This window comes from Echeneis naucrates, chromosome 5 (genome assembly GCF_900963305.1).
Source record: "Echeneis naucrates chromosome 5, fEcheNa1.1, whole genome shotgun sequence".
NCBI classification, from domain to species: domain Eukaryota; kingdom Metazoa; phylum Chordata; class Actinopteri; order Carangiformes; family Echeneidae; genus Echeneis; species Echeneis naucrates.
Window position 1 is genome coordinate 7,706,634 of NC_042515.1, and position 144,179 is coordinate 7,850,812.

Genomic DNA, 144,179 nt, shown 5'->3' on the forward strand with positions numbered 1-144,179 from the left:
GAAGATCAGAGTGGAACATTTTTCAAGAAAGTCAAAAAGTACCTACTGTAAATGTGCAATTTGTGTGTGTGTGCAAAGCTTCTTTTGTTTATCTTTCTTTTTTCCCCCTTCCATCTTAGGTTCTACCTCTCTTGTCAGTTTCAATACAGATGAGCTCAGATTACGCTGCCCAATTCTGTTAGGTCCCACTTACTGAAATTCAACAGGAAGACAGAGTCACTCCTGACCTTCCTGCTGAAAACAAGGAGCTATTACAAATAGGAACTATCTCTGGAACTATTCTCCAGAGAACAGACTCAGGGGCATGTGTAAGTTAGTGTTTCTTTGCTCCCAGTAGGACACGAATCCTTCACATTATCTCAAAAGTTATTCAGTAAAATATGAGCCGAACAAAGGTTTAGGTGAAATACTAGCACATAGAATGCATAGTTCTATATTTTACATATTTTCAGTGTTTTATTAGGAGGTTTAGATATCCACATGGTAGCCAGCTACACAGCAGGAGAATAATTTGGACCAAATCATTATATGAAAGCTAGAATCCTTAAGATTTCAGTTGTGGTTTTTGTGACTCAGGGTTTTGTTGAGAATGTTATGCTTTTCAGTCACTGGGGGAAAGCAACAGCTTTGTGAAGTTATATGTACAACAGCGTAAAACATGATGAACGCAAAGTTACACAAATTCCATGCAAGCGTGGTTTGGTGTAATTCCCTTGCAATCACGTTACTTCGCTGTAAAGTGGCAACGGCCAACGAACAAGCTTCTTTCGACAAGAAATTAACTGATGGAAAAATACATTATTACATTGATACAATGAGTATCAAAGTGTGTTTGATATATTAATACTCATAAGGATCAAAGGCTAAACAGGCATAGAAACAGAAACAAGGGGGAGACAGGCCCTAGTGGCAGATCAATTAGACAGCTTCTTAATAAGTGTTGCATAATGGATGGATGGATACAGAAGTTAGAGTAGTTAAGAAGAGTGAGTGAACAGAGAAATGAATAAGTGCAAGGTTTATATTACAAGCTTGATTTCACTGTCACAGTCTGCAATGATGCCAGAGGTCAACACTTTTGCAACTGATGGGAACAGCAGAAAATGACTCCTTGCATGCTACTGTGTTTTTTAGTGATAACTTTAAATCATTTATTTTTAATTTTCTTCCTCGACAGAGACATACAATATATCTGACCGTCTTTGCATCAACGCTCTGGTTTTATATGCTCTACTATCAAAGAAGAATTTAAGATCCAAATATACAGATGTGATTAATTTTTCCCTCTGGACAAAAGAACAGTTTCTAAAAAGACAGAAGTGTCACTTCAAAGGTCTCTTCATCTCCTTGAGATTTCCTCTCTTCCTCTGCTGTTTGGCTTTTCAGTGTTAAAAGTTTGTTTTTATCTACAGCCCTCTAATCTTCTATCCCTCCCATTCCTCACTCTCCCCTCTCACCCCTGGCACATTCTGGTTAATTAGGGACTTTCTTTCTGTTGATCACTCCGAAGATGACACAAAATCAAAGATTCATCAAAGCAGCAATGTGTTTCTTAGCTATAACCTTTGCAATCAGGGCATGGGCTTGAGTTGTTGGAAATAATGAGAATAATTTTAACTCTTTACTGTTGCCATTATATTATTATGTATTCATTGTTTTTATTTATGTAGTCTGTTGTGCAGGCTGTTTTTGCAAATTCCTTTTCACCATTTTCACTATGAAATTTAAATAAAAAAATCCCAACCCTGATGATTGCTATTAGTAAATTCATTACGTTTTTTTTATTTTAAAATGAGTTGAAGAGGTGAGCAGAGAGTAAAATTTTGCTCACTACATTTCATATTCACAAAGGAGGTATTCAAAGACATGGCCCTGAGCTGACACTGACATTCATCTCTGACTCATATGCGATCAGATGTAAGAGAAAAGGACTTATTACTATGCCAAACTTCAAGGAGGAGAAAAAAAAATATATAAAAAATAAAGAGCACAATAGTTTGCAGATTTCTCTTTATTTATGACTTACATTATGAGTAACATAAAATATGTTTAATAAAATAATCTATATCAGGGGCAATTCTTGGATTAGAGCTTTAGGAGTGCTGAGAACCAAATGAGCCCTCTTAAAAAAAAAATAAAACACACACACACACACACACACACACCTTAGTGTCACTTGAACCCTGAAAACTGTTGCCTGTGAATCAATGATGGCTGACTGGCCGGCCACGCATGCACGCACACACACACACACACACGACAGGGTATTTACAACAGAAGTTTGGCATCTGTCATCTATTTCATCATACATCAAATCAGTTAAATTCAGTTAGATTCTCTCAGTTAAAGAAACAGCAGATCGCTAACTCCTCTAAAAAATAAGAACTATTAACGGTGATTACAATGTTTTGGTATTGACTAGTTAAAGTTAAAAATATTTTTCACATCCTTGTTTGAGCTACTTACAGGAGCAACCAAACTAAACACAGTTAAACTAGGCACACACTCCCTGTGAGCTCCTTTATGCACCTCACACTGGCTACTTCAGAAGAGAGCAAGAGAAGCAGATCATACCATTTGAGATTCAGTGGAAAAGGGCTTTAATATCAAATTTACCCATCTATGGTTTTGACAGCGTTCTTGTCAAATCCAGATTTGTGTCAAAAAATCAAAATAAAAATTTGGGGTGTTCAGACTCAAAGAGGCTAGATTTGCCTCTAATCTATTTGTCATTGAGTAAACTAATGAAAATAATCATGTAAATGTAATATGTTTGGTTGGTGCACTTTGCTAAATATTGACACAGCAGGGGGCACGTGGTCGTAGTGTTTTAGAAAGATGTAGAACACACTATACTAAAACACTTATAGTCTGAAAGCAGCACTCTAAGGGGTAATCTCTCATTTTTGCTGTACCTTTGGAAGGAATTTAACTTTGACTCACCGAACATCACAACTGTTCAATGAAAAGCACTTTCTAAACTAAATTGGTCCTTTCGACTCATTGACAAGCCAGGCAATCTAGCTCAATGTTATGACCTGTAAAGCCTATAACTGTATTTGCAAGATTATGAAGTCGCTCTTGTAAAGATGTAAAAAATCTTCTCCACCAAAGGGTTTATAAACCCTCCTGAGACTGACTTGAGTGTTGTTGTCTATCTTTACACAATGACTTGTATTTGAAGGTGTGTCTCCTTTATTGCGGTCCTGTGGGTTTTATGTTACAATACCATAGGTATATCCTGGCCATTGGCAAATGCTGAAATAGATTATTGGAATATGTGTTATATGTTGCCAAGATAAGGATCCACCCTGGGTCTGCCTCTCACTGTTCCCTAGGCTGTCATTGAGAAGCATGGAAGTGTCCATAATTTACATTTTAACACTTCCTGAAAGACACAGACCCATTAAGAGGCCCTCAGGAGGAGTTGTCTGTGGTTTATACTTTTATGAATCTTCCAGAAGCGTTTTTTTACAGGCTCTGCCTGGCTGCATGTACCAGATATCGCCCACAGCTTTGGTGCAGCATGCAAAAAAGGAATGGTAATTAACGGAAGAAACAACATTTTACAAAGGGATGCAGTGATAACATAACCTCTTGGGTTGCAGACCATTTTTCAGAATATCTTGTAAAAGGTAAGTAAAGAATTAATGCTAATGCATGGCATTTCATTCATTTATTCATTCATCATCTACCACTTATCTGTTTCCAGGTTGCAGGGGGTGCTGCAGCCAATCCCAGGGTTAGGGTTAGGGCAGGGTACACTCTGGACAGGTCGCCAGTACATCACAGGGCCGACAGACAGACCAACCATTCACACTCACATTCAGACCTACAGACAATTTAGAGTCAGCAAATAACCTAAACATACTTGTCTTTCAACAGTGGGAGAAAACCGGAGTACCCGAAGGAGAACATGTAAACTCCAGACAGAAAAGTGCCAGGCGTGGGAAACAAACCCACAACCTTCTTGTTGTGGGACAACAGCCCTAACAATGCAATATGGTTAGTATTGCTGCTGTGCTGTTCATGGTCAATCTCCATATCAAAATATGTCAGTGTATTTCATTGTCACTTCACTGTCACTGCTGAAGGGATCAATCAACTATTCAAATAGGTGACATGATTAATAATGTGACTTACAGCTAAAGCAGGAAAGATTTTACAGCTTTAGTATCTCCAGTTTTTCAGCCAATTGAAGAAACCCAGAGCTCTAGCAAATTGTGATTTGCATTTGTTATTTTTTTGGAAAACAATCCATGTATTCATCCATCAAATCAAGTCATCCATTACTTTGTTGCCTGGGCAATATGGCCAAAAAATATTTGAACTGCAGCATTACATATTTGACAGATTAGATTTTTCACAAGTTGCTTCTGACAAAGAACAGTAAAAGACCTCAACCATTCAACAAAGCTGTGGCCATCATGCATGTTAAAAAAAGGATGGCCTGCTTCTGCTAAGTGTAGTGTCGTCAGTTTGTTCCTGCTGTTTGTGGTTCTTAATTGCTCTGGACATCAGCCTGATGTCTGAGGACATGCCCAAGCATTGCTGCACTGGGCATGTCAGGACAGTGAACAAAGTGGGATTGCCACACTGCTCAGTAGACTGTGATGGCTGTGATTTCTCATTACCAGACACCAATCAAGGACACAGGGCAGTTTGCAGAATTGTTTTTCAGGCTCTGGAACTCACAAACGCAGCCATTAAATTCATAAAAAGAGAGCTAGAGGCAGCTGGCGTCAGCAATGCCATAAACTGTAGCAGATCTCAGTTTACGAGATAGTCGTGACAGCTAACGTAGCCATCTATGTAACATCTGACGAAAATTCTGGTGCAAACAATAACAATTGCTTTTAACAATGAGCTATTTAATTCATGCAAAAAGTGTAAATCTAAATTAATGGAAATGATTTGTCGTCTTGTCTCAAACCCTAGAGAATCTACTGTGTAATTTTTTTGTGATAGCTCATTTATACTTAAATATCCATCCAGTTTAGAATAAACATCTCTGCATTTGACAGCTGAACATAACAGGCTCATGTATGGCTATTGATACAGCATATGATGCATAGGATACAACCTGTGGATGCAGAGAATCATCACCAGCACATTTCTGTCAGAGCCAAATCTCTGATGTTCGAATTATGAGGCTGTAAGCGATTTCTTTACTGTTCCTGAACTCACTGACATTGTCAAAAATGTCAACACTAAGCTATCCACTCTCTAACTGCGTCTTTCACCTCATTATTGAGAGTTACAACTGAGTGCAAAGTCCAAAGTCATTACTCAGACCATCCAGGAAAAAGGGAAGCCCAGAACACTGTTGCAACTCGAGCCTTCCCTCTATTTTCCTTCAACCTCTGATTACAGTATCTGTCAAACATGTCTTTTGATGTCATCTTTTGTTTCAAAGAGGTGGCTTTTACTTTGCAAACCCAGAGGTTCGGAAAGAACAAAGTCCTAGTTTGTAAATAAGATATGGGAATGTGCTTGAGAAACACTCAGCTGATCAGATGAATAAGCAAAATAATGCAATTCTCTTTTTCTTCTTGAAAGAAAAACTGTACACTTTATGGAATTGCAGTTACATCTACAATATATATAGCAGGCAATATTAAGTTGATGAATTATTGTCAAAATATATATACACAATATTAGAAACCTCACATCAAGCAAAACCAGCTGTTTGATGGAAATGAATACTTAATGGAGCGAGAGCTATGTTATTAATATACACAGTATCCTAATCCTTATATACGCACTTTTATAACCAAATAACCATGGTGATGATGTTCACAAACAATCTAATGCCTGACCCAGATACTGCCCTCTCAGACAACATGTACACCACAGTATGAAATCTCAGCCTGAATAAATAACATTTTGCTGTGATTAACAGGATAGTCTCTGCATTTTTCACAATGACAATGATACAGGAGAGCCAAATTCTCCTGGAAAATGCTTGGCAGGATATACAAGAGCAGCATAGTGGCGTAAAAGAAAATCTTCATTCACATCCCAAATTTCGGAAAAAAAAAAAAAAAAAAAAAGAATCACTCGGCAAAGGGCAAGCGAGACAAAACTAAGAATTCCTGAAGAGTCTTCTCAATTCACCTGATCGACCTGAACTTTGGCACCATACAATAAATATAAAGCTATAAAGTACTTTTTGCACATTTATTTCTACTAGCGGAAATTCAGGCAATTGTCCTGTCAGGTATCAGTAGTTAAAAGAAAATGTTTAGTTTCCCCATGGTGTAGCATATAAAAAAAAACAATACTGTAGACATGATATGACATTTAATGTTCAAGATTTGTTCAGAGAAAGGGTATGCTGTTCTCATTAAGCCATTTAAGATAGTAAAAATGTTATAGTCCTTTTTCACTCTACAAGAAGTTTCTCAGAGAGCTACTTACCCATCATTTCCCAAAAGGATCCTAAAGCTAAGATCATCCATACTTAAAAAATATGGACTCTGTGAATTTTCACCCAAAGATATTTCAGGACTGGAGCCCAGTACCCCTTTAAAGCAAAAAAAAAAAAAAAAAAGAGGAAATATCATAGTATAGACTATCATTCAAGCAAACACACAGGATGCAGCTTGCCTGAGAGCATCACCCAGACATCGTCACACTCAGTATTGGACCTCCTTGCACAGAGGCAAACAGTAATTATTCCATTTATACTTAGATGTCTTCAGAGTTTCATATTTAGTAATTTTTACCTAGTAGACTACTTGTCATGAGTTCAAGTTATTAACTAGTTAATGCACAAATTAACTGAATATATAAATTTTTAGAGGCAGAATGATTTGACAGCAAGGTGGAGAGTGAATAATATTAATATTATAAGTAAGAATATCGATCTCCATTACAAATACAAAGCTCTAATTACGAGCCTTTAAAATAAGATTTTACAGGCAAACATGTAAAGCCAGCTGCCTGTCAGAGACACTGGCAATGTTGCCTTCAGTATGGTTTATGAAGTGCATAAGATTTAAGGTGTATTTAATTGAGACTTTAAGTATGAAATCAAGAATGGAAAAATCTGGAATAAAGGTAATGTCCTCAAAATGCTATAATTTTGTCAGTTTAGTTAGCTTAAGTTTAATTCTAGGTATTTTCTTCTTTCATCTTTGAATAATGCAACCTGTACTGTTCTTTATTGCCTATTAAAATAAACATGTATGCATTTATTTTTGCCATTTGTTTCCAACTGTCCTTTGACAGCTCCTTACCCAATTCTGCTTCATATTCTGCCTTAATGACGTCAGCCTTTACTTTGAGATATAGTTGATCAGTTCTTTGCACATCAGAGATGATAGTTTGAGAGGCAGGAAGACTCTTCAGACAACCGTCCAATTTGTCAGGCCTTACACTCTCAACATGGAAAGGTGACATCTCACATAGCTCCTAACATGGAGATATTTATAGAAACTTGTGGGAGAGAGTTTTTCTCTCTACTAAAGTGAAGTAAATCCCCCTTTAGAGGTATAGTTCACCAATACAAGATACTCCTTCTATGCCTCTTAATGCTAGAAATGCACCATCTGAAATGGAAGAGGCAAATGAAGGATTTGAATTTAATCATTTCTGGGCTCAAAATGCCTCATCATGTGTTAATGTTGGGAAATACTAACAGCCTCTCCATCTTCAGCCCATTGGACAGCACTACTATATTGTCCAACAGGCATGCAGTGTTGTGGATGTTGGTGGCCCAGTAACATGTGAAATGTTGTAGAGCTCTACCCACCTTCAACTTGTGCATGTGTGTAATGTGTAATGTAATCCAGATATTCAAAGGTTTCAGTAAAGAATACAGGCTTGCAGGAAGTGTGTTCCCAGCATAATACAAATTTCTGCTTAAAAATTGCAGTTACAAATATTGTATATTCTTATTTATCATTATGTGCTTAAATTAATATATGAAGTTATTGGACAACCTGTCCATAAACCGAAAAATCCTATGAAATGAAATCACTGTTAGAGAAATTTATTTGAGTTGCTTCTTCTCAGTTGGTTCCTTAGACAAGACCAAAATAGTGTCTAGGGTAGTTTATGCTATTATCATCAAAATGCCAAATGATGAAAATACAGTAGGTGTAAAGCAACACTCAGCTTAATGGCTCAATGCTGATGCTATTAATTGTGAAAGTAATATCTTAAAAGCTGCAGAAGACCTTTATTAAAAATCAATACCTAACACTTCCATCAAATGTCTCATCTGGCATGTTTTGTCAAGCTTTTACTGGGTAGATTCAGGACTTACTGAATGAAGCTACATGTAAAAGAACTGTGTGTGCAAGAAACTGGTGTAGCTTTGTTTTTGGGTTGATGTAATAAACTTTATCTGAGAAATTTTTGTGGTATTTTGAGAGATTAATTACCCTGTATATTGATCATAAAACCTCACTGACTCATTCACTTTTCCCCCAAGACAAAAGCATATTTGAAAACACATAATTGCAATGCGATGCACAGCAGTTTTTCTCCATCCATCCATCCATATTAAACCATTTAGCGAAAGCCAGGTTCCAGGGTTAACAGCTTTAGCAAGGAGACCCAGACTTTCTTTTCCCAGGCAACCTCAGCTAACTCTGACTGGGGGATACCGAGGCGCTTCCAGGCCACTGAGGAGATGTAATTTCTCTAACTGGTCCTGGGTCTGCCCTGATTATTCATCCCAGTTGGACACGCCAGGAGCACCTCCCGAGGGAGACGCCCTGATGGCATCCTTATCAGATTCCCGAACCATTCAATTGCCTCCTTTCCATGCAAATGAGCAGTTTTTCTTGGCAACAGAAACAGATCCAAAGAGCAATCTCAACTATAAACTATGTAATAAGCATCTACAGTCTTTAACTTCAAACAAAAAACAATAAGTGCCATATTATTTTATCTTTCAAGTGCTTGTTTTGTTCTTTCTTAGAATAGTTCCACCATACGTTTAAAAAAATTTTCTTACTTTCCTCAATTTAAAATTGACTAAAATTTCCTTTCATTCTGGGAATTAATGCAAATTTGGCTGTGGTCAAGTCATTCCTTTCTCCTTATCATTCTCTTCCTCATTAAACAATGCATGGTGGTGTGTCTGAAGGTGAACTGCCCAGCTACATTTCCCTGCATCCATTCATATTCTCCAGAACTAATGCTTGCTAAACCATATGTACTTTTGAGTGATTCACTCAAATCCATAAGCAATCTTCTCAACTAAATCTCTAACTTATATAGGCCAACCACATATTCCATTTCACAGAGACACCACATTACAGAAGCTATAAATCTGCTTACTGTCTTAAAAGCAATTAGAAAACTATTTGGAAAGGGTTATAAAATATCGGTCATGGTTAACAGATACCAAGTCGCTCTGTCTGTTATCTGGTTAAAAAATAAATAAATAAAAAAATCACGCGCAAATTAAAGGCCACAGTGACCAGGATCTGACCTCCTAAATATTTTGCCGTCTAATAAACTCACAGTGCTTCCTATAGTGGCACTGAGTATAAACATAAGTCTCTTTCAGGGTGGTTGAACAAATCTGTCTCACCAAACAATTGCTGGTTAAGCTTGGAGGAACGTCTGACAGCACTAAGATTGGGGCTATGCAGGATTACATTCCTGCCAGAGAGGACGAGTGAGGGCATGTAAAAGATAATTATACCGGAAGCAAACCCACTAACTCAGAGTTAAGTGATAATTCTCTAAGTAATTGGCAGTGCTGACAATCCATCCATGCTATATGATGGTTTGTTTGTTTGTTTGTTTATCTATTTATTTAAGAATGAAGTGAGTACAAGTTTGTGTTAAGACAAGATAATAGGGTTAGGGTTAGATAATATACATTTAATTTCATCATAGAGGTGAAGAGAGCATTCTGTTTAAAATTTAATGAGAGGGAAAGAATAAAGCATAACTAACTGTTGCTTTATTTTTTCAATAATTAAGTTCACCCAGCATGCCTTGATGTTTTTACAAAATCAAATGAGTCACTCATGCCTTTTAAGAGCCGAGAATGTGCTGCTGCATTAATTTATACACCAAAAACTTTATTTTCCAAGATACTTTGAATTTTTCTTTCCACTGCAAATGTCTTCTGTCGCACAGTGCAAAAAAAGCTGTACATGAAACTTCTTTAACCCTTTCACAAAAAAGATTCCTATTTTCCACCTGGACATTTTGCTAAAACAGCCAGAGAGCGTCCTATCAGTAAGTGCTTTTGCCCATTTTCTAGAACACTTAGAGCCTTCAATCTTCAGCAACTTACAATATGTGGAAAGAGTGTATTAGAGGTTAACAATGGAGGATCAGATTCAGCAACTTCGTGCAACAGTAACAATTACCATAATTATGCTATTTTGACTGTGAAGTGCAACTCAGCTTTCAGAAACCACTGGAATTTCTCAGATAGAGCAAATACTCACAAACTAACTTTGATTTTAAGTACGGTTGTGCAAATGTGTTGCAGACGGCACACTTAGGTAAAAAGGTTTTAAGGTAAAGGTTTGAAAAAGAGACAGCCTTTGCAAGAAGTCACCTGACTCTGAGAGCATTAACATTACTCAGCAAAACACAAAATAGAGACTGAAAAGGTACAAAAATATCGCTCCCCAGTTGACAGAGTTAGCAGAGTAGTATAGATAGCCGTGTCAATACAAGTGGCTCTTTGTTTTATGGCCATAACAGCTCACCATCCATCCTAGGTTTACAGGTTATTGATCACACCAGACTCAACATCATGTGAATTCTATTTGCACCCTTGGCTATGAAGCAGTGTTAAAGTATAGCTGCCTATTAAATCTTTTTTCACACGCTCAAGAAAATCCTACTTGACTTTTACAGAAACAAATTCACAACCAATCACATTTCTTGTTAAACCTTTACCACACTTCTTTAATTTGGATCGCTAATTGTACAACATATTGTAGTAGTTTGTAGTTGGAGGCGATGAAATGTTGAATAAACAAGCAGGCCAGGTGTTGAGTAGGCCTCAGCAAATACAAATAGAATGTGGGTGCTAATTTATACAAGTGACAGCAGTAAGCTAAATTACTCTTAAAGTAATTTGTTTAACTTTCTTCAATGTCCACAAAAATGTTGTAATTGTTGAACTGCATGAGAACTGAGAAAGTTGAATCTAGAGCAGCTGTACTTAGTTGTTCTTGAAGAATTTTCACATCTCATCTAGGATCCGTCTAAATCACCTGAGCTCAGATTAGAGTCACATCAGGCCAGATGTGGATTGTTTAGCCTTCTGGGAAGGACTTAAGGGCAGCACTGTAGATGGACAGTCCTTTGTTCTGGGTTGGTATCGCTACTTTAACATAGATGCCACCTTCATTCCTCCTTAAACCGCCTTTCCACCCAATCCAAAATGTGGACGTTGTTATAATCAAAAAAGGGTCCCTTGAGGAAATTACTGAAGGTAGTATTCATCAGTCGAGATAACTCCTAGGTTGTGTTCTAGTGGGTGTATGAGGACATTTCGTGGCTGAATGAGCTTGGTAGGAATAAATTAGCTCTATGATTCTATGATTGTATTTGGAATTTCGCACCTAAAGCAACATAACACTTAACTATTAATCAGGAATATGAACAAGAAATTATCAGCTGCAGTTAAAGGGGCCCTCTTCAAATTAAAGTAGGGAAATAAAATAGGATACACTGCTATATCAGTTGTTAATGTGCTACAGTAATACATTTTCTCTGTTTCCAGTCAAAGCTCTTTTTAATCAAATTAGCAAAACTAACTTCAACACAGTGAATGTGGGGTCTTTAGGGAACTGGGTAATGCAGCTGACTTGCTCCAAACCCCTGATAAAAGATAAAAAAAAAAAAAAATCCCTTTACCTTGCCATCTGTAGGACAAAATAGGTAAAATAACCAGCTGTGCTACCAATTACCATATTAGATGTTCACAGAATGTCTCAATACTGCATTTTTGAGATTGGAAAAACATGCCATCAGATATTCCAGAAGGTACGCACCCTGTGAAAACAACTCTATAATGTCTTATGCGATTCAAATAAAATAATCTCTGATTGATCTCTGATTGCTCTTTTCTGGATAAAAGGCAAAAATTTTTTTAGCAGAAACAAAGGAATCTCATAAGGCATACATTTTTAAAGGAATTCTTCCTTTAATCTGTCGGTCATAAATCTAACATATTTGTGTTGGTGTCACCCTGAATTGTCTTTAGTTACATAATGAAAGTCATCATGTCGTAAATAAAAGGTCTTGTGAGTGCTAATCAGAATAATAATGAAAATAGGCAAAATAAACTACCTCAAATCCTCAGTGTTCTATAAGCACATCGGTTCTCTACAGTCGAACTGTAAACTTTAAGTTTTATACTATAAGTTAAATAGCTATCACACTGAAGTTATAATTAAAATAATAAAACACTGTTTCTGCAAGAAAGAAAAGCAATAAATCAAGGTCAGGGTCAGACAGCAGTGTCTGTATATTCTCCCTCAGTCTTTCTTGTAAACATGCACAGACAGACAAACTCATAAATAATCTCTGCATCTGTTTCAAAGGTAACGAAATGCACGCTCATTCTCTGCTTTCCAATTCCTCTCATTTTCCTCCTCTGTCCCTGTCCCTAACAGAGAACAACATGTTGTTACGAAGATCTGTTGCTGGCACTGTAGCACAGTTGCAGATTCAGCAGCAACACGCGGCCGCTTGCCAATAAATCAAAACACATTCCCTCTTTCTCTCTCTCTCTCACACACACACACACACACACACACACACACACACACACAGTCAGCTGAGGCCTTCACCTGATGAAAAATACACCAGTGGAGATGCAGGAGTATTATATATACTGCACTGTATGTGCACACATGCATACCATTAACATCTGCCATACTGCCATTCTTGTATACCAAACACCCTGCACTGAAGGGAAACAGATTTCCCCTACATCTGCACGCATCATCGTAATGCCACGCAATGCCGCACAGCCAGATGGCAACTAGAGACAGTTAAACACAACAGATCAGGTTTTGAATTGTACTTCCTTCCTGTCTCACACAGAGAGGCTCATGGGAGATCACAAAGGCAGGAGGGCCACAAGGTGAGGAGCATCCCACCTGTGCCTGTGGGGTGAATGAAGGCAGCAGGAGTGTGTGGGCGTACGGTATGTGTTGTCTGGGGGTGGGTGACTTGGCGTGTCTCTAAGTGTTCATTATGTATGAGAGGGAATAGTGTGATGAATGAGGAGATCTTGCCGTATGCAGGAATACAGCCAACAAAATAGGAAATTATATTTTTCCTCTTATTTATGCAGAGGACAGCAAGAAAGCAATCAAGAATTGAAATTAATTTTTACACTTTGGATGTGCAGCATGTTTTTGGGGCTCCTATATCTCACGGGATAACCACACAGACGATGTCTTCTACATTGCAAAGTTCTAAATAAATTCCTTGAACAGGAAACTATTTGATGTCGAGTCCAAAGGGGCCTCATGGTTTAGAGACCATGGAGGTTTATAATGTTGTCAAGTGTACAGGAGGTGTGCCTCCCTTCATTTCCCGAGTATCCATGGAAGTAAAAATGCTGGCGCACACACTCGAAGACATGCACACTGTAAATGCTTCATTAAACTGCATATATCCTCCCAAATGTGACTCTATAAACCCAGAAGGAGGGTACAGTGAAGGAGATGAAGACCAATGCTTTTCTGTGGCAGTTCATCTTATCTCAAAGATAAGATGGAGACCCTTCAGGGAGATGAGAACAGAGAATGAAAGCTGGAGAGAGATGGAAAGAGGCAACTCAACAGAAAGTGAAGGGACAAATGTTGAAAGGGAGAGAGAGAAAGACAAGGAGGCAGAGACAGTCCAAAAATATAAGGAAAAGAGAGTTGAGGGGTATAGTGACGGATAAAAGACAATGGACTTCATTGGCTTCAAATCCCTTTCACTCTTTTCTCTTTGCCTCTGTTGCCTTATTTGGTGGTTATAAATGGGCAGATTAGGACTGTCGTCTAGAAATGTAAATCAGCTGGTGGCGAGATCAAACACTTTTAGTTGATTTTGCCCTTCAGTCCACATACTTGCTTCTTATCAGAATAGAAATTGTTACAGTTCTCTGTCTGTAAATCCTTGGAGAATAAGAAGTAGAGTTCTCCAGAGCGGAGAAGCTTACAAGGCATCTGCTTAACTTTCTTCCTCTCATCCACAGCTAAACCATGACCTCAGATTTAAAATAACATAGTGAAAATTCACTGAGTAAAATCTATTATACTTGTCTACTGTGAATATCTTATTTTCCGTAAAAACATTCTTTTCAGCACAGTGTGGATAGAGGAGGCATGGCACTGAATGTCGAGAAGTGGGAGTCAACTGTAACTTCAGTTTAATTGAAAGGCACCACAAGGACATTTATGTGTGACTTTCCAAGTTCATCCTCTTGAATCTACAGTGAAGCATTTAAACATTCCCCTTAAAATAAGCAAGTAGATGAAGCGATGGTACAGTTTAGTTTAATGTGATTTAATTAATTGAGACAAAGTCATGACCGTCAGTTAAGCATGAGATCCATATCAAAAACACTACACAGCAGCCTATAAATATAAAAAAATCTGTAGTGTTTGAGTTAAATGCAATGGCCAATGGGCGAACAAATTAACAATGACAACAGGAATAAGGGGATGTTTCACAGGTAGGCAAAATTTATTCATTCAGTTATTCATTTTTAGTGTTATTTTCAGCGTCATACCCGCACTGATTCTGAAAGCCGAAACACAGTTGGGAGTGCGATTGTTGTTTTGGGCAAAGTAAGGGCATTAATTTGGGCAAGCTCACCATGACACACAAAATTCAACAGCAATCCATCAGATTGTTGTCCAGGTATTTCAGTCCACGCCACAGTATTGGACTGACCAACTGACTAGCCAACCAACAGACAGGCACTGCCTCGAGGCATACCGGCTCTAGGCATGCCTCGAGGCAATGCCACTAGCATTACTGAAAACAACCTCACTCTCATCAAAATTCTTTATCACTTTTATAAATTATTTGTTTGAAAATATGGTTGTTGCTTGTCCATTAAAATTTAATTGTACTGTCTGTAGACAAACAGAATTCATTAAGATCATAATTTGACATGTTACAAGGGATGCATGAGACTTTGAAGTCTTGAATCCTGCAGGAATTACACATATGCAGAAAAATGGGTTTTCAACAGTCGAGCAGTTAGTGTGTATACCATCTCATTTTCAAATTCAGCATCCATTACATCGCAGATGTCCTCTTACATCCCACTGACATCTCTTTCCTCTGTTGGTTTGACAGATACATGAAGCTATTCATTTCACAGATGCTTTTTTCTTTAAAAAAAATAAATAAAAATAAAAAAAAATAAATAAAAAAAAACACCAAAAGGCTTAATGCCCAAAGTAGACAATGGGTCAATGATTTAGTCACTGACCACTTGTCTAATTAAACACTTTTAAAGGCTGAGGATCTTTCTTAAAATTTGCATTGTGTGTCAGAGTGTCGAAAAATCTGGAAATGACAAAAAGATCACAGATGGTTTGTCATCAGTCCAGATTTTCATGGCTTGGTCATATAGATATGATCAAATGTATCCCACTGATCCCAGTGTGGATAAAAAAAGAAAGCTGGTAGCCTTTTGTTACTTCAGTTAATAACCTGATAAGCAATATAAACTTCGGCCCCTTGACTTTTTCTGAGGATAAGTGCATTACATAAAATGGAGGTTTAGGTCAAAGGACCAAAACATAAACAACTCGACAACTCATACAGCAACACACACATTTTCAATGGTTACCTGAATTATTTGTTTGTTAAAAAAAAAAAAAAAAAAAAAAAAAAAAAACTCTTGTGTGTCTTACATGGTACTTTCTTTTGTGTGTATGTGTGTGCAGTTTTTCAGAGTGACTTTAAGTTTTACTCTGTAATGCTCCTGAGTGCAAGCAACTGAGAGTCATCACCCCAAGATGTGGCAGACAGAAAAGATGATGCAAATGACAGCAGCAAGCTCAGTCTCAGATGCTGTTTGACAACACAATTAGCATTCAGAAAACATGTATTCAGTAAGTTATATTTTCAGTGAATTACAGGGCTGCTCCACTGGGCACCTCAGACCTATAAGGTTATACTGTCAATGTAATGAATAAAAGATTTTTCATTGACGTTTAAGTTGCAGTGCCAGCTATTTAACCGGATAGCTGCATTTGTTTTGAATAATCGAAACGCTTACTGTACCCCAAATATGATGGGCTAGCTGACCAAGTAAAAATTTTGTGTAGTATAACCAATTATTCCTTCAAAATATATATGTATGACATACTACATGAAAGCACATACAATGTACTGTGATATAGAAGATACAAAGAATAGCTTTAGAGTGAGTGCATTTATTAAGAGCAGATCTGCATTTCCAAAACAAGTCTAAAACATTAGATGTGGAAAATTTCATTTATAAAAAGGTCACTTAGGAGAAGAAGGGAATTGATTTTGATGATGAAAAACAGATTGTTATCCTTTTAAATTGGACTGGTAAACTTGATGCGCCATACAATCATCTACAGTGGATATGTATTCTGTTCCCTGTTTAGGTTGTACTCCCCAGTGTCATTTGGTCTATACGAGACGTTTTATGTAACCAGTTCGTGTTAGTTGGTTCCAATGGCAGTTGTTGGTACATGTTTCAGCCCCAAACTTGGCTCAATATTTATTCAAACATTAAAAACACTTTAAATTTGTTTGACGTGTTAAACTGTTTGGAATGTCTCTCTTTTTTTTTTTTTTTAATCTAGCGTTTTATCTGGCATGCATACAATTTCATGTTTATGTTGGCAACCTAATGTTATTTGGAAGAGCATGGTGATATGATGATACATCTGCTACCTGCCAAGTAAACGCCAAGTGCATGTGCTGTCCATGCCCGGCTTAGGACAGGTGTTTTTCTATCATATTTATCCAGTCATCTTTTTTCCATTATCTATCTGTTGGGTCCAAAGAACAACAAAAAATAAAAAACACAAAGAAGTAGAAAGCATCAACTTTGACCTTTCTTGTTCTGCCAGTACCTTTGATGAATGTGCAACCTTTTGAAATAACGAAAGCTCGGTGAAAGACACACAAGACTGAAAAAAGGAGAAAAAAAAACTCATTGCTTATTTATTGTATACTGTACACTGTACATTATTCATTGGATTCCGTTATTGTAGGCATTTTCCAGATATATGAGGTGCTTTTGTATTCCACAGGCTAGAGTTGTGCTATGATTTCCAACACATGCACATTGATCACACAACTGACTGTCCAGCAGTGACAGCGTAGCAGTGTCCCACAGACTATGAATTTCTACATCATATGTACAACGTTTGACTGCAGATGTATTTTGTTTGGGGGAAGAAAATGGCAAAAAGAAATGGCACTGAACTCTCATGCAGACTTGTAATAAATCAGAATGAAACAACTATGGCAGTATTTATATTGGAGAACAATATATCATTTTAACCTAATTTATAATAATGCAGTCAACCTCACTCCAACTTGGACAAACAAACCTATGTGAACATGCTATTGTAAAATTCTAATATTTCCAGTTATTGTAATATTTACTATTATTAAAACTCCAACCCTTAAATATGGTGTCATAAAAACAGCCAGAGGTAGCAAAGAAGCCTTCATGGAGGGTCTCACAGTGAAATTCGCTAGCATACATGTGACAGCCACATTAACCTAAATGTCTTGCTGCAGTCTCACTGCATTACAAAAAAAAAAAAAAAAATGTATGCCTTATGAGAATCCCCATTTCACCCCACCCCTATATACATTTAAATAATATATGACTCTCCCTCCCTCCTTTCTTGAACCACTCCTGTGGGTCAAGGACTGATGTATGGGAGCCCAGAGGGGACATAAAGGATGCATTAACTGGGCTCAAGTCTCCACAAATGGGAACTGAGTGATGGTGGAGAATGTTGACATCCCTTGACATCTCAGACAGAGGAAAAACAAGGCATTGGCATTTCAGCCATTGTCAACTGCAGACAGAGACAATTCATACTAAAGCAAGAGTGAGAAACACAGGAGAGAACATTTACCAAGAGATAATTCCTTGCTAAACTATGAGTAGGCTGTGAAATGTTTTTGTAATCACTCATCAGCCCTCCTTGGTATTGAATTCCTGTTACATCGTGCCCGCTTTGCATAGTGCAGGCCAATTAATCCAACTTGGCTGCTTCCCCTTTGAGTGCTAATGCGACTAATGGGATTGTGGCTAAAGCTAGTTGAATGTGTGTGACCATAGTTTTGCTGGGGGATAAAAGCAGTAAGAAAGATATATGTTTATGCCTCAATACCCAAAGAAACACTGTCATGTTAATATCACCATGAAAGGAATCATGAAAGGAAAAGAAATATTTAAAAAATCCATGAATATTAATCTTTAAACTGCACAGACCAGTAATACAACAGAGAAGTTATATTTTAGTCACAGTGTTTCTATCAAACAATGGCTTGGTACATGAAACTTAATGCAATAATTCTAACTTTTAACTATGTGTTGCGCGGCCATGAAGTTGTTCCACAATTCAGTCCTTTCTTTCTCCTCTCATTTTTACTGATACTGATGCTAGCTCACTTTGATATATTCAAAAATATAGATTAGCTGTCTCAGATGTTATCATCATGTGTGTGATTATAAAACAAAGCATGAAACACATCAAAATCATGAAGCCAACTTTAGCCATAAACTAATGAAAAAGGGCTTTGTCCTGATATTATGTGGTCAGTTTAGCAACAAAACAGTCCTCAGTAAACTCCATCCCACCGAGGCCACCGCCCTCACAACTGGAAAGCGGCTCAAAGTGTTTCGCAAATCCAGAGACAAAAGGCAAGCAAGAGTGAGCAATTTAGTGCTAACTGCTTTGTGAAGGGCCTTGCAGCCCACACAGCCCCATTCAGGGGACTTAACAAGGGCCGGGATTACGCTTATCAAGCATCAACTGTTTGGTCACACAGACAAAGGCTTATTGCTATGGGACAACTTTAATGGCCCGTAGCTGAGTGCAAAGAGCGACCCTTAAACCAGAGAAAGAGGGTGAGCCGAGGGCAAGATAGTGAGGGGGCCACAGCAACACAATCACCACTTTCGATAATGACAAGCACAAATGTAGGGATGTGCAGTTAGGGTTTGTTGAGTGGAATTATCTCTTTGCACCACAATGAAGAGAAAACACAACATGACACACAGAGTGAGAGCACGAACAATGGCCATCCCTCATGGTATAGAGGTTCATATGAGTGTCTGAAGCTAATAATAGCTGGATAGATGAACACTGTGCTGAAAGGCTTGGTTCAAAAAGGTACAAAAACATTGCAACGGAATTCCAATCTGTCAATAACAGACTGCTGAAACAAAAGTGGCTGTTTCAGTTGAGTTTGACATAGATCTGTTAAATAAGGTTTAGACTTTCATGACGCACTGAGATATTGATACTTTCATGGGCTAAACTCCTGAATATAATGAGTAACTTACAACCTTAATGCAACTATCTGTGTAGGCTCTAACTTATCCAGGTCATGGCAGCATTAAGTTCTTCACTCAAAGGAATTTATACTTCTTTTTAGGTTCTGTCAGACTTTTCTCTCTCATGGAAAACACTTCTTCAGCATAATGCAGTCTTGAGATTTATTCACAGGCAGTTTAACCCCCATTCACACCTCAACTCATGTAACCCTTACAGCTCACACAATGGCAGGGTGGTTCAACAACAGTCAGGACCGCGGCCAAGATAGCAACCCTGCTATTGGTTAAATATCAGCTTTTAGAATTGATGAAGCCTTTTGAATAGCAGGTGACATATCCTCAACAGCCTAAAAAGTCCAGTTGCCCTCAACTCAAGCACTAAAGATGTTACTGCAAATCACTTGTTCCTTTGAGCTAGTGTGCTTTGTCAAATAGCTTGCCCGGCATCACTCAGAGATCTGAGAATGGATATATATATATATATATATATATATATATATATATATATATATATATATATATATATATATATATATATATATATATATATATATAGCACACAATTTAACATCCATGAAACTTCATAATATACACCACATATATATATATATATATATATATATATATATATATATATATAGAGAGAGAGAGAGAGAGAGAGATATTAAGGTCAAATACACCATTAGAGAATGAGTCGACCTCATGGACTGGCCAAACACAAGCAAAGATTTCATTGACCATGACTGTTATTTTCCAAACTGAATGTTGGTATTCAGTTCAAAGGGAAAGTTCTGGTAAGTTCCAGGAAATGTACCTACTGACATCCTTATGATTTATCCACCTACATTTCTTTTCTTTTTCTTTTTTTTTAAATTATACATACAAAGCAGTAAGTGTAAAGGCAACATCTCTATGTGTCACAAGAGGGACAGCAAGCATACATTTCACACAAACATGTTTTATCCTCTAAAGTAAAAAAGACAACTCCTGTCATTCACTGTGAGCTGTCATTTGTGCCTAGGTAGCTTTATACAAAATCCCTTCCAGCTATCATGCGTCCCCTGCCTCTTATAGGCTCTTTGCTTTCGAGTTGGAGAGGGAAACTATCTTTCTGTTCAACCAATTCTCTTCTGCCCCTTTTTCCAAGGGACACCACTTCATCTGCTCTTCTCTGCCTACAGTACTTTAGCTCATTTCATGTAATACTTTTATCCCGGCATTCACATTCTACAAAGCTCACCTACGTACAACCTAAACCACTGATACATGCTCCCGAATCTATCAGATATGGTCTTCTCTGTAAATCCATCCCGGGACTACACTCCATGTAAATCCTGTTCTTACTTTTTTCCCTACCTGTTATTCTTATTTCTATAATCCTCAAGTCTCTATCTCTATGTTTTCCCCTAAATCTCTTCCTATGACACCTTTTTTTTTTATTTTTTTTTTTATATAAACAGTCTGTCCCCTCCCTCCTCATTCTCAGATGTTTGCCCTCACTCTTACATCTACTCAAGGACAATGTGTAAACAAGAAGAAGCGATTTGGCATCTTTCACTGCAATATGTTTTCTCACAACTCCTCCTCCACTCTTGCTTTAATGCAGCATATCTAATTAAAAGGCATACAAAACATTACATTATGACTCTGGGACTTGAATCCCATCTCCTCACAGTTCTACAATAAGAGGGTCAATAATAGGAAGCAAAGTGCTGAAGAAAATTAAACCCACCATTAGCTGCTTTGCACCATCTGCGTTATTGCAGAGAGCACACGCGGAGTGATGTCGTAAATTTCCGCCTGATTTTTCTTCAGAGGGCATGCATTGCTGAGTTTGCTCTTGCTGTAGTAAAGCATAATTATTGTCAAGGAGCTGTGTCACAGTTAATCTAATTCACTGACAAGATGACAAACTAACTAACTACAGGGGAACAGCGTGTATTCGGAAGATGGCAACTGAGACAACAAGATGTGTATTTGTACTTTTGTCCATCTCTTGAAAAGCCATCCAATGGACCAAAACCTCCTCTGCCACCTCAAAAATCAGGCCATTACTCTACCCATTGATATTCCATCAGAGTATGCATTCTAAGGCTTCTCCTTTCTTGCATTCCAGTTCTTTTCAATGAGGTGATGATCTTTAGCTGCACAAAAAAAAAAAAAAAAAACACAACAGAGCACAACACACCAGCTCCACAAAAATGCAGTCACAGTAGAGGAGGTCGATCAGCCATTCTCTATTTGCGTTTGTTTTGAATGTGGCAGACTTTCCTGTCGAGGCTGTGGCGGTTGAATACTAAAGAGGGAGGCAGGCTTTGATGTGGAGAAGGCGCACGTGTCTCAATCACCTCCCCAGAGACACCAGGTGCCTGTGCGAACAAGGGAAGAAACGGAGACTTGGACTTTATTCATTGATACCACCTACCGAGGTAAAGAGTTTCAAATGGGTGGAATTACAGGATCAATAGTGTGATTAGCAGAGGCCTTGTAGCTATAGCATGTTGTTGGCAATCCATTGCATCAAACTAAACCCAGGGGACGGTGAGGGGGGGGTGTTGCTCCTTTAAAGCATGGAGGCTACAGGAAGAGTAAGAATGTGAGAGAAAGAGGCTGAAAACTAGGACCAAACATGGCATTTAAAATGCATTGTTTGACAATGCGGTGCCAAAAATAAATGTCACATTTCCTACCCCTTCTCTCCATGAATGATGGAAAACAATTGAAAAGATCGGAAGCTTTCCTGTTAAAATAATGTTGATAATGATACTAAACAGTTAAACTGTTCCTGTGGCACCTGTGAAGTGCAGTGCTAGAAAGACAAACAATGAAAAACAAAAAAAGGCAGACAGATGGCAGAAATTGTGAGCTATTTGAATATGAATTTGGTCTCTTAGGGATAAAACTGACAGTTCTGTTCTACTTTTCTGTGTGAAAGGCAAATGAAAAAAAAAAAAAAAAACAACCATCTCCATTAAAATTAGCTATACTGTAACATACCGCTCATATAGGGTTATGAACACTAAGAGTTTGTAAAGCATCACTCCTGCTTTTAAGAATCCTTTAGAAATAAGAAACTACACTCTCATGCAATCACAGGGATATGCTATTCAGATCTCTACAAAGAGGTTGCTTAGAAAATTCCCCATTAGTGCATTAAAGCCTAACCCAGCACATGAGAAATCACATGTTTTAAAGTTTAGGCTTACTTGGGCAAATATATATTGTTATTATCTGATAGTTGTGTACATGTCATTGCTGGAAATATCCTTTATACTTGGCTGCTGAGAAATGTAGCCCGTCATGTTGCACCTGCCTTTGTGGACAATGCCAGTGAAGTTAAAATGGGAGACAGCACACAGGTAGCAAATCATTTCCAGCCACAAGGAATCTGAGCCTGGTGGAGCAGGTTCCACTGTCAACAATATAAATAATCACTTTCAGATGATTTCTGACTGCATCAAATTTCAACCATGTGATTTGCTTTAGCTCTTAAAACTGTTAGCTGAGCATTCCCTGAGTGTATGTTATCAAGCTGTCTTGTTTCCTGCATTTATACTTGTGGCTACAACCCTGAAATTTCCATAAAACTCAGGACTGTTTCTGAGGGTAATCCATCTATTTACACAAGCCTGACACTTCTGCAGTCGATCTACCACAACACAGGGAGAAGTATGCAAGTAGCTCAGCTTTTGGCTTTTTGATTATACTTTGCACAAAAGCAATTGTTAAAAAATAAATAAATAAATAAATAAAAAACATTAAGTCAACACACAATTACTAGATAGCATTACATTACATCAATGGACAAGTACTTGAATTCAGTCACATGTAATTTTATATTTTTCAACATATTGTAAGCTGCTGGATATCAAAGGTTGTAAGTGTTCCGGCAAAATGGGCAAAAGCACTTACTGACAGGACACTTAATGGCCCTTTCTGGTTAAAATGATATAGTCCAGGTGGACTATAGGAATCTTTGGTGTCAAAGGGTTAACATTTTGTATCCTCAAAATAATAAATGTGGTCAATAGTTAGAGATTAAAAAAATATATATATACATTTTCCATTCCAATGATATATGAAATTAAATATCTGCACTGCACCCTCAGTGATCTGTTGTAATTCATGCTGATCTTAATTTTAAAGTGCAACCCTAAATGAGCCATTGGCTTTGAACATTTGTCAAATTCCAGCAATAAAAAGAAAATTGGCACATATCTTTTTGAGCCAAGCACAACATGCACTTGCAACCTCTAGTAAGATACTGCAGTTAGTGGTCCAGCCAGTTTTTGTTTATTGGCTACCAAAACATGCTGAAATGTGACTACCAAAGAAAAACCCACCAAAAAAAAAAAAAAAAAAAAAAAAAAAAACACACCCGAAAAAAAAAGAGAAAAGAAAAAAGAAAAAAAAAACAAAAAAAAACTATGGGTCCAGACAAATTGCGGTATTCCGTTTCAATAAAATTTGGACCACTGTCAGCCAACAGATATTTCGGCAGGTGATGCAGGGAGGCTAAATTCCATTTAAACTGGAACCCCAGCCAGTACTCTTGCCCAGTCCCGTATGAATGTCTCTACTTGCCTTGATTCAATCCAGCTTTGTTGCATTTTGCTGAATCTCATTAACGCACGCTACCAAATACATGAGCTAGCTGAAATACGTGAGCTACCTGATGGGCTGGCCTCAGGATGAGAAGGCCAATCAATACAGTCAGTATCTGGCCCCTCTAATCTCTGTCACATGTGCTAGCCCTGCTATCTGTAATAGATCTTCAGGATTAGGGGGGCCCTTCTTAAGACACTTCACTTTGCTGAGAACTGACCAGCCAGCAGAAGCCAAAAAGGCCAGGCCCAGTCATGCTGATCCAGCAGGAGCCACATGGAGAGTGCCAGCAGAGTGTTAAGAGTGACAGACTCACTAAAACAGTGGAGAAACAGTGGCATGGCTATAAAGGGCGGCGGGGGGGGTAGAAATAGGGGAATGACACAGGAGGAGCAAGGTGAAGAAGGCAACAGAGCAGCTATGACATTGAGAGATTGATAAAGACAGCCAAAGAAAGGTGAAAGAAACAGTGGAGTGGGAAAGACGGTGGATAAATGGAGAGAGAGTGAGGCAAAAAAGGTAAGGGAGCACCGGATGAAAAAAGGAGAGAGAGAGAGAGAGAGAGAGAGATAAGCAGAGAGGAGGATAAGCACCAGGCCAGGAAAGGCGAGAGCCCATGTAATTTCTATAATCCTCCTGGCATTTATACTTTCACCAGACAGATAATGAAAATGAAAAATAAAATGGAAAACTTCTCCTCTCAGGCTGGGCACAAGATTTTTTATTTTATTTATTTATTTATTTATTTTTTTTTTTAAATCTGTTGCACTGCTCAACTTTTTTGCCTTTTTAGATTTTTCTCTCTCATCGTTTTTGCTGAGTCAGCAGAAATATCAATGTGTGATTACTTAATATCATGATGTAAATTGCTGGGGAAGGAAGGAAAGATGGACAGATAGTTGTTACAACTATCTACACTTAATTTTGCTTATCATTTAATCCATTAGCAAGTATCAAGCACAATAATACAGCACTCTAACAGGGTCCACTTATTTCTAAAGTACACTTTCATGATCCTATTTCTGTACTTTAGTGTAATGATGAATTAATGTACTGGTATTTTCATATGGCTGTATAAATACTTTGTAACTGTGTCCCAGAAGAAAAGTTGAGACTTAACTGCTTTTAAGTCTATCACCAATACTTCTTTTAAGCATTACTGATGCATGTATACAGATTCTCTCTAAGCACCTGTTTGTGCACATGCACACACACACACACACACAAACTGAAGTAATTGTGAGCAAGCTGGAAAGCTAGAGGGGAAAAAGCCATGTCCAATTGTTTATAATGTGCATGGCATGAGAAAGCAGCTTCGATACACTTGTAAATCAGAAGTGACAGCACCAAGCCAATTAGAGAGAGATGTCATTGTTCATAGCCTACGAGCCATGTTAGTGTTCCCTATGCTTGTCAGGATGATGACCGGACATCAGCTCTCTACTGTGGAAACGTGGTGTTTACAGAGACATAAAGATAACCTTTACATGAGTGTGTAACTTAAATGTCATAATTCATTGTTGCTACCATTTAAGTTCTTAGGATCCCTTCTACCAGACTGTCACAGGCCAAAGCTGTGTACACACTTAAGATTTTTATATTTTAAACTTTTGTTTGGATTTGAAAACAGTTGCATGCTGCACTGAAGAATACAAAAAGGGTCCCTCCCTCTTGAGTGTGATATTAAGACGAAAGGAAATTGCTGTGCTTTCTAGGCGGTGCACAAAGCACTTCGCTCTTATCTACAGCTCCTTCTGGACTCAAACAAACCTGTCCCCCTTTTCTAAGCACATCACAATTAACCTCAAGTACAACCAGGTCAGAACAAAGTCATTCCAGTCATTTCTACAACTCTGATGATGCCACTGCCCCTAATTCTTCCTGAAAACTCACACTGTGATTGGCTAAACCAAGAGCCAGATTAATGTTTTCATGCAGCCCTAGGCAAACTGAGGTAATTGCTTAAAAGGAAATGCACAAAAGCCAAATGTATTAAACACAGCGACAGTCCAGTATTATGTTCTTTCCAAGGATGTGGATGATCAAAAAGACATTTATCAGTGGGTAGCTGGTTGGCTAAAACAAAAATTTTCACCAAGTCAGTGCAGGCCTGTGTTATTACGGTTTTAGAAATCCAATTACTCCACTATCAAATAAAGATGTACTGTTGCAATGGGCAAATCAAGCAAACACTCCGGTTCTGAAAGGGGAAAAGGAGTTTCTCAGTGGACCGTCATATTGGCACATTTTGCAATGACAACTCTAAATCCTCTTAAACATCCCATAAAAACAATATACAATGGACTGATGTTTCCCCCAAATCCGCCTTAGTGGGACAGCATTTGTTTTTACTAAAGTCTACCAAATTCCTGCATTAAAAGGCATTCAAGGGGGATCTTTAAAATGGTAGTTCGATTGGGCTTTAGAATAAGTGTATAATCACCATTACAGATTTTTGAAAACACTGGTAAGCCTGACTGGTCAAAAATGATCAACTCCCTTTACAATGGCACCAAGTGGTCACAAACTGCAGGTAGGAATGTCATTTCATGTAGTTCAGAGTACTGTTTGTCTCCATGTGAGACACTTCAGTTTGTATTTCAGATTTTCAACCTTATTACAGGGAGTGCACTCAACCTTGCATCCCCGAGCACAGCACAGCCTCACCGGAGGATGTATCTCCTGTTTTTGTGGTTTAACAGCACTGTGCTGGGTAGGTGACAGGTCTGTTTATGGTGTTTGTGTTCTCTGAAAAAATAAAAAGGTTTTCACCTGGGTGTTATGTTTACATCTGGAGCTGATAAATACACCTGACTACTGCAGAGTTATCTGATCTGGGAATGAATGCTAATTTTTATCTTTCAACATTTTCAAAACACCCCATTTTGCCAGCTGTAAGTTCAATATACATAATTCAGTGTCTGTGATTCTAATACCACAGTATTCAAAAGAAATAAAAATTGGTAAATAATAAACAATAAGTAGTTGCAGATTTTAAAAATTGTGAATTACAAAATCCTCACAAAAAATGAACTAAATTAAATCTAAATCACAATCACTGAGCAACCAAACATATGTTTCTATACAATAGATCATTCTTCAGAAAGTTCTGGTAAATGCAGTTTGCTGCCCTTTGGCCCTATGTCTCGTACATTCCAGGCTAGCTCCACGGGGTTTAAGTCTGAACAATGGGCTAGCCTTTCATCATGTGAAACTACCTTATGATGCCCAAAAGTTTGGGTCATTATCTGGCTGTCGGAAGAACTCCAGCCTGACTTTCTTTGTTATTTGCCTTTTCCCCACCATTCTGATGACAATGTACAGCACTACTTCCTTCAGCAGTCCCACTAATGCACCATATGTTGCGTTAACAGTTTGTTCCAACTCCAGCTTTGTACACACAGTCTATGTGTAAGTGATCAACAAAAGTAAAATGTAGGAAGTGTCTGCACATCCATTGTTTGAAAACAAAATTCTAATTAACCAAAGAACCTTGAACACAATTTTCCAGTTTTTGGTGACTTCTGTCTTGAATCTTTTTCTGTTTACATTTATATGACACCTAAATAAAACTAATTATTGCGTTAGTCCGACTAAAACTGGACTTTTAAAGTATATGTAAGCATGTTAGCTCGACTGATATTGAATTTATAATAGTCACACTAGCACACCCAGATAATGCGACTGAAAGTCGAGCTACTGCTGCATCTATAGACAGACAGACTGGAGCTGGAGGAGGTGACCTGCGCATGTGCTTCAAGTTTCACGCCAAGCTATGACCCAGAAGTCAAACGGCATTTAACACCATAACCAGAAGGCATAGGGTGCATCTCATCTGCACAAAAGCTAGAGCGTACAAAAAGTATGATACGTACAAATTTGCCAGGTGGTTGTCCATCATTGTGCCAGTTTACTTTTGAGTTGCTAACTTGCTTGCTCATGTCTTTTTTAATTTACACCTCTATTGTGGTCTGTGACATCATAGGTCAATCAACAGTGGCCTATTACCCACAAACCAAAAAAGTGCATATGGCCACCTATGATAGTGGAGGCGACATAATTTCAACCAATAAATCGATTTTACTCCCTTCCATGTACACTGGGACAAGGACAGAAGTCCGATTAGATGGCTTTATCGAACTATAACCATAGCTCGACGTAACTGTGCATGTAAATGTACTTGCTAAAAAGACTGACAGCCAGCTTGAATGGCTTTTCTCCTGGATCCAATTCTGCTGTTGCAGCACAAGGTAACTATCTGGGCCTTTACAGCTGTTCAAATTCTCCCTCACTGCTCATGCTGCTCAAATCGCTACACTTTGGTTCAGTTTATCGAGGAAATAGAAAAGAAAGGTCTGTAACGAGATGTTCAAATATGAATTTATGCTTGAGTTCCCCCACTGGAACAATGGGCTTAAAATAATTTTCAGATGTAAATATTTGCCACACCCTGCTTAAAAGTATGACACTAAAGGAGGCGCTTGAGCAAATTTTAGGCTCCATTTGAGGCTTTCCATGTGTATTCAAATTGAAACAACCATTTATGATTTTTTACCTCCGACTCTGTTGAATATTTTATCTATTTAGGTCAGAATTCATTTTCACATTACTCACATATTCTCCATTTGTTTCAAATTTAAAATGCTCACTGCAGATTTTTCCAATATTCTATGATTCTTCCCAAAATACAAGGCACGGAAAAAGAAGCCGGCAACAATTAACAGCAAAGAGGACAAGGGCACTAACCACTAAAAGTACAAGGAAATAAAACAAAGGAAACTTCAGGACACAATTGAGTTTTATGAAGCCTTTTCAAAAAATAAACTGATGCGTTCCTCTGCGCCTTTGTGGAAAGCTGTTCCAAAATCAAAAAACAAGAATTTGCTAAAGACTACAGAAATTAAGCCAAAATCTCTCTTGGGAAGTCAAGTATATTTTCTCAAAACCCAGTGCCTGGCATGATGCCTAATGAACATGGCTTTCCACTTAGTCAACCGTTAACGAATATTACTTTTACAAGATTGCATGTCTTTAAATCATTTTAATTTGTTAAATAATTTTCGGGATGACATGCTTTTAAATGATCAGCACCCCAGTATATTGACATTAGTTGGTAGAATACATAAAGGTTTCTGGTGCTCATAAGCAGCTTGAGAGACATGACACAGCAGGGATTCACTGTTTCTCCCACAGTGGGTTGAATGCACAGAGGATAGGAATGACACCTTTGCCACTTTGGATTAGTAAGACATGCAACATAAACTTCTGTACCACAATTTTGCCTATAAATATGTTGCTTAATTAGGTAAAAGTAACTAATGCAGGAAAGCATACAAGTATGAACGAGACACTGCTGTTTCCTCCCTGCTGAAAGGAACAAGTCGGGGTGGCTAAGGCTTACTGCAAAGTGACAGTGGTAACTATATCTGGACCTTAGTGGTTATACTTCACATAAGAAGATCATGTTGAAATATAGCCAACAATGAAGCGTGATTCATCTGATAGTTCAGAGTTAACTATACGTCCTCCTTATGATGGTATAAGCCTGGGGCATAAACTGAACATGATAAAATGCTGACATATGAGCGGTAAAAAGTGCTAAAAAAGTATGGCAAACAAGCTTAACAATATTGTATTCATAATTATCTGAGAACATATAGAGGCATGATGTCATTTCATTTACTGATTCTTGTGACATTACTTTAAGAGCTCGTCAGCGGAATTTGTTGGCCGTCTTACTGTGAGCTGGGTGGTTTGATCATCAGGTTTATCTGGTCTGGGACCTGTCAGATCAGTACAAGGGCTCGCTCTGCCAAAAGGGGATAAACTCCTTCCAGTAACTCCATTGAAAACTTTTTTCCATGCTGTGTTTAAAGGACGGTAGCTGATCACTGGTCAACCTGCATTAAGGGATCACATTTTGTGCAGCATTAAAGGTTGCTCTTAGTTTGGCCACACTGAAAATACTTCAGAAGGCCTAAGTGCAATCGCAAGAACTGAAGCAGCTGCTGAAGATGAATAGATACTCCAACCTGCAGGCTGTTAAGGTATATTACTTGAAAGAACATAATGTCTACTTCATAAAGGCAGCTTGCATTAAATATGAAATATATTATATTTTGGTTCCACTTTAAAAAAAGCTGATAATCACTTTTGACTTGTTTAAGGAGCAATTTTTTAGTTTGTTTTATGTTTTTTTTTTAATAGTAATTTGAACTATCATAAGCGAATCATGTCGTTCACCTGGATGACGTAAGAAGCATCCGGAAGCAGGAAGCTGCTGATGTCGAGGCAGCCAGTTAAGGGTGCGGCGGAGGGACAAAATAGCGGAAAGCGATTAATGTGATCGGAAAAAAAAACCTAATGTTAACTTTTTATTGATTGCGGTTAGCATGCTAAAGTTGACGGCTCGTGATTTTGACATCAAAATCATGGCGGGTCGGGAGTTTGAGACCCCTGCTCTATACAATCATATTAAGAATTTACATTTAAACACTATGTGCCTAGACTCAGTACAGTTTTTAAGCATATATATGAATAAACATATTTCAATGTGTCTGAGCAAAGCCCAATTAGTTTGACACATTTCTTCACTTACTACTCTGCTGGAAGGAAATGTAGAAATGACACAATGTACCTGCACCGGTGGTTTGCTAATATGTGATGGTTTACAAGTTTTCATATCGATAGCTTTTTCGGTTCATTCCCCAAAAAACACCACCTTTAATGCTGCGGTTGGCATTAAAATGTGTTTTACAATCCGCCGACTGTCTGTGAAACTCTGACGCTTATCACTTGTGCTAATCGCTAAAGCTAATCTTTTAAGCTAACGGTTTAGCATTACACACAAGTCCCAGCGTTGCCGTCAAAAGTGACTGAACTGACGGCTCTCAGGGTGTTTGTTGGTCGTGTTAAATGGCGGCTGTGGTGTAATAATGTACTGTTATACTTGACTTTGAGAAAGAGGACAACTCCTACCTGAGCCGTCGGGTCACCTGGTCCTGTCAGAGGAAGAGAGCCTGATTACACGACAATCATGCAGCTTGTGCTGTGAAGTTTAGGGTGCGCTGTAGAGGGGCACTACACTTTTATACCTGGACAGATGCTGGATATATCAACTATATTTCATTTTATTTCACATCCGAATAAACATTAGTGATAATAAAAAAGAAACATATCAGGAGTACAAATACATTTCCAACCAAAAAAGAGCAACATCTATGCAAAAACACTAAGGAGTAAAACTACTCCAAAATGGTCCCAAAGCATCATTCCTCATATACAAATGGGCACTATAAGCAATACATTCATTTATACATGTATATGTGTTTGTATTGTTGCCCAGCTGCTCACAGTGTATCTATCTGTATTATAACATGTATTCACAGCAATTGCTCCTTTAAGCTGCTTTTAAAACAGACAGAGATAATGGCCCTTTTGCAGCATTATCAAGCTAATTTCCCACCTCTTGACCTCTGCAAGCCATCATCAAACACATTTATCTTCTCTCGCTTCATAAGATGCATTTTTATGGTCTTATATATATGTGTGGGGGACGGTAAGGCGGGATAGGGTCACCGGGTCTGTCATTGAGCATTTAATGCATTATGAAAGGAATTGAGCATGCATTCAGCAAGCTAAAGAAAACTGGAACTTTTGAAAAAAGGGTCGGTGGGAGCCTTTTCTTCAAACTATGATATGACATGAATGGCTTTTTTCTATTAAATCAAGATTAACTCAGAGAAGGTATTGAGCCATATTAACATTATAGATGTACAGATATTGAAAGAGTTGCAAAAAGTGAGAACTGCTTCAAGTGGTAGAAAACGTCTCAGTCTATAATAAACCTACATGTGTAGACAATTTTTTGTCAGTTCATCAGTATAGCTCTCAATGTACATCTTTTGATTCCTTTAAGCAGTTCATGTTTTCAGGGCCCTGAAATATGTGAAGTCTGACAAAGCAACATTTACTCAAGCAACATTTTACTTTTACTTATATATGTTATCACCCCCTAAGTAAAAAATCTCCTGCTTTTCAGAATCAGTCTTGACATTGATCCCTTCTGTTGAGCAAGAAATTTGGTCCATTAACCCAATGTAGACACACACACGGTAAAAGTATGCAATTTTTGTATATGGTGATTTTGGAGAAAAGTAACAGAGAAATAATAAAAAAAAAAAGATATACATTTTTTAGGATAGATTACGCTCAACCTATCCAACACTGTGTGAATTACACAGTTTTTTGTAAATGTAAAAAAAAAAAAACTGAAAATATGTGCTTGAATAAAGGACTACAGCATTTTCTTATGCATTATTTCATAAACAATTACCACATGCTTTATCTCTCAACCACATGGCTTACTTTATCCTACAAGTCTAACCCTAACCCTCTCTCTCCTACTCCCCTTCTGTATCTAATGAATGGAAATAGATCAATGAGTTTGGCAATGCACAAATTATACAGCCACACAGGCACACAAAAAGCTGACAGAGGCCAGGACAAGAGTGTGTACTGGTCTCTGCTAACACAAAAACCCATTCAATGTGTGAGGGCAGATTTGGTTGTGCTGGGGTGGTGCCAGGGGGATGTGCATCTTTGCTTAATGTTTTCTGTCGATGGAGCAGAAACATAGTTTGTTTTACGTCTGCCATGGCCTGTTGGGGCTTTGCTCGATGGTGAAATGCCCTAATACATATTGATAATGATACACTGATGGTAATGGTAATAAACCACCTTTGTCAAAGTACTCAGGCATAGAAGAGTAGAATGGATTAGCTGAGGTATTATTTTCCCTTCCTTGGCCATATTTCACAGCTGCTCTGCAAAACATTAAGCCAAGCTCATTGCATATTCTGTAAAGCACACAGCATATGGTGTCGTATTAAAAATTTGGAGGTAAATCCAGAGTTATGAACCAGTTGAAGCAGCACTTGGAGGTCCAATGCAGAAAAACACCTTAATATTAGTCACTAATCTAGTTGCAGGTGTTTAGAGAAGCGGAGCTCAATTAAACCAAATTGGCATTCACACAGTTATTAGAATGAGTTTAGAATGAAACACTCACAAACCAAATATGCTTACCTGGGCAGAATTGCCCCCATCCGTTTAACTCCCTCCCTGCTCCTGTACACTGTCAGGATGGGAGGAGCTGAAATAAAAATGAATTTACATTTAAATCAAGCTGGAAGCCAAACAAAAATGTGATCTGGGTCCTTGCTTTTCCCACTGCCTTAATCAAAGTTTTGACATGATGACACCAGGCCTGTGCGAAGTTGCTCAGCCTGTTAGTCAAGAGAGATCCAAGGTAATAAGTTATTAATGTACTGCCCACGCTGCAATTAAGCAGCAATTAAAACCAGAAGTTGTGTGTCTGACATATTACCAGACTCAAAACCTTTTAAAACTCTCTGGCGTTCAACTCATTTATAACTGAGTTTCATAAAGTACATGTCATTTCCTGGTTATGGTGAAAAAGATTGAAAGGTAGTTGTGATTAGCATAAGAAAAAACAGTAAGGAGCACATTTTGTCATTTTGCATTTTTCTTAAACCATTTCTCCTTCAATACAACAATCCCTGACCATATGGAACCCCTGTTAAACAGAATAGTCTAGATTCTGCAAATATATGTTTTACACATTCCTTTTGTACAATGTACAGTTGATACAAGTGGTATAATGGTGCTTTCCGGGATCATATATTCAAATGGCATGTGTGAGTCTGATCTGAATCAGACTGAGTCAGTCACATCACACAATTGGCTTCACATGGATAAATAAAGTTCTATTAGATTATGTGAAATCCGGATTTGCTGTCATATGCAGTAACCAACCAGCAGAGACACCATTGTAATCACACAATGTGCAGTATCTCCACAAGAAAGAGTCCACAGGTATGAGAATGCACGTCAATACTGTGTTAACACGATCTCTTTTGGGTGTTGCTTAGTGTGAAACCAGGTTTGACAATGTAAAGCTGAGTCAGACAACTTGAATCTGAAATGGAACCACTTTTTTAGATGCTCTATAATTATTTACTTTCATTCACATTTTCTTCCCCTTTTCTATACCCCCATTTAATTTTTTATTTAGACTTTTGTCTTACAGCATGCTCTATTTCTCCACTAGTCCAATGGAGAGGAAGACCACTTGAGCTATTCCATTCACTTCATATGCAATCCAGCCCTTTCTCCTTCTACAACGCCATGTACCCTCTATGTGAATGTGTGTGTGCATTACTGTCTGTCTGCCTGTCTCTTTGTGTGTCTTTCTCTGTCTCTTTGGTCCAGTAGATAGGAATCAGTCAAATCCAGTGGGATATGAACAGCATGTTAACAGAGCCCAAAGTATCCGTGGGAAACAGAGCTGGCGATGGACAGCCAGTTGAGGTTAAATGTCTGCAAGAGAGCGAAAAACAGCCTCATGATCCATTCAATCAGAGCCTCAAACCTGAGGATGCTGATAAATTTGGAGGATATGAAGGCCAGCTGTATTGTGCAGTTTTGGTTAAAGAGAGATAAAATGACATTTCATGAAAGTGTGCTTACTGTGGTAAAAACTTGTGCTAAAGAAACTTCCACTTCCAAGATTGGGAGCAGCTTTGAAAACAGCTCGAGGAGGACAGTGATCTACACAAGAGAAGTGCAATGTCTGACTTTAATGTGTGCACGAAGAAAAAATTAACTTTTTTGCAGCGTGGATAAAAAGTAAAGTATTTTCTTTTCGGAGATTGTTGGAAAGAAAGTGTCTGTATTTGTAAAATGAGTGCAATAACATACAGAAATGTGTTGAAATTATGCAGTGCAGTAAAAAAAAGTTGCAAAACAACTTCTCTACAGAGAATTACTATGTAAACAACCTCTAATTCAATATATAACCAAGAGACATAATCATCGCACATGAAAAAACTTGAAGGTAACATGATATTGGAAACCAACCTTTGGGAGACTTTGCTTTAGATCTTTTGCTGCTGTGTTTGGTCTATGACATTGCATCACACACTATGTATCATGTATCAATATCCTGCGTTACATAGAAACTTTGGACTTCCACCAGCCTTACTGATGAAATTCTTTCAAGAGAACATTAATGAGAAATTTTCTGATAGTAAAAGCCCGTTTCCCTTGCAGCCAATACCAAAAGATCATTCTGTGAATACAGACCCTGTTGCATTTTCACAGGAGGAGCCGGTTACTTTTCTGCTCTACTTGATGCAAAGAGTCGAAAATGGATAACATCAATGCTTAAACAGCCAAAACAAAAACAATGTAAAAATTAAACATAATTCAATAAAAAAATCTATCATCCAAATATGATAATGCAAGGGCATCTGGCAGGAAAGGTGTGCGGCACAAAGAACAGTATTCTCTGAGGCATAATCAATCTTCATTTTGCTAATAGTACTGTAATGTCAAACTGTCATCACTCTGAGATTCTGCAAGAAGCATAGTTTTATATGGCATGTCTGTAATTTCAGTTTTCAAACAAACAACGCATTTTTGAATTTAACACTCACAGTGTAAGGTTTACACCTGACATATTTCAGCAGCTGTAATAAGAAATCTAGTTTCAAACCACTTTTGTTTTTATATTTCAACATACAGAGAGAGACAGAGTTAATTTTCAAAATGCGGAATAGTTTGACATTGCCATAAATGAAGAACACTGGACTCTGGCTTCCTTCAGCCAAGATAAACACATTTCAACATCTACTCAGTCTTGTATTCATGGCCAAAATACCTTCAATGCACTTATCTTATTTAAGTTGACTTCTTACAAAAAGCTTTTTGTAAATGCTTCTAGGAGACAACAGGTGAGGAGACATGATAGTGATGTGTCACTTTAGTTCCCTAAAACTTGGACTTTGAAATCCCATCCCCTGTAGATCCCAAATCTACAGATAAATCAAGGATTTGATCCACAGACCAAATACAACATCTTCCTTATTTATTAATAATGGCAATACTAGGACACTATTACACAGTTTGCTATTTAAAGGCTGATTATCTTGTGTTCTCTTGATGTTATTTATTATTATTATTATTATTATTGCACAGGTATACTACATGACTAACTCTGACAATAACATATTTTAAGTCCAGTTGACATGATAGATGAGACAGTCCGCCCTGTAGGATATTAACATTTCTCTGCAGTGCCTCATTCTGTCCAGCCTTCTCTCGGCCTGGCGCTTGAATGCCATAAATACTGAAAGAGTGTCACCCTTTTAAAGTTTGCTCAATTTTAACCTTGTCTTGACAGCACATTTTTGTTGATCCCCCCGCAGACAGCATGGTTTGCATTGGAGCTGCTTTGTGACGGGGACACATTCATCATGTAATAAAGTGATGCAAGCTGTTACCAAATGCCAAAATGAAACTCAGCAATTTTGAATGCTGTACAGTAGTGAGGAGGTGTTGTAGCTATTTCAGGTCTATTTCTATTGTTACACACTCAATAACATTCAGAGAGGGAGAATGAGAATGAGGTTTGAAAGAATTCATATTTGATATGATGATGAGGGGGAATCTTGCAGAATCTTTTTCCTCCCATTCATTAGATAGATATCATTTTTATTGAACTGCAACTCTAAAAGTAATTCAGAAATAATTATTCCCTTACACTACATGAGTCTCCTTCTGCTTTTCTGCATAAGCATAGGTCTTGTACCAGTATTTCAAGTCCACATTAATCACTTCTGCTGGACCTAGTGGTCTCAGTCTGTGAAGAAAAAATGTACAGCATACAAACTGACCCCAATTATAATTTTAGAGACATTTTATTAAAAGCCATGTATGTGTAAAATAAAGACAAGAATGTACGTATAGGGAGAGATATTTTTAATGCCAGTAATTATGAGACAAGTTCATGAATTAAAAAAAAAATCTAATTAAATTCTCTGTATGTTCTTATACAGTGTTTTACTGCCATCTATTGTTAATGTAAAGGACATATTACTTAAGACAAACATTCATGTCCACATCCAATGACTATTAGTTTTTTGTTGTTTTTTTTTTAAACAAAACTATAACGGAGTAAACCTAAAACAACTAATTTTAAAACTTAAAAAGCAACAACAATGCGTTAAATACTGCAGGGAACATAAACCTTCGAAAGAAAAGAGGCCAAGTAAAATTAAGTATTGCTAATGCTTTCAAAAGTCAGTTTCGTGCCTGTAGAAATCTCAGTGGCCTCGAGTCCATCTCCATCCAGCATGAACTGATGTGGTTATCACAGAGAAGCTACAACCTGTTGCTTCTTATAGGTTTTGCAGTCAACAGTTGGGGTTGAAAGGTCTCGACCAAGGAGGCATTTAGAATCTAAATGGATTGTAATTAAGAAGATTGTTGGCTTCAGACCATGCAGGATACTGTGCCCCGTCCATTTCTGTGGCAACTTGGTTGCCACTTTCCAGCCTGTGTTCGCTCCCACCAATGGCAGCATTACAGTCAGGACACTGGCGCCTCTCCATGGCCCCTCCACACTCTGTTATGAGATACACATGGCCATTAGGGCATTTGTGCCAGTGTCCAGGAGGCATTTTCATTGCAGAGATGATCATCGTTCTCTCCTGGTCACTGATCCCCAAGCCGCTGAGGGGAAGTTTCTGGTTCAGCTTCTTCATGGTTTCTTTCACTGTTTCTTCGTCCTGCTCAGAGAATTGGCCGGGCTTTTCCAAAACCTCTCTTATTGTTTGTAATTCGGAATGAATTTTATCACTTTGCCCTCTCTTCTCTGCCATATGACAACAGACGTTGAGTTCAGCATGAAAGGTGAGTTTCCTTAACTGTCGTTGCAAATCAAAGACCTGTTGGTCTGTGAATTTCTGGTGATGGTTGGTGAGCCAGCAAATGAACTCTGCAACATCGCTCTGGAACAAAGAGCCTTGGGAAAATGACATGTTTTCTTTTTCAACCTTAAGCAGCTTTGCAACTCTGATAAGGAAATCCATCCTGTTTTCCAGGACCCACAGGTCATTTGATGTGAGATATCTCTCTTCCAGTTTCTTTTTGATGTGCGTATATTCATCCCTCTGATTTACTGCTGAAAAGAGGTCAGAGTTTTCATTCCACTGCGTTTTCAGAGCCTGTGTCTGATGTTTAATATCTGCCTCGCTGCCATTTATCTTCTTCTTCACCATCTCTATCTCCGCAAGACGGCGGTTGATGTAAGAGCCGTAGCGTAAATTCTTACGAATTGGAGTTCGACACTTGGGACACTCCTTTAGTTTTATGGCCACCTCCTCTTCGTCTGCCTGCTGATTGTCATCTATCTCCATGTACTTGTCCATGGATGTGTATTCAATGATGTGTTGACAGTCCTCTAGTTCAATAAAGTAAGCATCAGGGTCATCCTCTGTTCCGAAGAAAATCTCAGTGACCTCATCATGATTACAAATGCGACATTTGCGTGGACACTTGTCTCCACACAGACCTATACATGGGTGGCCGCACTCCAGGGTCTTGTCACAGGGTTGGGTGCACGGTGGACGGTCGCATGGCTCGTGGCAAAGCTTACTGCATCTGTGGTGAGGGCACTGCCAGATGCACGGCTCGACACACGGGGCACAGGGCTGTCCACATGGCTCCATGCACTTACTGTGGACACAACAATTCTCACATGGTTTAGGACATGGTGGGCAGTCGCGAGTGCAAGGCTCCCTGCACGTGTGAGAACAAATCAGGAGACGATCACACTTGTGAAAGCATGGGAAATGGAAGCGTCCCTGATGACACTTGCCACAACTTCCAGAACAGCGATGGCCACATTTTAGCTGATGCTGACATGGGGTCACACATTCAGGCGTCGCTGTGTGTGTTTGGTAAAAACAAGAATCTTGCTGACTGTGGCCACACTTTAGTTGTAAGGTGACCTTGACACGGCACCTGTTGGTGCATTGTTCCCCGCACACTGAATCACATCTATGTCCACATTGGAGCATTTTCTGGCAGGGTTCTTGACATATGAATGTCCCTGGGTCCTGGTGGCAAGGGACCTTTTGTGTGTGTTGACAATGGGGTATGACCTTCTCAACCATCACTAAACATTTCTCCGGGCATGGTCGGTGGCACACCAACGGGCACTTGTGTCCCTGTTCACACAAAATCTTCTGGCATGCCTTGCCACACTTGTACTCCTTGTGCTGCGGGTCATACGGGTGGCAGACCCTCGAGCAGACATGACCACAATTCAAACGAAACTGGCAGGGCTGAGTACAGCCCCCTTCTGGGGCTTCATTGAAATCCTCAGCACTAGATGCCGCTACCTTTCGATCTGGATGATTCTGACAGCACAGGACTAGAGCCCTTCCAGCCTGGTTGTTCTCCCTCAAAGTGTGCAAGATGTTGCTCCACAATTTCACTTGGCCCAGTATTGAACTGTTGCCAATACAGTAAAGACCTTTCTTGGCTCGAGACAAAGCAACACAGACGCGATTGGGGATGCTCAAGAAACCAACTTTACCCTCCTTGTTGCTGCGGACCAGAGACAACAGGACAATGTCATTCTCTTCGCCTTGGTACTTGTCTACTACATGCACTTTGACCCCTGAAAACTGACTGGCAGGCATAAGTTTGCGCAGACAGTGTAGCTGGCCGGTGTAGGTTGTAAGGATGGTAATTTGCTCTGGTTTGTAATCCTGCAAGAGAAGATAGCGGCAAAGAGCGACTACAAACTTTGCCTCATGTTTGTTCTCATGGCTTCTCCCATCTTTGATCTCTTCTTCAAGATGGTTGTGCTCCACGAAGAATATATTGGTATTCAGGCCCTATAAAACAGCATTTAATAAAAGCTTATTTTAGGTTATTTTTGGTCATTTTTTTTTTATTCTGTATTTTTATCTTATATACATTTAGCAACTTTGACTTAAAATGTCTTTAAAGCCTAAGATACTGTGCAACTGCCTTTGATTACTCATGCATTCAAGTAAACAGACACCTACTGCTGAGAACAGAGGCAAGATGGAAACACAGCTGGAAAGAAAATTTAATATATACCTTGATGTTCTCATAGTCCAACACAGAGGGATGGTTTTCCAGCTCTAAGTAGATGTGTGGGGTCAGAAGACGGGCAATTTCTGGCCTCATACGATGCTGAAAAACAAACCAAAACACAAGCGCTGGATAAGATAGTCAAATAAAGATACATATACAACAGTTCAAATGGTTCAAATTTAAGAAAAAAAAGAAAGAAACAGAAACCTGGTAGTTGAGCCTGACATAGGGATGCCCCATCTTCACCAGCCTTTCAAACATGGACATCTCCAGGTTGAAGTTCTTAGCGAGTTCATATACTGTGGCACTGGGCTGCAGCTACGGGAGAAATCAAAGGTTCATCATAAACTCTGAAGCTTTTTCCTCATCTTCAAATGTGATTTGACTTTGTGTTTATTTGAGCTTTTACAGTTTTTATTATTATTATTTCCAAGTCCAAGATATTAACCATGTTAGTCAAAGACAGAGTGAGGAGTTTCACGGTCATATGTGTTGTAGGATTAGGACGCAACAGTGGATGGTAGCAGGCCCGGAAGGTATGAACAATAAATATTCTGATATGGTTTCTGTTTTCAGACGTCTTGATTGGAATGAAGAACACATGCAAATGCACTTCAACTTTTTTCGCTGCCCCGTTATGTTTTTACTGTCTGTATGTGTGTGGGTTTGTGTGTGCTGGTATCTGTAAGGGTGTGCGCAAACCTAATTTAGCTAGAGGACAGAGTGTGTTTTTGCATGTATGTGGGAGGGGTGTGGGGGAGGCAAGACAAATTTTAATATAAATGTGAAGCATTGTGTTCTGCTCGATTCAACACCAAACCTGTGATTAATGAACAGCACAAAAATGCCAAAGCTTATTTTACTTGGAAAGTGTGATCCATCCACCTCCTTTACATGTACACACTCAAGTTTGGATTTCATAAAACAAAGCTCTTAACACTTGTTTGTAGAGTCATAATAAATACTATTGAATGGCATTAAAGTCATGAAAAAATGTCATCTGAATGAGTTGTTTGTTTTTTATGTCTTTTTTTTTTTTTTAGGTTGCCTATAATATTCCAGTAGTTTAAGTTAATAGATCACAGAGACTTGATATTGATTTATTCATTTCTCTCTTAAAGCCAACCTGTATCTGGTACATTAAATTGGATTCACTGCTAGCCTCAGGTAAAGTGGAAAATTACTTGTAGATTAATCTTATGTAGCTGTATAAAAATGGCCATTGATTATGAAGCAGAAGCCACAATAGAAAGAATCTTCATGTCAAACTAAATTTTTAATACCATTCTTATTCTTGCTGAAGTTTCTGTACAACTGGCAGCAAGTCAGGTTTGTTGTATAGTCAAATACATGCATAAATGCAGACATAAACAGTGTGCAATGAGCAAATATTAAGAGAGGAGTAGACAGAAGTTACACAACAAGAAGAAGCCAGGACAGAATATTGAGCTATGTGATAGAACTGCTTGTAGTTGTGATCGCACATTGCAGATTGCTAGACAGGCTGCCCAGCCATATGTCCTTGGCAGGCCCTGACAAGTTGTTGTAATAGTCTGCTGATGGCCAGAATATTACTCCTCTCTCTTCTCTTCGAAGGTCTGGCATGGGATTTTTTTTGTCCTGCATACATTTCCCTCAAGGCAATACATAAAGATACTGACAACGACACAACTATAAAAAAGAATCCCTCTTGACAGGTTGTCCTTCAAATTTACACCTGGACATGTAAATGGGGGTCATTTCAGAGAACAATGGCCTATTGAAGCACACTGGCACACAAATAGTGAGACACAGTTCAATAAAAATCAAGCCCCCCCAAGGGCTCAGGAAACATTGAGCTGTCCATTTATGTGAGCTCTTACCTGCTGGTGGTCTCCAATGAGGATGAGATGTTGACATGCTTGGCTCAGTGTGGTGATGGTGTGGGCCTCCAGGACCTCTGCAGCCTCCTCTACAATCACCAGACACGGACCCACTTCCTGCAGAGCTGTGCGGTACTTGGCTGCCCCTGTTGTTGTCATGCCAATAACCTGATGGACAAGGCAGCTGTTTATTTACACGCAAGCTTGTCACCAGCTAATTCTATGATGAATTTTACCACCACATTCATTTAGTTATGATTGCTGTATTTTCTTTCTTCTAATAGAGCACTGCTCATTTGAAAACTTAATTATGGCATTACAGTTTCAGGGGTTATGCCAATAGACTGTAGTCATGGCTTCCTAATGTGAGTTCTCACAGTTTACCCAAATTTCCCAATAGATCTATATATAAATCCATCAACCATCAATTTTATTGTGTCAAAATTCTGCAACTTCTAACGTCTATTTATTTACATTGGAGATGCTACTTAAAAAGCTTCCATTGCAGGGCCATTAAAAAAAGGGAAGAGAACAAACCCCCCCATAATACTGTACCGTAGCTTTCTTTAGGAGACAGAGCTTCTCTTGTTGTTTTACATCAGCCAGCCTGTCCACTGCGTTCTGATAGGCCTCTTCAGACTGCAAAACTCGGTTGCGAAGCTCCATCCTGTACTGTGAAATCCACAACCTGTGGATACAGAGCAATAATATGAATAATAGTAAATCACTGACAGCTGGCTCAATTATATGAAGGCCATAATACTAACTGTGTGCTCTGCATGTGAAAGTGCACAAAAGAAAAAAATTTTTTTTGTGTGTGTGTGTGTTTCATTCAACATTTTCAGCACATTATATTATATCCATCTTGGAGGGAAATGACTTTATTTGTTAAGTTGAAATGACAGTAGAGACTGATAAAGCACTAGTCCTTACTGTCTTTTGTGTTATCTCTGTAAAAGTTATGTCTTTGCTCTATAAGGTGAGAAGATCCTCTTGGATACATTTTTCTGGTCATTAGTGGATTTAATTACGCACGGGGATTAGACTACTTCTACCAGACTCAGGTTGCTTTGGGGGATGAGTGGAGTAAAAAGAAGAAAAGTGAAAATGGAAGGGATGGTGGACAGAAACATGAGAAAGGTAGTTGAAGAAGCAATGGAAAGGAAGAATTTAAAAAAAAAAAGAAAGAAAGAAAATAAAAAGCAGTTATTGAACGTAGAAAAGACAAGTAATGCGCTGGTACCCTACCGATAGAGCCGCCATCTGTCTGGCAGAGTTATGGCCCAAACATCAGCAGTGTTCTCGGCCTCTTCCACAGTCATAGCTGAAGTCTTCCCCAACTCTTTTCTGATTTTGTTCTTCATCTTTTTCTTCTGAGCCCGTTGCATCTGTATAGATCAGGACAAGTTAGTTAATCACATTATTATTATTAGTTGTAGCAGTAGTATTAACAACAACAATAATAACAATGATATTAACTGTAAACGGACAGTTCAGAAACGGTGTCACTTTAGTCACAAATGAATTTATGTTTATGATATAAAAATAAAGTTCCCTGTCAAAATCAACCCTGGAAATAACATCTTTGGGTAAGTAATTGTTTGATTTGCAAAGTACGAGGGGGAGCGCGGTACCCGAGTGGTGTATTTTACTGCAGTGTGTTTGAGACAAACTTTAAATGTTTGAAACATCAGTGATGGATTATGGTTTAGAAGTGGCTTTGAATGCCTCAATAGGCGTTGAGTCACTCCATTATAACTGCCGTGAATTCCCACTGTCCACAGCTACCGTGTGCTTTTGGTTGATAAAGTATTCTTTTCGGCAGTTAATTTAAGAGTCTCTTTTGTTGGCAAACTGTGAAGCATATGACCATTAATAATGCTACAGAGCAATGTATATTTGAACGGGTATCCAAACAAGCACACATGTGCAAGCAGGTGACAATATTGTGCTGCTGGTGGCTTCAGGCTATCCCTCCAAGTGACAGATGGTGGCAGTGGTGATAAAAATAAAAAATTAAAAAAATCAACTGGCTGGGGAGAACAAGCAAATATGGATGTAGTATGGATGCACTGCAGAGGATTCCTTAGAAATCAGTGCAAGCTTTTGACAGTGTGAACACATTCAGGCAGCTATTCTAAACAGAAACACTTTATAATTTCCACATGTAAAATGTACCTTCCATTCTTCCTCGCTCTGCTCAGCCTGTTTTTCAGATTTATCCAGATTCATTGCCAGCAACAATTTTTCCACTTCTCTGACAGCCTCCTCCATTTTTTCTGCATTTCTGCCATCTCTACCACCTCTGGGACCAATGTTGTCTTCAATAATCCGGTCCGCCTCGATCAATTTAGCCTCCTCTGCGATTTCAATGAGATCCTCCTCGTCCAACTCCATTGGTTCCTCTGCCTCCACGTCTAACACATCGTCGTTAGAATTAGTATTATAGGTTAATTTGCCCAGAACAAGAAAGGTCCTCAATTTTAACTTTCATTGGCAGCTAAAAGAGCTACATGAAACATTATAAAACAGGAAAAGAAACTGTCTTAAAATACAGAAAATGTTATAAAGGGGACTATAAATTTCTGTATAGTAAAAGTTTTTTTTTTTTTATCACAAATCCGTGTGTTTGGTTGAATTAAGAAGAATGACATCCATTTATCACCTTTCTAAGTCATCTATATCAATATATGATGTTTCTGCTGGCTGATGATGGCACTATTTGTTCTTTGATAAAAAAATAACATTGGTCTGTCAACAACACTATTCTAACTTCTTTTACACCATTTCAGTGGAGCACCATTTCAAAGGAGACGCCTCACCTTCATTTCTATCTGGATCCTCTGTCTCCCTCTGCAGGAAGACGGTGGAACCCAAACCCAACCAATCCATGATCAGACTGGACCTGTTCTCATTCCACGTCTCAAAACCCACCGGCACCTAAAAATCATTACACAATGACAAACTGTTCAGTCTGTTTTTCCAGACGAACTTAAAATGCTCGTTATTTTTTATTCACTGTCACTCACAAGTGGGCTGTTCAGACTGTCCCAGTGTTCATTTGAAATGAACCTCCGTAAGACGCTTTCCCGCAGGACACCTTTCAGGGAACACTCCAGTCTCCAACTCTGACTCTCGATCTCCCGCTGCTCTTCACACAGCTCCCTGTGAATCTGTTACGTGGGTCATGAGACAGTATCAGATGTGTGAATGTGTGTTGTGTTCTGTACATTACAGCCAATATGCAAAACATCAAAATAGGAAAAAAAAAAACAAAAAACAACAGAACATGTTCAACTAAGGCTGCAAATCATGAGAGATTTGTGGAGTGTGGAGCAAGTTGAAGCCCCAAGTCATATTGTAAGTGAAGTAAGCGTGCACTAACCCTATTATACGCAGCGCGCAGGTGTTGTGGTAGCGTAGCTCTGAAGGTATGTGAGCGGGTCAGCTCGTTCAGAGTGAAACGCTTCAGGATCTCGCTGTTGCTGCGGCCTCCTACTCTCACTATGCCGTTCCGTAGAAATTTATGAATACCTTAAAAGGAAGAGCAGAGGAAATGCAAATCACATCCTGTAAAAACAGAGAGCTTATAGAGCTTATAAATATTCTGTGAATTATCACTGGTCCAGTCGTAAAAATGTCAGCATTTAAACAAATGTCCCTGCAAAATGATTATTCGTATAAGAAACAGATAAACCTTTTGTGGACAAGAAGCCCAAACGTGTTTATATTTGTCAAACTACCGAAATACAATACATCAAATATACAATATATCTGACATCATTATGGACTTCTTACCCTCAAGGAACTGATCCAGGGCATGGTTAGTGTAACACACTACCAGTATCGGAGCAGATCCAGCTCTCCAAATATCCTGATTGGTCAGCAGAGCCTGAGCAATCTTCAGGCCGACATAAGTTTTTCCTGAGAAAATTGGAGGAATTCAAATAGTCTCATTTTAAAGTAATATAAGAAGAACTATTCTAAGAATTCTATAGATTTTTTCATTTTATAAAGATGTAAAATACATTTTCTTTTCATTGACAAATTAAGTTATCCTCCCAGCAAAGTCCTTACCAGTACCAGGAGGTCCCTGTATAATGGCCAGCTCATTTGTGAGGGCTAGTTTGAGTGCTTTCATCTGAGACTCATCCAGCCCCAGCATCTCCATTCTTGGCCAGGACCGCTCCTCCAGGCTGTGAAAGGGTTTTACTTTGTCCTTTTGGTCAGGGTCGGCAATGCACGACAGGTCATATACATCGTTTGTCTGCAGATAAGCTGGGACCCGGACATCTGTGCTGCACTCTACAATGTACCTGGAAATATTATGAATATTGTGAAAGTTTTGATATATTCGCTGCTCGAATAAAGTTCTCTCATTAAATCTGAATTAAAAATTTAAACATAAATGGAAAATCCCTGTCAATCATTGCCTGTTTTTGTCATTTAAGTGAGTCAGTGTAACCTTTGAACAACAGCAGGTACAAGTGGGATTAAAATATAATGAGTATAACAAGTATAGCATAATAATGTATGAAAATAAGAGTGAAGATCAATACACTAAAAGCAAATAGATAAAAAGCAAACTGCTTTTGCATTTTATTGAATATAAGTTCAGCACTGTTTTTTGTTTTTTTTCCCTGAAAGTTGCATCATCTTAAGTAAAGCTATTTTTACTAACAATGAAGAGATTAAAACAGTGGGGAGAACTGGAGAATTCACCCTGCCTTCAATTCAACATCAAGAGCAACAACAAGAAAAGTGAAAAATAGTTTAGAGCACTGTTTTTGATATGCACCCACTTCCTGTTGTTGATAACTCCCATGTTGCACTTCTAAAAGGACGCACCAGAGAAAAGTTGGAGAGACAGATGGCCAACAAAGTGTGTTATACAATATATCACTTTGCAGTATCCTGTGAAGGGCATTGGGAGTGCACAATACAAAAGAACTTTTGAACTCATCCATGCGTGATAGCTTTTTGGGAATACCACAGCCATTTAATTAACTGGTGCCAATTAAGTGTGTGATTGCTGAACTTGCTCTGTGCAGTTTTTCCCCCGCTGCCCTTTGAAATGTCTACGTGTGAACTTGTTTTCAAAGTGCTTTGGGATTAGATCATAACTCTGACCTTGAAAATCAAATCTGAAACTCCTCCACAACACAACTACACTAACACACACATACACACACAAAACATACCTCTGGAAGGGCAGGTTGTCCTCCTCCTGTTCCTTTAGGCCCTCTAGCACATACCGATAGGCCTCGAAATAGGCTGTGGACTCCACCATAAGGAACGATTGATCTTTCTGTGGGATTAAAATTGATTTAATTATTTTTCATTAGTTTCTTGTCTTTTTTGTCCAGTTCCTGGGTTGTATTCTTTCACTGTGTTTATTAACTGTGACCTTCCAACGGAAGCTGCAGTACATCAATTGGTAACAGTTGTGTTTAATGCCACACCTAGCTTTGCACAAATAAAATAAATAAAAATAGAAGGTGTGTCTGTAAAAGGTTTCTGTATGCTACATGATGGAGACATGCTGAAACAATGTGCAAAATTGGTGAAAACGCTAAATACGCACTTACTGGTTTATTACGCACAACTGGCTAAAACGAATGCAGTACAAAACAGAAAGTTATCAAACATTTTTGACCCTTACTTTTGTTACAATGTTCAGTTTTGACCAAACTGCTTTTAGAGATTTGTCAACTAAGAGAGGAAAGTAAATTATAGATTCTTCTTAGCAAATTGTTTCAACAGAGTGTGTACAAATAAACAGCCAACTCAATCTATATTAGCTTCAGAGCTTCTGCATTTAAAAGACGAAGATTTTTAATTAATCCTCTCCTTTTGTCAACTACTGTTGCAGAGATTGGAGACTACTGCACCTGAAATCTGGCCAGTTTGTATCTGCTCTCTGTAGTAAAGGTAATCTGGACACAGCCTTTCTTCAGGTATTTGGGGTCCCGATCTGACACTGTTGCAAACAGGAAGCTCTCAAAATTATCACAGGACAAGCAGACCAGGGAACCATAGATTAACCTCTTGGAATTCTCCCAGCGCACAAACTGCAGAAATGAAGATATAAGAACTTAGAAAAGGTAACATTGCATCATTATATCTTAATATGTTTGCATCTATAGTTCAAACTCAAATGTGCATTCAACTGGACCGTCAAAGGTCATTTTCTGTAACAAACATCTAGAGACTAACCCGAAGCGGCTGTATGTTGAATTGGACTGTGTAGGCAATGCCACTGTGTGTGCACTTGGGTACTATCAGCTGGGTGTCAAAATAAACGCGGATGTCATCAAAGCGCTTCCTCCTCAGTGGACTGTCATGCTCTCCCATCTCCATCTGGTTCAGGAGTAATTGCTGAATACCATCGCGCAGTGGCCGTATGAAGTCCTCCCTCAGCAGCCGGAATTGCGTGTCAAGATAGAGGTGGGTGTTTGTGTAGCGCTGAGAGGTGATGTTGGGCCTGAGGAATGGCCTGTAGTCTGGCTGAAACTCCTCCAGAGTTGGGTAGATGGGGATGGTCCTGAAATCCTGCTGCTCTTCATCATCTAGGAAGTCGATATTAAGAGTAATAAGAGCAGGTTTAAAGGGACGTTGGCAAGTCAAACAACAACAACCTCAAAAAAAAAAAAAAAACATTACCTAGGTTGTCACCACCATCGGGTAGGAGGGTATAGTTGTCTCTGTCTGAGCGCAGGGTTCCCTGCCTGGATCTCTCCTGGAGGTGCTTGACCAGATCTCCAAGATGCTCCATACACTCCTCCGTTTGAGGCAGGATGTCCACTCCCAGTGCCCTCAGGGTGTTAATGGAGGCTTGGAGCAGTGTCAGTTCATAACTCACTACCTGAACAGAGCTAGCAGGGTAGATGCTCAGTACCTGTTTATTTCAGGGTAGAAAATGAATGTGTGTTGTTAACAGAGGCAAAATAAAGTACAACTATCTGTAAGGCTGAAATATTTACATTTGTATGAAGAAACAGTGAAAACAGCTGATGAAAAGCATAGACATTTTTTAGGTATTCCTTCTTTATCCTTAAACAGAACTTATAAACCATTTCACTCTTTCATTCGTGACTTTATTTATCTACCTTTGACAGAATTTCCACAATGTTTTCCAGTTTCTGCGGGTACTGCGTCCTGCTGAAGGGACTGAACTCTGACACCATCTTAGCCAGATAAAGGGGCAGGGCTGTTCGGAAGAAGCCTGAATCTTTTATGATGCCGGCCAGATGCTGCAGAGTTGCTCTGTCTGTCCTTGATTTGAAGGCTTTACTCAGCACCAAGCAGAGGAGTTCGACGAGGTCCTTCCTCATAGTTGTGTCCTTTAGGAGATCTGATAGCCCGGGTTTAGAGGAGAGAGTGATGGCCACCACAGACGGGTCTTTTCCAGAGAGTTCCTCTAGTGCCTTATAGCCCAGGCCACTGCCCTGAGGTGCCCCAACTCTGCCGGTAGAATTTGATCTCCACCCATTCCCCCCACCTCCTCTCTCATGCCCCCTACCAGCTCTTCTATCCACACTATGTGCTCCTCTTCTTCCGCCCATTTCTGCCATATCCCTTCTCACTCTTCCTCTTTCATCTGCACCGGCTTCTCCATTTATTCCTGCATATGCACCCTGCCCTCTATCTCCACCTGCCCCTCTCCCCCCTGCCTGCTGTCTACCACCCCAGCCTGCATTCCTTTCATCACCTCCTCCTCTTCCTCTGCCTCTCCCCTGTCTGCCTTGAGCTCCCCCCACCCTCCCACCACCTCCTCTTGCCCCCCCCCTCACTCCTCCTCTGCCTAACTCTGCTCGTTCTTCACCTCTGCCTTGAGCTCCCCCTACCCTCCCACCACCTCCTCTTGCCCCCCCTCTCACTCCTCCTCTGCCTAACTCTGCTTGTTCTTCACCTCTACCTATCCCCTCCCTGCCTCCTCTTCCTGCACCTCTCACTCTTCCTCTCCCCTGTCTTTCCATGGTTGTGCATGTGGCAGCTCTTGAAATTTAGATGGGGTCGTTGGTTTCTGAGTGACAATAAAGAAAGTAAAAAAACAAAACAAAACAAATATATTTAATCACAATAACACAAGTTTATGTGTATTTCATGAATAAGACCACAATTGACGGCACCTAACTCCTGAGAAATTGTTATATTTCATCATACACTTATACACTGTTTCCTATTATCGGTGTGATTTGCGAGGCCACCGGATTGAGGGAGTCAGATAAGAAAGGGTGATGGCATCCCTAACAGCCTCTGGTAAAAATCAAAGCAGCCCTTGTGCTTGTGCCTGTCTCTTCAATCTTGAAAAAAAAAAAAAAAAAAAACAAACAAAAACAAAAGCAGAGAAATGTGTGGCACACACTTGCTCATATTTGTAAGAGGAGCTTACATTTCAACTGGTAATGTGTCGACATTCTTAATTGTAATGCATCTGTTATCCAGATAGTGTTTGGGAGCGTAGATCGTTTGCATTGGCAATGACTTGACTCAAATAAAGAGCTTGCCCTCTAGTGGAAAAACTGAGGACTTGCATGAGGTCGGATGTCCGGGTGGTAAGTTTCTCTTTGCTGGAAAACGAAATGAGAGCTTTGTTTTGACCGCAGTCTCTTGTCATTATGATGAAAGACCACGGCTGAATAGGTAATAACACTTAAATACACACACACGTGTCTATTATTGTTAGAATCTATACTTTTTACGTTTCTTACAGTAAATCGACTACCTCAATGTCGATCTTTATTTTTTCTCAACCGTATTTTCATTCATTTTTTTTTCCCCCTAGTGATCCCAGTAAAGCTACATCTGACCCATTTCTCAAACGTATCTCATAGAAATAACTTACCAAGGGTGAGAGCCACTTGAGATGGATATGTCCAGACGCATGAAGGAGAGTTGTTTGTCTGAGCTGTCCTGCTGCTCAGGCGCTCTGGCTGCTCGGTTCACGGAAGCTGCTCTTTAAATGCGCTCTCATTTTCGTTTCGTCTGAAGAGGGACACCACACCTAGATGAAGTCATTGCGGGGCAGGGATGGCTGGCATGCTGACAGAGCGTGTCGGGCAGCACGCAACAAGAAGGTGGCGGTTCGATACCCGGGCCCTTTCTGTGCGGAGTTTGCATGCTGGAGATGTGCACCGCTAACATTCAACAGCGCACACCTATCGGTCATCGGTCAGTTTCCTGGATGTTCTCACTGTATTTTCCATGGCATCCGGCTCATGTCCTCTCTCCATCTCTACGGTCGATATAGGGATGGAGTGACCCCCCCCCCCCCTCCCCTTGACGCCCACCCCCCATCTCTCCCTCTTTCCCTCTCTCAGACCAACCAGTCGAGGCAGATGCCCCCACTGAGCCCGGATCTGCCGGTTAAAGGGAGTTTTCCCTTTAACTTGCTCGCTCTTGGAGGAATGTGTTGGCTCGGGTTTGGGTTAAAGAGGCCGCTTTAACAACCCCATAAGGACTTTGGTGTAGACCTGGTCTATATGTAAAATACATTAAGGTAACTTTGTTATGATTTGATGGAGTATCCTGTAAAGGAAACAGCAGTGAGTCCTCCCTCCTTCCCTCCCTGACCTGAGGGATGGTGAGTCAGTCCGAGCAGGGCGGGTCTCCGGTGTTAGTGTATCCGATTGGTCGCCTCAGCCGGCGTAAACATGTAGTCGTTTCATCGGTGCAGCCGTGTTGCCGTCCTGTTCGCGGTGTGTGTTTGAATAACGATGGCCGTGTTTCTGTAAAATGTTGTTTTTCTGAAGCGGCGCAGCGCTAGCTTAGCCACGAGCTAACAGTCCGGAGGGGAGGGGAGAAGGGGGGGTCTTGTTTTGTGTGAGGCTGGCCTTGCTAATTAGACGGCTAGCTTCCAGTTAGCAGGCGACAGGAGATAAAAACCGAGTTCAGCCAGACAAAGACGGCTGCAAGTAATGTCATCTAACAAGGACACATGAAGGAGTGGAGACAGAAACGATGAAGAAGTCCAGAAGCGCCAGTGTCTCCTCACCGGTGAGCGGAAAGCAGGCTAACGGTAAGTGTCAGGTGGCTAACGGACGGGCTCCAGTTTGGGCTGTCACCTTGTGTGTTGTGGGTATTTTTCTTTTTTTTTTTTTTTTTTTTAAACTCATTACTGCTGATCTCCGGTGGAAACAGCTAAAATAATCACAGCGGAGACTTCGCTACGTGCAGACGAGCGGCTGCTCCGTTAACGTTAACACGCGCTGGCTAGCTAGCTAAACGCGGCGGTTTGTGCGTCTCAGACTGGGAGACCAGACGCAGGAGGAAGGCTGCGGACATCTCGCAGGCCCTGAGCGTCAGTCCGGTGGATGTAGCGGCTCTGAGGAGGATGGCCATCAGCGAAGGTGGCCTGCTGACTGACGAGATCCGCTGCCAAGTGTGGCCCCGGCTCCTCAACGTGCCCCTGCAGGTGCTGGAGCAGGAGCCAGGTATGTTGGCTCCGTATGGCCGTGCTGTGCCACTCAGATGTAAGCTTTCCCGCGGCTGTGCTAAAAGTGCCACATCTCTTCCAGAGACGGTGGAGCGAGAGGATAACAAGGATTACAACCAGGTTTTGCTGGATGTCCAACGCTCACTACGGAGGTTCCCGCCTGGTGAGTGCTGACACTTGTTTACTCCTGTCAGCCGTGTAGTTTCAGATGAACACACACAGCCTAGCTGTGCTTGTCCCCAGGACCAGGTCTCTCAGATTAGTAACGAAATGGCAATACTCTTTTTTTTTTTGTGTGTGCATATGATTAAATGCTACTTGTTTTGGAAAATCTGTATTTTCTCTCACCCAAGCAGTGCAATATGAAATCTGCTTTGCTATTATTTGCTGTAAGCAAGGGGTAAAATTGTTTTCTTACTCTGTTGCTACTGATTCTGTGTCTGTTAATCTCAACAGTATTGTCAAATTAAGGTCTATCAATTCAACACTGTAGTTGAAGGAGTTGCATCCAGAACTTGTTAATGATGGTACCATGAAAATTTGTGTGAAGATGTCATCCTCTGCCAGCTCTGGTGTCATTGATGCTTTTCATTTTTGCCATACTATGGCATCAGGTTGAAATTGAACAGTTTTCCCTCAAAATAAAACTGTAGAATCAATTATTGTTACTTTTGGAGAAAAAACAAAGATGTAAGAACATAAAATACTGTCTTTTTAGGTCAGTCATTTTAGATAGATGAATGTAAGGGCTTGACATTATTCAGAGCATAACAGGATTTGTAACAATTAAGGTTTTATACAGAAATTTAATCAGTCACTCACTGAATTTGGCAGGCAGGCTTGACCGGCAAGTGATCCAGAAATGAACGTTTCCATTCATGCTCCTTAAATACTCAGATTATTTTAGACGTTTTGGTTGAGTAGTACAAGCACAATAAGCACTGTTTTGGAATTGTGAAATCATCCTGAATCCTGAATGAATTAAAGTGGAATTAGTAATTTTGAGTAAAATGGTTTGGGGTATGTCTTTTAATAGCATGGTTATGATTTGGAATATGTTGCAGTGGAATGCCACAAACTGAAGGATGCAAAGTGTTTTTATTTCTTATTGTTGTTGGCTTTGTGCAGGAATGCCAGATGAACAGAGGGAGGGTCTCCAGGAAGAGCTAATTGACATAATCCTCCGAGTTCTCAAACGTAATCCCCAGCTGCACTACTACCAAGGATACCATGACATTGTCGTCACCTTCTTACTGGTCCTTGGAGAGCGTCTTGCTAGTGCTCTTGTGGAAAAGCTCTCCACACACCATCTCAGGTAGATAAGATATATTACACAATATGACTGCACAGGTGTACCCTGGGCAAGTAACAGCAAAACCCCATTTGATATTAACAGGTTTATCATTCACAATCATTCAATAGATGTTGCTCATTTTGAAGTAGAATGTAGGACTTCATTTCATGAGCTGTTACTCATGAAATGAATGATTTTTAACTGCCATGAGCCACACTTCTTATAATGTGGCAGCCTCTCACTTATCATATGTGTCACCCTTTGGGCACAGTTAGGAGACACTGTGACCTAGTCTTTGAAAATATTCAGCAACTTAAGAGTGAGATTCCACAGGCCACAATCAAAAAAATCATCAGCTCTGTTCTCCCTTTCCCCCTCCCTTGTTTAACAATAGGCTCTCTGTTGTACAGTCTAAAAATGCTCTTTGTGTTATCCTCCTTCTCAGGGACTTCATGGATCCCACCATGGACAACACAAAGCATATTCTGAACTATTTGATGCCCATCATTGAGAGGGTCAACCCAGAGGTCCATGACTTCATGGAACAGTAAGGCTCTCTGATATTTTATCAGCAACTGGCCAAATAAATAATTTATCTCCTATGTCACATTCGAAATTTGTCAAAATGTAAAAATCCATAGAAGATGTAAGTGACTATAATGAGGACTAACTGTTGAGTATATTAATGCCATAATATACACCAGAGTTTGTCCTATGGTTCATTCATTCACCTTTTACGGCTTATCCCTTTCTGGGTTGCGAGGGGGGCCGGAGCCATTCCCAGCTCACATTGGGCGAGGGTGGTGTTAATACTGTTTGTATTTGCTTTAGAAATGATTTCCATCATTGTCTGTTGTCAATGGTGCACTGATGGTAGAGGATCTCTGCAATGTTTTGATTCTCAGAGCTGAGGTGGGTACAGTCTTCGCTCTTAGTTGGCTGATCACCTGGTTTGGCCACGTCCTGTCAGACTTCCGCCATGTTGTACGGTTGTATGACTTCTTCTTGGCCTGCCATCCACTAATGCCCATCTACTTTGCTGCTGTGGTGAGTTCTTTATAATTGGTACCTGGTGTACAGAATATCGCTACATCTATCTCAACATTTATATAACTTTCTTATATTCATATGTAAACCTGAGGCCATTATCATTTAAAGGCATCCCATTTACTCAACCTGGACAGTGTTGTCATTGTTCAGAGGCCTCTATGACCTTATGTTCTGATATACTTTATTATATTATCCACCATATAGCTTTGGGTTTGAATGCAATGATGGCTTTACATGTACTGCACATTCTTGAGGGATGACTAATCTTTGATAGTCCACTATTCACCAACTGTGTCATCCTTGAATAATAATAATAGTACTGCTGCTGTTTGAAACCATGACATAAGTTATTATAAACGTTCCCGCTGGTTCTTTATATTTTCATAGTATACATTATATTCCCAGTGAAATTAAAAAATGTTGGCCCTTTGAGTTGTGCCTGTATGTAATATTTGTATTTGTACTTGTGTTTCAGATTGTACTGTACCGTGAAGAGGAGGTTTTGGAGTGCGAGTGCGACATGGCCATGGTTCATCACCTGCTGTCTCAGATTCCCCAGGACCTGCCGTATGAGACGCTTATCAGCCGAGCAGGAGACCTTTTTGTCCAGTTTCCTCCCTCTGAACTGGCAAAAGAAGCTGCCTCACATGACAGGTGCTTATCTCTTTAGGGTCGCTACTTTACCTTCACAGCACACTACTTCACTCAACAGCCTGAATGTTTTATTTCTCCACTTTTACATTTGCATGTTCACTTTTGTTACAACTGTGATATTCAGATTTCAATTTCTTCTGTTTCACAACAACAGATACTCACCTATCTTTCGTTAACTCTTTTCATTTCCTGTCTCTCTTGGTCTCTCCCTGTGCATCTCTCCATTCACCCCCTAAGCATGGCAACCACTACCTTTAAGGACTTTGACCTTGCCTCAACTCAGCAGCGACCAGACTCGGTACTCCGCCGCAGACGCCGGCAAAAGCAAGTTATGCTGGAGAGCTCAGCAGGCAACTCAGTCGTAGCAGTGGCTCAGCCCTCAGCTGCACGGCGGTTTGTTCGACTGGCTGTCATGGGTCTTACAGTGGCTCTAGGTGCAGCAGCTCTTGCTGTGGTCAACACTGCTCTGGAGTGGGCCCCCAAACTGGACCTGTTTCCCTGAACTGCTTCTCACTCTCGCCCACACTCCAACTTACCTGTCCACGACTGACTCTAGTTTTTGGGTCTGTTTCCAAGTACCCTTTAAGTAATTGAACCACAAGCCCCCTGCAGTCAATGACACTGTCTGGAGTGTGATCTCTGAGATGAGCACAGTTAATGCTCCTCCTCGTCTTCTATGATGCTACTAAACATCTTACTCTGTGTTGGGATTTGACCCCCGCTGAGGGTCCTTTTTATGACTCCTGAAGATCATCTAGCCGTACATTAGTGACAGCTACCATTGTTCTGAAATGAAGAATCCATCCTGTTAACACAAAAAGACTGTATTTCTAAGAACTATTATTGATGCTATCATTATTAAAGTTTATTTATATTTGGTATTTGGAAAATCTGATACCGAGTTATCCTCACAGAGATTTATGCTGAAAGCTTATTGGACACACTACACTTGAAACTGCTGCCAATTAATAGAGCTGAATGTGTGAGAGTGCGCACATGCTTGTTTGTGTGTATGTTTGCAACACTTTTGTTATCCATTTGATACCTGGACTGAGACCAAATGGAGGATGGGTAGAATCCTCTCTTTGTATAATTTCCTGTTAATAATTAACTGGTAGATCAAAAGCCGAATAGAGATATTGACATGACACGCAGGCACTTTTCGTGGTCACCATTTTAATAAGGTTTTAGGCTCTTTTGTCCCTTTTTAGTTATTTGAATGAACCTTTCCAGTCAGAAAACAAATTCTATCTGCAGTCAACCTTAAGCAGTGCAGGAAGAATAGAAAAGTCCAGCTACATGCTACATAATTGTTTGGATGTGCAACTTAAAAAATGTGTCCGTGTTTCATTGCCTCACAGCACTAACGTACATTTTCTGCTTCACAAGGATATTTAAATCTGTCTTCATATTTTAGCAAATGACTCACTCTCACTCAATCAATGCCTGGTGACAGGAGATATGGGATCTGTGATAAATAGGAAGTAAAGTCAAAAAGTGGTTTTCTGAAATTGCACTGACTGCATTTGCTTTGCAAAATCACCTGAAAGTCAGTTTTGTAGGTGCTTTCCTCACTCCAACTTTAAAGGTGCTTTTTTCGGAAAAAGCACCTGAGCCTTTAAATTAATATTATCTAACATTTGTGTTTCAAATATGACTGACCATGATTTGACCACACGTTGTTTAGTCAGTTTTTTTTATGAGATTTTTTTTTTGTAAATGGACATTTCGGCAACATTCTAGTTCATTCCAATGTTCCACTCATTTTCATTTGATAAAAGGGGATTACATTTGTGTCAGTGGTGCAGATCAAACCTGAATACTTTGGTCTTCATTAAAAAAAAGAAAGAAGCTAACCAAATAATTTATCAAAGTAATTCAATCTGAGCTACTTCACTGGTCAGAAATCTTTGTCTTTTGGATGGTAGTGAGGTTTAACTACTGAAAACCCTGTCAACTACAAACCTGTCAGAGGAACTCAACTGATGTATTAAAACTAGGAGTTTTTTCTAACTGCATTCGGAACCGAACATGTTATCCCATTAATATATTAGGGTGGCTCGATTTATTGCCTTTGTATTGAGCTTCAAAATGAAGGTGATCTGGAATATTTACCGAAATGTTCAAAGATGGCTGACAGTGTAGCTGTTCAGCAGTATAGCAGCGTGACATGTATCTGCACTCAGTGGTATTAATATATTTTCATTGCACTAAATGATTTATCTGCCTTTTGTTTATTTTGTTATAACATAATTGTCAAGAGTTGTACAAGAGAATGCTAATAAACTAGACTGAAAATGTTGTGAATTTGTTTGCGTAAAGTTACACGTCAATTTGGAAACTCCAGAAATATCTTAACGCTATCATAAAACGTTAATCTGCTTGGAATAATAAACTTGGCGCCATAGCTTTACTATAAATACGTGTACCATTTTTACCATAATACTGGTGAAAAGATTAGTGGATGTCTCCTTAGTTCACTAAGAAGGCTTTTCTCTGTTCTGTGAGTGGAAGTTAAGTTGTATATGAGACCAGGATTTGCTTCTAAATTATCCGTGGTGTCATTATTTAAGGCAGCACAGAGGAGCTTTACTCCACAAGCAAATGAAGATGAGAGCAACTTATAATGTGAAACCCTGCACAGCCAAAGTCAAACATCCAGGTCCAGTAAGAAAAAGCAAAAGACAGGAACTTTTTGATGAAGTAAAAATATTCTTTCATATCAGAATTATCATGAAAAACTTATCGAAACCATTGCAGGATATATTTGACACTTTACATTTTTGAAGCTTTGATAACTTAATTCATCAGGATTAGTTCAACCTTTGTTTCAGTTACTTTCAGCTGTCCCTTCGTCAGCTTCATCACTGCATAATCAGCTTTCCAAACACTTTGGACACCTCTAGCTTCTCTCCATCAACTGGATTTACAGTTTAACTTCAGTTGTACATTAAATGTATTGCATAATTCTATAACAACAATGTTAGAACATAATACCTGTAAGTGCAATGTATTTGTAGTTAAAATCATCACTTTCAAGCATATCAAATGTTAACAAACGCAATGAGGTTGGGTCTGCCTGATTCTGATGCATACTCAATATTAACTGAGATTAATTTCCTACAAAGATTTTCATCCTGTTTTTTACTGGCATTGCTTAAGACAAATCAGCCGTAATGTATTTCATCTAATTGTTGAAAACCCAACAAACACATAAACAAAATATATTCTATATATTAAAGTATATTGGTCACTGAATAAAGAACAGAATACATACCCCGCCTCCAAAAAAAAACAAACAAACAAACAAACAAACAAAAAAAACCTCAGCATAATTATTTGTCCAGTTTCCTGTGTTTTAAACCTGACACTTTAAAGTCATTCACTGCATAAGAGCAGCTTCCTTGTCATGAACACATTCAATGTAAACACTGAAAACACGCAGAATACCCACGGCTTACAATTCAAATTACAAATCCATGATCTTCATCAACTGTTAATCGTGAATAGTCTCATGACCGTTTACAACTTCAAAGTCTCTTTGTGAAAATTAATTATTCTGGTATTACTATAGGAAAAAGAAAAACCACAAAAAATTATTAATGGTTACTCATCATCCTGAGCAGTTAATTAGTTGCAGCTGCACTTCACAGAAACAGAGAACAAAGGAAATTCCTTATTTATGGATGTTTTTACATGCTGTATGTGAGCATGATCCTTTCTCACAGTTCTGTGTAGCGCGGTTCGAGAAGTGTAGCATACTTGTCTGATTAAACTACGAAAGCAAAACTTGCGCGCAAATTATGAGGCACACTGTTTTGCAAGAAGCACCTGAGGTGAAAATACACGATGCATTTATGCATCGCAAACACATGTTATAGTAGCCAAAGGCCCAAAACATGAAAAAGGTGGCATTTTGCATCGCTTCTGTGTTGTACTTTATGGATGAAAGGTGTGCCTCATTAGCAGGACAGCCAATTCTCAGTGTCATGTCAGTCTGCGACTGAAATCAGGGAGGAAGGTCAGTGAAATAAAGTGAAAGAGCACACCAATGCATCCGGAGGCCAAGGCACCAGATGAGATCTAGATTTCCTGAAACAGAGCGCGTTTGCTGCTCCGTCTTTTGGTAGGTGTTCGTTAGTGTGCTTGCCTCAGTGGCAGTTTTGGCAGTTCGGATGACAAGGCAGATTATTGACTCGACACCTGCAACCGCCTGACGTGTCTCCACTGCCCTGTGGGAAAAAAAATAAAATAAAAGGAAAACTGAATTAGAAGCAAAATGTACTTTTTGTCAGCACTATGTGAACATGTGTTTATCAGGCTCTGCATGTGTGTGTGTGTGTGTGTGGTTGTTAACATATTTACATTTGGTCCCCAGCGAGCCTGTTTGGTGACCCAGCAAATTTCTGTCTTGCACATCAAACAGCAGATCCAATCACAGCCATCCTTTTTCTGGACGATGATGTCACACCGTGGACATTTCATGGCCTCCCCATTCTGCAGCAGAGCCTGCGGTGAAATGAAATCGACAACTCTAGCTCAACACTAAAGATGAGTTAAGCACTCAGAGCCTGAGAAAGTATTGAATATTGGTCTGGCCTTTAATGTCAGTGTCAGAAACTTTCACAAAAGTACTTTACAGCTAAATCCACAGATAAAGAAATAAAACAGGGGCAGGCAATCAGCCTTCTTAATTTCGGTTTGTGATGCACATTTCTTCTATTTACAGGCTGTTAGATAAAAGTAAATAAAAGCTCTACTCTGCAATTACTTTATCTTGGCAAAACATGGAAAGTTTTAAATAACGGCTGTTTAATTGTTCACGATGGACAGAAACCTTTTTCTGTGTGTTTGCCGATCTTTGTTGGTCTGCCCGCAGCAGACACCACGTGTCTTGTGTAAACATTGTCAGCTGTATTTTTTGACACGCGTGTTGACCTACCTCCAGCATCTGCTTGGTCTGCTGAGCCGCCTGGTCGTTCTCTGCTCGGATGCGCAGGTCATCCTGGTAGTCCTTACAGTTCATGTCTTTATGGATGGCCTGAAAACACACACAGCATCTCTCACATTGTGGGCGGCAAGAAAAGCATTAGTCGGCTGCCGTACCAAATATAAGACAGCTACCCTGCAGAGGATGCAGTTGGTCTCATCGCAGAGTGCGCAGTGGAATTCGTTGACCTCATCCTCGTAGATGCACCACCCTCGACAGTTGGGGGTCTGACAGTGGAAGCTGTGCTCTGCGCGGCTTTCTGCGATGCTCAGCCGCAACTCCAGAAAGCGCTGGTGCTCTTCCTCTGTGAGCAGCTGCATCAGGGATCATATAGCTAACGTTATACAGACCTCGTTTTGGGGGGTTTACAGGTTTACATTTTATAAGTAGGAGAATATTTTTGCCTGACCAGTCAGATCAATCATTTTACACTAGGAGTGAATGATCCACAGTTGCGAAAATGAATATTTTCTGGATGAGTATGAGGTAAATGTGTGAAACAGATGAGACAGATGAAAGTTGATTGTCCTCCGGTCTCACCGCTTTAATTTCTCTGTCCAGTATCTTGGTGTCACATATGTCAGGACAGGACACCTCAGCGTCTTGATTGTTCACTATTGTCCCTTTCAGACACTCCCTGAACACAGACGCGCACAGAAAAGAAATCCGTGCATTGGACACGTTACAAATGATGCCATTAATATGTCGACTTTTGAAAGTGGTACATCGAATGAAAGGCCACAGAGCTGTTTTCTGTCCGACCTGCAGAAGGTGTGCAGACACTCCCTCAGCACGATGCCCTCTCCTGGCTCCAGGGGAATGAAGCAGATGGGACATTCTGTCTCTGTGGCATTGGGGATGAGGCTCTGGTTTTCTGTTTCCAACCAGTCCTGGTAGTTCTTCTCTCGTTCTGCCTGCTGAGCCTTCATCACCCAGTAAGAGAGAGATACATGCACAGCACAGGGATTCATTAGAAACTGTTAGCACTCTTTATGATGCAATGTTATCAAAAACTAGCAGCTAAAGAGTCAGGAAATGATTATTTTATAGAGTTTACTTTGGTGTTGTTGCATCATTAATGTTGAATTTGCAGAGGATAAATGTCTTTGGTTGGTTTGGAATTGAACATAAATGCTTTAAGATACATTTAGCTGGCTGAAGATAACATCAACAGAATAAAAAAAATGGCAGTAGTATTTTACTGTAATTGGCACAGTAGAAAGCTCCCAAGTTGACATATTCTGCTGTACAGTCTGCTTGTGCTGGACTGTGCTGCGGGTCTCATGCTCACGGCTCACCAGGGTCAGGTTAAACTCTGGAGCTCTGGCTGTCTGCAGATGTACCTGCTGTACCTGCTCGTACTGCAGAATGGCCAAATTCTCCTGCTGCATCCGCTGAACCTCCTGCGGGTCGGGCTGGTAGATGTCGGGCACCTGATAGTTCTGTGGCCGCTCCTCTCCGCACATCTCACATCCGGGACGTGTTGGTTTGTTCACATATGTGCACTGGGTACAGGCCCAGCCCAACTGCACGCACAAACACACACATACAGTACGGCTCAGGCACGCACACGCAGCTGCAGTTCTCAGACACACTGCACGTCTCGCATTGTACACACAGTCTGGATTCTGACCTGAGGTTTAGGAGGCACAACAGGTCTGGCTCGGGCTGGAGGTTTGGGAGGAGGAATGGGAGGAATCTTTTCAGGCTCTTGAAGAGGAGGTGTCTTCTCACCACCACCACCACCGACGCCTCTGGAAAAAAGCTGAATGGACCCCATCGACTCCATGATGCCTAAGAAAGGACAGTAGAATAGTTATAATGCTGATACATTTTCAAAAGCTGTTTAAATCCGGCAGCTCTGATCTGTGTGTGTGTGTGTGCGTTTCGCCGACCCTCTATACGCTGCTGCTCCAGGTCCAGGTTGTGTTGATACCGTGTGAGATGAGCAGCTTGGGCTGAGAGGATGAACAGGAACGCCTGGTCTCCGGTCTGACGAATGCCGTGGCCGTAGAGCGTATCGCCGTCCCGGGCCAGCCGCTTACCAATGACCCAACGCTGCAGCAGCGGGTGGAATCCAAAGTCTTCGCTAAACTGTGAAGGTGAAATTATGGACAGGTTAGAGTTACACAAAAATGTGCATACAACATTATCAAAATGAAAACAACACCTAGCACAGTCACAACAACAACAACAACAACACAAATCAAATTCGCTGTCACGTCAGTACCTTGACTTTAAGTTGTGCAATTGTCATGTCGGCGGTAACCACCACAGACAGAGGGATGTAGTCATCGGACTGAGCATCCTCCACTCCAACCTTCAATCTGCACAACACAACACAACGCGTCACAGTTGTGCTTTTTGTCATACTGCAAGCAAAAGTGACCACACGTATCTACTACTCATACCCTGCTGCCATATTTGACCTGAACTCCCCCATTCTGCGTAATCCTGACTCAAAACAGCGCTGTCTCTGTCAAAATAAGCACTCTTCTTTAAATGGGGGGTTGTTATTCAACACAAACAAAAAGAAAAAGGGGTGTCTCACCGGATGGAGTGCTGAGGGTAGGCCCGGCTGCTGACGCTGACGGACACCGGGACAGACAGCTGGGCCAGCCTTTGGCACACCTCTACAGCTTCCTCACTGTTCCCACTGCTGAGGGCTTCGCTCAGAGCCAGGGCAAGGTCCTCCGCTGCACAGGGAGCAGGGACAAGTTCAGCTCTCACGTGAGGAGGTTAAAGGGCCGTCGTCGTTCAGTGTAATCACTGTGAAATGACCTCCACACACATGTGTGACATCTATGATCAGATCAGCGCTGTCACAGCAAAATCGAAACCAAGCAGACTGGCTCACCGTCCTTCAGGTTGGGTGTCGGTGCGTCTTCAGAGGCCATGGTCACACCTGAAACATCAGGTAACACAACATGCGCCGCCCTTCAACACAAAAATGTGTCGTTTAAAGGACGAAGGGAGGGGGTGGTGGTGGTGGTGGAGGGGGGGGGGCTCAGATGTCGGTCCGGTGAGGACCACACGACGCGTTTCCGTCTTCTCCTTCTTCTTCTCTCTCCTTTCTGAGGCGATCAGCCTTTGGGCTCTGACAGTCCAGAACCGAAAGCGAAACTGAGTGCACTTCAGGAAGAGAAATGTTAAAGGGGTCGGCCTGCGCGGATTTTTTTTTTTTCCCCAGAAAAAAGTTCAACGACATGATGATGAATACTTCAGAACTTCATAATGAAATACTGAGCTCGACTGTTTTATTCTGCCCCTCTTTCACGTAGAGTTGATGATGAACAGTGACTGAATGTGTCCAGCAGGTGGCGCTGTCTTTCTAAAGTTGTGTTTCACAGCGATTTGAAAACTACTAAACTACGAAATGTTTCTTTTTAAACAAACAAACAAACAACATCCCCAGTTGTGTTGAACAGTCCTGTTGTGTTGAACAGTCCTGTTGTGTTGAACAGTCCTGTTGTGTTCCTCACCCTGTTGTGTTGCTCAGTCCTGTTGTGTTCCTCACCCTGTTGTGTTGCTCAGTCCTGTTGTGTTCCTCACCCTGTTGTGTTGAACAGTCCTGTTGAACAGTCCTGTTGAACAGTCCTGTTGTGTTCCTCACCCTGTTGTGTTGCTCAGTCCTGTTGTGTTGAACAGACCTGTTGTGTTGAACAGTCCTGTTGTGTTCCTCACCCTGTTGTGTTGCCCAGTCCTGTTGTGTTGCTCAGTCCTGTTGAACAGTCCTGTTGTGTTGCTCAGACCTGTATTGAGGACACACATGAGGCAGCCAATCACAGCGGCTCCAGCAGGAGGGGCTGCCGCTCCGGCTCAGCAGCAGCAGCAGCAGCAGCACAAAGTTGCAGAGCGTCTCTGAGAGTCGGCCGGAGCTTCGCAGCTACCACCTGCTTCTTCCTCCTCCTCTTCATCCTCTTCTTCCTCCTCCTCTTCCTCCGACCTCCTCACGTCCTCCACCTCTCAGCCGGCAGCACTTTGGGGCCATTGAATCGGTGCGGACGCGTTCAAAGATGCTGGCTTGCACGGAGATGATCACTATGTGCCTGCAGACGGCCAAACAGAAGCACCTCCGGGCTCAGCAGCAGGAGCAGCCGCTCCACAGCTCCGGCCAGGGGCTGAGTCTCTTCCATGATGTGAGTGAGCTTCTTACCAAACACAACAAGAAAGTGCCGCTGATCCACAAAATGTGTGCGCGCTGTTCGTGTAAATGGTCCTGCAAGCGTCATCAACACTGAAAGTCCACATATATTAAAACTGGAGGACCGAAAGTTTTCATTTTGGAAGTGTTGTTTTCTCATAATGTGTGTGTGTGTGTGTGTGTGTGTGTGTGTGTGTGTGTGTGTGTGTGTGTGTGTGTGTGTGGAGGCGCTGCAGCTGCTGTCTCTGCATGATAAATTAAGCTTTTAAATTAACATTTTTGGGTGTCCTCCTCATTCTTTTGGACAGACATATAACAACACACACACACACACACACACAACTGAAGTGGACTTGGGTGCTTTAGGGTTTTGGTTTTGGTTTTTTTTATATTTTTTTGTGTTCCACTGATTTTTGAGCGCACTTGAAACTGCTCCCACTGCCTGATTAACCTACAAGACCACAGCAGAGTGTATCAATGACCTGCGTAATCATCTGTCCATCACATACTGTCTTGTCCAGGTTGAGCAGGCCAAGAGTCCAAATCTGAGGTTATTGCTTACTGACAGTTTTCCATTTGCTCTGATGCCAACGTGATGTGCCGACAGCCTTGCCTAAATAAGGACACGTTACTTAGATCCTGCAAAGATGTTGGAGCACACGCTGTCCCTGAATGAATTACAGCAGCAGTGCCCCTGTGATTAGTCCTCAGCCTTGAGTTCTTTTGTTATTCAAGCAGACTAACAGACTCCATCTGCTTGATGGTTCTCTCCTCAGAAACATGATTATCTTTGATTGCCTAAAACAGCCTGTGTAGGAGATGATAGTGTGGAGAAACATTAAATACTCTGAAGGCAGACAAATGATATGGCTGTCTTGTCTACCGTACTTCTGTTCCTGTTCTCATTTTGCCACATTCACTCTCCGTGTTGTCTGTCCTCTCGGGGTCTGTGAAGGCGACACACTGTTCATTGGGCATAGGACATGTCACTCCTGCCTGTAGGTCGCCCAATTATTCCACTGGGACAGCTGAAAGACTTTTCCTTGAAAAGTTGACATCTGAATTTAAAAAAGGTATAGAGCTTCCTGATAACGCTGTGGCATTTTTATTGTAGTGCTAAGTTGGAGGAATAAAATCGGCTGCTTGGATAGTGAACCTAAAAGCGAGCATGAATATTTGCGAGCATGGGGAGAAAGTTGTAAAGCAAATCAATGGCAGTTGATTTTCAGAGATGATGTCAGTGGGTGAACTTTTTTATGGCAGGGGTACACAATGATTTTCGATAGAGAGCTTGAGCTAAAACACATGCACCGTAGAATTATGAAGTAAAGAGGCGATGCTATTGAAAAGGTATTTAAATTTTTTATTTTTTATTTTTTGAAAAAATAACACCAGTGTATTCATAAAAGCCTCCTTGTTGTACATGTGACAGATAGATACTCTTCTATGAGGTTTGTACTGAGTTGTTTTTACATGCTGATGAGTCAGTATAACGTCCGATGTCTTTGCTTTGTATATCCAGCAGCTCTGGTCTCTGAGGCTTGCTTTATCCTCAGCACTTTCTCAGATCCTCTCTCTCTCTCTCTCTCTCTCTCTCTTTCTCTCTCTCTCTCTCTCTCTTTCTCTCATGCATGCGTATTCCCGCTCTCTCACTTCTCTGGATCCTAATCTTTTCCTGCCTTTTTAACTGGAAGGTAAATAGAGGCATATAAAAGCAAATACAAAAACTGTTGGAAAAACAGGAAAGCATAGTAGAGTATGCAAAAGAAGATGTCATCAGTAGCTCTGGTCTCCTCTTTCTGAAGCACAAAATCTGGGGAAAAATAGCCGGTGTGTCAGCAGAGCCTGAGAGAGCCCACTGTCTTAACACCTGCCACCATGACACCAGAACGGCAGCGCTCTAGGAAGCAGGTCTGACCTTTCCTGGGCGTGCTGTAAATGATGCATTATTGCCTCTTCTTACACCGGAGAGCCCAAACACACAGTGCAACAACAAACAAGTTAAATAGTACTCAGATTAAAAGATGCTCAGAAGGGTTGTATTAGCAAAGGAGCTAAAAGGGAAGCTGAGCTTAAACAAGACAGAAAATGAAATCCAATTGTAGAAAACGAAGAGACAGAGGTTGGCAGAACTTTAGGAGTGCAGAAGTGCGCTCTACGAGCTTGTTAACCTCAGGAGAATGAAAGCAAAGGCAGGTTCTGCTATTATTATTATTATTATTTATTATTAACCTGGTGGTCAGAAATGATGAGCATGGCAGCCTCAACCTCTGTCTGATCCTGGAAACAACAGACAGACATCTTTTTTCTTTTTTTTTTTTGTATTCATAGCACAGCATCTTTGGAAAACACATGAAGTTAGATTTATTCTTGCAGGAGTATTCTGCGTCACTGGTGCTGAAAATTTGAATTTGTCATGGTCAAAAGAAAATGTTGCCTGATTAAATTTAAATTGTAGCTAAAACTCAGCGTGGAGCGCAGGAGCTGCAGCTTCAGATTAAATTTAGCTCCTTTTGTACACAGTGGACATCCTCAAAAAATGACAGTGATTCGAAATCGATCAAATTATCCAAACCACATGAAAGCAAACATAGCAACTGAAAAGTTTCCATCGTAAATACACATTTTATGTTGAAGAGCAGTTTCAACCGACTTCAGTTTTGTCCGCTGTACTTGAATTGTGTGTGCATTAACAGGAGAATAGACGTTTTGGGGGCACAAATCTTCATTATCACATCAGAGAGGTGGTGAAGTCATCATAGTTATGTTCGGGACCATTTATTTAAAACCTCTCGGATCATTTGCTACCAAAGTTACCAAATGCGGTCCGCTGGCCAACTGTGATCCCGCTCCGTTCTCAGATCTCAGAATTTATTCTGTGCAGTGAAGCCAACAAGTCTTCATTTTGTGGGCAGTAAAGTTCCTTATAATTGGAGAGAAACCCAGGCTGTTTCTCTGTGTTGACCGAATGGCAGCCCCTGATCTCAAGGCTGCTAGCAGCTGACAAAAACGTTCGTGCTCATGTTCGGCCATAAGCCATATTGTAGCCTTGTGTTTTAGTCATATCAGGCCTACCCGGGGAGATAGTCTCTCATTTGCACATTTGTCAGTCTTAGACTGATTTCAACCGATCTCTGTCGAGGGAGTTTATAACTTCTGCTATGAAGCACGAGTCTTTCACACTGTGGCTGTCATTGGTAGCTCTGGATGTTCAAACATCTGGGGGGAAAAAAATGACTTTTTATTATTCAAGACAATTACAACAACATCCCTGCCAGCCAGGTTACACACTTAATTTTCTCGTCAGCAGGAAAGATTCAGATTCCTGAAAAAATTTTTTTGGCTATTTGCAAGTGAGAGGACTACAACTGCTTATGTGCTTATATACTATCTTTACCTGCGGTGTGTGTGCCCTGTAAAAAGAGAGCTTATTAGTAGTTTTGTCTTTTTAAGTCTGTTAAGTATATTTTTAATCTGTGTCCATTTTTACCTTCAGAAACATCCTTGGCTAAGTTACTTTTATAGAAAATCTATCACAGAAAATCTTTTATCACAGTCTCTCTCATCGATGATAAACCATCTCACCCCCCCGAGGGAACGGAGTGAATACAACAGTTCAGTGTTGCCTGTAAACATGTATCAGAAATATGACGACAAACAACACACTAATATTATTTCAACAATTTGTCTAACAGCACCAGCTCAGCTCAAATACCATTTAGCTGTGCAATTAGCAAATCAGCAGTGAACTGCAGTTTGCAGATGCTGATGTTTGAGGGGTCACAGCAGACGAGAGAGATAAAACTCCCGATGATAATTGGGATAATTAGAAATGTACCATTAAATAAGCCATCACTGGCAGCAGCAGCAGCATTAATGACTGATGCATGGAGCTGATGTTTTTTAAAAGCGCAGGTCTCCTGGCTTCATGTTTCTGTGGGCACCACTGTTGTTGCTCACCTGGCTGGTTGTTTGTTTGGATCAGAATAATTTGTGACAACTGCAACTTTCAACTGCAATTTTAAACTTGAAGGTATAATCACAGTATGAAAGCAGATTGACTGAAACATGCTGAATTCAAAATAGCAAAAATAATAGCTGTCTGGCTTGGCACTGATCCGCTATTACTAATTATTTATACTAAACCTGTCTTCAACCTGACACATACCACAAACGTCAACCTCGCATGAGTCACACGTTCAGAGTATTCAAGCTTCAAGCAGTGGCCTTGTTCAGCGACTTCTCCGTTCAGCACTGCAAAATGAATGAGCCTTGTACAGCAGACATCAAACCTTCAGTTGTGTTTTTGATGGCCTGCCATGATGCTTGATAATCTGCACCTGTTTACTGCAAGAACCCCTTTAGTGAGGCTTGGCTAAATAATGATCTAATCTCTTACTCATTAACTTCTCCGTCCTCTTTTTCTTTTCAGATTTTCCGCCGAGCAGACAAAAACGGTGAGTAAACAGCACCTGACATGTCCTGCGATTAATAATTCGTCACAATGTATGATTCCTCACATACTTGTTATTATGCCTGAGACAATCTGGGGGGAGGAACGACAGACTCGCATAGACAATTCTTAGACTGAGGCTCCGTTGCTCTCCGGGCTCCAGCAACTTTCTCCATCCAATTATAACGATGCTAAGATGCTCCTTCAAAGCTGTGAGTGGAAAAACGTGTCACACAAAAAAAAAAACCCTCAATCTCTCTGTCAGTGGAAAAACAGTTGACTGGGTGGCGTTTGCAAATTAATGTGAGTCATGTTAACACAGGCTGAGCCAAGTTTTTTTTTTTTTTTTTTTTTTTTCTGGCTATGGGAAGGAGGGGAGGAGGTTTCAGGGGCGGCATGTGTGTTGCCTTGAAGTATGAGGATGCCTATGGGCTGTATAAAATGAGACAGATTTAAAAAGAAGAAGAAAGAAGGAGTGTGTCTCGGAAATTTAGAAGCAAATGCTGATTGATGCTATGAGCATGAATCCCACCAGTTAGATCGGCGGCTGACGAAAAGATAAACAGTCACTGTCAGCCGTGGATTACATACATCTACAGTCGTTACTACTTTTGAATAGAGCAGTTATTGTTATTGCTCAGCATGTAACGCCCTCGTGGACACATTTTTAAGCTTCAGAGATCAAACCTCTGAAGCACTTCATAAGCTCAGACAGGATCTGTCAAAGTTGGCATTCATGTCAAAAACACCCTGAATGTCACGCTGTTATAAATCGCCTTCTGTGATGTTGAATATGTTCTAGGGGCTGTAAGGCGGTGAATTTTTTTATTTTTTATTTATTTATTTATTTTTTGTTGAATCTCCTTTCCTTCAGGCTGTCTTATTTAATTTCACTTCAGTGATTATTAGTAAAGCCCTGGGCAATTTCTTCAAAAGTGAAACATCAATTCATTGAAATGAATTAGAATTTGGTGATTAAAAGTCTAAGGCCAAAGTAACCTCACCAAAACTTGTTTTTGGGCCCAACTCACCGATTCATTTATTGTGACATATTTTAATACAGATCCATTCCATTCTTAGTTTTAGTGTTAAACAGGTTATTTGCATACCGAGTTAGGTTGGCGGGGTCTGTCACCATACACCCCCCCTGTTCATAGTGTTCGACCGTAAAAGAGAAAAATTTGATGGTTGAGGATTTGTACTGTTAATTATAAGGTCATATGAACTCCACTAAGATGAAATTTGTTAAGATCAACTAGGAGAGCTGAGCAGAACCGCATTGATCCACAGAAAAATCTCCACGAACTGAAATCCTCAGTAAAACTACACACAGACAAATGGAAATGGGTTTGAGGGCAGAACTCATTTTACAACTATTTGAAACTAGCACCTTATTTCCGCTGCTAATTTGTTTTTTTAATTTTAAGTTGTACAACAATTCACTGGCAAGCGTAGCCATCATTACCTGATTCCACAAATTAAAAAGCGGAACAATTGTAATCTTATTTAAAAAGGTGTCTCAAACCAGCCCATTTAATGTGCCTTTTATAACTCTATTGATTTCCCTCATTGCTAAATCTGCCAGAACAATTGCATATTTATAAAATATAATGTCCTTTGCACATGAGATTTTAAACATGCTTTCTCTAATATCGATTTCCTTTCTGCCGCTGGTACTGTGAATAGAAACGCTCTGCCCAAAAAGAAATGTATTTCTGTTTAATTAAAATTAAATTACGTGTCAAAGCAAATCAAGAAAAATGGCACATTACTGGGACATTGTTGCTTTTCCAGTGGCTGTAATCAGTATTCCTCCAAACAGCAATTACCTCTCAACAGCTCTTAACTTTCACTATGATGAGTCTCAGACGTGATGAATAGTTCTCCGGCTTCCAGCCAAATATATTCACTGTTAGATTTTTATTATAATGAGCTCAGCTGAGATGACTGTCATCGCAGAACCAGCAGCAGAAAAGTAGACAACAAAGGAAAGGAAAAAATATACCGTGCCCCCTCCACTGCTCTTTATCTTCCAGTAATAAATACCGCAGGGATTAGACCAGATATATAATACCAACAAAGATGTTCAGCTGTTGACTTTGGCAAATAATTAACTATAAAATGCAGTGATCCGGCATAACATTATGACCACCTGCCTAACATTGCGTTGGTGCCCCTTTTCCTTTTAAAACAGCCCTGGCCTTGGCCCATGTCAAACTCGCTCCAATCCTTTTTACCTGCTTCTAAAACATCAACTTTGAGGACAAAATGTTCACTTGCTGTCTAATATATCCCACCCACTAACAGGAGCCACGGTGAAGAGACAATCTGTGTTATTCACGCCACCTGACAGTGGTCTTCATCTCATGTCTGACTGGTGCATAACTGAAACTAATAATCTTCTAACCATATATCGTACTGAATAATGTAACAGCTCATCCTGGATGTGTTGTGGGTTTGTTAGAATGCAAGAAAAGTAGCTGTTATTCATCTCCAAGAGCTGCAGGACGCCCTGTCTCTGATTGACATATATATATATATATGCATCACTAATCAATGTTTTTATTTTAATATGGGTCAAGTTGCGATTTCTAAGTAGTCAGGAGTCCACAAATTATTATCACCCTATTTTCCCCATTGTCTTCTCTGCTCTGTGTAGCATTTCAGTCTCTCTCAGCTCGTAGTTCTGGTTGACTGCCACATCTGTCGTGATGAGCAAGACTGGCAGCTGTTTGCAGGACCCACACAAAACCCGAAAGAAACAAACCCTACTGGTAAACAAAGCAGAATCGTTCAGCGATTCCATTTCTTCAAATTTGGCAAATGGCAAAAATGTAATGAAAACTGAGCAAAATAGCTTTCAAAAGGTTATGTGACGCGGTGGAAAGCTCTGGAAATAGGTAAATAAATAGCAGAAAAACAAAAACAAACTTGAGCTGATTGAAACAGCACACAATTAAATGTATACAATAATATCTCAGAATTTCTGTACTGCCGCCATATCCTACTTTTAATGGTTTCACGCTCACCATCTCCAGTGTGCATGAAATCCTGAGGTTAATTGGCCATCTTACAGAAACTCGGCTGTGATATGGCTTAATTGCCAGAACGATCACTGATCAACAGCTCTTGTTTGAAATTTCCGTGTGCAGTAGCTTAAGATTTTGGTGCAAAGAACTTCACATGCTGCTTGAAAATATATGTATTCTTATCCAGATCTTCTGCTATCACACCCTCTTTCATCCGAGGAGATCACTTCCTTTCATCAAGCTTTAATGAGCCTTCTTCTTGGTTGACGTCCAATACGGTGGAAAAAGGCCAGTCGGCTTCAGACCGTCAGTGAGATGAAGAACGGAGAAGCAGTAGGTACATGTGGTCTGAAAGCAGCATACAGACTTAAATTGGGATATGGAAGCTGAAAGGCAGCTTATATGAGACGTCCTCGCAGATGGCCTGGTGGAACACATCCTAAGTAGAGCATTGATACTAAGAATATCACTGCGGGAGAAGGGTTGAGTATAGTATACAGTGCAATAGGAATTTACTATCAAGAAGCAACAGCCGTAATGGTAGTTGTTTGAGAGGCTGTGATGCATTTGCGGGAATTTATAAACCACTTAGGAGAGGCTGCAATGGGACCGATCTTTGGAGAGATAAGAGTGCAGCCTACTTTGTGCCCTACTTTTCAGGACTCGCTCACTTGGCTCTTGTTTACCCCCCGCCCCCTGTACACTTTGTTTGGACTATATTTTTACAGTAAAGGAGGAAAGACCTGATGCAGGCTGTGTAGTTCGGAGTGTCTAGAAGAATCAACGACAGCTCACCAGCTATGCACTTTGTTTGGATGGAGTGATTTTTTTTTCCTGGGTCAGTATTAGAGATCAATGTATGCGTATGACTTTTGGCTCAGCCTGCAGTGTGAAATATAGTTGCTCTCTTGCTGTCATATTGGCAGTGTGATGAAGGAATGCTTGAACCGTGGGAGATTTGTTTCAGTGTAAGTCAGAGATGTCACACAGTTGGCTGGAAAATTTGTGCTCAGGTGTGCTGTGAATATTCTCTGCCATTATTTTCAATTTACTGGCAATTTATTGTTTTCAAATTAGAGACGAATTACTGCAGTGATAAATGAATCTAGTTGGAATTTGGGTCCTGTATTGTCAATAGTCCATCTGAACCTACCTTGTTGCAGATGTGTAATACTTATTAATTATTATATATTATATACACTATATTTCATTATGCAAAGTGAAAAAGATCAATGAACCACAACAAAAATCCATCTGACAACAACAACAACTGCTTATGCAGAGTGTTATTTATTTCCATAATCAAGCTATTCACTAACTTGTTTTTCTTCTTCTCTGAAAGTCTTCTTGAAAAAGCCGCTGCAAACATTACATTATTTTCACATTAGCTGGAAACGTGAGGAAGCATATCTCATCAGTCAAGTTCGTATTCAGGACTAAATGAGTGTTTTATGAGTCTTTTTGTGATCGATGATCTACTTGGAAAACTTAGTGTTCTTCGTGTTGCATGTCTCTCGCCATGCATAAATGATTTATCAGTTTGTCAAGTGAGTTGGTGTTTGGGGAGATTTACAAGATTAGAAAAGAGATGTACTAGCATGCCTGCGTGGGTTCCCTCCCACCATCCAAAGACATCATGTTTGGGTTAACTGGTGACTGTAAACTGTCCGTAGGTCTGAGTGTGAGTGTGAGTGGTTGTTGGTCTCTGTCTGTCTCTGTGCGTTGGCCCTGTGATGACCCTGCCCTCGCCCGGTGTGAGCTGGGATTGGCTCCAGCTCCCCCTGTGACCCGGAAATGGAAAAGCGGTAGAAGGATGGATGGATGTCATGACACGTTTGAGGGGAAACGCCGTTTTACAACAGTATAGCTTGTTATTTGAACATATCCATTCAGTGAGAGGAAGAGGAGTTAATGATGTGTTTAGATTTTAACCCACAGCAGGTTGAGCTCAGGATGTGTATAGGAAAACCTCAGTCAATCAAGAAAGAAATTACTGCAGAAAAACACGACTGATATAAGCTCAGTGATGAGTAAGAGAGCTGTGTAATGTATCGTAAATGATAAACGTCGGAACTCAAGATATACAAGAAGAGTTTTTTTTATTGTTGTTCAAAACTTTTAACATGAGGCTGAAATTATAATCCACAGGAGTATACAAAAGCACAATAAAATTAAAGTAAAAGGAAAGTTAAAAGTTTATGGTAATAACTTCTAATGAAATAAATGTTGACATATTTATTGCATTGATTGAAACCAGATGACATTTTACTGTGAGCCCTTTGATTGTTATACAGTCCCACAGCATCAGGAAAGAAGCTGTTTGGGAGCCTGATGGCTCTGGCTCTGATGCGACGCAGCCTTCAGCCTGAGGGAACGGGGACAAACAAGCAGCATCTGGAGGGGAGGGGGCGGTGGCGGGTCCTTCATGCAGGAGGTGCTGCTGCTGCTGCTTTTCATGTCATTCAGGGCGGGCAGGCTGCTGCTAGTAACCTTCTGTGCAGACCTGACCGCACTCTGCAGCTGAGCAGCTGCCATATCAAGTCATAATGCAAAAGGTGAGAAGACTTTCCACCTCACGGAAGGCTTTTAGGACCAACTTATTTAGGCCTGCCTGCTCAGCCTCCCATGGAATTAAAGTTTATTAGCCTTCTTTTCCAGGCAGGAAGTGTTTTGTTTGTTTGTTTTTTGTTTTTTGTTTTTTTTCCTCCAAATGAGATGGTCTGTAATGTGGACTCTCAGATAGTCGACCAATTTGATGGCTGTTCTTCCGATGGAGAGCGGGAAGGACGGGAGGGAGGGACTCCTAACCCTCCTGTAGTCCACAGTCATTTCCAACTTGTCGTTGTGAGAGATTCTTCCCACCACCGCCGTGACGTCCTCAAACCTCACAACATGGCTGCTGAGCAATGGTGCCCCATTTTGGAGATAAATGTTGAGTGCACTTCTCCACCCCCCCCCCCCCATCCTCCTCACACCCCTCAAGAAAAGAGATCCATGTGATGGAAGTGAGGATGCATTAATTTGAGTGAAGGAGAAAACCAACAGGTCTAAGTCCTGAGAGAACAAAGACGTAATCCCCCTCAGCCGACTGCATCGTCAGTTTCTTGATGCCATCTGTCACTCACATCCCTTCAGAGCCTGTGGGAGATTAACAGCATGATTGCTGTTTGGCAGTCAAAACACACCTAACAAATATATAACTTTTGATGTTTTCTCCACCAAATATAAAGCCCAGTATACTATAAGACAAGTTTACAACTCGTAGTTAAAGGAATCTCTTAAAAAAACTATGCAGTCTGTCATATCCAACTGCTGTTTGTGCATCCATGTGGAGAAACCAAGTGAAATAAATCATCTTGAAGCCTTGAATCCAGGCACACTGATCTGCATGCTCAGGGGTCAGACTCGTCTCCTAACGCAGGGCAATGCAGGGGGAGTTTATTTTTGTGTCATGGGACACAGGCACCTCTACACCTCAGCCCAAACCCAGCCTGGAAAATCAGCTCCTCCAAGACTGGATTTGCATTTATTAATAGCATAAACAAATTTTGGGGTATAAACAGTAATCAGTCATAGTTCAAAAGTGGGTGTAAATGGGACACTGGAGACTCAGAGGTTGCACAGAAGTCAAAAGACTAACACAGGCAATTGAGAAATTGACTTAATAGTCGTCTAGTCTGCATCTTAAAATATTTATGCATTTTCTCATAAATCCCTTTGATAACAGAGGAAGTAAATGAGTGTGTGTGTGTGACTTTGTTGCGGTCATCATCTTTTACAAAGTAGATGATTAACCCAGAACTGTCAAATTGATTAGATGAGACTGCCAGTACTCATCATTAGTCCATCAAACACATTATCAAGAGTGTCACTTCTGAGCAGAACTGCTGCCTGTCTCGTTTGGCTCTCCAAATATAGGAAGCTTTCCAAACACATTGATTCAATACAACGCTGTGAGAAGAGGCAAAGACACGTGGAGGGATCTGAAGGCGCAGATGCACAAACTAACTACAGATGGCATCAAAATATGAGTAAAACTTCATAAACCAAGCGTAACGGGTTTGAAGATTACCTCTCAACTGTGACAATCATGCATAAATGTAGTTTCATGAATAACAAATGACTAAAATTGGTATTCAAATAATATTTTCTACATTTCTTTGCTCTTAAGGAGGAAGAAATAACAAAGATTAATATTCGGGCGCCGTTCTTTGTGTTTCTACCCCCCCCCCCCCACCCCCCCAAAAAAAGGAAGCAAAGAGGAAACACATCTTTCTTTGAATCACAAAGGATGTTTTAAGCTTTGTTGTCAGTTTGATTTTGGTGTTTATGTGAAGGAGGGAAGAGGCAGCTAGAGGATGAGAGAAGGATTAGAAGAGAGTCTGAAAAAGAGAGAAAGTAGGCCAAAGTGATGAGGGCTGAGCATCGTCTCTGACCACAATAGGCCGATTACACATTCTGGTTAGAGGTGAAGCCAAGCAGTGTCAGAGAGGCTCCGGCTGAACAGATGGTCTCCAAAGCTTGCCCTTGAGTTTTCAAGCCAACTGGAGCTCCACGGCATATATTAAACCACTCACGCTTTCATTCCTACCTTGTCATGTTGCAGACAGGGTCATTATTTGGGCAGCTCAATGGGTCTATGGAGCCAAAAGTCATCCTGACCTCAGAAAGGTTTAAAAGCCAGAGCCTAATTTAAACCCCCCCAAAAAAAGAAGTGGAAAAAAGAAAGAGTGATAGTTCCAGCCTGTTCACAGTAATAGCATGCCTTGATTGCTCTTGTTTGTCTGAGGATCCATTTGACTGTCAATGACGAAGCCAGTCTGTTTGTTTAATGCAACAAATACTTGATGGCCATTCTCATTTGTCTGCCCGCCTGCCCATTTTGGCTCTGTCTTGTCTCTCTAATTATTTGTTCTCTGCTTCAGTCACAAAACAGAGTAACCTAACACCCCCAGCCAATATACAGCTGAGTTCCTGCATGTCTGTTGTGGCTCAGAAATGCTCTCCATCTCTTTGTTGCTTTGGATTCTGCTGAGGGTTAAAAACATCTTGCAGTCTCGCAGCGGCCTGTGCCAGGAGACAGACTGGTGGTCGGGCTCACGAAGGAGAACTTCTTCACAGATGACAACTGAGCTATTTATCTTCTGCTATTGGTTTTTCTCTAGACTGTCTGTCACAACAATCTGTGCTCACAGTTAACCAGCCTGAAAAATCCAAAATTGTCAAACTAAGTCGTAGTTTCACCCATTTTACACTTTTTTTTTTAGCAGTGACATTGATGAGGAATTCAAAGTTTGTTGGCATGTACGCACAAGACACCAAAAAGTGAATTTCGTTTACACCAATAACAACTCAGAAACCTGTGATGATAGTTAGCTAATTTACACAGTGGCAGAAATTTAGTAAGGAACTATTTGATAATCGTTTATCATCTGGTTCCAATTTACTGAAGCGAACAAAGAACTGATTTAAACTGAAATGTTACACATCATTTTGTGAGAATACTTTTCTGTCACACCAGACATGAAAAATAAAATAGAATAAAATAAAAATAAATAAATAAATCTTGAATTCAATGTTGCTGCCAGCAAGCCAAGTTGTAAGAAACATTTTCACAATCTCCCTTTTAAATGACAACTTTGAATAATAACCAGAAATGTTTGCGCTGAACATTATGATGTCAGAGGGAAGTTGATGATACAGAGTCTGTCATGTCTCAGTTGTGCTGAAGACGTAGCACTGCTCAGAGGCCATATAACCCATCTTGTTTGTAAAATAAAAAATAAAAAAAAAGACTTTAGGTCATGCTAAGATGGCTAACTAAATCGTACCTAATGCTAACATCGGCTCTGAAGCTTTCAAATAATCCATTTAATGCTAAGAGTGAGCTGTAATCATGGCTATTATGTTAATAACACAACAATGATCATTTTAGCGTAAAGCTCATTTAAGTTTGCCAATGAGAAATGGTATATAAACATAATTTACAGAGGCAAGAGAGTATTCCTTCAATTTCCATCCAATTAATGACAAACCAGGATTGAAGTGTTTTGAAACTCATTGGTTCAGTCATCTGTTATAGGATGACTGAAAGCAGTCCTCATGACATCCTTTCACTGGGCTGTTTGGATGATTGTTGGGATCATGATGACTCATGACTGGTGACCCAAACTGTGTTATGTGCCAAATCAATTATGATATACGCTTCTTCTGTGTCTTAGATGATGGCAAGCTGTCATTTGATGAATTCAATGCTTACTTTGCGGATGGGATCCTAACCACAGAGGAGTTACAGGAGCTTTTCTACTCCATAGATGGTCGACAAAAAAGGTGAGTTTGTCATTCAAAGGGCTGCTGTGATCTCCCAAAGTGCTCATTGATGGGGTTTTTTTTTTTTTTTTTTCTTTTTTAGGGTTTTAATTTCTGCAAGTGCTTTATCAAATATGTCCACCTCACTATTGAATCTGTGCTTTTTGCCACCAGAAAGACAAACAAAAGTGACTGAACAGCGAGTGTTCTGGGCCTAAAGGCCCAGTTAGAGTGTTCCTCTTAAGCAGGGTGATTTAATGTTTACCGCCTTCTTTGGGGTTGTGAACGACACATAAGCCTTTTCAAAATCTACTCCTCTAAAATGGCAATTGTGGAAATTAGCCTGAGGGCAGCTGCTGTAATTGCTGGTCCGCACAGAAGGTTTAATCCACTGCAGCCATAGAGGAAAATACCATCACTACATGGTTCTGGGTAAAATGGCTCTAACAGTTTCATCTTTTGTCTCTATTGTCTTTAACTCATAAGAGATTCGTACTCACAGTTTGCACACTTGTTTACATTGTACCAACACTGGCGGCCAGACTTTGTTACTCGCCAGTCAAGCTGCATGTATCAGCTAACATAATATTAATGAATTCACTGAGACTGGTGGACCGTGGACACACACACAGATATGATGAAGTTTTTAAATTATTTATGTCCTATTAATTATAATTTGCGGATGTTTGTTCTTTTTTTTTTTTTTTTTTTTCCCTCTTCCTAACCAATTAAAATGACATTGGTATTTTGCTACAGGGACAACTCTGCGTTCATTTTCTGAGTTGTTGCCAGTTCTTCCATCACAGTTTGATAAATTGCTTTTGGGCAAGCTGTTAAGCTCGTACAAGCACTTGCGTGACACACCAGCCCTTACAGACCTCTTTAACTGAACTCCAAGCTTGGAGGCTGTTGGCATTAACTGTGCTCTGATGTCTAATTAAAGGCCACTCTTGGCACGTTAATTGTATGATAGCTTTGGTAGAAAGAAAGCATTTCCAAAATGTGCACAGACTTGGAGGAATATGGTTTCAGTTAGACAGCACAGAGGACAGTCTCTACCAACTGAGAATAAAAAGTAAAGAAAAAATCATCTCCTTGGTCTTTATTATCACAACAAGAAGACATATTTAATTGTTGCTCTCCCATTAGTGTGTGTTGTGCCTTTGGGTCAAGCAGAAATAGAGGAGCAGATTTCTTTATTCATCTTTCTCTCTCTTTAACTCTGTATTTTCTGTGCTCTGCTCTGCAGTAATCTGGACACTGACAAGCTCTCAGGTTAGTGGAATAGTGTTGTGTCTGATTTAACGCGTCACAGCAGAACCATATCTGTAAAATTTCTGTTCGGATTCATCATCAGTCAGTGCCTGGTGTCTTTTTTTTTTTTTTTTTTTTTTCTGTGGATCCATGTTTTTATTTGATCAGTGTCGTAGATAACATTTCAACAACATAGAAGACAGATATCACTGATGTAGGTACCTGTCGGGAGGTGGGTCTTTCACCCCAGAATAAAGGCTAGAAGTCGTTTGAGAAAACAAACACATGTTAACTACAGAGATTTCAAACTGCTGGTCGTCACCTTTGGACAGAGCTGTGCAGGTTTCCTTGTCTTTGCGCTAAGCTAAGCTAAACACTGGTGTTATCTATACAGGTATGAGAGTGCAATCAATCAAAATGTACACCGCAGCCTACACCGCCACTGCACATCTACAACTTTACTCTGAAATATGGCTGGATTTATCGACCCATATTTTTTATCATCTTAGATGCCAGTGTGTGTCAGTTGGACTGAATAAAGTGACACGAAATAGGGCGGAAACTTGTAAATACCGGTCGTACCCAAAATAAAGTTCTGCATATTTTATTGAATGGGAATGGCTTCTTTTCCCATCTGATGTCAAGAGAAGTTGACTGTTCTCCACGCCACAGTATTGCTCTCATTTCAGACTGAGGCTAGTGTTTTGTGTTACAGAGCGACGGTAAGAAATTCAGTTCGGTAACTGGAATCTAATGTGAACATAAGCAAGAGAAGTGTAGAAGGTACTGCTAATTGCGATTGAAGTCTTTGAATCCTCTAAATTTGTATTATATATGTTTCCTTACGTAACAGACTTATTTTGATGTTCCCAGTTTCATTGAACATAACTGTCAGCGTGTAGGAGTTTGTTTCATCTCTGTGGGATTCCTTTGGTTACATGAGGCAATGAATCCTCATGGTTTCTGTCACGACCAATGCAAAGGAATTAGTTGGCTTCTGTAATAGCAGGAGGTGATTAAAATGATGACAAACGAGCCACAGTGTCAGTTTTATGAAACGGGAAGCGGTGAGTGGCACACAGGCATCTGAAGATCTAGTGCCTCCAATTGGACTTGTTTCGAAAAGTAAACATTGATATTCTTTCCCATTTACCAAGATGTTATCACTGTCCTTGCTGCGGTTATCTTTTACTTTGGAATATGTCATACCAACATGCAAAGGTTTGTGTCTCACTTTAAGGAATACAACTTTACTGCTTTAAACTTCTGATTGTAATGACATTGGAAGGAGGCTGACAGTGTGTTTCCTATTTCCTGTTAGATTACTTTTCTCAGCACCTGGGGGAGTATCTGAATGTCCTTTCAGCTCTGGAGAGCCTCAATATTGCCATTTTAAAGGCAATGGATAAAACCAAAGAGGTAAGCTTTCAACAGAATAGAGTTTGAGAGCTCCTAACATTGTCTCTGAACATTTTACATTGAGCCGCAATATCAGGGCTTTGTGCTACGAATATGCTTGCAGTAGTGTAGCACTGATTCATTCCTTCTCTCCCTTGTCTGTACAGTAAATGTACATAAAGCTGCAAACACCAGATAGTTATCTCCTTGTAGCACAAAGGCAAGGGCAGGGTGAGACGGTGAGGCTCCTCCTGCTCTATCCAGGGAGCAAAGTCTGCCTGCCAACTCTATATTTTATACATTTTGTTCAGCTTCCAGGATTGCCGGATTCCTGCTAAGATAATAAGGTATTGGTGGTGCCGTGATGCCACACAGACAAGACAGTCTTCTCATCTAACCCTCTGCGATCTCCCTCAAGGTTACTGGATTATTCTAACAAGAAAAAAAATAACCTCTTTGCTTGAATTTTTGAAAATGTGTCTTAACTTTGTAGAAAAGTGTCCACCCTTTTGTGCATGTAAATCATATAAGCACGATAGTAAACCTTCCAATGCGTTCTGCTGTTCTTATCATTCACCATAAAGATTAACGTACAAACACCATGCATAGCCTGACTCTAATGGCCCCGAGCTGTTTAATCACCGTTACAAATATATTTAAAAATCACATCAGGAGTTTTTGAGATAACAACCTTGAAATAGGGTATATGAGAAATTCTAAAAGAATATCGTGACAGAGAGGAAAGCAGCAATGCTTGTTAATCGAAAACAGGAGGAGATGTGTCCTGAATAATTATGTATCCGGTCTTAATTAGAGCACTTTGCTCCTCTGTTCTGGGACTTTAAAGCTGTCAGTTTGGTGAAAGCCATAGAGGATTGTACAGTCTGTGGTTTGCAGCTGTGTCTGTCACACAGATCCTGTCACTGCTCATCCCACGGCACATTTTCAGCAGAGGCTACTCAGCATTATAAATTTTGACAAACAGACAGCGTGCTGTTGCTTCATTAACACATTGCGTGATGGCGACTCCCGTGAGAGTGTGTAATCATGTTTGTGTTTGGGGGCTCCAGCAGTAATTATGTCTCCTATTAAAGTTCTTCCACCTTGGATTTGGATATGTGTACCTGAATAATGCATGTGTGCAGAGAATTAATTAGCCCATTTAAACTGCAGATGTCACGTGTTTCTCAAGTGCCTGTAGTTCTTTTCGAGAAGTCATCAAATAATCTGGTTCTTTATTTCTCTGTGCTCTTCTCTTCCCTCTGAGATGCCTTTGCTCTTGTTTGCTTTGACTCATACTTTTCCTTGCTCTCTGACTCAGGAGTACCAGGGTTCCAGTGTGCTGGGCCAGTTTGTCACCAGGTTCATGCTAAGGGAGACATCCAGTCAGCTGCTGTCTCTACAGAGGTCGCTGCAGTGTGCCATGGAGGCTCTGGATGAGGAGAGCAGCCCTTCCCCGTCAGTACTGCAGCACGACTTATCTGTCTATATTGTGTGTTATTTGTGCGGACTGCTTTGTCACGTTCATCCTGTACTGTGGTACAGCCTTGGGGAGCGCTCAGGCATGGCTTTACTGTCTGACAGGTCCGGTTTATCAGCACTCTGTTGCTCCGATAGTGCTCACTGTGTTTAGAAATCTAAAAACTATAAACCACCTCTGTTTGAATTTCAGCATGACATGATATATAGTTGTATAGTATATACAATATACTATATAGTTGATATATAGTATAGCTTTTCACCTGCAGCCTATTAAAAGGATACCACCACCCTGATGGATAAGCAGTAAAAATCGAAAGATGGCTCAAATCATTTTTAGGGAGGTACATGCTCATCCCTGCAGAGTAATGATACACTCCATCATTCCTCTGCAGCTCATTTGATTGTTATGTAATTTATTTTATCTATAGCCTTGTCAGACGACGACCAGTAAAAACATTGTGCACCTCGTATGGCACTACACTGCTGTGCAAATTCCAACATGTCTTAAGCTATCGGTCAAAGCAGCAAGGAAATTCAAGTCGTCATTTCTGCTTTAAAACCTTCTTTTCTTTTGTGGGATGCCTTTGGGCAAAAAGCTTTAAATCTGTTACATTCTAGCAGTTTTTCAAACAGATCCCTCACTTACAGGCAGACCGCTTTAAATTCATTGCCACTGCCAAAGAGCCGGAAAATATAAATGGAGTTCATAGGATGAAAACAGGTCTAAACTGCTTTTACAAATTCAGGATTTGTTGGTCCGCAGACTGAGTCACTGTATGAAACAGTGCAACAACCAGTGATGTGTTTCTCTGTACATTGTAGTTCCACAAAGATCTGAACATTGGGACACAAAGGTTTATCACGCCACTTGTTCAAGGAATTCATTGCACATCCATCAAAAAGCATTGAGTACGTCGTAATCTGTCACAATACAAGCCAATATCATGACTAAACAATGACCGTTCCTCTTTTTCTGGCCAAATAATTTGGCAGCACGACCTGCAGATGTGTTTTTCTGTTGCACTGCATGTATCGTGGCTTAGCTCTCCTCTCTTCCCTCTGGGTGCCACACTGGTATTATCGAAAATAATGGAGCGATTATAAGCAAGGTGAATTATTGAGAGGCGACTGGGGGAGGCAGAGGGGGAGGGGAAGGAGCAAGGATGATAAGGTTGGCGCTGAAAAATGAAGCAAATCACATAGGAGTAGGACGCAAAGACAGATGAAGACCAAAAAGTAAGCGAATGATGGAGTGGCACAGAATGAATGAACTGTAGCAGGAAACACAACGAGGAGTTTCTTGGCTGCAAATAACTCCTGTAAGATTGTTCCAATAGGTATAGATTTAGCAGAGAGAAAGAGTTGGTGGTGGGCGGGGCTGAATTATAGATATATCGAGTTCAGCTCTCCTTTGCTTCCCCGCAGTGGGTTTGTGGTTGTTGGAAGTGGCCTTTGGGTTCCAGGCTGCTCTCAGCATGACGAGCTCCTAGCAATGGACTCCCTTTGCGCTGCCAGCGTCACACTGCACACAGACGCGCACACAAGAAATGGCGTGTACACACAAAGATGCAACAAAAGGAGGGAGAGAGAGAGGTGCACACCAACAAGAGAAAACAAATGCGCAGGTGCATTAGGACACACAGGAACAGATGCACGCGCACACACGCCTGTCCTTGACACTCTGCATTTACACACGGCAAACACTTTTCTTTCCATGAGCTGTGGGTGTTCGACTGTGTGCATATTGTGTGTTGCATTACCATTAACATCCAGTCGTTGGGTTAAAGAGCACTTTTCTGCATCTGGCCTCCACTTGACTGTTTTCATGTTTTTCCAAACACTTACTTTCACTCTTGCGTCAGACATTAAGCGATTTTAGATTAGATCAATTATTAAATTCCACTTTTCCTCGCTCGCGGTTTCTCTCCGTCCTTATCTTGCATCCTTGCCTCCATCCTTCTGATTCATTCTCAGTTTCACTCCATACCCTCTTCTTCATTCGCCCTGCGACTACATCTCCCTCCCATATCTTCACTTTCTGATTTTCTTTGTTTTCCCAACTGACTCCTCTGACAGTTGCTGTCTTTCTGTCTGATGTTGTCTCCTGGGTCTCCACCACTGTCACGGCAGGAGAGAAGTAAAGGCACCCGAGCTGACAGCAGCACAGAGGAACAGCAGGCGGTGTGGGCGAAGGGTCCACAATAACCTGTGTATGTCACCGTTGGAGCCCTGCTCTGGCATCCTGACCACAGGTCAGCCCAACACCTGACTCCATTTAAACTTTTTAAAATACTTTTTTTTATCATCGGTTACGAATCAGCCGACACACCCAACCGTAAATTATTCCTCTGATCAATAGACCTTCATGATATGTCGTCATGACCAATGAAAGATTGTTTCCTGTGTTAAAAATCCATGACTTCAAATGTTTGTGCTCAGTTATTACGATGACAACGCAGGTGCTGTCTGACACGCTCATACAGTTATATGGCTGGTAATAATCAATATTTTGGTGGTGTTTGGGAAAAAAAATGTTTTAGTCCATCACATTATGTTCTGCTTTCTGGCCAACTTGGTTGTGGCAAGTTGGTTATTAATATATTCTTATATGTTCTATTATTAATTAATATTTCTTTTGTTATGAGCACTTGAGTGTTAGTGTTGGATTTCACCAAAACATCGATGACATGAACATCTAAGCATCAGATATTTGGTGTGTGGATGGATGTCTCCCATCACCGTCATATTTACAGCAGACAGTAAACTCTTCCTGAAGGCTTTTTTCATCTACAAGGATGCCATTGGCATTTGGAGAAAATGCATTTTGCTGAGTCTCGTTTATTTTATTCTTCAGAATTATTGATGGACTAAACAACAGATATTTAACCCACAATGGGGGAAAAAAAAAAGTGTCAGCATGAAGAATGCTCATCAGCTCTCTTTTTAATTAAAAAAGAAGTCCCTGATGCAATCAGTGTTATAATAAATAATAAAATAAAGTTCTTCTAATTCTTAGTTTTGTACAATGGAGTTGGGTCAGATTTTTTTTGGTCACACCACCGACTTACCGATCAGTCAATCAATCAATTCATCAATCTGTATCAATTGTTATTATCCGGAGGAGCAATTTTCCATGCGTTGTCGACACAATCTACACACACAGACGCAGGAATGGCAACACACAAATTGTGATACATACATTTTTCCTCACAGTATTCAAATGAAGTAATCCCAGGAGTGATAAATGATAAACATTGTGTTTTTTCAGGGGTGAGCATGAAAGATGGAGAGAACTGGTGTTCCCAAATCAATAAGCTGCAGCAGCTGCTGGATAAACTGGAGTCTCAGGTATGAAATACTTGTCTAAATATATTTTGAGGTGGACAACAATGTATTTCTGAAATAGCCTTCAACAGACATTTCTAGGAATTGTCATTTTTCTTTATTAATGCTTTTTTGTCTGTTCCCTGCGTCCTTCTCCTTTTTTGATCCTCTGCTGTGCTGTGTGAGCAGTTGCACAGTTCTTTGAGGTTTTCACTGCAGTCTGTGCAGAACAAAATCAGTGATAGTGATTTCGAAATATGAGCACAAAAAGAATGTTGTGTTAATATCCTGGTTTTGACTCCTTTCCAAGGATCATTTTTAGCATATGATATTTACATTGAACACGTGAAACCTTATTATCATATTTCTGCATACATGACTGTGACGTCTATCTCTAACGCAGTTGTGTCGAGATTTCTCGCTTTCATCTCAGCCGCTATGTCCCCTACCGACCATGAAAACCAGCTCAGAACCTGGATATGATTTTTTTTTTTTTCTCATCAAATGCCAAACTTGGTTGCATATTCAGGCATCAGAAATCGGATCTGGTGTTCATATGTAAGGGCACATAACCAGGATACTCTCATGTAAATCCACATAATTAATGAGAACTGTAGCAAGAATTGCATAAGTTGGCTGTCAAATTACAGCTTCATATGAGGAAGGAACAAAATAGCTTCAGTCAGTTCACATGAAGCTGTCGTAACTAACAAGACCACCAAGAAAGCAAATTTATGCCTCCGTTCAAAAATAAGGTTTTAAAGATCAAAGTGTTTACTGCTTGGAAAATGTTCAGTATATGTCCAAGCAAAGTAAGAAATATCAAAAAGGTCTTGGCTTTAGGCAAGAGCAAAAAAAAAAAAAAACAATCCACAAACTGCAGCACTGCTGACAAAGTGCAATATCTGATTGAGCAAACAATGTTAGCAACACACGAGCAGACGGCTACTTGAGTGGCTAACTCGGTTAGCTGCAAACAGAAAAATAAGTTGGAATGAATTATTAAATGTATTAAATAAACAATCACAAAACAGCAATATTAGATAATTTATCAAGAAGGACATCTTGGGAGTAAATTACAGAGGCTGCTTTCCTGCTCACTGACTGGGCAAAATGATCGATGCAGCAATTAAGCACGATTCATATTTTTTTTTTTTTTCTCCTGTTAACTGGTTTTTAATCCTTTTTGGAAAGATATATCTATATTTTTTTGTATTCATGAAAACAAAATTCGTCATCAGTGATTACCAGACCTGAGAAAAGATATTTAATATTGTGGTACACAAGTGATAATCCATAGATTCAAATGAAAGTAAAGTAACTTCCTATGAAAACAAATATGTCGCACTCACATGTAGCAAAGTGTATGAAGGTTTTTTGAGTTCAAGCAGCTGAATCAATCTAATAGCAAATGACAAAATAAGTGCAGCAGTGTGAGGACTGATTTGTTTTCAGGATTATATCTGGAACAAGATGGCAGCTCAGTGGCTTTAGTCGTGATGTTGGCAGGCTTGTTGTGTATTATCAGTAATGTTGTATACTCTGTTGCTTCTTTCAAATTTTTACTCAGTTTCTACACTGATGAAATGATTGTGTGGTCTTTCGATGAGAAGGAAGAACAATATGTGCGCTCACATGGAAATGGAAACATGGAAATAATACTTTTCATCTGCCAAAACAAGGCACAGTCTCCTCATCTCTCCTTCTGCATGCTGTGACCTGTTCTCACTACCACATGTCAAAGCCTTTTTTTACACCCTGCTCCATCTCATTCCCTCTGCCTGGTCTTTCCTTTATTAACTCCTGTTATTCCAATTAAAAAAGTTAATTTTCCCTCCTTTCAGTCGCTCCAAACACATTTGCTCTGGTCCTCGGTTTTGTCAACCCGAAACGCGAATGGAACATCAAACCAACTCATAACCTGTAGGATGTTCTGAATGTAATATCCATCGCCACGTCACACTCGCACACCTTCTGTGCAGCTCGCAGCCTCTCTCCGCTCAGAATTAGTTTTCTGCCTTAAAGGTTATACCCGCTGTGCAAACACGACACACATCTTCACACAAGAACCATCACCTTAAGAATGAAAATCCAGTCTCCCTTATTACTTTTTCTATATTTTATTTCCTCATTCATAACATCGTATAGACTTCATACACCCTCAGGACGCTGCAAAAAAATCACTGTCACAGGTTATACGTTTTCTGCTTTAGGTCATCATTCTGGTCCACTTTTACCTCTAAGAAACAGCTCTCTGTTTTCGGGCTCTGTTTTGCATTCCGACATTTTGTTGTTCTTCCTTGCAGGTTGGCTCAGTGGTTTGATTACAGTAATTTATGTCCCTACTTGGAGCCTCTTCTAATGTGACTAACCGTCCTTTTCTAGAGTCCCAAGCTAGAGCCACTGAAAGAGGACACACTGGCCAGCACATACAAGTCTGTAAGTCACCACTCTTCTCAGGAATACTGATCTGACTGAATCACTGACTGAATCATCTTATTTTCCGGCATTTAGTTTTTACCTAGCAGGTGTAGTGTCATCATTACGTGCTCCTGTACCAAATCAAATTCCTCCTGTTCCTCTGATTCTGTACACCTACATACAGCAGTTACAATATTACAAAGGTGACAAGATTTTTTCAGCTGCAACCACTCGCTCTCGAAATTGCATTTTCGTCATTCACTTCATTCAACATCCTCATTATAATATCAAGCAGTGAGGGCCAGTTCATGTTCACCAGGCTCACTTCAAAACAGAAGAGCTGGGCTTAAATTGTGTGAGTTTGGATCTCACTATATTTGTCATGTACATTTGTGAAAGAAAGACCCCTAAATTGAAACCCTGTAAAAAAAACAAACAAACATAAATAATAATAATATTAATATAATATTAATCTCTTTTTCACAAAGAGCTGTGCAGGCAAATGCAAAAATGCACTCCGTCACAATTGTAATGGATAAAGTACACAATATCTTTTTACTTATTTCACACACATACAACCACTTAAACCCATGAGTGATTAAGTGTCACTGATCGTCCTAAACATGTTTTTGGACTGTGGGAGGAAGCTGCACATTAAGAATGTGCAAACTCTTTTTTTGTTTTTTTTTAAACAATCTTACTTATAAAATAACAACCGTAAACAGACCGCATACACCAGGCAGGGAACCTCAGTTCAAGTCAGATTGTTCAAAGCGACAAATAGCATGGAGCAACTTAGAAGTTTGTTTTCAGTTCAGAAAAAAGAAAAAAACCAACCTGCTGTCTGTGATTAGCTGTCATGGCAACACAGCTATTATAAGCAGGTCCGGCATCAATTTTGCGTTATGTAACCAGTTTGCTCGATTCATTAGAATTAAGAAAAGGACCCTGATTTTTATTGTGCGGCTATTTCCAGCTGGCCACTAGATGAGAAACAAAATGGAAAGTGCCTGAAGTGAGTGCATACAACATGAATATAAAAAGCTTCTATTTATTTATTTGTGTCTCATCTGTTGTCACTAATGATGAGCTATACCCCCCCCCCCCCCCCCCCCCCCCCCAGAAGGAAGGTACAGAAAGTCCCCCATCAAACATTTGTAGAAGTATCCAGTTTGACAGTAGTTGTTTAATGCGTCGTCTCATTTTTATTCGTCATCTTCTTGCCAACAGAACATCCTGTTGGTCCAGAGGCAGATGTCAGTGAATGACGAAGATCTGGACAACTTCCGGAAAGTTCTGAAAAGCTACATCGACGCCACCTCAGCTCACTCCGACAACCTGCAGTGAGTCTTTTGTTTACTATCAGGTATCTCTGAAAGCATCAGGACCTGCTGCTGAGACGTGTTTAAGAGTACAGAGTCAGTGTGGAATCAGAGGTTTGGTTCGTCTGGACTGATGAGGGGTCCATGAAGGCAGGAAAAGATGGAAGACACGTGCTGTTTATGAAGAATTCCCATCAGCACATACCATCAATTATCCTGTATTGTTAGAGTTGCACATTTTGACCCCAAAGTGCTGGCACTGTGAGTATATAGATCTACATTAATGGCTGGGCACTTTGAAACTCTAACTATCTGAGTTCTCTATTTTATAGCAATCCTCTGCTGTTGTCTTGTTTTTCTCTCAGCTAGTTCTAATCGACATGTTTTTAGCTTTCAAAAGAGTCAAACTTTTCCATGTTATTGATCTTCGCAGAGTCTAAATTCTCTTACATTTTCTGTCCTTTTCTTGCCCCACTCTACTTTTACTCTATCCTGCTGTCAGTGTGTCCGTTCACAAGCTCCTGGGAAAGTCGTGTTACATAATGTATGAGTTCTGGCAAGACCGCATCTCCTGGATGAGGTCAGTATGGGGTGTGTGCGTGCGTGTGTGTGTGTATGTATATGCGTGTGTGTTAGATTTTGGCAGGCATGTTTGGCACTCTTTACTTTTTGATGGAAATGTTCCCCACCAGTAAGGATGAGCAGATGGCCCATCTCTCACTTTGTGTACACACACACATACACACACACACACACACACACACACACACAATCAATTTAAGATGCTTAAATGGTTTAAAGTGTAATCTATGTCATGCACATACATCAAAGAATTAATTAATCTGGCATTCAGGGTCATTTTTCAATAAGTAATCAACTTATAGATTTCTTAACTTCATGTATGAGAACAACACGGTGTACACTACACTCACTCTTAGTTAAAATAAAGTCTTTGTTACCTTCTTCGACACATTCATTTATTTTTATTTAAATAATTTATTTTACCAGCACGGCAGCATAACACTGTTGCCCCACAAGAAAAAGGTCACGGGTTTGGTTCTCAGCAGTTTGCATGTTCTCCCCGTGCCTGTGTGGGTTTCCTCTCACTGTCCAAAGACATCACTAAATTGTCCGTTTGTCTCTGTCTGTATGTTGGGCTGTAACCCGCCCTCGCCCCCACAGTCCAAGAAATGGTTAATTGGTGACTCTAAATTGACAGCAGGAATGAATGTCAGTGTGTATTGTTGTTTGTCTGTGTTTGTCGGCCCTGCGATGGAGGGCCAACCTTTTCAGGGTGTACTCTGCCCTTTTGTGGATTGGCTCCAGCATCCTTCTTTACCCTGACAGAGGAGCAATTGAAAATGGATGAATGAGTGATGCTCTACTTATTTTATTTTAACCATCTTTTATCTCCTTTTTTTTCCTTTGGCATCTGTCTCTAAAGCTATCAGCAGTCCAACAGCAGTAAAGATTTCCAGCGCTGCATCATTGACATGCTTGAGGATGTGGAAGTAGTATCTACTATGTTGCTCCCAGGTTAGTATATGTGGGTTGGTGAGTGCCTGTAAACCTTTCTCACTATGAAATCAACACGCGGGATAAGGAAACATGACGTGTTAGCTTTTGTGGACCACAGAGGTATTTGATTTGGTAATCGAAGCGATCCTGTGTGATTCATGAGTCCAGTTTTAGCATGCCAGGATCTCCCAGCAGTCGCTGCACATCAGGCCTCAGCTCATTGGTGTTGAGCAAGTCCTAGCAAATCATACCTGCCTGGCTGCATGTCTGACATTGTTTCTGTCTCAGAGCTGTTTGCACAAACTGGTGCTGGTGACACAAACACAGCCGTCTTTAGAGGAACCTCCATAAAGAAACAGCCTGCAAAAGTGTGAGATGGTACTGAGTTTGTACCATCAATGGGGATCCACCCACACAATGTGTTTATATCAGTAACTCACCAATTAACCAGATGATTTATGCTCCATATTAATATATCAGGTGTGTACAGTAGGTGTGTACATGCAATCTGTACGTAGTACAAAAAGGAATATTCTTATATTTGTTACTTGTTGCACTATTGCATTTGATGCATGCTAAAACCCTAAAAACACTGAATATATGTTATGGAACTGGAGCTATAGATCGTTTAGTTGGCTTCACGTCATTGCCCTTTTCCATATGGACTTCTGCTCCATTAGTCCTGCTGTCCAGTTGACATTCAAGGTCAGTCGATGTGGTGACTGCTCAGTGTGTCACAGTCAGCTGTTACCTCCACGGTGTCATAATGCTCTGATGTGTGATGAGATGCTCAGCTGTAGGAAAAGCTCCCCTCCCTAGAAATCCAGAGTTCATGTTTGTTACAGCGTATTGTTCCAGACAGCCTGAAGGCAGAAAAATCCTTTCAAAGCAGAAAATTTACTGTAAACTTGCAAATATCAGATGTTTCTGAGCAAATAACTAACAAAGGACTGGAAATTCTCCCCCAAAAACTGAGGGGCTGTTTTTCCACTGCCTGCTGAAAGTCAGCTGATTCTGATGTCTGATTCATGTGCACGTATCCGATTTTATGTGTTTTCAAGTTTCAGACAAAAGCGGAGTGTCAAATATTTAATTGCAAGTGCAACCATATTCTTGGCAACATGACTTACATCTGATGCAACTCGTTGACTCCTCAGCTGGGTCAATACAGAGGAGAGCAGCATGAGTAATTGCCACTCCAGCCCTGGCTACAATCATGACTCCTCGCTCTCTCGTCTTGACATTTGATGAGGTTGTTGCAAGCCACTAGATGTGATGCAGAAAGTAGTGGCTGTAATTATTACTTTATGTTTGCATCCATTGCAGGCGGTGATTTAGCTGTGTGGGCTGCGCAGGTTGTGATCGTTGCTAGGTTACCGTACATGGGTGTTTACTTCCACATCTGTGACTCGCATGTTTGCATGTTGACTGTGTCAGACATAAAATGAAGACCTTTTCGACAGCAAATAAAAACAGAAATTACAGGAAGATGACGATCGACGTGAAGAAAAATGCCCTCAACAACCTGTTATTCCGTTCACAGGTATAATTATACGGGACGTAACTTGTGTGTACGTTTTAAAGGTTTCTTTATCACCCACACTTAGATGCAAACAGCTTCTGGTCCCTGTTAGTAAAGGCACTAGCATGTTAGAGCTTCGTCTGCCTCTGTGTTGATATGTTTTAAACTTTTTTTTTTTTTTTATGTTGGTCCAATAAAAGAGCTAATATGTTGCTTCAGATAGATAATGCCTGTCTCCATACAGACCTAATTAGGGAGTTACTTGGCCCTAAGCGCCAGGAGCCTTTGGCCACTGAGAGTCCTTTATAGCTGTGATGCTCTTATTGGGAGCAAGAGGAAGGAGAGTTTATGAGCTATAGCAGGCACAGGAGGAAAGAGTAGACCCTGGAATCAATAATAGAAAATAAATAACACAGTGGTCTGCTGCTCCTACCTGCAGCTACTGTCTGTGCCACTTTTTTTTTTTCCAGGAGAATCACGGGCAGTCTTGTGTTTTAAGGACAAAGCTGTCCTGTCCACCTCTATTTCATTGCTACCAAAAATCTAAAGCTCAAGCAAGTGCTACTGTCTGTCTGAAATGGTCACGTAAAAAACAAAACAAAAAAAAAAAAAAATCTAGATATAGATGTTAGAACAATGTGCACCCAACCTAATGAGCTCACTGTGACTTCTGTATTTATAAAGATCTGGTATGTCCAGTTATATACTTTTACTTCCCCTCCAAAATATATTTGTTCTTTGGCTGATGCGACTGTTTACCAAACAAACCTGGAGCCAAATCAAATGCAAATGAAATGGTTTTTCAATATGTCCTGACATTTCCTTAAAGATTCATAAATTTGCCACAGTTAAACAGAAGGTTGTGGTGAGGTGACCTAACCTCCTCTCTTTCTTTGTGTGTGCGTGTGTGTGTGTTTTTCTTCAGCTTCCTGGTGGATTATGACTAAAGACTAGCGAGTGATTGCAGAATGTCACATCTTCTGCCTACGCTGTCACATGGACAAAGACACACTGGCGCAGCAACCCACCCACTGCATGCACATGGCCTCTCACACACACATGCATTCATGTGCGCATACACACACACACACACACACACACACACACGCAGAACAATTCAAAAGGCACCCATGCGTTTGAAAGCAACAGGAGACAGAGACAATGGAGTCACCCAGCATTTTCCAGCAGCACCTTGTGATGTTCCTCTGCTTCGACTGCTCATTATTGTTCCGCTTATATCAAAAGGAATAGTCGATACCCTATAGCCAATTTATAGACTTGAAGATGACTGATTCTCTGCAGTGCAACAGCCAGTTCAATTATTTAGATTTTCATTCATAACCCTGACTTGTGCTATGGCCTCCTTTTTCGCAATATTTGTCTGATATTATTCCAACGACCAAGAAGACAATAGTGTAGGCTCCTACGGCAACCCTGCATTGGGCCAAAAACATTGATGTTTGTAATGTATTGGGCTTTTGATGAGTTATTTACTTGTGAATACAATTAAGCTGGATTTAAAAAAAAAAAGCACAGGTGACAAAGTGAAGAAGGGTTATGGCAGCCTAAGCATGCATGCTGAAGACTTAAGAGCTTTCAGGAATCCTTCCTTGTATAATGTTGTATGATATCATAGCTCTGTTTCCTAACTGTCATTTAAAAAAAACAAAGCTAATATCACAAAAGCTCCACCTTTCCCGACATCTATCTGCGGTATTGCTGGATATAGTGGTCAGTCATTTCTATCAGTTACCTCTCCTCATACATCTGCCTGAGACACCTTCTCTGTTGAAATGAAAAAGCATCTCTAAGGGGATAAACCCTCTGTCAGGAGATATCATTGTATTACAGCATTATAAAGAGAACATATATTTACTGTATCTTGTTTTTATTTTTTATCATGGTAGATTTCATTCCATCTATACAATTGGACCTTGGATATATGAATATTTCTGTTGTGCTTTAGTTCAGTAATGACTAATACCTGTAAACAGACTGAGAAGAAACTTTAATAAATCATTAAAGCTAATAATTGTTTGTTTTGACAAGTGAAAATGCCTCTGAATCTTCAGTTTTGACACAGTACATATATATAAAATCTTTTTATTCGATTATTCATATCAACATAATAGACAGGATCATTATCGGGATGTGAGAGGATGAGAAAAAATAAAATAATAAAAACAGGACAGTTCCAAAACAACAAAGGACAGCAGGTTGTCTGTTGAGTGTCAGCTTGTTGTTGGTTAATGCAAGTCTGCGTGTGTCTCTGTGTGTCTGTGTGTGTGTGTGTGTGTGCGCGCACGTGCGTTCTACAGTGTTTGGTCTATTGTATATTAGCAGTTTCCCCCCCAATGCAAATAAACAATACTTAGATAATTACCAAAAGGACATGGAGGGTGCTAGCAGTCCCTCCACCCTGGGCCACCAGGATTTCAGATATTTCTCTTCTTATTGGATCACAAAAAGCTTTAAAGCAGATACAAAGCTTTTAATGGCAAAATTAAATCTACAGAGTTTTCTCTATTTAATTGTTGACCGGTGACTTAACTCCATGAGCTAAATACCTATGGCAACTGGACTGGACCGGATCCTCTTCTCTCCTCGGCTTATGGAGCAGCTTTCAGTCTATTGTTTAGTCTTTATGCAATTTTCTCATTCTGAGTTTTGTGAGCTACAAAATCTCTTACAGAGCTTTAAAATGAGAACAGCACTCTTAAAATGTATTTAGTGTTTCTGTGAATGAAACATGGCACTTCTCTCACTGAGGTTATCAAGTTTGTGTGAGCGGGTTACACCACTGCTGAGCTGGGACCTTTTGAAGTTGTCACATGCTGCTTTTTGATGGATTGTGGATCTGTTTAGTCAAAGTGTGACAGAATGGTGTTTTGCGTAGTTGTCAGGACTGTACTTGCAACCCCATAATAATGCCACTTTGAATGTCAGGTGTGAAGCCACTGCATCTAAACAGATTACATTTTATCTCTCCAATGCTGTGAAAACAAATACAACGGCAGTGCACTGCAGCATTCAAACTGGACCTGCAATGCTGTATGCATCTAATTTAATGGGAGGTGACCAAATGGATGGAGCTCAACAGACATCTGTAAGTGCGACAAGGTCTGCATAGCAAAGAGGAAGTCCCTCCTCAATGCCAGCATCTTGTTATGACAGGGATATATAATTGCTGGGATTTTTTTTTAAATTGCTGGTGCCAAATTTGTATCCGCACACATGGACACACACAGGCACAGGGGCCAGCACGTCACTCGACAGATTGCTGGGCCTGCAATCATAATATTTGATTGCATGATTGATGCTGGGGATTTGAAAACCTCTCATCTGTAGCTTCCTGTCAGACAGGTTGCTGCTAAAGCACAATGAATATGTACTGTTGTGGCCGTCGGGGCAGCTGCAGAGAAAAGGCTGTGAGGACGTGAAGCCGCACATCATGTTCAATGTATTCTTCAGAGCCTTCTGGGTGATGTAGAGCAATGCAGAGAGCAAAACAAAAAACAAAGATAAGCTGGCTGCTGTTTGAAGTGAAATACTTTCAGCCACAGGCACACGAGCAATGAAATTTAATTTTCTTTTTTAAACGTTTCGCCTTAAGACAACCAATAAATACAGCTGCTCTGAGACTAAATGGAAGCCGAGTGTTTAAAGAGCAATTCATTTAAATGGGTTTCTCCGATATTAAAGGAATAGTTTTGTAGTCTACCCTTATTTGCTTTCTGGTGGAGGGTAAGCGACGGGGCATTGACTCCATGCATACACCCGTCAGTTACAGTTTCTTGAGGCTTCCTGTGAATTGTGGACAGGTAAATAACTGAACCCCAAACTCCGGGGACCACAACGCACTGAAGTAACGAATGACTGAAGAACATTAAAAAAGATAGCTCGCTGTATTATCAACATTCGTGGTTTGACATTAAATATGAAATATATTATTCTACCTGATGAATTGTCCGTCTTGTAGATGCAGCAGGGATTGACTCTCACAGCCTCTGTTCCTTCTCTGCTGCTGCAGTTGGATAAGAAATGTGTATGTTGAAGCCACTGAGGAATGCATTATTCTCTGAAAATACACTTGCAGATGTCTCAGGAGATTTTGTTGTTGCAGTTATATAAAATACAGGGAACACTGAAACAACATGCACTCAACACCAGCCAGCTCGTTTTAACTCTGTTGTGTTTTTGCTCTGGGTTTGAACACGCTGCCATACTCTATTCCGTCAAATGTGTAATATTTTCCCATTATTATGATTTCTTGAATGTGAAAATTCTTTTCTGTGCCATGAGAGATAAAGGATACAGATGAAAAAGCCAAAGTCAAGGCTCAGACCTTGTGCAGTTATTTCCAATCATGCATAAATAACACTATTGCCTTTCTGTCCATCCCTCCTTTAGCAGAAAGTGAAAAAAAGAAAAGATGTTTTAATCCTCTTTGAGGCAGGCGCCCTTGACTCTGACGTGCAAACATACTGTTCCTCATCACTACAAAGAACTGAGGTCCAGCACTGAGATGGCCAAACAGCACTGCTTGTCCTGTTTTATCAACCAGCTGCCATTTTCTTTGTCTTGGTTACTTTATTGTGCAGATGGAATAAATTGGGATTTGGTATTTAAAGCCAAAGCCTGTGTCCCCTCTCAGGAAGGAATGGGAGAAAAATGTAAAAATGCCACAAACAACTTTTTTAAGTTGTATGACATCAGTGAAGCATGATCCGTATGCCGGTGTCTCAGTGGTCCAGGTCATAGTGCACTGAGAAATTTTGAATCCAGTGTGGAGTTTGGATGTTGTCCCCGTGCTTACGTGGTTTCCTCCCACCATCTAAAGACATGCAGTGTGAGTGGTTGTTGGTCTGCTGGCCCTGTGATGGACTGGCGACCTGTCCAGGCTGTACCCTGCCCTCGGCCAAAGTCAGCTGGGATTGTCAGTTGTGCTAGATTTAATTTTCTTGGAGAACTATGTGCTTTACAAAAGCCAAATATAAAATTAGGGTTGATATTTGGCTCAGGGAGATAAGTCACCATACAACAACTACAAAGATAAGCTACTGTAGATGATAAATCAAGGTCATCACAAAATAAGGTGTGCGTTTGTTAACTCCTCTCTGGAGATCCAAAAACTGGAAGCCAAAGGTATTTATATATTTTATTCTGTTTCTTTTCACACTAGAAACTTTACTTTACTTACGCTAACATGAGTTTTGCTAAACAGAACAATTTAATCTGTTCATATTGTTCATACAGTAGCCTCGAATAGTTCTTATAGTGAGACACAAATGGCTTGTCCTTGTTGTGTTTTTGTGCAGAAGTAACGAAGGTCACATTTTCTAATTTTCGTGTGTTGTTTTGTTGGTCTCTCACAGCACAAGTAGTCTAACGGAAAGGTCACTAAATCAGTTACTGTGCTGACCTTGATGAACATTCAGTGTTTTACAGAGGGGGAGACAGAGAGTGAGTGAGGGGGAAGAAAGAAAGCATTTGCACAGAGGGACATGACACCAAGAAAAAGACAGCCGAAGATGAAGACTGAAAGGAGATGGAGAATATCATCATAATGGGATTTCAGTGTCAAGTGATGTCCACCATGGGACTGAGATATCACTCCAGCCTCCTCTTCGTCTCTCTGGGATGATGAACTGTGGCAGATCCACCAACGCCATCATATAATTTAAGCATCATGTTGCACAGGGAGGAAAGACACGAGGCACAGATCAACATCACTGGATTCAAACATTTTTACAACTATTTCTTCTCAGTTGCCACAATTGTTTCCTCGAGGCTTTAACATCAAAGCTCCACTGGATTGCTAACACTAGTTTTCCTCAACTTTTCACCATTTTGTTTTTACTTTAAGCCAACAGCTCCATAAGATTCTCCTTTTTTTTTATTTTTCATGCTGCATACATAATTTCTCAAAGCGCCAATATGCAAAGCATGAATCCAACACTTATGTAACAGAATGACTAAGTTTTTTATTTCCAGAAAGTGCAGAAACTGTTTTTTACATAATCCTGTGTGCTGTCCTAAAAACAACATCACTGAACTTGTTGCGCGTACATGATTACTCTCGTTCAGGTGGATGATGTTTCTTGTATCAGTTAGCATGTTATGAAGCATGTTATTCAGGGTTCACTACAGTACAATGTCCTGATAGAAGCTGAGCTTGGCAATATGTAATTCACTGCGATGGAAACAAAGCATCTCTCATGTGGACCTGATTACCCTGGAAACCTGCAGATCCTGATCGGTCCAGTGCTTCAGTGTTTTAGAAAGAAACTAACATGCAGATTTTAAACATCAAATGTGCCATAAAACATAAAGTACGCCTCCAGGGCTGTAAACATTGCTGCTCAACTTTTCTAAACTTTTCTCATTTCCTGACAGTATCAACAGGAAGGGGCTATAAAATGTGTGGATGTGTTTTCCCGCTGGTGTCCTACAGTTACACACATTAAAATGTTATCATATACATTTCACCTTGCAATCACACAAAGTAATAGTTATATATATCACAGGGTGTCATTTATGCTCTATTAGTCCTAACCGTGCTGGTTTGTGACTACGCACATAGCTCTCTGCTGTGATCTGCCTTCAGAGTAAATACCACACTGGAGTCTTTCAGCAGCTCATCATTTATTGCACAACATTTGAAATTCTGGAAATGTTCCCTCAAATAATTTCCAGTGAGTTGCACCGTTATAAACAGTGTTTTCTACGAGGACCATTAGGATATGCCACCGTCACAGACAGACCCCCCCCCCCCCATCATGTCCTTCCTGAGTGAGTTGTTTATTTCATTTATCCACTCATTTCTAATTTGTTTTTACGTGAAGTCAGAATTTATTGCATTTGAAATGTCAATATGATTTTAGCATTTGCCTTCTTTCATTTGAAGAAATGTAACCACTGCAAGCGAAAGATGAGCTCCTTGCTGATTGAAGCTGTGTCTCCTGCTCTGATTATGTTCATCAAGTCAGTTCCAGCGGAACTTCAGATCACATGACTGGGCAAAAGGTTTACATGATTTTATCAATATATATGTTGCCAATGACAATATTACTTTAATATTTATGGATATTTTTTCTACAGTTGGACAATTAGCCAATAGTCAATAAACATGAGCATTCAACACTTTTCTCTCAAGTTAAACCGAAGAAAAAACTTAAAATGAATGTTCTTGAAAAATGACTGGGGCTTTTTACACGTTCTTGTGGTTCTACGGCTGCTGGTGAATTTTTTTTTTTTTTTTTGTAGGAGTGCTCCTAACTGGGTGAAATTAGCTGGAAGTATCTCGGTGGCACCCATGAGAGCTGGTGATGTTCCACAGTTCACTTAATTTTTTACGAAGGGAAGTCTTTCTTTTATCTGGACTGCTCTATGGGCCATCTGGTGGCTGCTGCTGTGCACATTTTACCCCCTTCACTGCTGCCAGCATCAAAATGGGCTGCATCGGTTTGTGAAATGGTTAACAACGATTTGTTGTTAGGACCTCAGCTTCACACTTTAGATAACACTGTTTGGGAAAGACTACGTAGGCATTTTCAACATATGCAATTAGATGGGCCATTAATGCATGCAACCCACCCAATAATCCAAACCTCCCACAACAACCCCCCCAATATCATATATCTTAATGACCGATAATGAATGTTCAGTATCATAAACACGGCAATGTGTCTCTCAATTTATCAGGGAATTTGGTTTTCACCTCAGACCTGCATGTCTCCCCTTATGTAAACATCAGAGAGCTGGATGTTGACAGGGTGTGATGAAAAGAGTAAAAAAGAAAGCCCAACCAACCAGAGGTGGACAGAGAACACAACTTCACTACTTGGGTAAAAGTACAGATACTCCTTGTCAAATGTTACTCCAATACAAAAGTAGTAAAAGTAGCCTTGCCAAAATATTAAATAAAAGTACAAAAGTATTTGCTTAAAAGTATTTAAAAAAAAAAAAAACCTCAGGAAAGGAAAGTAGCTTTATTGTCATATAATACAGTGATGTGATTCTGCCACAGACATGTTTATAGCTCAAACATACCTTCAATTAAGGAGGCCCTAAAGAACCAGTCTGTGGAGGGATCTGGTCCAGTCTGTGGTCTCTGGAGGGGTTTGGTCCAGTCCAGAGGTCTCCGGATCCGGTCCAGTCCACAGGTCTCCAGCTCCGGTCCTGGAGGGATCCGGTCCAGTCTAAAGGTCTCCAGCTCTGGTCCTGGAGGGATCCGGTCCAGTCCAGAGGTCTCCAGCTCCGGTCCTGGAGGGACCCGGTCCAGTCTAAAGGTCTCCAGCTCTGGTCCTGGAGGGATCCGGTCCAGTCCACAGGTCTCCAGCTCCGGTCCTGGAGGGGTTCGGTCCAGTCCACAGGTCTCCAGCTCCGGTCCTGGAGGGATCCGGTCCAGTCCACAGGTCTCCAGCTCCGGTCCTGGAGGGATCCGGTCCAGTCTAAAGGTCTCCAGCTCTGGTCCTGGAGGGATCCGGTCCAGTCCACAGGTCTCCAGCTCCGTCCTGGAGGGCCACTGTCCTGCAGGTTTTAGATGTTTCCTGCTCCAACACACCTGATTAAATGTATAATGTAGAATGAGCCGATCCTTATGGAGAAATAATCCAGGTAGGATGAGGATTATACATCGTGGCCATATTCTTACCTGGAACACATACACAGGTGTGTGTGTGTTACAAAAACAATGAACAGTAATGTTAGACAAGCGCAAAAGTAGTGAGTAATGAGAGCACCAATAGAAATGTAAAGTAAAAAAGTTAAGTTAAAAAAATAAGTTTAAAGTTTTATGGAACTGGATCCATAAATTGGATCAGTATTGATCACATATTAAAACAACAAACAAAAACATGAACACAAAATAGTATAAAGGGGCAGCGTATCTGACAACCTGCTTCACAGGTGGAAATCTCAACCCCTCCAATGTCCAACTCAAAGTTATGACCTTGCACTTCCGCTTCCTGTCTGCTCACTTTCTGTCCCGAATCAGGGATTAAAAAAAGAAAAAGAAATTTGTATAAAACCAAGGACGAACCTCGTTTGATTTTATTTATTTATTTATTTATTTATTATTATTATTCTAACACTAAAAATCACGTTTGGTCCTGCAATAAAAACAGATTTACATTTTTGTTTTTGTTTTTGTTTTTTGTTTTTTTTTCCATTTTGGAATTACAAAATGAAATACTGATTATCAGATGATACACAGACCCGAACCGTCTTCACACTTTCTGCTTGTGTTACTTTATTTCAAAATGATTTCGATCCTGTTTGTTTTCCAATAGTGGAAAAGAAAATGTGTCATATTTTATAAATGAAGTCATTTTTTGGGGCGGGGGGACTAAACAAAATACAAGCTCCTAAATCCTTCACGTGTTTCTTTGAGATTGTACCATTTCTGTCAATATCAAGAAAAGAGAAATTTAATTCTAATTCTAGTCAGACACCGGATGTCGGAGCTACAAGAACTACAACACCTGTTATAGCGGAAGTCAGGTCAGAAATCCTGCGACCTGACTTGACACACCGACCGTGTCGAGAGAAAAAAAAAGAAAATCAGTCATGGAGGATGTGTGTGAAAGAAGTAAAAACATCATGTCTTCAGTCAGTCCCGGACTTCCACACTCCTCTTTGAGTGAAGAGCTAAACTCCATCGAAAATAGGTGAGGAACTTAAAATGTTTTTTAGTTCACCCTACCAAAGATCCTGTTTGATCCAAGATGGCTCACAACGGCTACGATTTAAGACACAAATGTAGCTGTTGCTGAATTTAGTGAGAAGAAGGTTCATAAACTCACCTCAGGATCTGTCCTCCTCCACCACTTTGGGGTCATCTGAGTGTTTTTGTGTCACCTGTTGTCACCTGTTGGTTTGAAGCTTCCAGTTTTGAATTTGGCAGCTGCCATCCTGTTTTTTTTTTTTTTTTTGCAACAGAAGAAACAATTGTCAGAGAAGGGTTAGCCTCGCCGCTGTCTCATGGATCCATATATATATATAAATAGATACACACAGGTAGATAACCTGTAGGTTCAAGGTTCTTGTGTGTTGGTTTCAAACTTTCCTACCCTGGAACATACACACACACACACACACACACACACACTAACCTGTACACAATTTGTGGTGGGAATTTTTATTCTTTTATAAATGAAGACTCTTTTGTGTCGTGTCTCATGCTTATCTTTAGCAAATTAGAATTTGATATTTCAAAAGGGGGCATATTTAATAGTCGGAAATGCTCTAAAAATGCCTATTAGCTGGTAGCTGTTAATTACTTATTATTATTTAAGTACATTTGTTTGGATCTCTTGCATTTGGACTTTCACTTGATTGATTCAATGTTCTTTTCACTCACAATAGTTTGGCTAAAAGGCATTAAGAATGTGTCAAAGACATATTTAAGTATCGTTGTACTTAAAAGGAAACTTTAAAATCTTTCCAGGCTCCCTGTTAAAAGCGTGTGGCCACTTCCTGTGAAACTGATGGAGCAGAACTGGCAATAGATGGTAAGTGATGTGCACAGATACACCACATACCTGTGAGGGCTCGAATTAGAGTTCAGATGGATTTAGAACTTCACATACAAGTCAGTGAGACAATCAAGTTTGGACCTTGTTTGTGTGGAAGAGATGTGAGATGTATTTCATGCCCTTTATTTAGCATGGTTTCGCTCTTCTTCTTTTTTTTCATTTATTGCTCAGTCAAAAACTGTAGTGTAAGCTGGTCCACAGTCCCGTGGTTGTAGTTAGTATGGTAGTTTAGCCCCATATCACCATTATTAGGGTATGAGAAGAAGCTGCCAGCACAGTGTGTCTTTAGTGCCACGTCTGTTAGACTCGGAGGGCCACTTGTGACACATTACAGCTGAAGTGCCTCATAGACTAAAGTGATGCCCATCAGCCTATTATGGTTGATTTTATAGTTTTATGGTTCTAATGAGTTTTTTGTTTCTTTCTTTTTTAACACATGGGGAATATGAAGCTTCTGCTAGCCGCTGATTAGCTAAGCGTAGAACCTGGAGACCAGGAAATGGCTGTCTTCCATTTTGGCTTCTGTCCATAGTAAGATTTAAGGCGGAGGTATTCTTAATTTTAACTATGTGTTCATGTCAACGTGAGTGCCAGAGGCGGTTTATGGATGGCCAGCTGCTCTGCTGAACTAAATTGGCTCAGCGTGAGTGTTGTTATGTTTGTTGAGCACACTAATTGGACAGAACAAATCATGAGGTGTCTTGCTTTTGTTTTGTCATCTGTGATCTCCTCCTGAAGCGTTGGCTTGATTATTGTTTAATGTGCCCTTCAGAGGTATTTGTCTGCAACATTTGTTGTAGCACAAGGCAATTATGTCATTATGCCCCAGATGTAACTTGGTTGTCTACTTAAAAGTAGCATGATCGAAAAAACAAGTGTATCTCCGGCTTTGGAGCTGCTAGTAGGCAGATGTTGCTCTGTTTGGACATGACAGCAAGTGATGCATCTTTAGAGGTTGTTGTAGTGAGACGTAATTCCTCTGCTGTGTAGGAAATTTATGGCTCATGAAATAAAACCAATTAAATGTTACAGAATTACATAACGGACGATGCGCTGGTGACAACAGGAATTAATTCATTTAGTGACTGGTATGATGCTTTGTCAGCTATTATCAAAGTATTTGATAGAAGCTTATTAAGAACTACAGAAGTGAGATCTGCAAGAAAATCACAGTTCAAGAGTTAAGGGGGGGGGGGGGGGGGGGGGGTATATTTTTGAATCTCAGTTCTGCATGCCGTAACATGTTTTTTAGGCTTCGTGAGAGTGATTTTTGGAAACAAGCATTTGAAGTGACATCCATCACTCCGCCTACAGCAAGACGTTGGGACAGAAACCAGGCACATAATTAAACCGGCCTTTCCCCACAACCATGACAACATTGTATATTAGCTTTTTTTTTTTTTTTGGAAAGCAACAGAAGCAGCTCACAACACACTCTCCTCTGTCCCCAGCAAAAGCAGACCAACACATGCACACTGTCAACATTTGCTGACTCTACTTTTTCCAATTTCCTCCGAGCACATCCACTTAACTGCCAGCTAATAAAAATAATAACCAACAGAAGTTCTTTGATGCAAAACAGAACAAGATGGAAGACTCACAAAAGACAGACTTGTAAACAGCTCCCTGCCAGAACAGAAACGTTTTCTGATACTCCATCACATGCCAACAGCATGTACAGTTTATACTGCATTCATATGGTGTGCAGGGAATGGCATATATAGATCCCCAGTAACCAAATACTGAACTGACATCTTAATCACAGTGTGAAACTACTTATTACGTTCGACATAAAGCAATCCTGTTACTAGTGAGGCACAGAAATAAACCAACAACAGGGATTCTGGCATGCACACTGACTCACAGAGAGATTGAGACAACAAATGAGTCATATTTCATTTTTATATTAATGAATTATCAGTAAATCTGTCGCCGCAGAGATTAAGCTATCGTTCATTTTATACACCTATATGCCCTACGTATGTCTGTGTGAGTGTGAGTGTATATTAATGTGTGAGTGTGAGTGTATATTAATGTGTGTGTGTGTGTGTGTGTATGTGTGTGTGTGTGTGTGTGTGTGTGTGTGTGTGTATATATATATATATATTTTTTTTTTAAATGGGGCAGCTGTTATTATGCAGATAATTTTTTTTTTATTCAGACAAAACACAAATAGTTTATTACAATGTGTGATAATAATTCCGTCATATAATATTTGATGATTAACACTCATGGGCTGTATTTACTTAAAAAAAAAAAAAAAAGTACAGATGTTCATGAATGCATCGTTTGAGAAATGCATTTAGTGTATGCGTAGGTGCAGTCATTCAGATGCTTTACTGAACTAAGATCAAAAACAATACACCATTATAAGTGAAGGTCCTGGACTGAAACAAAGATTGAGGGTTGGCTTTGACTTGAATTGTACTTTTTCATCCTTGCATATTTTGCTGCCGTTGTGTAGTGTAGAAACACAGTAGTTGTAGAAATAATATTAGCCTCTTATAACGATCTTAAAGGCAGTTTTGTTGTTAGAATATTATTACTCTCAAATGGTAGGTGTTTCTGGATGAATCTGTTTGGGTCCTGTTATTATTTTTGATAGTATGGTGGATTCACAGACTGTGATCTATGATACAGTGGACCCCCGCTGCTTTCTTGCAGTCTGGTGCAACAAGTCAGTATGAAGGAAGAACCTCTTCACCACTTTTAAAATTCTATCACGTTATGCCACCTCGTGGTTATATTTGATATTACAGCCTTTAAATGTTTTTTTTTTTTTGTGTGTGTGGGTGTGGGGGGGTTGGGGAGGGTTGTTTTGTAAAATTTAGTAAAATGCAAAATTAAAATCATGATGATGACTAATGTAACTGCTGAAGTCAATCATTCGTCATGCCCACTGTGAACCAGCTTTAATATCAGCTTCAGCGATTGAAAACAGTATGCATTATACATGAGACTTTCCACCCACTTAAAATTAATTCAATCTAACCTAAGAGTCTCATTATCTTATACCTGAATTCAAAGATGCCTCATGCATATTTTACCAGGAGTCACTGAATGAGTCACAGCAGTGAGGAGACAAAGAGGAGATGCAAAAATAGGATGCACTCCTTTGACTGAATCCAAACGCCATGATTCAACAATAAAACAAGTTTGTTGCAGTTCAGATATTTGTTTTCTTTATTAGTTTTTTTCCTTCTTTTTTTCTGAAAATCTGAGACACATTAATTTCATTTTTAGAGAAACATTAAATAAAATTTCAATGGAGTTATTTTCTGCGGAGTTATTCTAATTGTTTTAGGAGAACCTTTTATGGCTCCATGTGATACTGGTTTGTAACAGGAAGCGGAACTTACTCTGCTGCATTAACCTCAGCAGAGCTTTGGAGCCAAACTGGACACAAATGATCCAAACACCAGACCTGGCTCAGAAATAACAAAAGGCCCAGGCTTATAAATGCAGAGTGAAGTACACAACCTAAAACACCACTCTCCACTTGGGATTCATGGTTCTGGAGTTCTTGACACAGCAGGTTAATATTTTTTCCAGGTTTCCAACATTACCACTGATTTTGTTGATTAGGCTTAGCCTCATTTCATTAAAACTACAAGGACAGAACAAAGAAGCATTTTGAAGTAATTCTATTTCTTTATTTCATACTTCATGTCAAGATATCTTTTTTTCATATGAAGTTGTTATGCCTCATAACAAAAGAACATGTTTAAAGAATGAAGGGAAAATCGTGGCTCACAAAATAAAGGCATTATCTCATAATATTCTTTACAAAGTCATCTTACAACAAAAAAAAAAAAAGTTGCAACAGCAGAGTACAACATATCAAAGTTTTGCACTAAACGTTTGACTTGAATCTAACTGTGACAACAGAAAAAAAAAAGAAAATAAAATGACCTGTACATACATTTACAGTGTAACTCCTGAGATTCTCTGTGGGAGAGTGTCGCTGCTCTGAACCTGTGGCACAGCAATGTCACATCAAATTAGCATTTTCATGCATCACTACTTTAAAAGCTGAATCAGAAACTGGTGTTCTTCTGTGATGAAAACAATGCAGTGCTGCAGGATTTGGAGCAACATCTGACCCTGCCATACGTGACTGGTGACGTGAACAAGTGCAAGAATGAAACTGCAATAACTGAATCTTGACTCCTGCTCTTACTCAATCAGCCACCATTCCCTTTACGTCTGTTCTTTAAAGATATCTGATGATCAGAAATGAAATATAGAGACCAGCCTTCCTGGTTAAACTCATACAAGCGGATATGACATGTGGGGATTAGTGTATAAGTATCTCTTGTTCACGAGGACATTTACAGTCTACGACCATGACTCTCTCTTTACTGACTGGAAACTTTGGTAATGCAGAAACAGCTTGAGATACCTGACCACATCATTTTAATATTGCTTTTGACAAAAGTAATCATCTGCTTTACAATAATCACTGACGGCACAACCATTTGACATACGTATTCACACATCAAGGAAATCTGACGAGAAGTTGGCGAGCAAATATTTATGTATACAGGAGAGCTGCAGAGACGGTCGTATGTGGTCTACTGTCAGATTTTTTTTTTTCTTACAGGAAGAAGACAGATGCTTTATGGCTGGTACTATTACATCGTTTACATTTCGTACCTCCCCCACCACCTCCTTATCTTAAATTTATACACATTTAAGTGAGAATATCAGTTGACGGGAGGGATGTTTTCTACCTCGCTGTCTTCTAATCTCCTCTGTCTTTTCTCATATGCCTTCCTTTCATAACTTCCTCCCTGCAGCCAGAGATAAACTGAGATCAAGCTGCAGTTTTTTCCCCCTCCCCTCCCAAATCCAAGATTTGGGGTTTTGGACAAAGACAAATGCCTTTCCATCTGCTGGGGAGATCTGTTTTCCAATGGATGCATTTGAGACGAGAGTCCTTCTGTCCTTTGCCAAAGCCAAAGTCCCAGTTGACATATCACGCACACAGTCATCCATAATCTGTCTCTCTTTATCTGCCAAAGATTGTGATGAAAAATCTGTTCCCCTAACTTAACCCACAAACAGTTCCCTCATGGAGCTGATTCAATTCTTCCGTGTTAGGGAAGAGGATGGGTTACGGCTTGAGTAAAGTTCTTCACTTTCTAGTGTCCGTTGGCCTCAGCGGCCGAGGCAGGGGTGGAGGGGGTCGAGGAGCGAGAGGCACCTGAAGGTTTCTCTCCTCCAGGACTGGAGACTGAAGGCACGCTGTCGCTGGCCTTGACCACGGTCAGGCCAACGGGGGACACCCCAGCTGCTGCCGCTGCCGCTGTGCCCATGGCAGCTACCCGGCTTGCAGTGATGGCAGAAACTGATTTGGGTTGAGCCTGAAGTCCGGGGCTGCAGATGAGATGGTGCCTCTCCCAGTCTTTGTGCTGGCAGAAGGAGCCGCAATATCGAGCAGCGTTGCAGCCGCTGCACGTCTCACTAGCTTTGCGGCCGCAGTTCCAGCAGCACTGAGGAGTAAAAGGAAGAACAACTGTAAGCTCACACATTTGTGTACAGTCATTCATTGAATTTGACACCCCTCCAAAATAAAACTAAAAGTTAAATTTGCAATGACAACCTTTTTGTCCCACTTGGGAGCAGCGAAAACAAGGCCTGAACACAACCAAATTTTAATTAACTACAGCTGCTTCTTTATCCAGTAGATATGTGGTAAATTTAGCATTCACTGGGAGCCACGTCTCTAAAGACTTTAAGAGCAATATTCACTTTCATTTTAGCTCTGCTGTTGGTTTCTGCTAACTCCTGAGGGAGCCATCTGTCTCTGCCGTTATGTCCCCACCAGCGAGTTGCTAAGAAGCCATATAGTCTGCTGTTTATTGCTGGTAAAACAGCATGCAGGGGGGTTTTAGGTGGGGGGGGGGGCATCTACATGTGACAACAATGAGCCCAAGATGTAGGGGGCAGAAAAACTCAGTGAGCTGAAAGACACTGAAACAATCAGCAGTGGGGTCAGCTGATGCTTATTTGTGAGTTTTTTCCTGATCCATTATTAATACAGAGATGTTATCTCTGACAGCAACCTTTGGATCGCTTGTGTACAGTTATTTATAGGGTAAAAAGAAATCAGGTTGTGCTTTAGTGCAGCACTTTAGACTTATTGTATCGGTTCCATTACCTATATCTGTGCTCACCTCACTGGAGTCCTCTTGTTCGTTGATGACCATGATGGCATCCTCTTGAGCCTTCCTCTTCGCCTCAGCCAGAGTCTTTTCCATCTTAGCCCTTTCAGCAGCAATCATCTCAAAAGCCTTCTGCTCGGCCTCTGCTACTGCTTTCTGAACCTCATCCATGGCTTGACGTTTCACCTCATTCACCGCTTCTTCTGTGTAGCAAGGAAGATGAGCATTATTTGTTCAGCAGTGGTAAAAAATGGACCACACAGCAGTACCTTAGATGTACTCTACCTCGAACCACGTTAAGGCCCTTAATCTTAGTTACTTTAGTTTGATAAAATGCATTGTGATTATCTTTGAGTCAAACTGAACATAGTTGCATTTTTCCCCACTAATTAAAATTTCGATTTTTTTTTTTTTTTTTTTGGTGTCCTTACCAGCTTTCCGCCAGATCTCATCTGTAACGTATGCTGATCCTGGCCGGGGAGCAAAGTCGCGCAGGGAGTCTGTGGGAAAGCAGAGACAGAAGGGATTAACACCTGCCAGGGCTTATAGAGATATTAAGATGATTAATTGTTGAAATAATGGTTCAGTTTCTGACTGACAGCTCAATCAAGGTAACAGGTGCTAACAAAGAAAGGCGGACAGGCAGTGATACTGTCTTTGTTATTCTGGATGTAAATAAGTCCGTATATATATATATATATATATAGACCACAGAGCCAATGTAATTGTTGTTTATCGGAGTCTTGGACTGATCTGAGATCTGACAACTTCACAATGGAATGTGTTTGGCTTGGAGGGAACATGTGAACCAACAAGCTGTGTCAACATTCTGTCTGTTCCCTCAAATTTCTCTCCCTGAATCTGAATTCATTTCTATGTCGCTGGCTCATCTCCTCTGTCTCACCCGTGCCTTTCTCTTTCCTTCACTTAAATTCTCTCTCTTCAACCAAGCCTGCGTGCACCACCAACCCCCCCCCCCCCCGCCCGCTTCTACAGTCTTTCTCCACCCGAGCCCAGGCAGGCAGGCAGGCAGGCAGGCAGGCTTCCCGGCTGGGGGCCCAGATGGTGCTCTTGCGAGTTAGCCAGCTCTGGGTCTCTGAGCCTGCAGGACGGCAGGACGGCCCTTCTGTGGCCGATATGGCCCAGGCCAGTCCTGGCACTCGTCTGTGACTATGGACCAGCAGGGGGACGGCAAGGCTGGCAGTCAGAGAGAACACTGCCAGTACACAGCAGAGTGTGGGACTGACTGTGGAGGGATGCACTCGCACAGTGGAACTTGGGTGCAGTTCTAAAAAATATCCACAAGATGGAGTATGAAATAGGCATGAGACTGGTTCGTGCTCACACCTATACAATCTCAGTTACCTTAAACTGTCAAATCCGTCATATTTCATCATTGAGAATATAAAATTGGGTCTGGTTTCTAAATCAATCAAGTATGAAGAAGTCATTTATCTCTAATATTCAACTGTCAGTGTCCTTGAGTGATTTTCCAGTTGTCACAATTTCCTGCCAGAGAAATGTCTGTTTTTCAGGACTGTCCCTAAATGAGCATAAAAGGTCAGTCTGCCCTGTTAATATTATCATGGTAGATGGGCTGGTTGTTTTTTTTGTATTTTCAATACCTTGAGGTATTAACAATAAAGACTCTTTAGTCAATATTGACTGAGACACCAACAAACATTATTTCAGAGAGGACCAAAAACATTTCTGCAGTATACCAACAAGTTTTCTTTTGAAAATGGCAGAACCCACCGGACTCTGCAGAGTGAGGGCTGTGTGTCTTGGAGAAAGGAGCAGAACCTGAGCCTCCTTTGCGTGGGTCCTCCTGCTCGCTCGAACGTCGTCTCCAGTAGTTGAGCTCCTCGCGGTCTGATTCCTGGCATCGTCTGAGCACGCTCACTGACCTCCGTGTCTTCTCCACCATGTCCACAATGCAGTTCAACACCTGCGGACGCAAAAAATGATGGATGAATCATCGTCAGCATGATAGGAAAGAACTCCAGTCTGCCTCAATGTTGTGCATCAATAAGAGTCGTAACAAAACATTGATGATCGTAATGAAGTAAAATGCCCGCCGACATTCTTCCTATATCACAGCCTTTAACCTTGGTGGTATATATCTGCGGACTTACATGGTCCAGATGCCTCCATTCATCAGCCCACTCTCTGTCTGTCAGTCTGTGGTCCACCGGCTCCTCACGGTAGCCCCCGTTAGTGCCTGTTAAAAAAACACGCACAAACCACAGGCCGACATGATTAACATTCTTTTCAATCTAAGAGAATCCACAACTGACAGCACGTGAGTGAAAAGTGTATCATTTTCAAATAGCTTTCTTAATATGACCACTTCATTTTTAAATTTGTGATGGCTTATCCTTTCGCCACAAGATTAGTTATGACAGAAGAGACGTGGAAGTCAAAAGTAAGCTAAAAAGCTAAGCATGATGGGAGCCAGGTAAAATAAAATGCTAAGCAAAAAATGTAAGACAAAAAAAAAGTGATATAGACTGAGTGATTGTGAGCGTGAAAGTAGGGTGAAAGAGAAAAAGACAAGCCTGTGATGCAAAACAGACTCCCAGCCCTCAGAGCCTGAACACATCTGGAAGTCAGCTGTCAACCACACACACACACACACACACACACACACACACACTCCCCAAACTTCTCCCTTAGCACCTCCCCTCCTGGAGCTCACAGCATTCCAGTAGGGAGACACTCAGGCTGAGTGGAGTGGCTCCACTTCTAAACACAACCAGCCGGTCTGAGACTCAGTGTGGACCATTACAACCCCACACGCACACACACACACACACACACACAGTATATTTCTGATTCCAGTTCAGTTATTACACAATGCTGTGACTTAGGGAACATTTAATTATTAATTTAAAAGTAATAGTACTCTACACACACAAGTTTGTGCTCATGAACAGACTCGGAGCATCTTGGTACATAGCCATACACCCACACATACATACACACACACACACACACACACACACACACATACAATGCTGCAAAGAGGCAAACCACAACCTCTTGAAATTGAGAAAGAAACAGCCGAAACGAGGCCACGTGCACACTAGACCTGCAGAAGAGACTAATGATTCCCTCATACAGAAACACACACACACACATTTGCCTTCCCCTCAACCTCCTCTCCACTCCTGGTTCTCATCAGTGCTCATCAGTTCAAAGACATGAGTGCATGGCCTGATGTGTTTATATGTGTGCCTTTATATATGTATGTATGTGTGTGTGCGTGTGTTTGTGTGTGTGCACGTGTGCCTATGAGTTAAGTGGCGGCAGGCGGGCGGGAGGCTGTCAGACAAGGGACTAAGGCCTCGTAAACACAGCACCTCTACCATGAGCATATCATAGTGTGGGTCTGTAAGCGTTTGTGTGCGCTTGTGATCATGTGTGAGTGTATGTGTGTGTGCGTGCGCGTGGGTTTGTGAGCTACTGCTGTTTCCAGTGTGTGCTGACAAGTCCAAATGGAGGGCAGATATACACCAGAGTAGATCCAACCCTCGCTGCCTGGACAGTATGGCTCTGTTTATACACACGCTTAGCCTCCAGAGACGTGCGGGAGCGGCTACGCAAACACAGAGACCACCCGTTATCGCACAGAGAACATGATACGTGTGTATGTATGTGTGGACCATTTAATACCTACATGTGTTTATCACCCATTTTCGCTCACACTGTTGTACAGAACCAGACAGAGGTAAAAGGTCTTAGTGTTTATGTGGTCTGCAGTAATATAATTCCAGCTATAATGAGCTGGCGCCGTCCTGAAGGATTTATTCAGTTCAAGCAAGTACCGCTGACACAGCTAATGAATTAGCAAATTTAATCATGACATCGGATCAACATCTAAAACAGTTTGTTTTAAAGGACTTAACACTTATACACCGCTCCAAGGACGACTAAGACCAAACTTGTCAATATATCATGACAGCCAAAAACGGGAAAGGAATAAAATGTTCATTCTGACTATTCATATTGTTTGAAAATCGTAACATTTAAACAGTATCACGTACCGGGGACTCTGGGCCTGTCTTTCAGGTCGCGTATCTCCAGCATGCGCTGGCTGTGCTCGCGGTGTAGGATGTGCGGTGCTGCGATGTCATCCAGGGCGTAGTGCTGCAAGGGTGGGGGAGTTGGGTGAAGCTGGGCGTTGAGGGGCAGCGGGTGGGCGGGGCTGTGTCGGGGAGCAGGGCTGATGGTGCAAATTCGTTTTGTGGCAGGCTCCATGGCCACGGGTGGGCGCTCGTGAAAACCGTTTTCCTTGGCCCTGCAAAACAGACGCTGAACTGTTATGAATGAAGGCTGGGGTTATTCTTCATCCTGCCAGCGTGCAGGTCTTAATAGAAGCAGTTTCTGTGCTTTGTTCTAACCTGCTGGGGCTGTGTCTCTTGCTCCCAGCTTCAGGGGGCTCCATCAGCAGCTCAGAGGAGTCGGGAGAGGAGGCCAGAGTGGTGCTTAGCAGGAGGTGCTCATGCTGGGACAGATACTGGGCTGGGGTCTGCTTGGCTGCCCGTGCACAGTGGAGAAGTTCCCTTTGCAGCAGGGGTAGGTTTGCCTACAAAGACAGAATAAAAAATGTACATTTTTATATTTAAAGTTGGGTTAAACAGGCTAAATAGTTGGACTTGTTAGTCGCTCACATATCAGCCAGGCATTCAGAGGCTGATACACAGAGAAAAGAGAAGCAGCAGGCAGCTTCTGGTTAAAGAAAGCTTTGGTGAAAACGGACCAAAACTCTCCTCATCAGACCAAAACCACCCTGTAATAGAACTAAGAGACCTCCTGGGGGAGAAGGCTGGGAGGGAGGAGGGTCTGTAAAGGGATGTGCTGACTCCTTGAGGTCTGGCTGTGGGGCTCAATCTGGGTCTGGGTGTTGTTCTGTGGCTGCCTCCATGGTGGCTGCGGTTTCTCCTCTCTCAAATGAAAAACGGCTGATTTTTCTAAGCTGCTGCTGAGGCTGGTTACCAAACTCCTTATTGGTCACAGCAAAGATATGTAAGGATGATACTGAGGCTTAAAAATATAGAAACATTTCAAGACAAATGATACACAGGCTCCATGTTTCCCTCATTTCTAAACCTCTTGCTCTCCTCTTTTTTTTTTTTGCCCAATATTTATCTGTTGCTGTCTCCATCGTATCTTTCCATCTCGCTTTTGTTCCCTGAGTTTCCCTAATTAGGAACAGACTCCAGTGTGTTTGCAATTACGGCACTTCCTCACTCCCTGTTCTCCGTTTTCTTGAGAAACCAGCTAAGTAACCGTGCTGTTCCAGTTATCCAGATAATCGCCCTTTCTTCTCACGTAGGTCTTTGGAGCATCATCTAGCACATTCCGTAGACTCAGACACCTTTTCGTCAGCCAGTCTCACCTTGCCCTACCATCTCCTGACTGTCTCTCCTACTTCACCCTGACGATGCTGATGTTTCTGCCTCATAGTCTGTCTTCTGTAACACCCCTGTGCTCTCTTTAGTCCTTCTCCCATGATCCTTTGCCTCTTTTCTCCTCCTGGGGGCCTCAGCTAGCAGACATGTGCTGTGTGTCAATTCAGCGGAGGGCTCTCTGGGGTTCAGCGGGGCGGATGCTAGATTGGCGGCGCCTTGCCAGCTGAATGCTCTTTTAACAGGACAGCGGCTCCATATGGCACACTGGAACCCATAAAAAATGGAAGGGAACACTTTATAGGCATGTTTCACACTTCCGAGTCCCAGCTTCTTCTCGCTCTCGCCTCCTCACACTCCACTTGCTTTCTCTCTCTCTCCCTCGCTCTCTTTTCCACTGCCTTACCCGCTGACTTTGTCCCATCTGACCATTCCTACCCTCCCACCCTCCCCCTTTTTCTTAAGATAGTCTACTCTGAAGGAGTTGGATTAAGTTGTGGGGACCCCACCCCCCCTCGCAATAAATTAGCAGAAAGAGGGGAACAGAGGTTTCTTGTCTCAGCACCCTCAGACAGACAGCTGGAGGGGCTCCAGAGGTGAGTAAGAGGTAAACGTGGAAAAAAGCAGATTTTCGAATGCTTGAAGTTACAGGCGGTACAACTGACTGAAGATTTATGGGCTGCTTTACTGAAATGACCTCCTAAAAAGTATACTCTTGCAGACTCCCTTGGTTACAAAGGGGCTCAAGAGGCTGTTTAACATACACACACTCATCTGTTGCTTGTCAAGTCAATCCTGATAGCTGCTTTGAACTGCTGATATGCACTTTATTCAATTAGACAACCTAAACGGAGGCCTATTTATAAGCTGCTGCACTGTACCTATTGTGATAAAGTGTAATAAATCTTTTGCTTTTCTGTCAACACAACTCAAAGGCTGTGATGTGATTACTCATAAGTTATTAGTCTGATCCTAAATCAGGGGCTTATCAACGTCAAGGACTTTGTTCATCACTCATTTTATAATGAATAATGAAGCATAGCTGACTCAACCGAGACATATGAGGCTGATGGGAAGGTGATACTTTCAGTGGGGGGAGGGAAAATACTGCTGCGCAGAAAAGAGGATTCAACAGAATAATGCAAAGCAAATATAGAGGGATGTGTAGGAGGATGAAGTGTTTACCTTCAGGAAGGGAATAACAAATGGCCGCAAGGGAAAGTTGGTGGCCTCCTGAAGACGTGAGTGAAACTCTTCAATGGTAACTGTTGAATTCTAGGAGACAAGTGGGAGAAAGACATTGGTGAATTATGTGACTATGTGAAATCGTGGTAATTTTGGAAAGGGTGGTAATTTATTTTTATTTTTTTTGGTAAACACGAGCATGTTGCATTTATTCATCTTTAACTTGATTATAAAGGACTCACCACAAGGGCTAGAACGAGGCTTCGGACGCTGTCTCCAATCTCAGGAGAAATGTCATTGCCAAACTGCTGCAGCGTGGTCAGGAAACGTTTCAGCTTGCTCAGCTGGCGAGCCCCACAGGTGGCCGGCAGCTGCTGGTTAGCTAGCGATGAGGAGGAGGAAGAAGATGGTCCGTTGCTGTAGCGTTGCGGTGGAGATGGCACTGCATTCAAGGTTGGTGGGGAATGATGATTCCCATTGGTCACTGGCCATTAAAAGGTTGGATAGAGATTGTTTCACTTATTATGACCATGTAATTCCAGCTCCTTCAGACAAGGTTAGCTCAAATTTATCAGCTTCACTGTTTACATTATTACTAATTATACTAATTATTGCATGGGGTGGACAGAGGCGTGGAACACCCTGTATGAAGTTGCCCCTGAGGCAGGGAAAGCCAGGGAAAGAGAGCGATGAATATCAGGGGCTAATTATTAAAAAACGTGAGAAAAGAAGTAATTTGACAAAGGGCCTTACATGCTGTTGTTGAAAAAGAGGCCGGACGAGGGCCGCTGGGGTTGACAGAGGGAAGGGGTGGCATCGTGGAGCTGGTGCTGCTGCTGCTGGGGGCTGATCTGGAATGATTCTTAGCATCCACAGGAGAACCGGGCATGGCAGGGCTCTTCTTCTCTCTACTGTCTGCAGAAGAAGGACGACAGTTCAGCTGTGGGTCACAAACCAAAAACATGTCCTGTGGACACAACGTTGAATTAAGGGTACAAAAGAAAAAGCTAAAACTCTTTCTATGATTTCAATTCTGCTGCACGGATCTAGAAATTGCTTGAAATTTGTTCCTTTGGTTTTAACTAACTAGTAATTGTTAACAAGATATTTTGATAAATATGTCTTTAGATTTTTCACACACTAGTAATTTGTCTCAATTAAAAAGAGCAAATAAAAACCACCACAAGCTCAGTGGTTAAAGTATTTAGCTCTAGTCTCAAAAGAAAATGCCCCCCCCCCCCCCCGCAACTTCTCATCATACAACACCTACTGCCACGGCTGCAATCACCCTGCCCCCCACCCCTCCTCCATCAATGAGCCAGATGTCTAAAGTTTAGCCCCCTGTGCCCAACTATTCAGATCAATAACAGAAGAAACGCTGAAGAAGCCCATTGTGAAGAAGAAGAATGGCCACTCATTGAGCTACTCAGAAAATGCAGGCGGGGAAAGGGAGAGAAAGGGAAGCCGCTATTTCACACTTTACTAACAAGATCGGCAAAGCTTTTGAATGTTAAATGCAACTTTTCAATATGCTATTTGGTGCTGAATGAGACCACCAGATAAGACCCCCCCCCCCTTTTTTTTTTTATTTAAAGAGAGTGTGGTGGGAGGGGGTGTGGTTGTGGGGGCTTGTGGGATCAGAAGCTGTCTTTGTGTCTCAGAGATCCATGAAGGCTGGGTCCCGTTTCCATTTAGAGTGGATCAGACGTTTCTAAGAATCAACGGTTAATAGACAAGCATGGTCTCACAGGTCATGGGTCATCAGTGAGCAGCTTTTTAAATGTGGTTTCATGGTTTTAAGGCTTTGGCCTCAATGGTCCCCTGTATATCTTTTTCACAGCTATGAACTCTGCGTGGCCTAGAGCCACAGAGTCTCAGTTTATAAAGGCTTAAGTTGGAAGGTTTAAGCCGTCAGCATGTAACTCAGGAGACCTCAAAAGAAGGGATCACACCTATTCGATGAATAAAAAGCATTTTAGGCGTAAAATACGTAAAAACATGCAGAAAGCAATGCATTAAGAATTCAGAGGAAGGTCGAATCAGAATATATACTTGCATATAATAAATATTTGAACTTAGCTAAGCTTTCGCTTTGCTGCCACCTTCACAGCAAATGTCGATGCAACTCATCTGTCACGTCTGCAACTCATCATACAGCTTGGACTGTTGTTCCTTCTGTTTTGCAGTCCTCTCTCTCTCTGCCCCTCTTCCTCTCACTCTTTGTCAGCCCCGTGGCCTGCCTGCCATCGCTCCACCTGTTCACCAACATAGGGGGCAGGAAGGAGGGATCTACGCAGACATTTGGACTGTCATACCCGCCACACGCATGGCCTGCCAGTGCACCGCAGGAAGCGGCCTGCAGCACGCACACACACCAGTTCCAAAGCTCTGCACACTCTGTCCATATGGCCAGGAAATTAGACTGACATCTCAATAACAGAATCAACGGGGCATATGGCCTTAGTGTCAACACTGTTACCATGTAAACAACTTTATACAGACAGGAGACCCGGGGATTTGGATGTTCGATTTGTGCTATATGGCAGTGTTGGGTGTAAATGTATTTACAAGTTATTTGTCAACATATGATTAACAGTTCTTCACTGGCAGGGAAGTCAAGTTTCGTATCCAAATTACCCGTCATCCTAATCAAGCTTTGAAAGGCTGTGCTTGTAGGCCTATTGTGTTTGACAGACAGGCCGTAGAACGCAAACAAGCAAAACAGACAGAAACATATGTCGATTAATGCCTCATGATTCTTCTAAGTGTCTAGTCCTTACTCACTGCAGCTTTATGTGAGAACGCAAATGTCTCAATCGGTTAATCTGGATGTAAAACAGACTTCAACCCTGCCAGCGCCCTGGCAAAAAGTCTGGGCAATGTCCGATTGAGCTCATGTGTGAACAGAGCACGTCACTGTCTGCTGAAATCGCATCGATGGCGTTTCCATCACGTGACTACTGCGAAATGATGTGAGCAAAAGGCTGGTTTCTGTGTCACTGCCTGCCAGGTGCACACCCTTACCTAAACCAAATATATCCAGTAGGTGAGAACATGTCTCACAAGACTGTTGTCCGTTACTTTGTGTGAAAAGGCGACTGACGGCGCCGCGCCTGACCCTCCGAATCTCAGGAGTCCATGTGAGAAAATGGCTTTGTGTACACCTCGGCTTGGAACTGAGAAATGAGGTTGCAGCTGCGTTCACACAATCTTAAGATACAGGCTGGTCTGTCATTAGCCCTTCCAGATGCAAGGGCCAAAACAGGAGACATCAGGTGTGTGTGCATGTCGCGCTGACAGCCCGTGGAGAATTGCCTCTGCTTGTCTATTAGACAGCATACACAGCCGGATGACTTCATCGGGCTTGCGAGCACCTGAGTCCACTGTACACAGTCACAAGACTGTCAGGGGAGGCAGCTGTCACAGCAGCCACACAACGCACAACACACACACAGAGTGCACAAAGTGGTCTAATGTTAACTCAGGTGAATATTGGCTTAGAGGAGGATGTGGAGTGTTTGCCTGACCTAAATGCCACCTGTCATCTTGGCTCTAATGGAACAAAGGGGAGGCCCCCAAAGCTCCTCACCACACACCAACAGGATTACTGGGAAATACCATAATGCATAAACAACACTTTGAAGAAGAGAGAATAGCACAGTGAGGAGATCAGTGAATCAGTGCATGCTGTAGACAACACAGGCAAGTAAGGCATCATCTCCACTTGTGAAATATATCTGACATTTGGGACAGATAAAGACAAATATATTTGCATAATAAGTGAGCTCACACCATCTTGGGCTGCCTCTCTTACTTCTTAAAAACGTCATATGTAAATATATGTCCATATTAAGTTTTACAGTGCTGTACGTTACCTGGGCTGACTTATTTGCTTTCTACAATGGTTGTTATTGCAGGGATGGAAAAGTAATGTGCATCTGTGGTGAGGCTGCTGTTGCTAACCAGGTGTTCATCGTTTGTTCAGCTTCAGGTGACGCTTGTATGCATTAAAACATTCAATCAGCTTTAATTGCCTCTGCCTCTGCAGGTGAGGCAGAAAAAGGGAAAGACAGACAGACAGCAGAACAGGGGAGCTCCCGTTGAGCCACCACCTAGGCTGAAAGCAATTCACGAAATAATCAGACACAACAAGGCAAATAAAGTGCAAAGAACATACATTTAGCTGCCGGTGTCAAGGATGGATAACCTACTTTGACTCGGGGCGAATAAATTGCACGTGAAGCAATGATGGATAAATAAATGTGTTCAGTGTTAGGGTTTATTAAGTTCATGGATTAACTCTGAAGTTTAAACTCTGTGAAAGGTTGGCAGCTGTGAGTCATGAGGTTGCTGTGTGTTGATGTGAGATTGTGCGTGTGTGTGTGTGTGTGTGCGCTCTGCTATCGCTGTCCTGTCATTAGTGTTGAGGTGAGAGAAGATGTAACACAGACCTTACTCATTTATCAGTGAGCAGCAAAGACAATGCACAGCATGTGCAACGCTTCAACTATGTAGGTTACTAACGCGCGTGCACGCACCCACCACATACACTTTAACATGGAACAGACTAAACAATGAAATATGTATTTTTCTACCAAGAATTAGAGGAGTAATGAGAAAAGGGAATGTGTGGCTGGCTGAGCACACTTTAAAAGAAGGAACAAGGTGATAAATGTCATAAATATGTGTTGGGGCTTGTCTTTATGAAAACATTACAGTTAGCTTTTCACTGGAGCTTTCTGCCCAACACCAGAACAAGAAGTTTCAGTCCGACACTTGACACAGTGAGCATATTGTCACACATAAGTAAGACAGCTTTTAAGCTCTAAAATATTTTTTTACCCCGTTTTTTTTTTTTCGAGGACTTTGACTTTGACTTGCTTTTCATGCTTATTTTTTACTTTTCATATTCAGCTTAATGTTCACCAGACAAGTGAGTTCTCCAAAATGTTGTTATATTCCTTTACAGTGTAGAATCCAGTTGCATCCAGCCATAAACACATCTGAAACATACAGGCAGTATCTTAGTTTGATCAGCATCAGCACAGCTCCCATACGGCTAAAAATAAACAAAGAGCACAGACCTTTTGATTTGAAAACTGATCACACCAGATATTGTGGACAGACAAACGGGGGACTTGTCTTAGTGCTTAGGGCAAAAAAGGGACAAGCTAACAGGCCTCTGATGGGCACCAACCCCCTCCTCCTGGACCATATGGATCTAATCGGCCAAGAGCTGGCCAGCTGGGACCTCCAACAGTCACCTGTGAGGGAGGAGGGGGAGGGGGGTCTGCTCCACGAAGCCAAGGCTGCCCCCTCCTCCACACACACACACACAACTCTGCTTTCCCTCCAAAGAGAGGAGGAACAAGGAGGAGGGAGGGGATGGGAGGCACGAGGCGGCTGAATGCGAGCGAGTGGACTTAAATGCCAGAGAGACAAAAGCTGCACCTGGTCCCCGTCCGTCCACGCACACCACCACAATACAGCGCACATCTGTTCCTCTATCCTGTGCTCCATCCTGACCTCCATCCACACACACACACAGCACTTATAAAACAGATAGTTCTGTAGCGCATGGTCTCCCTCAGTGTCAGGTTGCTGTAATAACTACATTTAGACAGCAGCTTCAAGACAACAGCTTGAGTGTGTGTGTGTGTAGTGTCAAATTTCTGAAAACGATGAAACGCGTGTCCTGTCCGCTATTTCAATCAACTTAATTAACATTATTGGTCTCTTGGGGGCTGACACCTCCTCAACTGTTGCCACGAGACAGTGGCTTCACTTCATCACATACGTTTTACTACACAGTTTTAAGTGCGCTGATTTATAACCACAAGCCTCATTTAACAAATCCATTTGACACAGCTCATTAACATAAATATACATATACATATACTGTTTTCAAATTCAGCCCTGCATTAAAACAAAACATTAAATATCGGGATAGATTTTCATCTGTGTTTCCTGTTTGGCATTCCTGTTGTAGCACACAAGAGTTATCAACACTTTTGCAGAAAGTATTAAACGAGCACCCACAGGAATAAAATATTAGTCTACAAATTAGAGGCAGCAGAGCTGGAGCGAACAGTGGAGAATGGGAGGGAGGGAGGGAATAACACGGATAGAAAATACTGTTATTATTTGGTTTCATCTTAAAGACAAGGTTGGTTGTCAGACTCAGACCCAGGCTGTTTTCCTTGGCTCTCATTACCAGCCCCGTAGACTACATATTTGGACAAAGCCCAATGTCAACACTCCTCACTCCACTCGGGAGGGGAGGGATGAGGATGTGGCAAGGTTGACAGCGAGGGAGGAAAGTGGGAGACAGATGTAAAGAAAGGTAGGGAGAGAAGGAGACAAGTGTGTAGTATGAGAGGTAGGCAACGATAGAGCTGGAGGTTAAAGAAGGTACAAAGACAGACTTGTATGTCACTTCATCACGCACCGCAAGAAGAAGCACAGATGTGTTCGAGGAGTGAACTCTGAGACGGAGTGATGATGAGAGAAGCCCTCACATAACCTCGTCACTCAGTGAGATAATTACAAAAACACTACTGTAATCCAGCATGCCACATAGCGAAAAAAAAAAAAAAAAAGAATCAAGGAATGGAAATGTACTTAGTGGCACGGGGAGAGAAAAACCGAAAGTGGGGACGGCGAGGCAGACAGACGTCGTCCATAAAAACTAAGAATGAGCAGGAAAAAAGAAGCACAGTGATGTTATGATGGAGGCGGAGGAGGGAGAGTAGGTTTGGCAGAGCTCGGACAGTGAGAACGAAGTGTCCACGTGTACATGAGGTCAGACCAAAGGGAGAATATGGAGATTGATACGATTTTAAGTTTGTGACCTTAAAAAACTCTCAAAGAGAAAAATGAGAGATAAAGTCAAAAATTTTCCTTTGATTTCCGAGTTGAGAATTTCTTTAAACCCTAAAGCTCTGTCACATCACATCGCCTATTATAGAGCAGCAAAGTAGGTGGAAAAATTAACTTTCTGAAGTGTCAAGCTTCTGAAGGGTTTCCAAGACTTGGATGAGGATGAAACTCTCTTTAGAGCAACCATTCAAAAAAACATCTGCTTCTTGATAAAGCACCATAACCATAAACATCAACCTAACTTATTGAAGTTACTCCCAAGTTCCCATGCTCCCGTGCTGAAGATGCTATTAAAAGAAGACAACTTTCAAACAGACCAAAAAACATCATTTTTAATCAACAACAAGGATGGGGACTGATCTGATACACCGATTATCTCTCTCTCTCTCTCTGACACACACACACACACAAATTCAGCCTTTGTGTCAGGCTCCACTGTCACTGGGTCAGATGAAAATGTGTTATTTATAGCCGCACAAATTTTAAATACAGACAAACTCCAGCTTCGCTCACACAGCTGGGGCATGAGTGATAGAGGTGGAAGCGGATGTGTGTCATCATGTGTGAGTGTGTGTCTGCTGGCCCCATTTACCAGGTGGTGAGGCTGTCGTCGGCTGAGCGGAGACAGGCAAACTATCCCTGAAATAACGCACACACACACACACACCTGTGAAATGGCCTGCCCGAGGCGCATGTACGCACATCCACACAAAAAACAACTGTGACATAACCAGGACAATTTGAATCTATCAATCATGACCTTCAGCCACAAAGGCTGTGACACACACACACGCACACACACACACACACACACACACACACACACCCGCTCTGTTCTCTGAGGCCAGTAGATTATCTGCCTATCCAGTTACAACCCTTCTCACCTCTCCGTGGCTAATTGGTTAGCTTGCCCATCAATCATCATGAGCCTCATAAATTTTTAGATCCCAAAACTCCCACGTGAAAAACAATCAGCTGTAGAATTTAAAGTTTCATGACCATGAAAAGTAAGTTGAGTTGTTTCCCATGCATGTTTCATCTGGGGAGAGAAATTATGTCAAAACAGACTCATAGAGCTCCCCTGACAAACACTGTAGATGTATATCACTGAGTCTGTCTGGAAGATTGAGGCTGGGTGGCTCCTACACATAATAAACCCAGACAATCAACTTAAACTGCAGCCAGGCAAAATACTGCTTATCCTCAAGTCTGTACTTCGGGGTGACATCCATACACAGATACACACTCTATAACTTGTGAGTTACAGTAGTCCATAAAACGAAATACAAGCTCTGCACTCAAGAAAACAACGTCAACCTTAAAATTTCCCCATTTCAGACCGAGTGTCAGCGGCCTTAACAGCCAAATGGCTCAGGCTCAGGTCCAACCAGATGTTGTTCTCACCACAGGCCATGCAGGAGACAGGCTGAGAAAGTCGAACTCGCTTTATGTTTCGGTTCATCTCAAGACATGTTAGGCATTTTACTGACGTTAGGCAGGTGAAAGACAGTTTACTGGACAGCAAACTTGACGGCTCATGTGCACAAGTCGTTTGAGATATTGTCCCCCGTCTCAGGTTTCAGGGCTCTTAAATTGTTCTGTCTGACATTCACTTCTCTGTCATGTCACAAGATGGACTGATCTCAATCTTATATGTTGTGAAAGCAAGTTACATTATTTTGCTCATCAGGGGAATTTGGGAAAGATTTGGCTTTTCAATTCTAATTTGAATAATTCTGCTCGTTTAGTAGTTAAAAAAAAAAAACAACCCACATTCCTTTTTTTCTTTTTTTCCAGACGTGCTATACAGGACACTAATTTGTTCCACGAAAGGTTTAAGGGAACAGTCCATAGAGTCCACAAACGGAGCTGTGGACAAGCTCAGCCCAGCTGTATGAACGAGCAGAGCTCAGCAGCCGTTGAGAGAGACTGATAAGTAAAACAAAGAGGCCAGCTGTGGTCAAAACAAAGAGGAAAATGAGATAGAGATGGCCGTGCAGGATGAGTGTGTGGGCAGAGATGTGTTTTGATGAGGATGTTATTGTGGTATTTGACTGCACATGTTTAAGAACACAATGTATTTTTTTTTTGTATATGCACAAGGGTTGCTGATGCAGGGGTAACATCTTCTGTTAAACAACATGGAACGAATGATAATAGGAAAGAAAAGTTGAAGGATATTTTTTCCCTTTTTTTTTTTTTTTTTCTTTTGGTGAAAATGTTCTAATTTTGCCAGCGCATTCTCAAAAGGAGACAGAGGGAAAGGCAGTGAAGAGAAAATAATGACTAAGACAGACAACTCGCCAGGAGAGGCAGCACCACCCATTTCTTGTCCACCCACACACCCAACAACACAAGCGCACACAATTTACTTGGGGTTTTGTTTTTTTTGTTTTTTTTGTTTTTTTTGTTTTTTGTTTTTTGCCCTCACTCCGGTATTAACATTTGCCTTTTGGGGTTTTTTGTATAACAGCATGTTTCCAGGAAAGTTACACAGATTTAATTGTATCCAGTTGCTTGGTGTTTTCACATAGTCTCAAAAAATCTCAATGTTAGTTCTGTATTTCTGAGCATCCTAAATAAGAAAAATGAAGGCGCCCTTACATATCTTTTGCAATACAAATATTTCAGTGTGAAGTCAGCGAGTAGCGTTTAGTGCTGAACACAAGGAGGATCAACCCTGCAGAGACTGTTGCTTTTTCAACTTGATTTCACTCTCTCATCTTCATACGCCGGGCAAGCTTTGTTTCCCAACTTTTATTTATCCCAAATATCACGTGTTTAACCGACGCCACACCGTGCCATACATAGATGCCTGTGAGATTTTAGTTCTTATTTCTCTGTTTACGTGGCCTATTCATCTCAAGGCATAGCTTGTATTGATTCGTTTGAGGAGTTAAGTTGTGGTCACTTTATAGCCTTTTAAGCATGTGCTGATCCTGTTTCCTTCCAGACCTCACCAGCCCAGTAAATAAAGCTTTGTCTTGGGTCACTGCATGGGTCTGTCAGACCGGCAAAGGACCCTCAGACCCTGCAGGAGACCTCTGACTCATGCACTTAGCACAAGAAGAGAGGCTCCCATACAGTGTCAGTCAGGATGCACTAGGAGTTTTTTTTTTTTGTTTTGTTTTGTTTTGTTTTTTTTGTTTTTTTTGGGGGGGGGGGCAGGTGGTTGGATCTGGCACAGATATGTGTCTACAAACTAAACTAACTCAGAGCTATTTACACAGTCAGGAGATGCTACTTGTACTAAATGTGCAGAGTTTTTGTTGGCTAAATGACCTAATCCCTCCACGTCCACACATACAAACACATATAGGCGCACACATTCAAATACACAACCACTCACTGAACCCTTGGGGCCAGACATCACAGTCCTCGCCACTGGAACTAATAGAGTACTTCCTGCATCAAACTCTTGAAGCAGCTGCTCTATTCTGTGTGTATGTGTGTGTTGAAAAAAAAAAGAGGGGGGGGGGGGGGGGGCGTGAATTCATCAGATAATAGCATAGTGAGCATGGGTCATGGTGGTCTGTTCCTCCATTTATTACTACACTTTCAGAAGAAAAAGCTCGCAGCTGCGATTGAGGTCAGAAAGAAAAAAGCTACAAAACGCTATAAGACAAGTAACCTTGTACTTCAGCAGACACAATGTCTACAAGACACCTGGCACACACATGCACAAATGCGCTGACATCCCCAGACACAACCACACACTTATCAAGTGCCTGATTGAAAACTTCAAAGCAACAGAAATGCAAAAGACGAAAACAGTAACTGCCCATCGAGAATGAATGGAGTGAAAAATTTCTGAATTAGACGCTCTGAAGCATCTCATCCGCGATCTTTGCACAAACACACAGATATATACGCAGATACAGAACAGTGCCTGCTGTCAGGAGGGTGACAGTGTCCAGCAGAGCAGACAGGGGTCTCTTGTTTGAGACTGCGCAGCCGGCAGTTAGTCGTTCCTATCTCCCTGATGGACTGGCCTGGCCTGGTGTGACATTAGCCAGGTCTCTCTGCCTTTTCTCTGGCTGAGACGAACCCCACATACGCCCCCACCCCACGCATAAAAAAATGAACACATTTTCACCTTCAAGGCAAATGAGGAATAAAGGAGAAAAGCTACCTTTGTCAGAAAAAGGCTTTCCCAACATTGCAGCACGATGCAATATCGGCGGTACAACAGTGTGACATTTGCACCCTGGGATTAAATTCCAACTGATGTCAGTGTTGTGTAACATGTAGGCACAGCATGAAAGACAGACACAGCAGTTTCACTCGTCTTCCCATATGACTGCGATACTGTACAGCAGATGGACGCGTCTTCTTTACCTAGTTTCTTCTGCTCTGTTTGCCAAGCGGAAAAACTGATTACTATCTGACTAAATGACAGCTGAGAGGGATAAGCACCTTTCACACATGGAGCCAATCACATTTCTGGATTGATTTATCCACTTATGTTAGTGTTTACACAAAACTTATAGGATGAAAAACGCAAAGGTCTGATCCAACATATTATAACCGATTCAAGTAGATTAGATTTTTCTCCTACTTGCCACAACGGGAGCGAATAATAGATCAGTTACAAGCTGCAATATAAGGAAAAACAGACAGTTTTTACTGTTTGTTTTTATGTTTCTACTTTTGTCGTTCCAACTTTTAGAATCTAATTATAAGCAATTACATGATTAGCTGACTGTAAAGACTGCTGTCAACTGCTGCTGATGATGTTTCCTCATGAGAGCATGAACTATGAGACTATGGAGAGTGAGTGAGACAGATGAGGGGACATACTTGACGACAGCCATGCAGCCGGCCAGAGAGATTTATCTTTGGAACAACTTCTTAATAGCAACCAAAAACAATGCTATTTACTTCCAAATAACATGATGGCTGTACATGACAATACAGACTGGACTTTCTGCAACAATCAGTATTTTGTCCGTATGGCAGGAGAAGATTTTTGTGCATGATTAAATGAAGTAATCACAGAAAAAAAATTCATCCCTCCTACCCCAGCAGACGAGGATGAAAAGATGAAGAGATGAAGAGGAAAGGATGAGACACCATCTGTATAGTGCAGAGATGCTCCAGGAATTAGGATGGGACACACACATGTACACACACACACTCTGCAAGAGGGAGGACTCACTTTCAAATAGAGATAAATAAGCACAGTTCACTAAAAACGAATAAATTTTAAAAAGAGACAACAGATAAGACAAATCCTCGGTGATGTCCTACCTCCACTCTAGTAGAGTCCACTCTAAGGTCCTTGGAGAAAGTCAGCTGCAGTGCCGTGGTTTTGCTCTCTTATCCTTCCCTTTGTGTCTCTTTCTGTGACTCTTCGCCTTCATATGTCAGGCATGTGTTTGCATTCCCACATATGTGAGCTCCAGTGTGGCGAAGGCCAGAGCCAGAGACACAGATGGCACCCAGATGGAGACAGATAACCGAGCAGACCAGCACAACGCTGTACTACGCACACACTCTGTCTCTCTCCCTTTCTTTCTGCATTTGCTGTTTCTTTTTCTCTTATGCAAAGGCTCTGTGTCTCTCGCGCTCCCTCACTAATTGTCTCCTTCCCTGGATCTGCCTCCGCTGCACCGTTGTACTGATTTTATTTACCTCTCTCTTCCTCTCGTTGAACTTGCGTCCTCTCTCGCGCAAACTCTCTCAGGCTATGAGCCTCCCACCCTCTGGATAGCTCTCTTTTGGCTCTAGCTCCTCCCCTATTTTCCCACACACTAACCTCTCCTCTGTTTTTATGGGCCGGGCTCTCCTGTGGACGTCACAACCCACACCTCCCCCTGAGCCCCCTCCCATACAACCCCCCCCCCCACCCCACACATACACACACACACACGCAATTCCCCCATGGATCCTGGCCAATCATCCACTGCTGACTTGCTGCATTCAACCTGCATTCACCGGCAATGGACCCTGCAATTAACATGACTAATTGCTTTGGCACCTAAAGGCTAAACAAGAGGCTGTGCCAAAGGAGACAAAAGTGTGTGTGTGCCTGCATCTGCATATGTGTGTGAGGAAAGGGAGGGTGTGTGTATGGGGGGGTGGGTAGATTGCATTGCAACCCCTCTCATCACCACCCTCTGCTCTGCCCCTTCAAGAGAAGTGGGGATTGCCCTTTAAAATGTTTTTATACTAAGCACCCCCCACCCTTTTTAGGCTCTTCCATTGATGCCTTCTATCTCAGCTCCTTAATGCGGATGGCTCAGCCCTGCCTCGCCAGCCAAGCCACTTGGGGGTGGGGGGGACACTTCAGGAGCATGAATGAGTTTTTCTCTCTCTCCCCCTCTACTCTCTTATCCTCTGCGCTCCATCTTCACTGAGTTAAACTTAAATCACTGTCTGATTTATGCCTGGCCTTGAGCAAACGGTGCTCCAGAGACAATGCAGGTTAAGATAATGGAGCCTGGCTGAAACTGGGCAGCCGGCATGCTTCCATTCACTCTTGCCTATTATCCCCTTCACCAGTTTACTTTTAGAAAGTACAGACGTGTACTATGATCACTCTAAGTCTGCAGTAAATAAGACATTAATCTGGTTTTAATTAGACAACTGACAATTGAGAGAACACAATCAACGTGCGAGACTTGGCCGTGTACACAAACAAAAATGCTGTCAAGATAAACAAACAGTTCATTAGCGTCGGTTCAATTCGGTTCCGCCTTTCTCAAACACAGGTGATATCCACACTAACGTCATGAGTAATTGCATGTTATCATAAAAGCCGGTTGTTATATTGCCATGGGTTGTCTAAAAACTACGTTTGACTAAATAAGCGCCCATAATAACCACTATCTCCCCTCCTCTCTCATCGCAGGCCTGCTCTATTCACGGTGCATCTGGTCAGCCAGCAGGCTCAGAGGCAAGGCCAGGTGGCTGTGAGAGGGGGATAGAGGGAGGGGGGGTGGAAAGATGGAAAAAGGAGGAGGGACGTGCATCTGAAGCTACATACTGTAGTCCGCATGCTATTGTAGCACAGCGTACACGGCGAGTTGCAACTGACGCTGCGACTGTTAAAACAAATGTAACCCAGGTGTACTCACTGACAGGGAGCAGGTGAGCGAGCCTGCTGCTGTGTTTTGTCACAAGCTACAGACAGATTTCACAAGACTGACAGGTTCAATCATATTTTCACCCATCTTCCTTTTTATATCCCATAACATATTTGGAAACTTTCAGGAGGTGTTCACTGATTGTTTCAATATGGTCAGATATATAATTTTGAATGAATAAAAAATGACTTGGATGCACTGACTTTCAAAAACCTCAATAATTTTGTGTCATTAGTTTAGTAGTAGTTTACTACAGTGTCAAATAATGACTTGGGCATTATCAATTAATCTTGTGAAAAATTTGTATATGCTTAATATGAATAATGTCAAAACTTCCAGCAGCAAGACATCAAACCCAAAAAGTGCTTAGATTACACCTTCAGTCAAAACCAGGGAGCAAGACCATTTGACCTTCAAGATGACATAGCAAATATGTCACAAATTTTATGTTGATCCGCTTAGATTGTGTCAGCACTCAATGCATATCTTCTTAAAAACTATTCCCATGAACAAGCTTGTCCGAGCCGCTGCCAGACATGTCAAAGCATGTGCAAGCTTTTAACAGAGGAAGGACGTGGAACTGTATCATATTTCTGGGGGATTATAAGCCAGAAGTGGCCACACAAAATAAAACACTTAAGTGTAGCACAAGTAGCCACATTTGTTGTCTTTTATGTGATAATTGGTGCTTATGACGGTCTGCAAGCAAACCCTGACATTCTTTTAAGAACATATTAGCCTTGACTATACACACTGCACTTCAAAAGAGAGGAAATCAGTGTGAGCATAACGTCTTATACGTGTCATCTTTGTAATGGTAAAAGTCGGCATGCATGTCTGCATTCTGTACGGCTTCCTTGTAGCTGCTTTGGCTTCATGCAGCTGTTTGCCATTGTGTGCATGTGTGTGAGATAAAGAGTGAGAGAGAGCGATGGAACAAGAGAGAATGCAGCATCTGTTTCTGTTCACACGCTCCCTCACCAAACTTCCACTTTTAGAAAAAGTAAACAGCTTCTTTTTTTTTTTTTTTTTTTAGAGAAAAAAGGGAAAAAAAATGAAAGGAGGGAACAGGGGATCTTGATGACTGCATAACAAAATGGGGATCACTGACTTTCCACATTGATCTATGTGCATTTTTAAATCACGCAACGTTTGGCTCTAAATGAGCCATATGCATACAGTTCTCAGTTTGTCAGATAGGTTAGGGAAAAGCATTGATATATCATGACAGCGAGCAATGGTGCTGTTGTGTTGGCAACACGTGACCATGAGCTTCATATGGTGTGCTGAAGGGGAAAGCGCATTAATTTAGCAACATCATCTTCTCCCTGCATTGCTTGTGTCTGCAAACTTGTCTTTAACTCCCTTTAATGCGCTCATCGCACCAACAATTGCAATACAGTCAAAATAACAGAGTGAGGTCATGTACCAATGCTATCTAACATCTTTGTGGTTCACACTCCATTGGGTTGTATCATTATCAAAAATTTATTAGAGCAGCAACAAGTAGCAGCACAAATTAGTAGAAATGAACAGTCACTTGCTAGCATTAATTGACCAAGAGCGGTTGATTTCTCGGGTCTTTAGGCTGAAGTAAAGCCACATCTTTAAAACATGGGCACAGTGAAATTGTGGACAGTTAAATTAATGCCTGATATTTTCAGGTAGAAACAGGTTTACCACTGCAGGCAGCATCACGAGGGAAGTTGGGAAATGTGAACTATCTCTGATGGAAACAAAGGTCCCTTGGGCAACAGGCCTCATCAGCGCCGCTGGCTCAGACTTCAACTGGAAATTACATTTGATGATACAGCTCACAAAATATTTTGTTCTTTACACTCACTGAGGAGGTTCAAAGGGTAAGCTGAGTGAAGAGGCTTCACAGGGAGAGCTAATGCCAAATCAGTATGAAATGATGACAGATATTTTCATAAGCCGGAATAAAAAAAACATTTTGGTGCTGCTTTGTATTCTCTTCCCGGCCACAGCTTCCGACAGTGAAAAGCTTTCCCACTTCACACTGCGCTGAGTCAAAGTTTGTGGCTGTGTGAGTGATTGTGGCCTTATCAGCTATCAAGCTCCTCTACCATCTTACAGTGTAGAAAATTCAGCCAAAACAGCTCTGACTAACCTCAACCTCACCAGCCAGGAGATCTGTGCCGGGCCCGACACAACAGGAACTAAATGAGAACATGCTTTGTTTAAACGCAACAACGCACCTGCATTTTGTTATACTTGTATGACGGAAAGATGGCTTCCACCCTGCAAATATACTCAAGAGAAGCGAATGAAGTCAACTTAAAGTAAAAGAACAACAGGAAAACAAAATGAACAAACTATGATCTCCACACCACGCCAATCTGCACGTATGGTCAAAATATAACATTGAGAATATGGATAGCTAAAAGCTGCACTGTGAAAAGTTGTTTTGCAGAAGATGAAAAGAAAATGCAGAGACCACACCAAGTGGATTAAATCACTGGTTTTCTAAGCTAAACAACCAATCAGGGGGCCACATGGCTGCCAATAAGAACTGACTAGAGTCACAAAGTAAAAACTGCCACTGCTGGCAACGATAAATGCTCAACAATGGCTGAGTAATATTGGTTTAATGTGTCTATAAATGTGTTTGTAAAAATTGCTACATATCCAGATGTCTGGCTCTCCAGATCCAGCCTCTGGCTCTCTGTTCCCCTCTCCCTCTGATAAAGGCGTCTAGATATGTCTAGTTTTTCATGTTGTTGCTGTGTTTCCCACCAAAATTGATCTTTTCTTGCCCCCCGACTGCCCCCACCCTCATAACCATCTTACCAGCATGGCTCCCCTCCTTCTTCTTCCCCTCTTTCCCTCCATCTCACGACTGTTCAGACTCCTGATTTGTCTAATCTGATGCAGCCACAGATTTCCCTGTCTGATCTCACATGGCCACATTTTCCATTACATCTTCAGCAACACATTTATCTAATAGGGACACGTCATTTTTCCAGGTCAGCGTCTCTCTGGAGGTCCGTTTACTGTAAGACAAAAAGAAAAAGGAGAAGAAAAAGCAGCAGCTAGAGATCACATAAGATGCTCCTCTGTGGTAATTAAAGCTAAAGTGGGGGCCATTTTCTGTCCGTCTGTCTGCAGGGGCCAGATAAATGTTCAGAGGTCATACGTTTTACTGTATGTGCTGGTTCTGGACAGTGAATTTATTGAAGGGTGATGAGAGAAAGGACAGTGAATGATCCCAGGACGATGATCTTCCCAGAACATCACCGTCCCACTCTCACACACACACACACATACACCCAATTTTTTACACACATACACTCTTTGGCTTCCACTTTGACAACCTCAAATTCCAAAGAGACAGAAAAAAACATTTAAATCTATTCTTTTTCCTCCACTTTTAGTTAAATAGTAGTTGGCAAACCACAAAATGGTCTTGCTAAGCTATGTGGCTGAATGGATAAACCATTTTACAAACATGTTCACTAACATAGTCTTACATTTTGCGGCAAAGAAATTCTATGCCTCTTTCCCTTATCACACAGTATGCGGTTCAAAGCAGTCTAAAAAAGGTGTTGTTATGAGAGATCCGCTTCTGCGGTCAGATGCTCACATAACTTTTGGTTTGCTCTTCCTTGGATAGCAAACAGCATTCACTGTGCTCAATTAAACCCCTTTTTATAGCGTTGTAATAATCTGAAGTTAAAATAAACACAGCCATGGATGGAAATAGCAGAATGTTGCTTCTTAAGGGATATTCACAATTTTTTTTAAAGCATTTCAACTTGACATCCATCCCAAGGGGAAAAGACGCTTAAGTATTATCTCCATAAAAGGCCATTCCAACTGCACAAATCTCGTCTATATGTTATGACTTTAGAGCAACTAATCAGAGACTGGCAGAGAATAAAATAAACAAAAACACAGTTTTCCCTCTGTATACTTCCCAGGAAGGTCTGATAATAATTAATGTTAGAGGGCAGTGAGGTTGAAGTTGGTGAATTGAACAAATGATTAGATTAGATTAGATTTTATAGTCAAAGGTACAGGCAACGAAATGGAGACTTTGGTACATGTTAGGGGCCGATTAGGCCACATGTTGTGTGTCAATTTTACATAAAACCTAAGCTGTTTTTAGAGTCACACATCATTTCAATTAGCTACCAGACAGCAGGTAGCTCATCGTCTTTCTCTCTCACGTTTATTAGGACAGTGCTCCATTTTTGTGATATTTGCCACTAACTCCACTAACTGCATTTTAATCCACGAGCGCTGGCAAACCCCCTCAATGTTTGTCAGAGTGTCTCCCCGGTTTGTCCATGCTTGATGTAAAATAAATTATTGATCACATCTGAGTGAAATACTAAATCGTGCTGCTGTTAAAATCTGTTTTGACAATGAAGGCCAATTTTGTAAAAAGACAGCTGTGATGGTCAAAAAAATTCTTATGTAGTTTAGAAGGCAGGACCAAATCCCTCTTAAACATATTTGTAGTTGTTGGCCTTGGTTAAAAAAAAAAACACTCAGGTTTTCTGAAGGCTCATTCACAACTTATGCCAAAGACATTAAAGACAAATGTGTTGCTGGTCACAGGAGTCCCGTGGTGTCCTGACACAAAACAACCAGTGACTGGTACTTTACCCCCTCCTGACATCCCACCAGCCCAAACACGCCTCAGCCCCCCCTCTCCCCCTACAGTCCACCGTCCCACTCTTGACCCCTCCCCCTGCCCCCCACGTCCTTCCATTCCTCGACTATTGTGCCTTCCTTTTCAGGCATCCTCATATCACCCATAACAAATGGGTCCCGTATTTTTGTCTCCCTCCCTCCCCCTCCCCTCCTCCCCCCGCCTTTCTCTTATTTTCTCTCCCTGACTCTCCCTCACTCGGTGCCGATGAAAGGCAGGCATTGAGCCGGCAGTGGCATTCCAAAACCTCAGGCCTCGGCTCCAGTGTGTCTGGCTATTCAACACTGCTGGGAGCCATTAGTTTAAGTAATGCCTGACCCGCCTACTCACCCACGGAAAACCCTCAGATCTCCTATTACACTCGGCATACAGAGGGGAGACACACGGCTGCACTCCGGGTGCAACGGCTGCGTGTATGTGTGTAAATACAAGACAGAGACAAAAAAGAGATGAGTAAATAGACCAAGTGCGGGTTTGAAGGAGGGAGAGAAATGCATGTATCAGTGTGTCTTTATGAGCAAGAGGGAAAGTGGGAAAGTGTCTGTGTTGGTATGAGACAGAATGAGAAAGTGGCTGCATGTGTGCTTAAAATTTATGAGGAGTGGGTCACACGCTCACTTGGCTGCATCTTCCTTAAGTTTCCACACAGGGAGGCCAAGTTCATAGCCAGACGCCAAACCCTTCTCACCAATAACTCCCCTTAAACGATATTCAACAACCGCAAACTCTTTCGAAGTCCCTCCAGCCGCTTTCTTTTTTAACTAATGTACCAGATACACTGTCAGGGATATCCATCTACGGCACGCACAATAAATCCTTAAATGCACCAATTTTGCTAATTGGAAAATGATACCACAGATAACAACTCACTCCTTTTTGCCAGCCTCACCCAATTGTCGGCACATAAACATGAATAGTTCTCATAAACAACCCCATGTTTGGGAGGAACTGTGTCAAAAGTGTGTGTGTTCGCTAAGACATGGACAAGGCCACACACAGACAGTAACATATCCAGTCAGTGAATACACAGTGGACATTCCTCAAAGTACTTCAGTATGTCAGTGACAATACTGTGCATTGTGCATAGTTGTCCAGTAAGACCTGCGACTTATTTATACCACAGATATTTAATAAATCAGCGATATAATTTAAAGGTTAGCACAAAGGTTCTCAACAAATATTTTAATTTCAATTGCATAATTGAAGTAGGCTGTGCAAAAATAGATATTTGAATGATTACAAGACATGTTTTGTTTTTGTTGTTAGTTTTTTTACTTTTATTCAAATCCACCCATTTTGACCAATTATGAAAGCGCCATTTCACACGAGCCTTCATAAAAGGTTTCATCAGATTACACTAACACCTTAATACGTTGATTCCACTCCCCATTAATACAAAAAGTTTCCAAGTAATTCGAAGTAAGATTAGATGACATGGTTTAATAAACTGTTTTAAGCACGACAATGAATTGAATAAAGAAGAGACACTGTTAGTGGAGCCACGGAAAAACCAACCTAAAATTACAGAACTATCGAGCTGCCTCTATTTTATCTCAAAACAAAGTTAAAAACAATGTGTCGTACTACTGGGATTTACATGTTGAGCCTTAGGAAAGAGGAGCCACACAGATACAAGAGCACAGCGGCACAATTATTGCTTCCTATTTTCAGTATTATCACAACAACTGGAGTCACAGCCATTTCCGCTCTTTATCGTGGCCATCACACTGAGCTGCTTCGATTGAAAGCATATTGCTCGAAGGCCGAGAAGGGAGAAGTTGTCCATAGAGAGAGAGTTATGACAAGCACCATACCATATAATGTTACTTCATACTTCATGTATTCTTGCCTGATGTGCACGAGGCCTCCTGCTACCAGCAGTTGAGTCTGTTTAAACCTCCCTGAGGCCGCAGGAGCAGCTGTGTTGTTCTCTTCCTTGGTGATGACCACACCTGTGATCTGCAGGTGGTTCATCTGGCAGCAGAGCCGGGAACACCTGGCCAGGCAGAGATAGAGCCTCCAGGCTTCTGTGTGTGTGTGTGTGTGTGTGTGTGTGTGTGTGTGCGCGCGTGTATAACAGTTTCTGGGATTTCTGAAGGGCTCAATTAAAGCTGGGGGAAGATAACGGCTGGCTTTGCTCACACACAGTCACCCATGCACACACACACACACACTCAGAGGCATGTGTTGGCACTTCCCAAGGTTAAACCTAAGGGATGTTTGGACTTGTTAGTGTTGCAATATAGTTCCTAATTTGTGTGTGTGAATGTCATGAAGAGGGGAGTGTATTTACAGTTCGACTTTTCTTTTTTCTTTTCAAGACATAACAAACTAAAGCAAATATCCTCCCGCCTTCAAAGTTGTTTCTGCCCGGATTTGCAGCAGGGAAAAATATGGGGAGAAATTAATCTCCAAACAGAACAACAGTGGACTGTGGCAGCACCTGCTCTGTTGCTGCTTTGCTGATCCACAACCGCTTGACGCAGTAATCTGCAAGAACAAACAACCAAAGACAACAAGCAGAGACGCTGGGTGAGGACAAGACACATAAACACCATCAGCCAGAAACACATTCCACCCTCGGAGCAAGAGCAGACGGGGAGCAGCACAAGTTTATATGAGTGTAGCAGAAGCGCAGGCCTTTGTTTCCTGACAGCACAGGGCCCAGCAGGAGTGAAATCAGAGATTGGACAGATGAGGTGAACTTGACAAAAGTCATAAAACTCACAACTGACACGTGTAAAAGAGAGCTATGGGGGTGATCTTAGATTAGATACTGTTCCTCTTTCACAGTGTGAGTGTGTGTGTGTGTGTGTGTGTGTGTGTGTGTGTGTGTGTGTGTGTCATATAAAGTGAAACTAGGCCAAGGCCGTGCATTTCCTTTCTCATCATTATCTATCAGCATGTTCAGCAGTTATCATCTAGGTCAGAGACATTCGGGTAATAAACCTGACTCAGCTCATAATTGATGATAAAACATATTTATTCCCTCAATATACAGAAATGTTACAGGTGAAAGAAGAGTGAAAACTTCCTGTTAAAATGGGGACAAATGTGAAAAATGGAAAGAGAAGAGAGCGTGATGTTGGTTGCGTCTAGTAAAACGACAAACTGAGATTTCTCAGTCTTCAGCAAGAACTCATACGCAGCTGGATGTCAGCTTTTCTCTGGTTGATGACAATCCAGCTGGAGTTTGACTCTGTATGGGGGCCAATACAGAGGAGCGGGGCTGGGAGGGATAGAGATGCATACATGCAGCTGGATGTGCACGTAGAACCAGGAATAGATGGCATAAGACCGAAGAGGGATGGAGGCAGGCTGAACATGAAGGTGAGAAGAAATGGAGTGGCCTTGGAAGGCATGGAGAAAAAAGGGGGAACCGCTGCGTGAATAGCGTGCGTGGTCCTCTTTGTCTGAGCCTTGAGGGGAAATGATGGAGCGCATGAAAGGCGTGAGGAGTGGGAACAGAGAAACAGGGGCCTTAAAAAAGAATAATGCGGCGAGAAGTTCCCTTCATTCTGAAATGACTGAGTCCTTTTGTTCTCGCCCAATGTCCCTCCACTTAAAGCAGAATAAATGCCAGCACACAATCATAGAACTTGCATCCCTCCATCCTGATCAGGGCTACATGTTTTTTTGTTTTTTTCACGATGATTTAAATGGAACACTTTTAACAGAGAAACACACAAAAGGAGCTTTAATCCCTTTTGGTTGAACGCTTCTAAAGCCATATGACAAATATGCAAAACCGCTCTGTGAACCACCATTTCAGAATAGTCAAATGTGTCAAAGCAATGTTTACGCTGCCTGGTGACACCTGAATGCGGAGGCCGTGGTGCTGGCTGCAGTGTAACAAAATCACAGTGTTAAGAACGCCCGGGAGCCGGGCTGAGACCACCAATCAAAAGTGAAAAGAGACGGAGCGGGGTTATCTTTCAGAGGTGCAGAAGTGATATTTTGTCAGGGCGCCGGGCGAGCTTGGGACTCTCTAATAGCTCTCGTCTCCTGTACGGCTGGTATTTTTCTGAGCGCTGTTGTTGGCGGGTGATCCTCGGCGCAAGATCACATCTGGATCCTGTCCTCCAGGCCGCTCCGTGCAGTGCCGCACAGCAACAAGAAACAGCTGTGCAAAACTGGCTTCAATTAGCTTCACATTCTCCCTGACAGTTAATCCCTTTCTACTCTCCTTCCCTTGCTGCTTTCTTCCCCCTTTAACTGTTGGGTCACTACTCTTTCTCTCAGCGAATTTTTTTTTTTTTTTTAAGCTTTGCTTCAGGTTGCCACACTGTCTGAGATAATAGACAGGGGAACGCAGTGTGCTGAATTGGAAACAGACAACAAGACAGAAAGGCTCAGAGGTCTCACGAAACACAGAACATGACAAATCCTATCTGCGTGAAAAGACTGATGATGCTGTTTGTGTGCTTTGAGATTCAACACAAGGGAAGTTGATAATAGGCTACAGAGATTATATATTTTCATTTCCTGTCAATTGCTAGTAAACGCTTCATTACTGTTACAGTTAATTTAAATCTTAAAACTCCAATTGTCACAGCAAGTGGCCTTTAACAGTAGATATATGACACTTTCAATTAAAGACTGCTTAAATTTTAATTTGGTCACGTATTATTACTCAAACAGAAGATGCCAGACTCTTTGTTGTGGTTTTCACATGTGGAGCATTGGGCAACAATAACTAGCCCATAAATCTAGTGTTTAAACATCTCTCTTCCCACTAAAACCACACTTAGCAAACACTTAAGTGTGATCCAACAGTGTAGCATACTGAATAAAATGTTGTCGCTCATGAGTCATTAATCAAACTCAGCTCAACTCAAACCAGTTGAACTGCACACCATCTTGATGCAGCTAAACTGCAGCGGGGACTCCAGCTCAGATCGGTCCTCTGATAGGAAATAGGAGCCAGATTTGAGGCAAGGGAGCCGATCTGATGGGCCTGATGAGCAAATCTGGAAGATTCTGCAGTCATTGTAGCCCTGAGGCCCGAGTAAAACACTAACAGGTGGTAGTGCCGTTGGAAAAGACCCACGCAGAGACCAGAGGGAGTGAGAAGGATACTGGGCTCACAGCCTGACACACACAAACACACACCAAGGCACATGCATATTTTTTTTCTTCCCTTTTTTTTTTTTTGCAAACACAGCCAACCGTGCGCATGACACATAGCAACAGACACAAGGACTTGCAGCATACACATAAAAAAAAAAAACTAAACAAAACATAGAAACTGGAGCATTTCAAGCACCAGGAGTATACAACTTCAACACATGTGCGTGTGAAGACAACACAAACAGCACACACACGTGCCCACAAAGACAACGAACGGTGTAGGATTGACTCAGAGAGAAGATCTGCAGGCACTCGGCATTACCTCCAGCACAGGCAAATTCTCCCACATGGCAAAACACAAAGGGCCCACGTCTGGCAAAGCTAACAGCCCACTCAAGCCAAAACCAATTAGGGCTCTAATGCAAACCTGCAGGGCCCCTTTGTCGTTTATTTCCCCTTTTAATGTCAGAGGATTGGAATCTGACTCTATAACCCACCCCGACGAAAAGAAAGGAAAAGGCAAAAGGGAAAATTATGAGGGGTTCCAAATTATCCACATGTTTTTGAGTAGAGCTAATTGAATCAAGGGAGAGTGGAAATGATTGACTAGTGTGAGTGATGTTGAGGCTACATGATCTTCAACACATTTTCTCCCACTGTACACACAGCATTCAGGCTTCCCGAAGGGTGATTCAACTTTCTGCATAACATCAAATTATTCCAACTAAACGGTAATCACGCTCAAATCAAAGAACACACGTATAATATGTTTTTTTGGCTTTTAGATGGAAACAAAATTTACCTAAATTGGAGTTCAAACCCAGCATCCAATGTGTTTATGGTTTAATCTTACAGTACACACTCTGCTGCTCTCTGGTGGCCACTGTAGCTCTGCCATCTTCATCATCATCATCGTCATCATTATAATTATCACCATCAGCATTCAGATTTGTCTCTTTATCGTGTGGTTATTTGTCACTTTGGTGAAAAGGGAGCTCGAGGCTGCCCTCCCTCCCCAACCCAACCTGGGTCAAGCTGTCACCGTGACACATGCGACCTACAGTCCAGCCCCTCTGACCCCATCTGCAATACAGGACTGTACTATTGACCTCTGATGTAAACTGGAAGAAACCACAGGCACAGAGGGAGAAAGGGAAGGGGGGGGGGGGTCCTCCTGGCATCAAGCAGTAGCTCCAGCCTGGTTTCACACCGCCTGGTGTTTCTGTCTTGAAAAGCGGCAAACTCCAGATGGTGGAAAAACAGGGGAAAAAAACTTTGCCTGGTGGATTAAGGGATCCAAATCCTCCACTGAAAAGACACATAGACCGAAAGCTGCTATTCAGTCAAATAGAAGCATAATAGCTGTCTTGTGGGGGCTATATAAGGCATAATGCATTCAATAGAGTGTGTGTTACGCATAGTTTATTCTCACTCTTTAATGGACACTAATGAGCGTAAGATCTCAGCAGACAAAGGGATGACTGAGGTTTTGTTTGGTCATCATGATGATTTCATATGATCTGAAGTATCGGTCTCTGAGGTCCTTTCTGAGGACTTAGTCCTCTCTGTTGGATAAGAAAACAAAATAATGGAGTGCAACAGTTTTGTTTTGTTTTTTTTCCACATTGTGGAGATACAGCCTAGGTCTGCTGTTTTTCATTAGTGAGCTTAGTTCCCCTTCATTAAATGTGAACCTAAAACCCAAATTTAAAGACATGAGTCATTAGTTATGACTCAGCACTGTGCATCAGTGTGTGCAGGTGCAACTATAGCCTGTATAGCTTCAGATAAAGGCATCTGGGAAAGTAAGTGTGCAATTCATTTCTCTCATCATTACCATTTAAAGTCTACTTACAGTTTAAGACACTCGGCATTCCGACCACGATCCTCCTATTTTTGAGTTTGTCCCTCCCCCTCCCTTTTTCTTGTCACAATGACAATCTAGGTGCAGTCTATTAAAGTCCTTCTCTGTCTCTGCCGGACCAAAGCGGCTGATTAAGGAGGAAAGAGGAGAGGATATCGATCCGGCTCATCAACAGGCGGAAGGTTTTTGGTCTCCGGCGCGGCGCGGCGTGTGAGAGAGGGGGGCGGTGCTTACTGGCCAGCGTTTAATCAGAGAGACAGAAGCCCCGCTCCGCTCCGCTGCAGCCGGGAGACGGTGATCAACAACACAGCTCAGCCCGCACAGTCCTGCAGAACCCCCCAGCTATGGATGTGTCGAGCTTTAATTGAATCTGCAGCCATTAATGTCACCACAAACAAGACAAAAAAAAAAAAGGTGGTTTGCATTTAGTGACACCTGCATTTATTTTTATTTTTGTATTTTTTGGTGTGCGTTTCTGTATTAAATGAAAACGTCAACACAACTGAGATGGAAACAAACAAACAAACAAACAAACAAACCACAGTCTGCCTGGCTCTGGATCCATCCACAGGGTCTCACGTGTTATTCTTCTTTGCAACCATAATATTTGGATGCTGGTTGAGAAGGCTGCAAGCAACAGTAACCCCCCCACCCCCTCCATCACGAACACGCAAATGCACACCATTATCTCTCCCCCTCTCCTGCTCTACAGCCACCCACATATGCCACACGCTCCTGCCCCCCCAGCGCCCCCCCCCCCCACTCCTGCCAGGCTGCCACCTGCTCTCTGCAGCATGCTGCACAGCTGCTTTGCTACAATAACAAATTAAGGTCCACCATGGCAGACAGGAGTCATTACCTACTGCTCCTGCTCTGGAAGAGGCTGAGGAGGCATCAGCTCCTACCTCTGTGTGTGGGGAGCACAGGTCCCCTCCCCTACCTCCTTCTTGTATGAAGGGGGGGGTTTGGCATGGACCACTAATTGTTGTGATGAGCGGCAGAGGATCAGGGGAGCTGCAGTCTGGGTGGGTGGGGGTGGGCATAGAAGCTAAGAGTCACCACTTGCTGTGTCAGTGTGAGGAGCTGGGCCGCAAGCTGCCAACTGTGTGCTGTTTTCACAAAAAATGAAAGGAGGAGAAAAGATAACAGCTGATCATAGCATGTCATTTATTATGATCAGTTAACATTAGTTTATTGGATATTGAATGTAAAGTAAAGATTGTGTAGTTGACAATGAAAGATTTTTCTTTAACTTAATTGCAACCATTTCAAATTCAGATATTGTTATCCTACAGACGCATTCTAGTCAACTATGGATTGAGAAACTTACGTTAATGCCAGTTTAATTAAAATAAATAATCACAATTATCTACTGGGAAATAGAACGAGTGAAGATCAAATCTATTTATATGGGTTGTTTGTTTTTTTATCACCATATGTGTATTTCATCAGACTAATCTAAATGTACTATGCATTCAATGAGTCGCCCATTCAGTGACTCAATCATCCCTAAACCTTTGATTGTGACAACAAAGTCCTATCTAAGTCATCTTGTCAACCAGCTCCCTGACAGGTTAACAATAAGATGACTAGTCAGTTAGCAGGAGGCTGAAGTCAAAGAAGACACAGGCTCAGACGGCGGCAGGATCGGCCTTGGCCATTATGGTCCCTCTGTGCGACAGCTGGCCATCGGCCCCCCCTTCATCGCCTTTCAGCGTCTTTGTCAGGGCTCCTTTAATCACACCAGCAGGACAGTTACTCAGCAAATCAGCTGACCTGATCACCCCCCTGAATGAGTGATTGTTTGCACATATAACCCGCTGAGCTGCAGCACAGTTTAACTCGGGATGACTTCTCAGCATGCAAACTAACGTGAAGTGTCTCACGTTTTCAGCCAAAAGCTCCTGTCAACACCACGGCAAACGCCCTGTATGTTGTGTAATCTTTTTACACATAGGGATCAACGTGAAAGAACTACTACTCAAATTGGTGCCGCTGACCAATTGCAAGCTGTGATTTGAGGGGTTCCCACAATGGAGGTAGCTATAATATTAGCTGTGGCACACAACTTGTAATCAGCCTACATCACAAAAGTTCAAGCACTGCCTATTTTAAGATAGTAATTTATGCCTTGCCATTTCCTGGTGTGTGTTTGGGGTTCTGATCAGTGCAAATTAAAAATCCTGTGTGGGAAATGTACTGTGTTTGTCATTCTCCATGTAGGATCATCGTTTCTCCTGTTCAGAGGCTGGACATGCTCGGTAGCATCAATGGTGACGGGCTGCTCTTCCTCTTCCTTCAAGCTGCTGTGGTTTGCTTTCATAAACACTTCACCCGGACTGATCTGACAGTTTCAGAAAAGATACCACAAATTTAATCCCACACTTTTACCCTCAGCAGCCCCACTCCATTACTCTCTCCGCTGCGTGGTGGTTGACCTGATGCATTCTTAATCCCCAGGAGAACCGTTTTCTCCCCGTTAGCTCTATTGCTTCACTGTACTGAGTCAAGAAGGGGCAAGGCACTAGTGGGAACCGTTTACTTTCTCAGCAGCTGGGCCATCTGCGAGAGCTCTGTAGGTTGCATAAGGCCTGGCAGATATGACACCCCCACAAAACCTGTTTCCATTTATGCATTGTTTCAGCCTACACCTTCCAATGAGATCCTTTCTCTCTTATGTGCCTTATTTCCTTTGTTGCATTTTACACGATTTCA

General features: G+C 41.2%; 5 protein-coding genes across 8 annotated transcripts; 2 read left to right on the plus strand and 3 right to left on the minus strand.

Annotated features, from left to right (window-relative positions):
- Positions 1–37,068: 37,068 nt before the first annotated feature.
- znfx1 (zinc finger, NFX1-type containing 1) lies at positions 37,069–49,703 on the minus strand (the record flags this gene model as incomplete). The annotated part of the gene is made up of 17 exons (XM_029502853.1): positions 37,069–39,894; positions 40,124–40,219; positions 40,328–40,438; positions 41,983–42,150; positions 42,538–42,670; positions 43,231–43,370; positions 44,161–44,399; positions 44,805–44,922; positions 45,012–45,155; positions 45,368–45,516; positions 45,781–45,906; positions 46,060–46,298; positions 47,184–47,290; positions 47,874–48,053; positions 48,199–48,551; positions 48,646–48,880; positions 49,092–49,703. Coding segments are annotated over 17 exons (5,604 nt in total), but the record flags the coding sequence as incomplete, so codon positions are not given.
- An 818-nt stretch (positions 49,704–50,521) lies between these two features.
- tbc1d20 (TBC1 domain family, member 20) lies at positions 50,522–57,720 on the plus strand. Of its 2 annotated transcripts, XM_029501540.1 has the most exons (9): positions 50,525–50,628; positions 50,771–52,003; positions 52,233–52,418; positions 52,503–52,583; positions 53,549–53,735; positions 54,160–54,261; positions 54,620–54,761; positions 55,240–55,418; positions 55,656–57,720. In XM_029501540.1, the coding sequence occupies exons 2-9, from the start codon at positions 51,946–51,948 to the stop codon at positions 55,918–55,920; spliced, it is 1,200 nt and encodes a 399-aa protein (XP_029357400.1). In that variant the 5' UTR covers positions 50,525–50,628; positions 50,771–51,945; the 3' UTR covers positions 55,921–57,720. The 2 variants fall into 2 exon arrangements, with proteins under 2 accessions (XP_029357401.1, XP_029357400.1); XM_029501541.1 differs by having other exon boundaries at positions 50,522–52,003.
- An 87-nt stretch (positions 57,721–57,807) lies between these two features.
- Positions 57,808–64,169, minus strand: rbck1 (RanBP-type and C3HC4-type zinc finger containing 1). Of its 2 annotated transcripts, none has more exons than XM_029501539.1 (12): positions 63,266–64,169; positions 62,960–63,104; positions 62,639–62,735; positions 62,304–62,502; positions 62,042–62,202; positions 61,761–61,934; positions 61,171–61,331; positions 60,949–61,045; positions 60,543–60,722; positions 60,361–60,459; positions 59,784–59,927; positions 57,808–59,650 (listed from the first exon to the last, which is right to left on the minus strand). In XM_029501539.1, exons 1-12 carry the CDS (start codon positions 63,303–63,305, stop codon positions 59,570–59,572), a joined length of 1,578 nt encoding a protein of 525 aa, XP_029357399.1. In that variant the 5' UTR covers positions 63,306–64,169; the 3' UTR covers positions 57,808–59,569. The 2 variants fall into 2 exon arrangements, with proteins under 2 accessions (XP_029357399.1, XP_029357398.1); XM_029501538.1 differs by having other exon boundaries at positions 61,752–61,934.
- Positions 64,170–64,178: 9 nt separating this feature from the next.
- Positions 64,179–94,151, plus strand: necab3 (N-terminal EF-hand calcium binding protein 3). 2 transcript variants are annotated; one of them, XM_029501542.1, is made up of 13 exons: positions 64,179–64,547; positions 68,985–69,009; positions 78,256–78,364; positions 79,593–79,618; positions 80,919–81,016; positions 82,317–82,453; positions 84,608–84,729; positions 85,746–85,825; positions 88,187–88,240; positions 89,453–89,565; positions 90,047–90,124; positions 90,989–91,080; positions 93,510–94,151. In XM_029501542.1, the coding sequence occupies exons 1-13, from the start codon at positions 64,425–64,427 to the stop codon at positions 93,536–93,538; spliced, it is 1,086 nt and encodes a 361-aa protein (XP_029357402.1). In that variant the 5' UTR covers positions 64,179–64,424; the 3' UTR covers positions 93,539–94,151. The 2 variants fall into 2 exon arrangements, with proteins under 2 accessions (XP_029357402.1, XP_029357403.1); XM_029501543.1 differs by lacking the exon at positions 90,047–90,124.
- A 14,115-nt stretch (positions 94,152–108,266) lies between these two features.
- Positions 108,267–141,561, minus strand: cbfa2t2 (CBFA2/RUNX1 partner transcriptional co-repressor 2). Its single transcript, XM_029502629.1, has 11 exons — positions 141,456–141,561; positions 116,639–116,800; positions 116,128–116,369; positions 115,886–115,975; positions 113,693–113,877; positions 113,336–113,589; positions 111,425–111,510; positions 111,045–111,237; positions 109,721–109,789; positions 109,302–109,492; positions 108,267–108,617 (listed from the first exon to the last, which is right to left on the minus strand). The coding sequence occupies exons 1-11, from the start codon at positions 141,472–141,474 to the stop codon at positions 108,267–108,269; spliced, it is 1,842 nt and encodes a 613-aa protein (XP_029358489.1). The 5' UTR covers positions 141,475–141,561.
- Positions 141,562–144,179: the final 2,618 nt, after the last annotated feature.

What these genes read in the sequence shown, in the direction of transcription:
- tbc1d20 (XM_029501541.1), top strand. Translation starts at nt 51,946, where the DNA reads ATGAAGAAGTCCAGAAGCGCCAGTGTCTCCTCACCGGTGAGCGGAAAG. An exon ending in GGTGCTGGAGCAGGAGCCAG is followed by an intron (nt 52,419 to 52,502) that starts GTATGTTGGCTC and finishes CATCTCTTCCAG; the next exon opens with AGACGGTGGAGCGAGAGGAT. An exon ending in ACTACGGAGGTTCCCGCCTG is followed by an intron (nt 52,584 to 53,548) that starts GTGAGTGCTGAC and finishes GGCTTTGTGCAG; the next exon opens with GAATGCCAGATGAACAGAGG.
- rbck1 (XM_029501538.1), bottom strand. Translation starts at nt 63,305, where the DNA reads ATGGCCTCTGAAGACGCACCGACACCCAACCTGAAGGACG. An exon ending in TACCCTCAGCACTCCATCCG is followed by an intron (nt 62,736 to 62,959) that starts GTGAGACACCCC and finishes TGTGTTGTGCAG; the next exon opens with ATTGAAGGTTGGAGTGGAGG. An exon ending in AGGCTCGCTGGGGACCAAAT is followed by an intron (nt 59,651 to 59,783) that starts GTAAATATGTTA and finishes TTTTTCCCACAG; the next exon opens with GGCAGTGGAGACACGTCAGG.
- necab3 (XM_029501542.1), top strand. Translation starts at nt 64,425, where the DNA reads ATGCTGGCTTGCACGGAGATGATCACTATGTGCCTGCAGACGGCCAAA. An exon ending in GAGGAGAGCAGCCCTTCCCC is followed by an intron (nt 82,454 to 84,607) that starts GTCAGTACTGCA and finishes CTGTCACGGCAG; the next exon opens with GAGAGAAGTAAAGGCACCCG. An exon ending in ATCTACTATGTTGCTCCCAG is followed by an intron (nt 91,081 to 93,509) that starts GTTAGTATATGT and finishes GTTTTTCTTCAG; the next exon opens with CTTCCTGGTGGATTATGACT.
- cbfa2t2 (XM_029502629.1), bottom strand. An exon ending in TGAGATCTGGCGGAAAGCTG is followed by an intron (nt 109,493 to 109,720) that starts GTAAGGACACCA and finishes CTTGCTACACAG; the next exon opens with AAGAAGCGGTGAATGAGGTG. An exon ending in AACAAGAGGACTCCAGTGAG is followed by an intron (nt 108,618 to 109,301) that starts GTGAGCACAGAT and finishes TTTACTCCTCAG; the next exon opens with TGCTGCTGGAACTGCGGCCG.